Source organism: Zingiber officinale, chromosome 1A, assembly GCF_018446385.1.
Source record: "Zingiber officinale cultivar Zhangliang chromosome 1A, Zo_v1.1, whole genome shotgun sequence".
Classification (NCBI taxonomy): domain Eukaryota; kingdom Viridiplantae; phylum Streptophyta; class Magnoliopsida; order Zingiberales; family Zingiberaceae; genus Zingiber; species Zingiber officinale.
In genome coordinates, this window is record NC_055987.1 from 86,393,852 (window position 1) to 86,538,030 (window position 144,179).

Below are 144,179 nucleotides of genomic sequence, written 5' to 3' on the forward strand. Positions count from 1 at the left end.
CCAGTCCGGTCCTCCAGACCGACTGGACTTTCCGCCTAGGGTTACCACCCCCTAGGACCTAGGGTTACCGCCCCCTAGGGTTTTTCTCCACCTAGGGTTACCGCCCCCTAGGACCTAAGGTTGCCGCCCCTTAGGGTTTTCCTCCACCTAGGGTTACCGCCCCCTAGGACCTAAGGTTGCCGCCCCTTAGGGTTTTCCTCCACCTAGGGTTACCGCCCCCTAGGACCTAAGGTTACCCCCCCTTAGGATTTTCCTTCACCTAGGGTTACCACCCCCTAGGACCTAAGGTTACCCCCCCTTAGGATTTTCCCTTACCTAACCGCAGTTAGGAATTTCTTCCACCTAGGGTTACCACCCCCTAGGACCTAGGGTTACCACCCCCTAGGATTTTCACCTGCCTAACCGCAGTTAGGACTTTCCTGAAACACTCATTCAACATGTTAGATAACAGAGAATCTTAACTTTGAATCCCTTTGCCATTATCAAAACTTAGGTTCGATCGTCGGATGCTTCCTGCACTAACATAATATACATCCATGTGTTATCTTGCTGATTGAACATTTTGTAAATTTAGTTATAAGTAAAGTTGTGGTGTCCTTATAATTTTGTTTTTGTTTTGTCTATTAAACTTTACCTTCGGGAAATAAGCTCGTCGTATAGTGATTCGGCTGAGTTAGTAGATGGAGTCTGTAGCATGTTGACTGGAATTATGAGCATGTTTTGTATATAAAGACATTTTTCCAGGAACAAAGCATATATCAAATTCCTTGTCTATTTTTAACATTTGTCTAGACAAGTTCTTTCCATTTTATCAATCCTGCCTATAACTCAGCAAGTCCGGATCCTAAATCAATATTTGAATAGCTGATTTGTTATGAGCTCTAGGTTTAGATGCATTTTTTGCAGGTTTCGATGATTTCTTATTGCCGCCACGAGTATCTTTTAAGAATATTCTTGACTGATTATTTATAAACTCAATGGCAAGGTCAATGAAATTCATTGATTGAATATAAACTTATTCTGAGAATTTAAAGCTACGTGCATAAGTTTTCCAATGGAAGTTACCAAGACAACTCTAAGTTGGTTAAATTGCTTGTATTGCATAAGTTTGTATTGCATAAGTTTTATTTCTTAGACACTATAAGTTTGTATTGCATAAGTTTGTATTGAATAAGTTTTTTCTCTTCTGTTTTGCAGACATTGAGTGTTGTCCTAGAATTATGGAAATCCTTCTCTCATGTCCAAATATTAGAGCTATGCAAAATATTTATTTTCTGGTTACAGTTCATGCAGTACTTACTACAATTCTCTTTTTTCTTATATTTTATATTTTTCTTTGATAAGTTTTGTTTAATTTTTCTCTTACAGATACATAACTCGGGCAATTCATGAGGCTTGAGATTTTTGATGCAAGGAGTGAGCTTTGTTAGGTTCTAGTTGCCTTGCTAATGTGCAAAAGACATATGGAGAACAGTAATGGAAAACATGTGATTTATGGTTTGATACTACTAAGTTTGATGAGTACAACTCATTTTGTATATTTTAGCTGGCATATTTTAGATTGAATGTAGTAAATATTTAGTTTTGTATTGATGGTTTGTTTATATTAAAAAAAGATTGGTTGTTTGTTATTATCATGTTACAACATGAATATTAAAGACAATGATTATAAATGTTGTAAAAAGTACGTAATCACAATGGAATTTTTTTTTGTGAAAAGTGATAAAAGACAACGGTTTTATCCATTATAAAACATATTAAAATTACATACCACAACGATTTATAACTGTTGTGAAATTTAAAACCACAACGTTTTAAACTATCTACCACAACGATTTATATCTGTTGTAAAAAGAGTCTACCACAATGGTTAAATCTATATCGAAATTATCTACCACAGCGGTTTTAAAGCGTTGTCATATCAGGTAAAATTTTTTTGAGCATATAAACAACAACAGATAAAAACCATTGTCGAATGTCTACAAAGACAACGGATTCAAAACTGTTATCGTAGGACAATGCCTTTTACAACACAGTCAGTTACAATGATTTTTTGACTCTACGACAAAGGATAATATCCGTTGTCGTTTGTAATTTTTGTTGTAGTGTTTCCAAAGACAACTGATCCTAGATTTTTAAATTTGATACTTGTGAATTTGTACCTGTTGGTGCGGTTAGCACTAACGATTTAATCCAGGTTTTGATGAATGACAAATAGGTTAAGTTAGGTTTATTGTTGATCTAACACTCTGATCGATTGTGCAGGATAAGTTCAGACAGGTCGACGGGCTGACCGGATGTCTGGCATGAAGCCCAGCTAGGTCGACGGGCTGACCAGATAGCTGGCACGAAGTCCAAGCGGGTCGATGGGCTGACCGGACGCTTGGCAAGAAGTCCAGCTAGGTCAACGGGCTGACCGGATAGCTGGCGAGAAGTCCAGACAGGTCGAAGGGCTGACCGGACGTCTGGAAGGTAAGTAAGGTAAGTCACTGGAGGGGAGTGATTGCGAGGACGCGTTCCCGGGAAGGGAACATTAGGCGTCGATCCGGCTTAGATCCATTTCGGATATCTAAGTCGAGATCGTGACTAGATTCCGGTCTCGGAAAGACGGAATCTAAGTCATACTTTTTCTGTTAATTCATTGTGCTAACAATCTGTGTTGCAGGATATATTTTGCCTCGGACTAACCTTGTTTTGCAGGAGAAGGAATCTCTGGAAAAAGGTGGTCCGGGCGGCCCGAGGTCCGGGCGCTCGGAAGGGATCCGGGCGCCCGGAGGCAAGTTTTATCCTCTGCGTCGCCTCGCCACGTGGAGCATCCTGACTGGACTTGCCACGTCGCACCAGGGCGCCCGGAAGGGATCCAGGTGCCCGGAGCAACATATAAAAGAAGCCCCAGGGGTGGAGCTTCAAAAAAAACATCTCTCAGAATTCCCAGATTGCTTTGTTGCTCTATGCTCCAGCGACGCTAACAAAGCTCCGACAACGCGCCCTTGCTCCTTAAGTTTTCTTTTCTGTCGGTACAGCTTTGTGCTTTGTTTCATTAGCATTTCTTGTACTCTTTTTGTAATCACATTCGAATTGCTAGTGATTGCCCAACGAAAGTGGTCAAGGACCACGAGCCTTCGAGTAGGAGTCGTCACATGCTCCGAACGAAGTAAAATCAATTGTGTTCATTTACTTTTCCGCTGCGTACTTTTACACTCGAGTTTTCGAATCGATATTCACCCCCCCTCTATCGAACGATCACGGTCCTACAAGTGGTATCAGAGCAGGTACCGCTCTGATTTGGTGCAACCACCAATCAGACAGGGGGTGAAAAATTAATATTTTTTTTGGTTTTCAGTTTTACGAATTTTTTCCGGTATTATTACCTGCTTTGAATTTTTTTTCGTTGCAATTAAATCTAAATTGGTGCAACACCAATTTAGATACTTCTATTATTTTTCTTCTTCCGCACTACTAATCTAAGACCAAGTCTTGGGATTTTTGTTTTTCTTTTCTTTCTTCTGTGCGCAGGACTAAAATGTCTCAGACAGAAGGATTCAGCACAGTACGACCTCCACTCTTCAATGGGGACGATTTTCCGTACTGGAAGAAGCGCATGGAGGTTTACCTCAAAACAGACTTCGACCAGTGGATGAGCGTTACGAGACCCTATAAAATTCCAGCGGACAGCTCCGGGAATATACTGGATCCTGAAGACTGGACAGCAGATTTGAAGAAAAAGGCGTCAACAGAAAATAAAGCGATCAACACTCTACAGTGCGGATTAACCAGAGAAGAACTGAACAGAGTCGGTCCACACAAAAACGCTAAAGAGCTGTGGGACAAATTGATCGAGCTGCACTAGGGAACGAGCGACGCCAAGGTAACAAAACGGGACCTGCTTTTAAATAAAATTCTTAACATAAAAATGCAGGAAGGTGAAACGGCAAATCAGCTCCACGCGAGGATCAAGGACATACTCAACGGGCTTCATGCGATAGGCCACCAGATGGAAAATAGAGACTTAATAAGGTACGCATTAAATGCTTTTCCACGTAATAGTTTGTGGGCATCAATCGTAGATGCCTACAAAATTTCTAAAAATCTTTCTAAGTTAAAATTAGACGAGCTTTTCTGTGAATTAGAATTACATGAACAAACTAATGCTGGACCCGAGAAAGGTATAGCTTTATTTGCAGGTTCCTCCAAAGAAAAGAAGAGCAAGCCTGAATATGAAGAAGATTCCGACCAAGACTCCGAAGACGAAGAACACCTGGTGAACTTGGTAAGAAAAATGTTCACCAGGAGAAAAAGGAGCTTCAACAAAAAGGACCTTCAAAAGATCAGTTCTCCCTTAGAACAAAAGAACGTGACTTGCTTCGGCTGCAATAAAAAGGGACACTACAAGAACGAATGGCCAAAACTGAAGTTTGACAAACCGAAGCCAACCAAAAAGAAGGCCCTTAAAGCAACGTGGGACGACTCCTCGGACGAATCGGAGGAAGAAGAGCAGAAACATCAGAGCCACCTCGCACTGATGGCCCGCGAAGCTGAAACAGAAGACGGAACCCGAAACAAGCCACGAGTTCATACTCGTTTCCGAAGGCCCGAATGAGGTATATTTTAATTTAAACAAAAAATTTTTTAGAATCATTTCCTGTTTAAATAGTAAATTAATTAAAATAGAAAATGAAAACAAATCACTTCTTGAGGAAAATCAAAACCTCAAGGAACAAATCAAAAATTCAAATCCAACTCAAAATCTAACACTTGAGGAGGAGAATTTATCATTAAAAAATGATATTAACAATTTAAAAGAAATGCTAGAAAAATTTACAACAAGATCAAAAAATCTTGACTTAATCCTGAATAATAAAAAAACATGTTATAATAAAACCGGACTCGGATACAAGTCGAACTCAAATACAACTTTTAAGTCATTAATAACTCAATACAAATCAACTAATCAAGCTTGGGTTCCAAAAGCGTGTCTGACCATGCAAGTAGGACTTAATCAATATTATATACCTAAAGAAAAAGTATATTACATAAACTCGATTAAACCAAATAAAAAACGAAAATACAAACCTAAATCTAAAAATTCAAAATTTAAAACTCAACAAAATATAAACTATTACCAAGTTAATTATAACTATAAAAGAAACAGACACAAACCTAAAACGAAAATTTAAATTAAAGGTCAATAATTCAGGGGGAGGCTCCAGAATAGCTGGCACCTCCAAAATTAACTAACCCGGCAGGGTAATTAGGATTAGTTAAAAAGAGACCAAGTTTAACTTGAATCATGGTACTGGTGAAGTTTTTGGATGATAGTACGTTAGGGAAGCTTGGATATCGCATGTCTAGAAAGATATGGTTTCGATCTGGTGCATTTGGCCAAGTGGATCTGACCGAAGCTACCCTTAAATGAATCCTAACCAGTTAGACCAAGATTTAGTACTAAGCTCCGTGGATAGGACTATTCGGAAAACCTCGAAAGGTTGGTTACTACTAATGACGTCCATGTGACTCACCAAGCTTAGAAGTTTATCCGAAGATTGCCTATTTGTGGAGACCAAAGCTAAATCTGAATCTAACACAAGTTAAACCAAAACTCCATAATTAAAAATCCAATTTCATCTCACAAAATCATAGGATTCCCTGATTGATAATATAGATCGGGTGAGATGAATAAGGCTTAAATTTGTTTAATTAAAAATCAATTTCAAAATTTTAATTTTAAACTTAAAAATTAATTTCAAAATTTTAATTTTAAAACTTAAAAATTAATTTCAAAACTTTAATTTTAAACTTAAAATTAACTTAAATAATGCCTGCTCAAAAATAAAAAGACTAACTTTAAATCCTACTTACTGTAGGAAACCAAGTGGATTTTGGACAGTGGTTGCTCCAAACATATGACTGGAGATCACACCAAGTTCACTCAACTCACTTACAAAAGCTTAGGAACAGTTGCCTTTGGAAACAACGGCAAACTCAAGGTAATTGGTATAGGTAATATTGAATTAAAAATAGACTTTATAATTACAAATGTTTTACTTGTTGAAAATTTTAAATATAATCTTCTGAGTATAAGTCAATTATGTGATACTAGGTATAAGGTTAAATTTCTATCCACAGAGTGTTTAATCAAACATCTAGATAATCCTACCATAAGCCTAAAAGGTTTTAGAAAAGACAACATCTATGCCATCAACTTAACCACTTCTTCCATTAAGTGTTATTTAACACAAAAAGAAGAAACATGGTTATGGCATAGAAGAATGTCTCACACCAAATTTAGAAATATAAGCAAATTAAATGGACTAGTGAGAGGCTTACCAAAATTACCTAATATAGATTCAACCATATGTAATGCCTGTCAACAAGGTAAACAAACTAAATCCACTCACAAACCAATAAATCAGCCACAAACCAACTCAATATTAGAACTTCTACACTTAGATATTTTTGACTCCCATGGAGTCAAATCCATAAATGGAAACTTATACTGTTTAGTCATAATAGATGATTATTCTAGGTTTACTTGGGTAAAATTATTAAAACATAAAGACGAAACTTTTGAAATCTTTACAAACTTTTGCAAACAAATTGAAAATGAAAAAGATCTTAAAATTAAAAGAATTAGGAGTGACAATGGGGGAGAATTTAAAAATCATAATTTTAACAAATTCTGTCTTGAAAATGGCTACCATCACGAATTTTCATGTCCTAAAACCCCCCAACAAAATGGAATTGTAGAAAGAAAAAATAGGACCTTACTAGAAGCCTCTAGAACTATGTTAAATGAATATAACCTACCTAATATTTCTGGGCAGAAGCTGTTAGCACAGCCTGCTATGTGCAAAATAGAACAACATTAAATAAAAGACATAATAAAACCTTCTTTGAAATATTTTATAACAAACAACCTAACATAAAATATTTTAAAGTATTTGGGTGTCCAACCTTCATCCTAAATACTAGAGAACATTTAGGAAAATTCACCTCTAAAGTAGAAAATAGAATTTTTGTAGGATATTCTCTAAACAGTAGGGGTTACAGAATATATAATAAAATTACGCTAAAAATTGAGGAAATCACAAATGTAAAATTTGAAGAAACCCAAGGACAAACTCAACTTCAACCTACTGAAATTAATAATTCTGAAGAAACCAATCAATCCCTAGACTATGAAGAAGATGAACACACTCAAGAAAATGAACCCCCTAGAACTATAAGAGTAAATCCTAACCATCCAACTGATCAAATAATTGGTGACCCAGACCTAAGGGTTCAAACCAGATCATCTTTTAGGAACCTGAGTCAAATCTCCCTAATTTCAAAAATTGAACCCAAAGCTGTAGCTGAATCCCTACTTGATCCAGATTGGATCATCGCTATGCAAGAAGAACTAGCTCAATTTGAGCGTAATGAAGTTTGGGATCTTGTGCCACCACCTAAAGATAAGAAAGTAATAGAAACAAAATGGGTATTTAGAAACAAATTAAGTGAAACTGGGGAAATTACTAGGAATAAGGCTAGGCTAGTTGCCAAAGGGTTCAGTCAAGTTGAAGGACTTGACTACGATGAGACCTATGCCCCAGTAGCCAGACTAGAATCCATTAGAATGTTACTAAGTTATGCAGCCCATAAGGGATTCAGACTATATCAAATGGATGTTAAGTCAGCCTTTCTCAATGGACTAATAAAAGAAGAAGTGTATGTAAGTCAACCTCCTGGGTTTGAAAATATAGAACACCCTGATTATGTCTTTAAGTTGAAGAAAGCATTATATGGACTTAAACAAGCACCCAGGGCATGGTATGAAAGGCTAACATCTTACTTAACATCCAAAGGATTCAACCAAGGTCAAATTGATCCAACCTTGTTTGTTAAATTACTAAATAACGACATATTTATAGCACAAATATATGTAGATGATATAATATTTGGTTCAACTAACTCAGACTTTCTAGAAGAATTTATTAATCTAATGGAACAAGAATTTGAAATGAGCTTAGTAGGAAAATTGACCTATTTCCTAGGATTACAAATCAAACAAACAAATGAAGGAAATTACATTTATCAATACAAATACACTAAAGAATTACTTAAAAAATTCAGAATGGAAAATACAAAAGAAATAAAAACACCCATGGCAGTAAACACAATCTTAGACAATGACCCAAATAGAAAACCAGTAGATCTAAAGTACTATAGAAGTGCAATAGGAAGTCTACTCTACCTAACTGCAAGCTGACCTGATATCTTATTTGCAGTTAGTATGTGTGCAAGATACCAAACCTGTGCTAAAGAATCCCATTTGACTCAAGTCAAAAGGATTTTTAGATATCTTAAGGGAACAACAAACGTAGGAATCTGGTATCCTAGGACTAGTGAGTTTGAATTAATAGGATATTCTGACTCAGATTATGCTGGGTGCAAATTAGACCGCAAAAGCACAAGTGGTGGATGTCAACTACTAGGCCCATCACTTGTTAGCTGGTTTAGTAGAAAGCAACATTGCGTTGCACTATCTACAACTGAGTCAGAATACATAGCCATAGGAGAATGTGTAGCCCAATTATTATGGATGATGCACACCTTAAAAGATTTTAACTTAAAAATCACAAATGTAAAATTCTTAATTGACAATATTAGCTCAATAAATTTAACAAAGAATCCAGTGCATCATTCAAGAACCAAACACATTGAAATCATGCACCACTGTATCAGGGATCATGTTACTAAGGGTGACATTGAGCTCAAATACGTTGAGTCCAAGTCAAACTTAGCTGACATATTCACTAAACCACTCCCTGAAAATGAATTTATCCATTTACGTAGAAAACTAGGAATGTGCCTAATAGACTAGGAATTTTGAATTTCAAAATACTTTCAACTTATAGGTTCAAACATGTGTCAGTTTTTAAAACCTTCCTATTTTTAGATTTTTAAATAAACTTTTAGCCTTAGACTAGTTCAAACTCCTTAGAGAACATGCACCCATAGGACTAGTTTTGAGCATCTCACCAAAACCCTAGGCTTACCTTGCTTGTGTTTGCCGAACAATAGAATGGGGTGAGATGCATAGGCCACTTGCCTAAGACTTAAGATGCTTATTTCAGTGTATCGACATAAGTCTGGGTGTTAAAAACAAAATATATATTAATCAAGTTAAGATTGACCTTAACTTGACTAACCAAGTGAAAGCTGCTATCTTTTGATAAGTCAGTCAGTAACTAACTGGTTAGACATTTGATTTAATGTCAGGTCCAGGGGGAGGAATCAATTAAAATTTTTTCAGTTTTTTAAAAATATTTTTATTAAAAATTTCTTAAACCTATTTTTGAAAACTAAGTTATTGAATTTCAAAATTAGATTTAACGTAGTTTTGAAAATTGAATTTAAAAATCTAGTTCTGAGAATTTAACTTTACTTAATTCTACTTAATTCTACAAAAATTAATTTTTGTAAACTAAGCGTAAGTTTATAAACTAAGTCTTTTTAAAATTTTTAATCTTTTACAAACTTAGTGTTGAAAATTAAACCTCAATCAATCTTGAAATATATTTTAAAACTTAGTTTTGAAATTTTGCTTATGTTTGAAAAGAGTTGAAACCTATTTTAAAAAAATTGTTTTTCTTGAAATTTAGTACTTATTCTTAAACCTTAACCTTAGAAGCTATACTTGAAAAATTAGCTATTTTTCACAAAACTTAGCCTTTAAATCTAGATTTTTTTATATATATATACACCTATTTTTGAAAACTAGCTTTAAAAAATCAAGTCTTTTATGTACTTAAGTCTTGAAAGTTGAATCCTTTACCAACTCAGTTTTAGAAAATCAATTTTACCTAGTTTTGAAAAATAGATCTTTTAAACTTGTCTCAAAACTTAGCTCTTTTACAAAAGATAAATTACTAAGTTTAACTCCTCCAGAGTAACTTGACATGATTCCTTACTTTGTCTGAAGTCTATATTTTTAATTTCTTTAAACATGCTTATTTTTGATGAATGCCAAAGGGGGAGGGTTAGATGGGTTAAGTTAGCTAAACCAATTGAAAATACAAACTAACTTAAAAAACCTCCACATAATGATGTTATCTGTTTTTTTGCAAATGTCTTCACTAACTTAACCAGGTTGTCATTCCATCAAAAAGGGGGAGATTGTTGGTGCGGTTAGCACTAACGATTTAACCCAGGTTTTGATGAATGACAAATAGGTTAAGTTAGGTTTATTGTTGATCTAACACTCTGATCGAGTGTGCAGGATAAGTCCAGACAGGTCGACGGGCTGACCGGATGTCTGGCACGAAGCCCAGCTAGGTCAACGGGCTGACCAGATAGCTGGCACGAAGTCCAAGCGGGTCGATGGGCTGACCGGACGCTTGACAAGAAGTTCAGCTAGGTCAACGGGCTGACCGGATAGCTGGCGAGAAGTCCAGACGGGTCGAAGGGCTGACCGGACGTCTGGCAGGTAAGTAAGGTAAGTCACTGGAGGGGAGTGATTGCGAGGACGCGTTCCCATTAGGGGGCACGGCTTAGATCCATTTCGGATATCTAAGTCGAGATCGTGACTAGGTTGTCTCGGAAAGACGGAATCTAAGTCATACTTTTTCTATTAATTCATTGTGCTAACAATCTAGAGTATATTTTGCCTCGGACTAACCTTGTTTTGCAGGAGAAGGAATCCGGGCGTCCGGAGGCAAGTTTTATCCTCTGCGGTCGCCACGTGGAGCATCCTGACGGACTTGCCACGTTAGACTGTGGCGCCGGAAGGGATCCAGCGCCCGAGCAAGATATAAAGAAGCCCTGTGGGTGGAGCTTCAAAAAACATCTCTCGAATTCCCTTGCTTTGTCGCTGCTCCAATGACGCTAACAAAGCTCGACAACGCGCCCTTGCTCCTTAAGTTTTCTTTTCTGTCGGTACATCTTTGTGCTTTGTTTCATTAGCATTTCTTGTACTCTTTTTGTAATCACATTCGAATTGCTAGTGATTGCCCAACGAAAGTGGTCAAGGACCACGGGCCTTCGAGTAGGAGTCGTCACAGGCTCCGAACGAAGTAAAATCAATTGTGTTCATTTATTTTTCCGCTGCGTACTTTTACACTCGAGTTTTTGAATCGATATTCACCCCCCCTCTATCGAACGATCGCGGTCCTACAGTACCTAGTCTTATGTCTGGAGCAACCGCTATCCAAAATTTATTTGTCCAAAGCTTTGGATTCCTATACATAATGTAGGAGTTAGATCAAAGTTTAGTTAATGGAATGTTTAGTGTTTCGAGTTTAAAATTTATTTGAGTTTAAATTGAGTTTAGGTATTAAGTTTTAAGTTAAGATTCTTGTTTTAGTTAAGTATTAAGTTAAGTCTTAATTAATATTTTAATTAAGTTTAAGTGTTTGAATTTTAGTTAAGTTTTTGGTTTTAAATTAGATTATTAAGATTAATTAAGTTAATATTAATGGTAACATTATTAATATTGTTTATTAATTAATTTATATTTTAAAATTTTCAAGGTTAATTGTTAAAGATAATTAACTAATTAATTAAGGATTAATTAAGTTGATTTAATGATTATTAATATTAATTTAATTTTGTATAAGGTTAAGATACTTAATTTGTTGAAAGTAATTAAAGATTAATTATATACATTGAGTAGTTAATTAGTGATTTCAAGTTTTGATTAAGTTTAAATTGATTTTGAATTAAATTTTAAATGTAAACTTTTAGTTAAGTTTTCAATTAAATATTCGTTTAATTTTAGTTAATTTAAATTTAAGTTTTAATTAATTTTGTTTTAATTAATTTTAGTTTTAATTAATTTTAGATTTAAGTTTTAATTAATTTTAGTTTTAGTTAATTTAAGTTTTAATTAATTTTAGTTTTAAGTAATTTTAGATTTAATTGATTTTAGTTTTAAGTTTTAATTAATTTCAGTTTTAAAAGTTTTAAGTTAAGTTTTAATTAATTTTAAAATTAAGTTTAAATTAATTTTATTTGTATTTAATTAAAGTTTTAATTAATTTCGATTTAATTTGTTGAAAATTTATTTATTAATTTCGAATTAAATTTTAATGTAATATATTATTGATTCATGAATTAACTTTTAATTGGGTTTTGAATTAAGGTTTAAACTTAATTAATTCATTTTAGATTTAATTAAACAATGTGATTGTTTAATCAAGGTTTTGTTAATTAATTTGAGTTAAAAATTTATCAAAAAGGTTATTTAACTCATGTTAGATTCAAACTTAGCTTTGGGTTAATCAAGCAAGCTTTCTAAGGATAAGTTTTCAATTAGTGGCGAGACATATGATCTTCTTATATATCTATGGTGGATGACTTTCTGAATACTTCCTAAAATAGTCCTGTCCAAAGAACTTAATTGTAGGTTTTGGTCAAACTAGCTTATGTTTGACTGGAATAGCTTCAACCAGATCAACTAGGTCTAGTGCATTAGGTAGAATACACATGATTCAGCCTAGACATGCCTTCGATAAAGTTTCCTTGGCGTACTATCTTCCCAATTCATTTTGATGCTATTTTATTAGAGTTTGGTAAACCTTTTTAACTAACCGTTCTAAATTAAGCAGAAAAATAAAACCTAATCCAAAACATGAATGATTTGATTAATCAAGTAGATTGAATAATTTTCTATTTGCTGCCCCTGAGTCATAGCTTAGATATGGTCTATCTAAAAAGTGAATTTGACTCTTACGAATCAAATATTGGTTTGGTTAAGCATTTTTTAACAACCCATGCTTGGACTTCATTTCTAATATTTTGACTAATTAATGACAGATATGATTTGTTGGTTTTGTTTGGGTTATAGCTAAGTCTTGATTTGTTGTACACGGCTTGTTGCGATCCAAGTACCATATTTAGATACTTGGATCTCAATTCAAACTTTTTCAACATTTTCTTGAGTCGCTCCACTTGACTTTTCAAGTTAGAATTTTTTTCTTAAGTTTTGCAACTTGAGTTGAAGTTCCGATTTAAACTTGGTTAGTCGAGTCACTCAAGTTAACTTGCCCCTTAAGGTGGTCAATTTCCTTAAGTAGTAAGTTATTTTGTTTTTTATACTTTGTTAATTTTTTAAATAAACACTTAACTACTTTATGTAAATTTGACTTGGACTAAAAAGTTACCATATTGGGACCTTCAGAAATGGATACGAATCCATGGCTTCTTCGGACTCGGTGTCGGTCTCGAACTCGTATTCTTCCTCGAACTCAAAATCTTTGTTTCTTGCCATAAAGGAAAGATGGCTCGAGTGCTTCATTTCTTCTGTGTCAAACTCCTTAGAGGATGACTCATCCCACGTTGCTTGGGGGGCTTTCTTTCTTCTTGTCGACTTAGGCTTTTCCTCCTTCTAATTTGGGCATTTGTGTTTGAAATACCCCTTCTTGTTGCATCTGTAGCAAAGTCTGGTTGACAGGTATCTTCTTGGTGCTCTTAAACTTCTTCCTTATTAGTAGTCTTCAGACCATGTTGACCAGTTCTTCTTCATTTGTTGAGTCCGAGTTTGACTCACTTTCTGATTTGTTCTTTGTTCTTGATTTGGTCTCCTTTCTTGGTCCTACATACAAGACAATCCCTTTCTCGACTTAGCTCAAGTTAGATTACTCGTGTAATTCTAATTCACAAAATAATTCATCTAATTTGAAAATTGAAAGATCCTTAGAAACTTTGTAAGCATCTACTATTTATGCCCACAAAGTGTTCCAAGGAAAGACATTTAGAACATACCTTATTATGTCGCGGTTCTCCAAGTGGTGTCCAATCAGGTGGAGGTCATTTAGTATGTCTTTGAGTCGTACATGCAGTTGGGTGATCCTCTTTCTAAGAAGCATTTTAATATTGAATAAATTATTTAACAAAAGATCTCTTTTATTTACCTTTGATTCATCAATTCTCTCGTGTAATTTTACTAGATGATTCCAAAGTTCTTTTACATTGTTGTAGGGCCCGACTCGGTTTAGTTTCTCCATAGTGAGCCTGCACTAGATGGTGTTAACCGCCTTATAGTTTAGTTGTGCTTTCTTGATCATTTGGGGAGTACAGTCTTCTAGTTCTATTAGCTTTCCATCTACCATCAAAGGTGTGTATCCTTTAAGTATGGTGAACCAAAGATCAATGTCAGACTTGAGGTAGCACTCCATTATGCTCTTCTAGTAGTTAAAGTTCTCTCCTTTGAACAGTGGGGGACGGACAGTGTTGTAGCCCTTTTGGTAGGAGTTCGACATTCTTACAATCAAAGAGTAAAAAGAAAAAATAAATTCCAAGACTCTCGCCTTGGGATTAGTAGCATGGGATAAAAGAAATAAGTGTATAAGAAAAACTTCTTTAAGGAAAAGGAAAATTTTTAAAATTTGCTCGAAAAATAGTTAAGTAATTTCAGAGCTACCAAGATCTGATACCAATTGATGAATAAAAAAGAAGTGATAGAGGGGGTGAATATCACTCGTTAAAAACTTTTTCTTTTATCGACAGAAATAGATCAAAGTAAAGCAGTGGAAAAATAAAGAGAAATAAAGAGGACTCATGTGGTTACTTAGTTCGAAGCCTATGTCGACTCCTACTCCAAGACCCATGATCGTTGATTGCACCGTTGGATAATTCACTATAACTCTTCTTTCCAAAACCTTCGAAAAGAAGCAATTCATATAAATGAAAAGTATAAGATAGTAATAGCCTACTATCTTATTTAAAAATAAGTACAATGCAAGTTAAATAAAAGTATACCGAAAGGAATAGTAATGAAGATCGTTAGCACTTTGTCGGAGTATTAGCTTGCTTGAAGATGAGTAGCAAACTAGCACGAATGAGAGTTTTAGTACAGAGTGAATTAGAATTCTATATGACTTCCTAGGACCTCGAACTCTCCTTTTATAAGCCTTGTTTAGTCGACCGAAAGTCATTTAGTTGACCGATCCTTTCGGTTGACCAATCTCCCTATCAGTCGACTGAACATGTATCCTTCCTTCTTCACTGAGATATGATCGTCACGTAATTAAGAGCATTAATTGTTCGATTGATCGATCACCTTGTTCGGTTGATCTAACAGTGCACTTTCCTTGTTTGTCGAGACTTAAAATTAATTCGCCATTAATGCTTTTATTGTTCGATCGATCGATCAGCCTGGCTTCCGTTTTTTGCTTTGGCTCAATCTAATAACTGCTCTGTGTCAACCTAGTTCGGTCAACCGATCCATGGGTTTGGTCGACTAATCAGGCTGATTCCTGTAAAATAGTGTTTAACAAAATATTTTAGCAAAACAAAGTTAGGACAACAATATAAGATGCATGAGTAATAAATGATAGTAGAACTGTCGTGATCTCTACTTGGAAACCTTCCCAATTTCTTCAGTTGGATCAATGACCTAGAGTTTGTTCCTTTCCAAAACATGACCTTACTGTGGCTCCTCCCAGTTTCTTACCTCAACCTACCTACCAAATATTGGTCCTCCTGACCTATTTGGACTTTGCCACTTAGCATCGGATCAGCTCACCAGGACTTCCTTCTGATCTTCGGTCCTCCAGACCTATCTAGTTTTCTTGCCAAGTGTAGAGTCCTCTCGACCCACTTGGGCTTCCTACCTGGCTTCCACGATCTGCTAAGACTTTCTCGATTGAGTAAACATCCTGCACACCTAGTTAACTTGTTAGATTACAACAAGACTTAACTTAAACCTTTGACAATATCAAAATTCAAATTCGATTTTGGTGCACCCTGCACCAACATAAGGTTTTAATGAAAAATTAAAATTTGAGAACTTAAGGAGTGAAAATAAAGTCTTGAGGTCAAGACTTGAAAAATTAGGGATGACCCTAGAAAAATTGACAATTGGTGTCAAAGGGTCAAAGAAGTGAAACCTAGGTCAAAATAGGCAAGAACCATCAAATGGTAAGAGAGGTTTGGGTTACAAACCTTAAGACAAGAAGGATGCCCCTTCTTATCATATAGTTCTATATAGTTATGGAACTAATTCTAGCTCTTAGAGTCAAGTCAAGGTTTCAAGGAAGGTCATTCCTAGAAGCAATCTTGAAAAGACCAATGTGACAAAGATTTCTAAGAAGTCTAAGAAAGTCACTAAGAAGGTCATAAGGGAAGTTATCCCTAGAGTTGACCTAGAGGAATCAAGTATGACCAAGGCTTCTACGAAGCCTAAAAATGTCATTAGGAGGGTATTAAAGGAAGTTATCCCTAATAAATATCTAAACACTCAAGGAGCACCAATCAGTTTTGGATTCCTAGGAGTGTGTTCTCTACACCCTAGATGGGTTTAGAGAATGCCAACTCTAATTGGAATGGTAGTTAACCTAGCCTTGAAGAAGTTGACACTTGGAGGACATTTTCAAGATAGTTGTACACCTTAAAAATGAGAAGGTTTAATTGTTTATGTTGGATCGAAAGCGCTAGAGGGGGGGGGGGTGAATAGCGATCGTGACTATTTCGTTCGATTTAAGACAGAGTCGAAAATATGCAGTGGAATTAAGTAAAGAAAACATAGCAACACACAAAGCCACGAGGAGTTACTTGGTTCGGAGCCTGTGGTGACTCCTACTCCAAGGCCCGTGATCGTTGATCGCTTCCGGTGGGCAATAACTATAAGCTCGAAACAATAGTACAAAATATGAGTTACAATGAATGTAATAATGAAAATGATACCAAATGACAGAATCTAAAATAGTGGAGCTCCGGGTCGTCAGAAACTTAAAACAACACTTCGAGATCGTCTCTTTAGCAGCTTTTAGCATAAGGATTGCTCGGTAGTTGTTGTTTTGAGCTGCTGCTTCAACCCCCCCCTTTTATACTGTGCTGGAGGCGCCTCCAGGCCACCGAGTCACACGCGTGGATCAACTGTGATCTGGTCGCGCCTTATCCCATTGAAGGCGCCTCAAGGCTGATCCAAGGCGCCTCCAACACCTGGTCCAATGCGCCTTCAGCCTGGTCCGAGGCGCCTCAGCTCTGCTGCGCTGGCTTTTTCTGGCTCGCACCCGAGGCGCCTCCAAGCTCCATGGAGGTGCCTAGGACACTGTTCATCCGAGGTCAAATGTGCTTCTTTGTTCCTGCAAAATGTGTTAGTCCCAAACACAAACCCTGCAAAACAAAGTTAGCACAAAAATATGATAAATGATATAATCGAAAGTCATCGAACTATCCGGGTCTGACTTCGAATTTTCAACCGGAAACCCTAGGTCGACCCAACACCTACTGTTCCCTCTACGGGGAACGCGTCCTCACCTACTCCACTCAGGAGATTTACCTGTTGCCAGTGCGATCCTCCAAATCGACTGGACTTTTGCTCAGTGTTCGAAGCTTCCGGACTTTCTGCTAGACTTCCGCTTCCCGGCCCGTCCAGTCTTCCACCTGGTTCGCGACATTAGGACTTTCCACCTAGGGTTACCACCCCCTAGGACTTTTGCCTGAAGCTCTCGACCCGCCAAGACTTTCCGCATAGGATTACCACCCCCTATGACCTAGGGTTACCACCCCCTAGGGTTTTCCACCTGCCTAGCCGTAACTAGGACTTTTGCCTAAGTACCACTTAGGACTTTCCTGCAAGCTCCATGAACTTGTTAGATCACAAGACGACTTAACTTTGACCCCTTTGCCATTATCAAAACTTGGGTTCGATCGTCTGATGCTTCTCGCACCAACAGTTTACTCTTTTGAAAGAGTAAAATATGCCAAAATTTAAAGATTTGGACTCAATTAAAATTGACACAATTAGGAAAGAGTCAAAGAAATGTCAACTTAGGATTTTGGCATTTTTTGGGGGAGAAAAAGGGGCAACTTAGGATGAATTTTAGTTAAGTAATTAAGTAGGGATACTTAGATAGATAATCTAGGTATATTATTTATGATAAATTGTCATGCTTTATTTTCTCATCATATGCCATGACATCATATTTTGTATTTAATATTTTTTATGAAAAATAAAAATACCATGTCATGTCATACATACATCATATGACTATAGTATGTTTTCGTTTGAAACTTATTCTGTCACGCCCCAGAGGAGTCCTTGTCCGAAGAAATTTCGGCAGCATCTCCCCTGTACGGCGGACAATCTGAATCTTCTACATAACACATATACCTCAGCCACAGGCGGCTGGAATTATAACAATAAATAAAAACAATCACCACGCAGTTTATATAGATATTTAACCTTTGGCTGTCACAACCACGCAGTTAATACTAGTAATCACAAACAATAGTACTCTGACTCGAGATCCACCGTACTCAACTACACTCGTAAAGCTCAAATCCGACAAACTCACCTCTTCTGCCCTCCAGGCAAGCATGTTGTCACGCCCCCAGAAGAGTCTCTGTCCGAGAAAATTTTGGCAGCATCTCCCCTGTACGGCGGACAATCAAAATTTTCTACAAGCACTAAATACTCAGCCACAGGCGGCTGGAATAATAACAGTAAATAAAATCAATCACCACGCAGTTTATATATGTATTCAGCCTCTGGCTGTCACAACCACGCAGTTAATAAAATAAACAACATAGTAATACTCTGACTCGAAATCAACCCTACTCAACTACACTCGTAAAGCCCAAAAATCCGATTTTTCTTACCTCTTCTGCCGTCCAGGCAGGCATGTAGTAGAGTAAATCCAAATCATACTAAAAGTCCATCCAACAGAAAGATTCCATACAATATCCATATGTAAGTCCAAAACAAAACTAAAATAAAGTCTGATAGCGAAAAGCTAAAATGAAACAACTCAAAAACCAGCAGCGGAGTAGCACTACGTGCAGTGGGGACTAGCGATCGAACTCCCTCCCCGACAAAGATCAACCCGAAAATAACAACAATGGAGGCGGGTGAGTCCAACACTCACAGTACAGTTGATATGCAAAGTAAAGAAACAACACCTAGCACTAATCATGCGTTCTCGATAAGAAAGATAAGAATGCATCTGAAATAAACAGAGAATACTGTACTAACCAGTTCCTGAGTATAAGGTCAAACAGTCCGAGGGATAAATCCCATATGCATGTCAAACATAGGTATCCAAACAATATGCAGATATAAATGCTGCAAACACAAACACAAGCAATAAATGCATCATGCATATGATGCCAATGATGCGCCCTGGTCACCGACGCCATCGATCATCTCATACAAAAGTGAGGCCGAGTGGGTAGGGCTGTGACAACCGTGCACTCTGTCGTCACTACTCCTGAGTGACCGAGTGGACGGATGCTGTCGAGTACACCTATCCTCCTACCCCAAATCATAGATGGGGAGCGCAATGCTCTCAACTCCCAGACTCAAAGACGGGAGGAATCCTGCCGGATAACACGTTGTGTCACACTACCCATGAGCGGACCAACGGTGCTTAACAGAGTCCCTGCTACAACACACTCATCCCGAATCGACCACTAACCCATGAGTGGTGGTGTGTGCAGATCCATGTAACTGGCGATGTGCGGACTATCGCACAGCATGCAATCATGCAAATGATGCATGGCAATAACCATATAAACATCCTGACCTAATCCATATATATAGAAAAGTACACCCTAGGTCAACGAATCATATCGAATCAAAGGTACACAGAAGGTATAAAACCTAGGTCCTGAACATGGTGAAGCATGGTATATCACTACCCCCTATAAGCATATATAAACAGGTAAAAGATACCTGAGATGCAAAACCAATCAATCAATCAAGCATGTAAGATTTGGGTAGTGATTAACCGAAACAGATAAGAAACACAATTAATGCAACATGTTAATTTAATTACTAAGCATATCAAATGACATAAGTCAAAAGTACCCGCCTCCAAAAGAAATGGTCCAATCAATCCAGATCCGGACGTCGAGATACTCGTCTCGCGTCAAAGTCCTGTGAGATCAATGTGTATATTTTTATTTAGCTACAATTATCATAAATAGCTAAATGAAATCTCTAACCCTAAATTAGGACAAACCCTAATCAATATACACAACCTCAATCTACTCATAATCATCCATCCAAACAATCAAATCAAAACCATATTCTATAGCATGTATAAAATGCTCTACACCTGACCTCAAATCAACCGGATCAAGAAGGAGGAAGTGGTGATCGACCACAGCTACTTTCCACAGCAAATAACCTACTGTTGACGCTGGAACCAAGCAAATCCACAGATCTCAACAGAATGGAACAGAACCTCCTCTCTGCTGGATTCTCCCCTACCATTCGGATCAAGGTGAGATCAAGAATACCACAGAACATCATAGTAACCAAAACTCACCTCACTGATCTCAACCATACCTACCCAATTCTGTGCCAAATCCCTTCCTCTCTAAGGATCGGCAGAAGGCTCGGCAGTATACTGTGGGGTGGCGCCGTGGAGATGGGAGGGCACACGGCTGGAGGCTAAACTCGGAGTGGCCGGCGCTAGGCCTTGGTCGTCGGCTGTGGCGGCGTTGTCACTCGGCGGAAACGGCAGAGCAAAGCAATATAGCTAGGGCAGAGGAGGAGAAGGGTTCGGCTAGGGCAGAGAGCGAAGCCGCCGGAGACCTTGTGGCTGATGCTCGGCGTCGGCAAAGGAGAAGATGTAAGAGGAGAGGAGGAAACCGAGAAGAGGAAGAAGAGGAAGTAGGTGGCGGCGAGGAAGAAACCGCCGGACCGGCGGTTAGGGCAAGGGAGGAGGAAGGTGTCGGGCTTGCGGGAGTTCTCGGCGTCGGGTGCACGGGAAAAGAAGCGGAGGAAATAAAGAAAAAGAGAAAACAAAAATAAAAAGAAAAATAAATTTAAAAAATAAACATTTCCTCGCTTAAATGGGGTAGCCCAAACAGGCTTTTCCGAACCCCGTTTTTATCCCCGTTAACTCGTCCGTACGAGCTCCGAAAAATTCCCGAAAAATTTCCAAAAATTCCGGAAAATTCCTTATTCATATTCGCCTATTTTCGGTATTTTACACATGTAGTAGAATAAAATCCAAATCATACCAAAAGTCCATCAAACGGAAGGATTCATACAATATCCATATGTAAAATCCAAAATAAGACTAAAACAAAGTCAGATAGAGAAAAACTAAAATAAAATAATAACTCAAAAACCAGCAGATGGACTAGCACTACGTGCTGTGGGGACCAGCGACTGGAACTGCTCCTGACAGCCTCTACCTGAAAATATATCAACAATGGAAACGGGGTGAGTCCAACACTCAGCAGGTACAACTGATATGCATAATAAAACAAATAACAGACAACACTAATCATGTGTACAGTCTCCTGAATACGAGAAGGATAAATGCAACTGAAACGAAATCAGGAGATAACTGTACTAACCGGAATCAAAGTACAAAGGTAACAGGGTCGTCAGACCGGGGAAATCATAATCCTGTATGCATGTCAATCATATGCATCCATATAAATGCAGCAAGTAAATGCAGCAATCACAAACAATAAATGCAATAAATGCATATGGTGACCGTGCACTCGACATCACCGCTCCTGAGCGATCGAGTGGACGGGATGCTGTACTCCTCCGACCCCAAATCATAAATGGGGAGCTCAATGCTCTCATCTCCCAAGACACGATGATGGGAGGATATCTCTGCCAGCTACCAAGTCACCCGACCAACGGAGCCAAACAGCAGAACCGCTATATGCCAGCAGAGCCAAACAGAGCGGAGCTGACTGCCGGCTACCACGCTGAGTCCTTAGACCAACGGAGCCAAACAGCAGAACCGCCACACACTTGCCTGATATACCACTAATCCATGGGTGGTGGTGTGTGCAGTACATGTAACTGACGATGGGCTCAACCATAGTGGAGCCGACAATCGCACAGCATGCAATCATGATGCATGACACTAAGCATGGCAATCTCATGAATGACATAGTAATGACCATATAAATATTACAAAGTGTGTACCACTGGAAGATGTATCAGATAGAAGGTACACAAATCAGATAGGGTATCAAATAAACCCTAAATCCAGAAGATAACATAGCATGTGGTTGGGTCACTACTTAAAGCATATATGATCAGGTAAATAATATGCAGTGCAGAATAAATAAACAAACAACCATGTAACTATTATGTAGTGACCAACCGAAACAAAATGATTACACAATCACTGTTATATGTTAAACATATTATTATGCATATCAAAGACATAAGTCAAAGTACCCGCCTCCGATAATAAAGATCCAATCCGATATCGAGATACTCGTCTCGCGTCAAGGTCTTGTAATACATATACAGATTTAGCTAATTACCTATAAATTAATTAGCTAAATCGAATCTCAAACTAAATATAATCCATACCTATAAATTACTACTAAATGATCAACACACTCTTAGCAATGACTCCTACATTGAATTCAATATCCCCCTAAGCATTCTACCATCAAAATGAACACAAAAACTCACCAAGAAATAGTGATTCCTCAGTTGATCAATGTCGGAGGTATACGTTGTGATACCGATGTCCAATCATGGTTAAATGCCCAAAAATTAGCAATCCATCACCCAACACCCATTTCAGCAGCTAGGGTTAACGCTTACCTCAACCCACAGCCAAAGCTGATCGCTGCCGAAAGAAGTAAATGTTAGCGACCCTCCTCACTCACTGAACCCTACTGAACAGAACGGGAGAAGATCAGGAATACGACCATAGTACATAGTTAGATCCCAAACTTTAACTAAGTAATCCTTACCTTCTTGATCGTCGGAAATCAGAGGAAGAGAAGGTTGGCGGCAGTGCTAGGGCACCGCAAAGAGATTCTGTGCGTCTGCGCGATGAAGCCAGAAACAAAGAAGAGGCTCGGCAGAACCTCACAGCGGCGACTAGGGCACAGGAAAATCAGCCGGCGGCGAGAGCTCGGGTGACTAGCGACCGGCCGTGACGCTGTGGCGTCGGAAATGGGGCGTTGACACTAAGGAAGAGAGGATTCTCGGCAGCGTCGGCTGTGGGGGTGTCGCCGCTATTCCTTGTGGTGGTGGCGGCAGTGGAAACTAGGGCACGGCTCGGCGTCGGTGGGCAGAGATCATGCTCGGAGAAGAGGAGGCAGTGGCCGACGCTCAAGTGCCGATGAGGTCGGCGGGGCGGTGTAGCAAGGTGGTCCAGCGTCGCAGGAAGGTAAGGAGTAGGAATGAAGTGGCGTCGAAGGAAATAGGCATGAGGAAGAAACCGCTCGTGCGGTTTTGGGGGAGAAACGGCGTCGGCGCAAGGAGTTTAGGGCACGCAGGAAGGAATAAAAGAAAAGAAATAGAAAGGAATAAGGAATTTTTAAAAGAAACAATTCCTCGCTTAAATGGGTCGCTTAAACAGGCTTTTTCCCGGCCCCGTTCTTGTCCCCGTTAACTCGTCCATACGAGCTCCGAAAAAATTCCCAAAAAATTTCTAAAAATTCTTGAAAATTCCCTTATTAATATTCGTCTATTTTCGGTATTTTACATATTCATTTTGATGTCTGTCATAAATCATCATGTATTATTTTAAATTCCTTGTAATTAAGGACAATGACATTAATCAATAAGTGACATCTTAGGTGGATGATTAATTTTCAAAATACCTAGATAGATATGCATGATCTCATAGATTATGGCAAAACTAATATTTACATCTCACAAAGTCCATAGGTTGACTTGTGTATATTTTAGTACACATTAGATACAAGTGAGATGTTAGGAGGATGAACATAACTCAAGATATTGATTTAGTGTATCTTTTTGAGTTTTGATTTCATCAAAACACATAGATTATGTGTTATCTAATCAGTGGGAAAGCTAGTGTATAAGTCATGAGCATTTAGTCCAAAGAACATGGCTAAAAATTAGTTTTGAAAATCATTTCGAAATACTTTTAAAGAACCTTGGTGAAGGCTATCTTTTGATAGAAATCACCATTGTATAGTTAGACACAAACCAGAGCAAAACATTGAAATTTTCAATGGTTTCAAGTTGTGTCAATCTTTAAAAATAGGATGTATTTTCTTAGAAAATTATTTTTTCCCTGATAGTATATGACTTAAATAATGTCTACACAAAATTTTATGATTTTTAAAAAATTATAGAATTATTTAGTTATTTCTAAAATTTAGCCAAAAGATAATTTAAAAAAAATCAGAAACTCAATCAATCAACCAATTGATTGGGGGAGTTTAATCAATCAGGCTATCGATTGAACTAGGTTTTCGTGAGAAAAATCTTTCATAATCAATCAATCAATCGATTGACCCTATCTGGATCGATCAATTGATCGATTCAGGTGCTTTTTCTATGAACAGAAGCTCACAGAATCGATCAGTTGATCGATTGAGTGACTTTAATCGATTGAATCCCAACTTCAATCAATTAGAAAAGCTTATTTTTGCTAATTTGGTATGATTTCAATATATTAAGCTAATTTTAGTCGTATTAACCATCCCTAACCCTATAAAACTCATTTATGAACATTTATGAGTGTGTTTCATGAGAAAACAAGATTGGAATGATTAAGGAAGACTAAGTTAGACTTTAGGTAGAGTTTGCATTTAATATTGATTCTTGAACCTAAAAACTTTAAATTTTGAATTTCCTAAAAGTTTAAGAACTCCAAGTCATTATTGATGTAATGATAGAAGGTTAGAGCATGTTTTAAGAGGGAGCTACTCCTTAAAGACATGAATTTATTTTTAATGAAACAATGGAAGGTTGTAAACCTTCCATATTGTGAATGCTCAAGATTAAGCATTGTAAACCTTCCATATTTCGCAAGGGTGGTGGAGGAGCTCTCCAATCTTGATGAGTGGGGAAAGGAGCCGGAGTCGGCATTTCTTCTCTTAGCTGATTGGGCTTCCTCAACTTGAATATATTTAAGTGTCTTGATTTCTAACCCTTCAAAATTGGTAAGAGGCTTTTTACTAAAGATATGAAAAAATTCCCATCAATCAAACCTTAAAAGAAAACACAACCTGCACCTCTGGGATAATTGAGGGAGCATCATGGCTACTTGATTAAACTATTGCAAGTATTTTTTTTCTTTGAATTTCTTCCTAAAATCAAACAATCATGTGGCGTTTTCTTAAATCTTCAACTGGTTGCAAAGTGTTGCATGAAGATGGATTTATATTCCTCAAAGGTCTGAATAGAAGATGCTGAGAGTCGACTAAACCATCTCTACATCGATTCTCAAAGCGGAATTTAAAAAACTTGACACTTGATGTCATTTTTATATTGGTGTAGCTTTTTTAAATTTACTAATGTGGTCTTCTGGATCTATAGTACCATTATATTCCTTGATCTGTAATACTCGAAAGTGCCTTAGCAATTCATCCTGAGGATGTCTTTCAAGAATGGAGGACCTCGAGGGGCTTTTGATCTATCGAATTTAAGTGTTTTTCCCATTGGAAAACCTCGATGAGGGATTTCACTAGAAGATTCTAGAGAATGTTCTCTAGTGACGGATTTACCAATCGATCTGAGAGAAGCAGTTATGGTGTTCCTCGTAGGACAAGGTACATTTTGATGCATCGGTGTTGTTCAACTGATTGGGGTGATGGTTTAGTTGAAGAATTGATCATTGGAGGATGTGAGAGTTGCTCCTTTAACACTGCTTGTACCATTGATGCTACCAATTTGTCAAAATCCTCTGTTGCCATAGCAATGACATTAGGTATTATGGCATCATCTATCTTCACATTCCGGTTCAGGTCTTAACTCAGTGTTCCCACATATAGGCCAAGTTGATCCTGCTCGTAAACATCGATGAGTGAATCACCGATGAGTTGATTCTATTGCCAACTTAATTGGCAATCATTGAGTAACAACGAGGATGATAATATGGTTGGGAGCCTAGCTGAAGATAAACAAAAATAAGAGGCTTAGAATGACGGCGAGGAATTCCTCGTTGCAACACTCTGATGCTCAAGTTATAGGATGAAGAAGATGAGCATTAGAGTTTTGATGTATGTGGGTGTGTGTATGTACTTGGATACTAGAAATGATTACCTTTTATAAGGAGACCACAGACTCTTTCTTCCTATTCCTTTTTCCATGCTACTATATTTAATTCCTTAAATAATGTGAGACTTGTCCACACCGCTACTTTTTCCCTGAAATAATCCAAGATTTATGTGATGATTATCCTTTTCCTGAAATAATCTGAGATTTACGCGATGATTATCCTTTTATGAAATAATATGATATTTGAGCGATGATTTATTCTTTTCCTGAAATGGTCTTGCGCCCTGTGTCACCAAGAGGCCAAGAAGCCAAGGAGGCAGTGGGCCAAGAGTCGAGAGTTGGGAAGCTAGGGAGTCGGGAGGCACAAGAGTCGGGAGTTGGGAGACTAAAGAGCTGAGAGGCCCGAGAACTAGAAGGCTAAGGAGTCAGGAGGCTCAAAAGTCGAGAGTCGGGAGACTAAGAAGATGGGAGGCCCAAGAGACTAGGAGACTAAGGAGCCAGGAGACCTGAGAATTGGAAACCAGGAGGTTAAGGAGTCAGGAGGCCTAAGAGCAAGGAGGCTGAGGAGTCGGGAGGCCTGAGACATCATAAGGCTAAGGAGCTGGGAGGTCGAAGAGTCGAGAGTCGGAAAGTTAAGAAGCCGGAAGACCCGAGAGCCAGGAGGTTAAAGAGTCTAAAGGCTCGAGAGTCGAGAGTCGAGAGTCGGGAGTCGGGAGTCGGGAGGCTAAGGAGCCAGGAGACCCAAGACTTTCCTATGTTGGAACTACCTTAGCAGTTTTTACTAATCTTCTCTTATTCTCATGATGCCTACTAATTATTTCCTAGGTCAATACATATGGGGCCGGGGTGATACACATGGGAGAATTATCTAAAAAAATTACTTTTTACTAAATCTATTGCTTTAGTTATGTTGCTCCTCATATCATGTGATTGTTGAATACTTTTGAAGCTTTCATGGTAAAACTACGCAGAAATAAATTGTGATACATGGTTAGAGATAACAAACAAATGTGAAATCGATAAATCTGTGTGTGTATATCGAAAGGGACCTTTGTCGTATTCATGTATTATGTGGGCTTTAGGCCATTCCTTACTAGGTGGATTATAAATTGTTCACCTTTTCTATGTAAGGTGTATGCCTCATTCATTTTCTATAAGATGTATTCTGTATTATGTAGATATGACACATTCTTTATGAAGTGGATCGTTGGTGGTTCGCCCTTATATTGATTTTCAAATAAAATAAGAAATTCATAAAAATATAAGAGAGAAACATGAGAAATTGATGAAAGGATTTTTAAACAAATTAAAGAGAAATATTGAAGGATGGTTAATTATTGTTTTTAGGCAAGGAAGAGAGAATTTATATGATATTCTAAATAATTTCCTTTTGTCCCATGTACATGTTATTTACCTTATTTTGTAGTTGTACGTTCATGCCTCACTTTCCTTTCATCCTGAAATTGGAATATTTAAGATGATCTGTGATATTTGGCTTTCTGTTTTTAATTAGTTTAATTTATACTTAGAGATGTTGAATGACTATATTGGAGAGGAGTTTTAATGTCCTCTCATTTTACTGTTGCATTATTTTCTGTATGCAAATTTTTTTTAGCGTATTTTTCCTTTTGTCTTATTAATACAATTATGTGTCTCGACATGAGTAAGACATTTTGCGTCCTCGGGGTTACAATATCTTGATAGAATATCTAAATTATTATTTAGATATTCATGATTCAATCCCTAAATATGATGTATTTATAAAAAAAAAAAATTCTAAATGAGGATCGTAATTAAAGGATATTGGGCTCTTGGATTATCTGCTGCGAACTTCCCAATTTATCTTGGTAGTCGGTGAAAAATTTTCGTAAGACCAGATTGATCATCCAGAGATAATCAATGAGATTAATTGAGATTATTAATGAATAAGACATTTGGCATCATATTTTAATTTTTATAATAAAATTCATAGCATTTTTTTTTTACAATTTGTACATTCGTGGTGCTACTATTTCATGGGTATGACTATGGGTGAAAAAAAATACTAAAAATTGTAATATAACATATATACTATACTGATATATATTATTTATATCGAAATTTTTAGTATACCAAAAATTTTTGATATGGTATACTGTACCGCAATTTTCAGTATTGATATTAGTCAATATCGGTATGAAATTTATTATTTTCTGATATTTTGGTATATATCGAAATACTAAATAAATTATTTATTTTTTTCAATTAGAGTTTTGGGCTTTAATACAATGATACGAAAAAATTTAAAAATATAAGACACGATACGGCTAGGATACGACGATTATTAAAAAAATATAAAAAAAATTATATTTAGTGTCTTATGATTTAATTCGAGCTATAAGTTATGACATTCTAAAGTTCACTTAGCAAATACGTTATAACAGCTACTAACTAGTAGCTGTTACAACACAATTTTCTCTGTTGTAGTAGCTACTGGTTCGTAGATACTACAACATCATAAGAAAAACTATATTATAGTAGCTACTGGTTAGTAGCTGCTATAATAGAGAAAATTATGTTGTAGCAACTACTAGTTAGTAGTTGCTACAATATGTTTATCGAGTAAATTTTGAGAAATCATAACTTTTGATTCTGGATGAACTATAATGCACAATATATCAAATCAATGATCTTTAAATGAGCTTCAATTTGATATATTGTGCGTCTCATGATTTAATTTCAATCAAAAGTTATGACATCTCAAAATTTACTCAGCAAACATATTATAGCAGCTACTAACCAATAGTAATTTTCTCTGTTGTAGTAGCTATTGGTTTATAGTTGTTGGTGCAATATCCCTGGTTCAAGGTTGACCAAGTTGACTAAGCTTGAGTTGGCTCAAACTTAAGTCTTGATGTTTGGGTTTTGATGTTTGATAATATGTGGAGATTGCCCTCTAGGAAAGGGAGAGAATGAAGGAAACCCTTATTCATGCTTTGGCATGAAGAAGAAGTTGAGGCTATGAGATTAGCCTAACTTAAAGATATTGTTAAAAATCAAAAAGGGGGAGATTGTTGGTGCAATATCCCTGGGTCAAGGTTGACCAATTTGACTAAACTTGAGTTGGCTCAAGCTTGAGTCTTGATGTTTGGATTTTAGGTGCAATCATCCGATAGGAGAGATTGTTGGTGTAATTCTCCTCTGGTCAAGGTTTGACCAGTTTGATGTGAAGAAGAGTCAAGTAGGTCAAGGCTGATCGGTTACTTGACTGGGAAAGTCCTAACTGGAGGTTAGGTAAAGACAAGTCTAACAGGAAGGTTGACAGAAAGGAAAATCCAAGTGGGTCAGTGTTGACCGGACACTGTTGGGGTTGCAAGGTTACAAACATAATCCCACATTGAAAACACATGGGAAAGATCATGGATTTATAAGAGAAAGATATCTCCATTTGGAATGAGGCCTTTTAGGTAGAGCCCAAGAGCCAAACAATGAGGGCTTAGACCCAAAGTGGACAATATCATATCATTGTGGAGATATCTAAATTCTTTTCGATCCTAACAATTGGTATCAGAGAAAGATATCTTTTCTCTTATAAACCCATGATCTTTCCCACGTGTTTTCAATGTGGGACTATATTTGCAACCTTTCAACCCCAACAATCCCCCCCGTCAAACAAAGGACCACATGCTTCCCATATTCGATCCTAAACCCACCAGGTCTTCTTGCCCCTCGGCCCACCCGACCTACTAGGACTTTCTTGCCTAGCCGCAACTAGGACTTCCTGCCTGGTGTCTGGTCCTTTTGATCCAAACACAGGAGCTCCCACTTTCTTTATTCGAGGTTAATATTGTACCCACATGACTCAATCAGACCACAGCTCTTGTGCACAGTCGGCGGTTAAACCTTCTGGCAGTCCGGGCTTTGATACCAATTGTAACGACCACCCTTCTCTGCCTACTATACTACTCTCTAAGGGTGACCGTTACTTAACTACTGACTCTACTTAACCGGTATGATCGAAACCACGAGGAGTCCTTACTGAAAAATTTCGGTAGAGTCTCCCCTGTACCGGTGACCATAAACTGAGATACAAACATAGTATACATCAGCCACAGGTGGCTGGAACATATAACAAACTCTCACGCAGTTAAATAAGTGTCAAACTCCTCTCAGCATACAATCTAAAACAGAATAATCTCCAATGACAAGAGATGTAAGATATAATCTTAAATATTTATTAATCACTAAAATGCGGAAACTTAAAAATGCCCAGGTCTCTCCCATAGTCCTGGCATCACACACCATCCGCGCCACCTTGTTGCCTTCCTTTGCTAAAACTTTTCCTTTCCTGTATCTGCAGTAAGAGGAAATGCAAACTATAAGCGAATGCTTAGTAAGCGCTGTCTAACTCACAAAAATCTCGATATGCATGTACATGTATCTATAACATGAACTAACTGAATGCTTACTGAAGACTACTCATGTTCATCCAATAGTAAAGGAATTAAACAGGCTGAAATGCTAAACATGTAAAGCTACTCATGCTCTTCTAATAGCAAAGAACAGTAAGCTAATCTAAATAACATGCTAGCATAAAAGAAAACTAAACTTGCTGATTTAAAACAAAATGAAACTTATTTCATTTGTTCTAAACTTATTCTTTTATTCCACTTGTTTAAAACTTATACTTTAATACTTTTATACTTATGTGAAACTTATTTTACTTGTTCAAAAGCTTATACTTATAATATTTCAAAATAATAATCAACCTTCTTCTTAGGACCAGGCGTAGTACCATCTTATGCGCGTTCCCTAATAGGTTGGGGTAGCGAGCCACTAATCCTAAAAGAGCAGACCTCGGTCTACCAGGGCCAAGACCTCGGAATTGGACACCTGGATTTGTTTAACGACAACCTCGGAAGTCAGGTACTAGCCTCTTCAAAGTAAAATATCTTAATTACTTCTTCTTTAAATGTCTTGATATTTTAATAAGCACCTTGTGTGCCAAAATCTCTAAAGTCTTGACTTTGGGATCTACTTAAGGTCTTGACCTTTTTATTTTTTTATTTTTATCTTACTTATCCTTGTTAATACTTCTAATAAAAAGATGTCTCATACAAAACTGCACTAAAATTCTTATTAACATTGCACTGAAATGCTTAATAGAATTGCATGAAAATACTTAATAAAACTATACTGAAATGCTTAATAAAATCTACTCTAAGCTTGGAGTTCTGCATATTATACAGAATAAATCAAAGGGAAAGCAAACCTAACTTCTTTAAGCATGCTACAACAAATATAAATCAAAGGAAAACTGAATCTGACTTCTTTAAGTATGCTACAACAGAATTAAATAAAGGAAACCACATCTGAATTCCTTAAGCATGCTATGTCAGAATTAAAACAAAGGAAAGCAAATCTAAATTCTTTAAGCATGCTTCAAAATAAGAAACAAAGAATCTACACTGCTAAAGGAGATAAACTGCAATGTTACAAAATGTAAAAATCTGCACTACTACAAAAGGTAAAAATCTGCACTGCTTCAAAATGCAAAAATCTGCACTTAATGGGTCTACACTTCTAAGCTATTTCCAACAAGGCAAAGCATGAGGAAAAGATGTTGCTACTATCAGGGATTTCTACGTAAAGATAACAATATACTAGGACATACACTTAACAAACCTACACATTCTAAATTACTTCCAGCAAAGCAAAGCATAAGGAAGATGTAATTACTGCTGCTATCAAAAGTTAACCCATGATGTACTAAAGCATGCATTCAGTAGATCTACAGATTCTGAATCATTTCAAGCAAAGCAAGGTGTAAGGTAAGAATGCTATTACTATAAAAGAAATTGATACATAAAGATGATGGAATGCTTGAATCTGCTGGAATTTAAAACTTAGGTAAAGCTCGCACTTTTATAGAGTAGAAGATATCTTTAAGTATGTTACTACATGATCTAAACTGGATTACCACTATAAGCTCAAACCGAAAACTAGGGTTTGAAATCTAACTCTGAACCATGGCAGAACCACAGAAAACTACACCACATGCTTGAATTCTAACTCATCTCCTACCCAATGCTTGCCCACAAAACCGAAACCTAATCCAATCAAAACTCCTTCTATCTTCTTTATGTGATTCACGGCAGCAAACCCTAGGACACTCTCCTTGCGGCATATATAAAAGAAAACAACAAGAATAAGTAAGAATTCGAGAGCTACCCTTACTGCAGGTGAGGAAGCAACTTACCGAGGTGTTCTTGGACTTACAACCGAAGGGGAAGGCTCTAGGGTTTCGAGTGAGCTCCAAATCTCGATCTCTTCTTATGCTCACGGCTCCTCCTCGACGCAAGGGATTGTGATAGTGAAGAAAATCCCTGGGAGAACCTTGGTCGGCCGTCGGAAGAAGCCCCAGCTTCTCTTTGTCTTCCGCCCGAGCAGAGGCCGACGCCGCACGAGAGAGGTGAGGAGAAAGGTTTCGGGATAAAACCTAAGTTCTCCTTTTTATAACCCGGTATTCTATTAACTATTACCATATAAATATATTTTGCTCCTTCCTTAATTAGCATAGCCCGCTTGCACACTTGGTCAGCCGGGTTTTGACCAGTCAAAGGTCGCGGGTTCGATTCCTCAGCCGCCCCTTTTTATTTCAATTTATTTCCTGCTTATTTAACTATTACTCAAATAAATTTCATTCCTCTTTTAATCAGCAACGCTCGCTGGAACACTTGGTTAGCCAGATTCGCTTAAGGCATTGGTTTGGCCGGAGGTCACGGGTTCGAATCCCGGCTTGGACATTTTTTTGTCGAAACTTCTTTCGTTTAGTAAAAATACCAAACGACCTCCAAAAATTATATAAAATACTCTAAAAATTTCTAAAAATCTCTAGAATATTTCTAAATATTTTTAACCACTATTAGAACTCCAAATGAGGAAATTTGGGTCGTTACACCAATTATTGGATCGAGAAGCGCTCGAGGGGGGTGAATAGCGCTCATGGTTATTTCACGTTTCGGATTTGTAAAACTATCAAGTTAAAGCAGCGGAATAAAGTAAAAGACAACAAACACAGAAAGGCACCAGGGATTAACTTGGTTCGGAGCCTGTGATGACTCTTACTCCAAGGCCCACGATCGTTGATCGCTTCCGATGGGTAACAACTATAAGCTCAGAAAAGAGTACAAATTTGTATTACAATAAGTGCAATAAATAACTATTATATCGACGACAGAATCAAAATCTCGGAGCTCCGGATCGTCGAGGGCTTGTAACAGCACTTCAGGGCGTCTTTTGGAGCAGCACGTTGTAGTATAAGCACTTAGGAATTGTTGTCTTGACTGCTGCCTCGAGACCCCCTTTTATGCACTACTGGAGGCGCCTCCAACACCATCCAGGGCGCCTCCAACACGCCGAGTCAACCGTGTGGATCAGTGTTGAAAAGTTCACCTCTTATCTTGCTTGAGGCGCCTTCATGGCCTCTCCAATGCGCCTCCAAGCTCTGGTCCAAGGCGCCTCCATCTCCGTCTGAGGCGCCTCCAAGCCTGCTGCGCAGCTAGCTCACCCTCTACACCCGAGGTGCCTCCATGGAGGTGCCTCGGACACTGTTCATCCGAGGTGTGACTTACACCTTTGTTCCTGCAAAATGTGTTAGTCCCAAACACATACCCTGCAAAACAAAGTTAGCACATAATAGTCATAGTAAATGAGATATTGACAGTCTTTGGACTGTCAAGGTCTGACTTCGGATTTTCAATCGGAAACCCTAGGTCGATCCGACGCCTACTGTTCCCTCTGCGGGGAACGCGTCCTCATCTACTCCACTCAAGAGATTTACCTGATGCCAGCACGATCCTCCAGATCGACTGGACTTTTGCTTGGCACTCGATGCTTCCAGACTTTCTGTTGGATGCCCGCTCTCCGACCCATCCAGTCTTCCACCTGGTTCGCGACACCAGGACTTTCCACCTAGGGTTACCACCCCCTAGGACTTTTGCCTGAAGCTCTCGACCCGCCAAGACTTTCCGCATAGGGTTATCACCCCCTATGACCTAGGGTTACCACCCCCTAGGGTTTTCTACCTGCCTAACCGCAACTAAGAATTTTACCTAAGTACACTTAGGACTTTCCTGCAAGCTTATTCAAATTGTTAGATCACAAACCAACTGAACTTTGAACTCTTTGCCATTATTAAAACACGACTTCGATCGTCGGATGCTTCCATCACTAACAATCTCTTCCTTTTTGATTATGGCAACTCAAATTCAAAGTTAAGTAAAAATAAGCATAATTAAACAGATGTATAAGTAACAACACTTTTTTAAAGTTTTAGTGTATGCATAAGAACACAATTTTGGACGCAATCAAGGCTTAAGCTAACACTTTAAAGTGTAAGGCTCCCCCTTAATTAGAACTTAAATTTTGAATTTTAAATTTTATGCTACTCTCCCCCTTTGTCATATATCAAAATAAGGAGAGGAAAAATATAGAACTTAGGTATATCTGAAAAGTATTTTGAAAAAGTGTTTAGGTATACCTTGAAAAAATACTTAGCTTTTTAGAGGAAATGTTCTTGTAAGACTTTTAGCTAAGTCATAAATTATTTCAACTTTGAGAAATAACTCAGAATACTTTGAAAAAATAAAATGCTTAGTTAAATTTAAAAGTATTTAACTAAGAGAATGGTTTTTGTAAAATATTTAGCTAAGTAAATGTTTAAGGATTCAGAGAGGATCTTTTTTAAGATATTTTGAAAGGTTATATTGAAAAGTAAAATTCGAAAAAGTAATTAGGTAACTTTTGAAGGAAAAACCTTTTTGAGAAAAGTTAGTTAGATTTGGAAAACTTTATAGAATTTTTCTCAAAATTGGCTAAGTTTAAAGGCATTTGCAAGAATATTTGAAAATGGATTAAGTTTTAATAGGCCTTTTGAAAAATAGCTTTGAGAAGTTATTAGAAGATATAGTTAAAGTTGAAATATTTGGTTTGAAAGACTTAGTTAAGTTTAGCTCCATAGAGGGAGGAGCTTAACTTGTAAAAGTTTGAATTAAGGTTGTTCATCTAAATTCAGGTAGCCTTAAAGTCCAAGCATGAGTATTTATTTAATCTCCTGGGTCAAATGTCTAACCAGTAGCTACTAACTGTTAACTAGAAGGTAACAACTTTCACTTGGCTAGTCAAGTTAAGTTGACAATCCAGTTAGATTTGACTAAGTCAGGATCACTTAACTTGATTACTGTATTTTTGGTATTTAACGCCCAGACTTCCTGCGATGCACAAAAATAAGCATTCTGAAGTCTAGGCTGTACCCTATGCATCTCATGTCGTTCTAAGTTTTACAAACACAAACACGTTATGCCTAGTGTGCTTGTGAGATGCTCTGGCTAAAACCTAGGGAAACATGATATCTAAAGGTAAGTTCCTAGGCTAAGTCCAATTTTGAAAATCTAATAAAGTTGGAATTTTGAAATCAACATTTTTCCTATAAGTTTTATAAAAGAAACTAAGCAAGAGTTTAACTAGATGTGCAGAACTAAGTAACTTATAATAAAAAACTAGTAAGCAGAAAGTTAGGTTGTGTAACTAAACTCTAATCGACAAAAGTTTAACTAGATAATAGTAGCAGATGAAAGTGTCTCTGTCCAAAGTCCAAAGTACAATGCATGAAAAGATAGTATCAATAAGTAGGATCATCAACTGGAGGGTCGTCAGCTAGAGGTGGTGCAAGAGACTACTCGGGAGCAGGCTGTCCCTGACGAAGGAGGCAAAGCCGGAAGCTATGTCTGTGCGAAGCATGAGGAACTCATCCAGTATAAGTCATCATGTCAGAGTGGAGTAAGCCTCGAGATGTGTGAGTCGGTCCTCGACAGATAAGGAGGTGGATCGTTGAGTCGAGGTCGAGGGCCCTGCCGAACTGGAGGGTTGTCCATGAAAATCCTCGGTTGTGAACTCTAACACGTCCTCTCCCTTGACTGGAGCAAAGAAGGCAAAGAACTTGGCATCTGCCTCGAGCCCTCTCGTTGCAACTGGCTTATCCTCGGCTGGGTCGGCTGGTGGAGGCCTGCCCACCCATGCTAGGACCCCCCTGAGCAGTGACATCTATATGCGCTAGCCTAAGAGAACCCAACCCAAACTCATCATAATGGGTAAGGGGAAGGATCGTCCCTCGTGTCACATCTATGCCCTCAATCGTCGAAAATATGGATGTCAGTATATGGCAATAGGGTATATGAACTACTCTGGATGTGACAAGACTAGCTGCATGAACTATGTTTGAGAACATATGTAATGCAATGTCTATCTCTAATTGATGACATAATGCGTACAAAAAGAAGGAATGAGACGGTCGCATCTTCGGGACGTCCCGAGATGTGATGGGTAGTATGCATATAGTGAGGACTCTATACATGACATAGTCCTGCACTCTGACAGACATCGACCTGAAGTCAGAGACTCCAAGTGGTCTCTCCCCACAAAAAAAGTACTCATAGAGTGTATCTGGAGTAATGTGGGAGTAGGGGTCACCAAAGGGCAGAGATCCCTACTTGGGTAACACAGGAAAGAAGATGTTGACTGTCTAAGCTCTAAGCTAGTGTGTAATAAGGCAGGTGTAAACTGGATGTCCTTTCCACCAACCCTGGTGGAATAGACTAAATCATCAACCGTCTCAAGGTTGTTAAAAAACTGGGCACATAGATCTCGGTTTACTGCATGACTGCAGTAAACTAGTCTGTCCAACTGATAATGGGCAATCATCTCTATAACATATGGACAATAACTCGTGAAACAGAGTCTATTTAGGTATCTACACTTAATGACAGAGTATGAATGCTGAGAAAAACTAATCCTATGATGTTCAGTAGGGAATCTAACGTCAGTGGACGGGGTCGTACCCGTGGTGGATGCAACATTGCGTCATTTCCTAATTTCAACCATATACATAAAGATTTGCAAAGCAACCACTAAAACTATGTAAAAGATGATTTCATATAGTTTAGAGTATACCTAGGAGACATTGCAGGGTATTTGAAGGAGTTGAAGGGAGGAAATCCAGGTTTAAGGCGCCTTGGATCGAAGTTTTTCGCGAGATGAAAACGTGCAGCGAACTCTCTGTTCGCTGCATATTTTGTTATTGAAGGTACCTTCAATCACACAGAAGGCGCCTCCAACGCGGCGTTTAGGGCGCCTCGGACCCGGTCCGAGGCGCCTTAGTTGCTTTCGGCGGGGATTTTCCCATCGACCTTGGAGGGCGCCTATGCAATAGCAGAGGCACCTAAGTTCGCTGTTTTTAGATTATTTAAAATTTTTGTTTTTTTAAATAAATTTTTAAAACATTTTAAATAAGTTTTTGAATAAGTATTTAACACATTTTAAATAAGTTTTTACAACATTTTAAATAAGTTTTTAAAACATTTTAAAATTTTTTTAAAATAAGTTCTTTAAAACATTTTAAAAAGTTTTTTTAAATAAGTTTTTAAAACATTTTAAATAAGTTTTTTAAAATAAGTTTTTAAATAAGTTTTTAAAACATTTTCAAAAGTTTTTTAAATAAGTTTCTTAAATAAGTTTTTTAAATAAGTTTTTAAAACATTTAAAAAGTTTTTTAAATAAGTTTTTTAAAACATTTTAAATAAGTTTTTAAAACATTTTAAAAAGTTTTTTAAATAAGTTTTTAAAATAAGTTTTTAAATAAGTTTTTAAAATAAGTTTTTAAATAAGTTTTTAAAACATTTTAAAAAGTTTTTAAATAAGTTTTTAAAACATTTTAATTTATTTTATTAATTTTAGTTTATTTAATTTGATTTTAATTAATTTAATTTAATTTGATTTTAATTAATTTTAATTTGATTTTATTTATTTTAATTTAATTTAATTTTAATTTAATTTTAATTTAATTTGATTTTAATTAATTTTAATTTGATTTGATTTTAATTTATTTTTTTAATTTAATTTTAATTTAATTTGATTTTAATTAATTTTAATTTGATTTTATTTATTTTAATTTAATTTTATTTTATTTTAATTTGATTTTATTTATTTTAATTTGATTTTATTTTATTTTAATTTGATTTTATTTAATTTGATTTTAATTTAATTTTAATTTAATTTAATTTATTTTAATTTGATTTAATTTAATTTAATTTGATTTTATTTATTTTAATTTTATTTTATTTAATTTGATTTAATTTAATTTGATTTAATTTAATTTAATTTTAATTTGATTTTATTTAATTTTATTTAAATTTAATTTGATTTTAATTATTTTTAATTTGATTTGATTTTATTTATTTTATTTTTAATTTAATTCTTAGTCATCTCACCCAATTTACATTTTTCAATCAGGGGATCCTATAATTTTGTGAGATAAATTAGGTTCAATTATAGGGTTTGGTTTAACTTTATGTTAAATTCAGGTTTAACTTTGGGCTCAACAAATAGACATTCTTCAAATAAACTTCTGGGCTATGGGGAGTCTCTTGGACATCATTAAAGTTACCATGCCTTCGAGGTTTTCCAAATAGTCCTATCCACTGAACTTAATACAAAACCTTGGTCTAATTAGTTAGGATCTATAAAGGGTGGCTTCGGTTAGTTCCATTTAGCCAAATGCACCAGGTCAAAGTCATATTTTCCTAGACATGCATAGACTAAGCTTCGCTAACGTACTATCATCCAAAATTTCACCACTACCGTATGTCAAGTTAAACTTGTTCCCTTTCTAATTAGTTCTAATTACCCTACCGAGTAGCTTGGTTTGGGTTACCCTGTCGGTTAGGTTAGTTTTGGAGGTGCCAACTACTTGGAGCCTCCACCTATATTATTGATAATTTCATATAAATAATAATTTCCCTTTTTTTAAATTTATAGATTAGATTAAAAATACATTTAATTTAGTTATATTTTAATTTTATATATATATATATATATATATATATATATATATATATATAATGATTTATTTGTTTATTAATACAATTTTTCTTTTGGCTCCCCCTGGATCATAGTCTCGATATGATCCATCAAGGTAATGTACTTGATCTTTGGGAACCCAATATTGACCAAGTCCAACTTGATTGACCAAGTTGGACTTGGGTACCCATGCTTGGAATGTCTTACTATTTGGTCTATTGACTAATGTTAAATACAATCTATATTTCTTTTTAGGTTTGAATCCAATTTTGGATCTGTTGTATACACCCTTTTGTTTTCTAAGAATCAGGTCAAGATTCTTGGAACCCAAAGTGAACCGTTCCAACGCGGTCTTCAAATCCTTGACTTGAATTTTCAGGTTGGAATTTTCTTCCTCAAGCTTTTGGACTTGAGTCAAGGTTCCAATCTGAACGGATTCAGACAAGGATTTGGAGTTGGTCACTTCTTTAAGGGTTGATGCCTCTTTCAGAAGTGACTTGATCCGAATATTGGATTTTGCTAATTTACGTAATAAATAATTAACTAAATTATTTAAACGCAGAATACTTACAGTGGGGTCAGGCCCTTTAGAAACAGATACGGATCAGTGGCTTCTTTCTGATTCAGCTTCCGATTCGCTCTCGCTCTCGGGCATATTGATATGGTCCTGGACCATCAGTGCAAGGAGACTCATCCGATTGAGTTCGTCGTCGTCGTCTTCTGAGGAAGATTCTTCGAATGTTGCCTTCAAGACCTTTTTCCTTCTTTGTTTCTTTATCTCCTTTTGGTTGGGACAGTTAGCTTTGATGTGTCCCTTCTAGTTGCAGCTATAGCACGTCACTTAAAATTTTGCCTTCGAGTTTGATTGGGCTTCTTTGGACTGGACCGCCTTCTTGAGGGGTCTTTTGTTGAACCCCTTCTTCTTCTTGTAGAGATTCTTTACAAGGTTGACGAGTTCAGCCGTTAGTTCGTCGTCTTCATTGTCTGAGTCAGGTTCTTCATCTGATTTTGGTTCGGTTCTACGCCTTGGTCTTGGTTCGCGTGTTCTGCTTGTACATGTAACCAAAGCAATGCCCTTCTCGGTTGGTTGTGCATTAGTCTGCTCATGTAATTCAAACTTAGAGAATAATTCATCTAATTTTATAGAAGATAAGTCTTTGGAGACTTTGTAGGCATCTGCCATTGATGCCCACAATGTACTCCTCGGAAACACGTTGAGAGTGTATCTTATTATATCCCTGTTCTTGACCCTTTGCCCGATCACGTGGAGGGAGTTGAGAATGTCTTGAATATGTGTGTGGAGTTGACTTGCTATCTCTCCTTCCTGCATTTTGAGATTATATAATTTATTAAACAACAAATCTCTTTTGCTTACCTTGGTGTCGTAGGTGCCCTCGTGCAGTTCGATCAGCTTCTCCCACAGCTCTTTTGCGGTTGAAAAGGGACCAACTCTGTTGAGCTCTTCCTTGGTCAGTTCACACTGGAGGGTGCAGGTTACTCTGGCATTGGCTTCTACCTTCTTGATTAGAAATGGTTCCCAGTTCTCGCAGGGTGTAGGCTTGCCGTTTTCATCAGTTGGCAGTTGAAACCCAGTCTTGACGATCATCCACATCTCGAACTGGATTTTTAGAAAATTCTCCATTCGTCCTTTCCAGTACCCGAAATCTTCTCCGGTGAAGAGCGGGGGACGAACGGTGTTGTAACCTTCTTGCTGGGCCATTTAATTAATATGCAAGAACAAAATAGAACGAGATGTCCCAAGACTAGGTCTTGGATTAGTATTGCGGGAAAAATTTAAAATAATGAGCTCGAGTGGTGTTGTACCAATTTCGAGCAAAAATCGATTCATAAAAAGAATTAGAATGTAGTTATTAAGCTAATTCTAATTGACTCCGTAAAACTGAAAATAACCACAACAAAAAAATGCTTGATTGGTGGTTGCACCAAATCGAAGCGACCCCGCTCTGATACCAATTGTAGGATCAAAAAGAATTTAGATATCTCTACAATGGTATGATATTGTCCACTTTGGGCATAATTCCTCATGGTTTTGCTCTTGGGCTCTCCCCAAAAGGCCTCATGCCAATAGAGATATCTTTTCTCTTATAAACCCATGATCTTTCCCACATATTTTCAATATGGGACTATGTTTGCAACCTTGCAACCCCAACAGACACTTAGTGGTGAAAGTCCCGATGAGTGAAGCCGGGCAGGTGAAAATCCCGGTGAGTGAAGCTAGGTGGAAATCCTAGTGAGTGAAGCTAGGTGAAAGTCCTGGTGAGTGAAACCAGGCAGGTGAAAATCTCGGTGAGTGAAGCTGGGCAGTGGGAAAATCCTGGTGAGTAAAGCCAGGTGAAAATCCTAGTACGTGAAGTTAGGTGAAAGTCCTGGTGAATGAAGCTAGATAGATGGAAAGTCCTAGTGAGTGAAGCCAGGCAGATGGAAAGTCCTAGTGAGTGAAGCTAGGCATATGGAAAGACCTAGTGAGTGAAGCCAGGCACGTGGAAATCTAGGTGGGTCAAGGTTGATCGGACACCTAGTGTTGGGAAGTCTAAGTAGGTCAAAGGAGTGACCTGATACTTGGTACAAGGAAATGCAGATGGGTCAAGGGTAATCTGACATCTGGTGGAAGGAAGTCCAAGTAGGTTATAGAGGACCGGACTCTTGGCATGAGACGGTAAGTCCAAGTGGGTCAAGGTTGACCGGTCACTTGGCACAAAGAGAAAAGTCCAAGTGGGTCAAAGGATTGATCGGACACTTGGTGAAGAAGTCCTAGCAGGTCAAGGTTGACTGGATGCTAGGCATGAGGAGTTCCAACAAGTCACGTTTGATCGGATGTTGGGTTTGGGAACACTTGAGCTTAAGTTAAGCAAGTCAGAGGTCAATCAATTAGCCGATCGATTGAACCAAATCCCAATCGATCAGTTGATCGATTGGGAGAGTGTTGTGATAAACAGCAGCCCAATCGATCAGCTGATTGATTTGGAGCCTGAATCGCGAGCACAAAAGCATCCCCCATTGATCAGCCTATTGATTGGGCACTACCAATTGGTCGATCGATCGACGGGGGCTGGAATTCTCGCATGATGTGAGGAACACTGAATCAATCGAGCGATCAATTCAGGCTTTTTCCAGCGAGAGTACAGAGACGCTCTGAATCGATCAGCCGATCGATTCAAGCCTCCCCAATCAATTGGGATATGATCATTACGCAGGTAGAGAGCTTTGGACGACTGGGATGGTGCAGATTTCACATGATAGTCGATTGGGAGCAAGCCCAATCGATTGGAAGTCCTAGAGGCGCAGTGTATAAAGTCGTGGCGAGCTTTCTTCTCAGTACACTCCTTCTGCTCGATCCTTCTTCTCGCACACGACCTTCTCTCCGCTAGTTCTTGGAAGCTCTTAGGGACAAATGTTGTTGCACTTCCAAGGTTCAAGAGGCGTCTTCATCAACAAGAGATCAAGAAAAAGAGGTTTTTCATTTGTATTCTTGTATTTACTTCTTGTGTGCATTGTATCTTATTGTGTGAGTGTTGTATAAGGTTTCTCCACCACCAGTAGTTACCAAAAAGGAGTGTTTTTCATAGTGGAGAGCGTGTCATGTGTAGATCCTTGGATTAGTCATCTCTTCTTAAGGTGGATACCAAGTAAATCCTTGTGTTAGTGTTGTGAGTCTTGTTTCAAGTTTATTCCACTGCAAATCAATAACATCGAAGCAAGCAAACCAAGCGTGACGAGCTATTCACCTCCCTCTAACTACAAATCAACCCTAATAAGTGGTATCAGAGCGAGGTCGTTGTTCACTGGAATCCTCACTGGAAAGGGCAATGAGCTAGAGGGAGAAGAAGTTGAAGCAAGTTCAATAAAGTCAAAGACTTCATCCAAGGCTCAACTTCAAATGAAATTCCAAGATGGACTTGGATACGACACAAGGGTGCCTCCACCATTCATAATGGCAAGCTTCAATTCTTGGAAATCAAGAATCAAAAATTTCTTCATGATGGAGATAGAGCAATGATTTGCTCTAATGAAGGCTTTGAAGTTCCAAAATATTCAAAAGGTAAAATTCTCAAGAAAAGCAAATGGAGTAAGTAGCAAATTCAAAGGTGCGAGGCAAATTACAAGGTAACCAAATTATTGATTAGTCTATTGTCAAGCACAATTTTATACAATATTAGAGAATTTGAAGATGCTAGGAGCTATATTGGCTAAAATCCATGAGGTCCCCTCTACTACACCAAAGAATCCAAAGAGGGTGACTCATTGGATCAAAACAAAGGGGAAGAAGAATCCGAAGTTAAGAGGTGCTCACATCGGAAGAAGAAGAAGAAGGTCCATCCTCTAGAGAGCACAAAGACAAAGGTAAAGGAATATAATCCTTATTTCATGTGCAAGAGGATAAAGATGAAGAGGCCTCCACCTCTAGGATTGAGGGGGAGCGTCATTCATTGACACCAAAGAAAGAAGAATCTTCTACTTCCGGGTCAAATGGAGGATCATGTGCCACCCCTACAAGAAAAGGTATAATAATTTCAAATTTAAATAATAAAAATCACATTATATGATTTGATTGTAGGGAAAAACGGCACTATAAGAATAAATGTCCTAAATTGGCCAAGAAGAAAGATCAAGTGACACCTAAGAGCAAGGAGAAGTCCAAGGAGACCGCCCCCATGACAAAGAAGAGCAAGGAGCACATAGTGTTCTTCTCTTGCAATCAAAAAGGACATTACTGGAGTCAATATCCTAAGGGGAAGAAACCAGACAAAGCCAAAGGAGGAAGCTCAATTCAAGGGGGAGCTCTCAAGAGCAAACCCAAGGTATCATTTATTAAGCCTATTCCTTTAAGCCATGATAAAAAAAATATGCTAGGTCTAGTTTATATCATTTTCATGTTATTTATCATGAAAATAGAAAGCATGGTAGAATTATGAAAAATTATGTACCTTATCATACTAAAACCACTCATTCTAAGGCTAGAATGATAGATAACAAATTAGGCAATAACTCTAAGGACTTTAGATATAGGCCTAAAAACAAAAATGCTCATAAAAATAAAGAAAAGTCAAAATCTAAGGATTTAAGGTTAGAAAACCAAGCCTTGAGAGCAAGACTTGAAAAATTAGAAAAGACCCTAAAAAGAATGGAGAATATCTTTAAGGGGCAAAATGAGCATAACCAAGGCTTAGGAACACAAAAGACATCAAATGACCATAGAGGTCTGGGATACAAACCTAAGGCCGAGAAGAATGTGGTTTCATATCATAGGGTTCCATATAGTTATGGAATCAAGCCTAAGTCTAGGGGTCAAGTCAAAGATACAAAGGAAGTTATCCCTATAAGTATTTTTGCCAAGACTAACGTGACTAAGACTTCTAAGAAGTCAAAGAAAGTCCCCAAAAAGGTCACAAGGGAAGCTTTCCCTAGAGTTGACCCAGAGAAAGTGACCAAAGCTTCTAAGAAGCCTAGAAAGGCCATTAGGAAGGTATATAGGGAAGTCATCCCTAGCGAATACCTAGAGCATCCAAGGAACACCAATAGGCTTTAGGTTCCGAGAAGGATATTTTTTACATCCTAGATGGGTTTAGAGAGTGTCAACTCTAAATGGGTGAGGTGGTTAACCCAACCTTGATAAAGTTGACACTTGGAGGCATTTTCAAGATTTTTGTTAACCTTTGAAAATGAAAAGGATTAATTGTTTACTATTTGGAAGAATAAAATGTGCCAAAATTTGAGAAATTAGATTTAATTTAAAATTGACGCAAATGAGGAAAACTAAAATAAATCTCAAGTTGGGAGTTTGGCATTTTCTTATGAAAATAGGGACAACCTTGGATGATTTTATTAAGTTTAGCTAAGGTTTAAGAATACTTAGATAGATAATCTAAATACATTTATTTATGCTAACAGCCATGATTGTTTGCCCATCATATACCATGACATCATATTTTGCATTCATGCTTATTACGAAAAATACAACAAAATATCATGTCATGTCATACATATATCATGTAGCTATAGTATGCTTTCTTTTAGAAATTACTTATTTTTGATATATGTCATAAAACCATCATGCATTAGTTTTAAATTTGTTATAATAAGGATAATGACATTTACTAGAAAGTGACATCCTAGGTGGATGTTCATGAATTAAAATACATAGATAGATATGCATGATCCCTAGTTTAGGGAAAAACTAAAATCTACATCTCACAAAGACTATAAGTTGACTTGTATGTGTTTTAGTGCATATTAGATACAAGTGAGATGTTAGGATGATGAACAAAACTCAAGATGTTGATTTAGTGCATCTAGTTGAGTTTTGATTTCATCAAAACACATAGTTATATGTACTCTAATCATTAGGAAAGTTAATGTACATTGAGCCCAAAGAACATAGTTGGAAATTAGTTTTGAAAATCATTTTAAATATACTTTGGAAAATCTTGGTGAAGGCTATCTTTTGACGACAATCATCATTAAAAAGTTAGACACAAACTAGAAGAAAACATTGAAAATTTTAAATTTGTGTCAATCTTTGAAAATAAGATGTATTTTCTTAGAAAATTATTTTTTCATGATAGTATATGACCTAAATAATGTCTACAAGATTTTTCATGATTTTTAGAATTTTGTAGAATTTTTAGGGCATTTTTGAATTTCGGTTGAAATTTATTTTCAAGAAATCAGAGTTTTAATCGATTAGCAGCCGATCGATTAGAGCGTCTCAATCGATTAGTCGATCAATTGAGATGGGTTTTTCTACGAGCAGAAGCTCGCAGAATTGATTGGCCAATCGATTCAATGCTGCTGAATCGATCAGTCGATCGATTCATGTAGTTTCTCCATGAACAGAAGCTCGCGGAGTCGATCACTGAATCGATTAAAATGGCTTTAATCGATTGAGTCCCAACCCCAATCAATTGAAAAGGTTGGATTTGGCTGCAAAGGTCTGATTTCAATACTCGGAATATATTTATATACATTTAAGGGTGATATTTTTAGTCTCGTTAACCATTCCTAAACCCTTGGAATATATTTATATACATTTAAGAGTGATATTTTTGTTGAAACAAGAATGGTTTGGTTAAAAGTAGATTAAGTTGAAGTTTAAGTTGAGGTTTGTATTCAAATATTGATACTTAAACCTCAAAACTTCAAGCTTTGGGTAGTTTTAGGGATTCCAAGTCATTGTTGGTACAATGACAGAAGTTTAGAGTATGTCTTTAGAGGGAGTCACTCTTTAAGGAATGAAAATTATTTTGTTTAAACACCTTGGAAGGTGGTTAACTTTCGTTAGAGAAAATGCTCTAGTATGAGCATTGTGAAGTGGTTTTATGCTCAAGGGTGAGCATTGGATATAATGAAGGGTATGTGACCTTCATTGTAGTGTTGTGAACATCATGTGAGATTGTGAACAACGTATGAGTAACTCTTCAAGGGGAGACTTTTGATGTGTTTCAAAGGGGGAGAATGTAGGATTCTACTTAGGCCTTCATTATCCAAAGAGGGAGTTTGCCCTCTAGGAAAGGGAGAGAATGAAGAAAACTATTATTCATGCTTTGGCATGAAGAAGAAGTTGAGGCTATGGGATTAGCCTAACTTAAAGGTATTATCAAACATCACAAAGGGGAAGATTGTTAGTGTAATATCCCTGGGTCAAGGTTGACTAAGTTGACTAACCTTGAGTTGACTCAAACTTGAGTCTTAATATTTGGGTTTCGATGTTTGACAATATGTGAAGATTGTCATTTAGAAAAGGGAGAGAATGAAGGAAACCCTCATTCATACTTTGGCATGAAGAAGAAGTTGAGGCTATGGGATTAACTTAACTTAAAGGTATTGTCAAATATCAAAAAGGGAGAGATTGTTGGTGCAATATCCCTGGGTCAAGATTGACCAAGTTGACTAAGCTTGAATTGGCTCAAGCTTGAGTCTTGATGTTTGGATTTCGATATTTGACAATATGTGGAGATTGCATGTGCAATCATCTGATTGGGGAGATTGTTGATATAATTCCCCTCTAGTCAAAGTTTGACCAGTTTGATGTAAAAAAGAGTCAAGTAGGTCAAGGATGACCGGTTACTTGACTGGGAAAGTCCTAACTGGAGGTTAGGCAAAGGCAAGTTCAACAGGAAGGTTGGCAGAAAGGAAAATCCAAGTTGGCCAGTGTTGACTGGACACTTGGTGGTGAAAGTCCCGGTGAGTGAAGCCGGGCAAGTGAAAATCCCGATGAGTGAAGCCAAGTGAAAATCCTAGTAAGTAAAGCTAGGTGAAAGTTTTGGTGAATGAAACCAGGCAAGTGAAAGCCCCAGTGAATAAAGTCAGGCAGTGGGAAAATCTTGGTGAGTGAAGCCAAGTGAAAATCTTAGTGAGTGAAACTAGGCGAATGTCCTTGTGAGTGAAGCTAGGTAGATGGAAAGTCTTGGTAAGTGAAGTCAGGCAGATGAAAAGTCCTAATGAGTGAAGCTAAGTAAATGAAAAGACCTAGTGAGTGAAGCCAAGCACGTGGAAATCCAGGTGAGTCAAGGTTGATCGGACACCTGGTGTTGGGAAGTCCAAGTAGGTCAAAGGAGTGACCGAATACTTGGCATAAGGAAATCCAAATAGGTAAAGGGTGACCGGATATCTAGAGGAAGGAAGTTCAAGTGGGTTATGGAGAACCGAACATTTGGCATCAGACGATAAGTCCAAGTGGATCAAGGTTGACTGGTCACTTGGCACAAGGAGAAAAGTCCAAGTGGGTCAAAGGATTAACATGACACTTGGTGAAGAAGTCCCAGCAGGTCAAGGTTGACCGGATGCTAAGCATGAGGAGTTCCAACAGGTCACGGTTGACTTGATGTTGGATTTGGGAACGCTTGAGCTTAAGTTAAGTAAGTCAAGGGAGGTCAATCTATCAGTCGATCGATTGATCCGAAGCCCAATTAATAAAGTCGATCGATTGGGAGAGTGCTATGATAAACAACAGCCAATCGATCAGCCGATCGATTGGGAGCCTGAATCGCAAGCACAGAAGCATCCCCAATCGATTAGCCGATCGATTGGGTACCGCCAATCAATAGACCGATCGATTGGGGCTGGAATTCTCGCGCGACTCAAGGAAGGGTAAATCAATCGAGCGATCGATTTAGGCCTTTTCCAGCGAGAGCATAGAGGCACTTTGAATTGATCAGCCGATCAATTCAAGCCTCCCCAATCGATTGACTTATCGATTGGGATATGACCATTGTGCAGGTAGTGAGCTTTGGACGACTGGGATGGCGCGGATCTCACGTGTCAATTGATTGGAAGCCCTAGAGGCGCAGTGTATAAAGCCATGGCGAGCTTTCTTCTTAGTACACTCCTTCTGCTCGAGCCTTCTTCTAGCACACGACCTTCTTCGCTTACTCTCTACCAGTTCTTGGAAGCTCTACTTCCAAGGTTCAAAAGGCGTCTTCATCAACAAGAGATCAAGCAAAGAGGTTTTTCATTTGTATTCTTGTATTTACTTCTTGTGTGCATTGTATCTTGTTGTGTGAGTGTTGTACAAGGTTTCTCCACCTCCGGTAGTTACCGAGAATGAGTGTTTTTCATAGTGGAGAGAGTGCCGTGTGTGGATCCTTGGATTAGTGACCTCTTCTTGAGGTAGATACCAAGTAAATCCTTGTGTTAGCATTGTGAGTCTTGTTTCAAGTTTATTTCGCTATAAATCAATAACACTGAAGCAAACAAATCAAGCACAATGAGCCCCTCTAGCTACAAATCGACCCTAACAGTAGTTGCTACAATAGTATAGGAAAAAATTATGTTGTAGCAGCTACTGGTTGGTAGTTACTACAGCAGAGAAAATTGTGTTGTAGCAGCTATTGGTAAGTAGCTGCTAGAATATGTTTGTCAAGTAAACTTTGAGAGGTTATAATTTTTTTATTCTAGAAAAACTATATAATGCATAATATATCAAATCGAAGGTCTTTATATGAGTTTCGATTTGATATACTGTACATCTCACAATTTAATCTGAATCAAAAGTTATGACATTTTAAAGTTTACTAACTAGACAATTTTCTCTACAAGACATTTGGTAAAGTAGCTGCTCTTAATCAATATCAGCTACAAGACAATTTTCTCTATTGTAGCATATACTAACTAGTAGCTACTACATCATAGTTTTTTCTGTGAACTTTAGTATTAAAAATTAAAAAACCTAGAATAGAAAATCATATTACATCAATCAATTTAACCCTTGTAATTTTTAATTTTTTGTAATTGAGTCCAAACGTATCGGGAAATGTATCTCATTCATGTCTTGGCAACTAGGATACTATATTAAAAATTTGGTATATCAAAAATTCATACCAAAACTTCAATATATCAAATTTTTGGTAAGCTATATAGTATGAGAATTCAGTATTGGTATACCATACTGACCCAACCCTAGTTATGATGCAACACTAGATATTGCTATAAGTAAGGAGATTATCCTTATTTCAGTAAAAGTTCATTTTTAGTCATGATAGTTCGAACCATATAAAAACACTTAATAGGGGAATTTTAGCCTCTCTCTATCATTGGTGCAATCTATGTAAAATACCGAAAAAATAGAGAATAATGATAAGGGAATTTTTCAAAATTTTTAAGAATTTTTCAGAGATTGTATGGCTTCAGTTACGGGGATAAAATTTGGGTCCCGGGAAAGCCTATTTTGACTACCCATTTAAGCGAGGAAATGTTGATTTTCTTTAGTTCCTTTTCTTGTTTTTTTTCTTTTCTTTATTTTCCTTTTTCCTCAGCCGAACGCCGTTTTCTTCTCCCGCATGCCCGTGCCCTAAGCCTTGCGACGCATCTCCTCCCTTTCCTAACCGGCGCCGCACCGACGGTTTCCTTCTTCCTCGCAATTTAAGCCGTGGTCGAGCGATCTGTGCATCTCCTTCCTTCCCGAGCCGCACACCCAACGCCACTGCCGCCTTCCTCTTCCTCTCCTTCTCCTGACGCCTAGCAGCGCCGAAGCCCTTTTCTCCTCACCAACGTTGAGCCCTAGTTCTTCCTTTGGCCTAGTGCTGACCTAGTTCCGCGGCTACCAATCGATCGCCGGCGGGGGTGGACTTTCAAGGCTCTAGGGGTAAGCTAGCTTCGACCGAACCTCCTTCTCTTGATCTTCTTCGACTTTGTGCCTAATCCTAGTCACTGGTTCACCTTTTCTCTCTTGGGTTGACGATGATAGCAGTAATCTTGGAGAGGGGCTGCTTGATTTCAGCGACCACGACACTATGGGCTGGACGTTTACATCGCTAGATTCGTGATCAGCACCTGCAATTGAAGAGGAAGAGTGTGGTGATTCCGACAAGTGAGGTTGTGCCTTGCGGTTTTGGATTAGTGGGGTATCCGGTTGTTTGATCTCAAGCTGAGGTGTTTTCTTGGTTTCCAACAGCAGCTACACTATCCGACAACACCCTCCCTGGCTGTGGATCAGTATTAGGGGCTGTGAGATTGAGGTAAGATACTTAATTGAGTTTGTTTGGATAGGTTTGATTCATTATATAGTTGGTGTTTCATGTGTAGTTAGGTCGACTTGTGGTTAAGTTAGGAATGGAACCCTAAGCTTTGGATTAGGGATAGTTAACTGTGATTAACTATTTAATTAGGGTTCCTGGAGAAAAAAAATTTGGTTTAGCTATTTTGCTTATAATTAAACTTAGCTAAACTGTACAATTTATTACAGGACTTTGATTCGAGATGGTGTCTCGACGAGGGATCTATTACCGGATTGGACCTTTCTATTGGAGGCGGGTACCTTGACTTATCTTTGATAATGTCATGTTGATATGTTTAGTAGGTTATAACCTTTAGTAATGATTATGTTCGTCTTTGCTTTGGTTGGTCACTACCCGATACCTGTTACATGCTTGTTTTGTTTACCTATTATGCACTTCATGTTAGTACCTACCTGATTATACATGCTTATAGGGGTAGTGACACAACCATGCATTTATTATGTTCAGGATCTAGGTTTTTATACCTTATTTGGTCTGTGTACCTTTGATTTGGTTCATTGTCCTATGGTACACATTTTATATATATATGGATATTGCTATGCTGTTCAGGATTCTGTCATGCTTAGTGTCATGCATCATTCGAATGATTGCATGCTGCACGATAGTCTGCTACATTATTGTTGAGCACATCACCAGTTTCATCTTGATATGTTTGCCCCTTCCGGCGATGATTCCGGTGAAGAGCAACCTTGCTCTGATACCACTTGTTAGGACCAAAAGTAGCTAGAGGGGGGGGGGGTGAATAGCTCGTCGCGTTCGCTCGGTGCTCGGCGTTGCTTGTCGTTGCTCGTTTCTTGTTTCTTCAAGGATGTGCAGCGAAAAATACAGAAACAAATACAACAACGCTAACACGGTTGGTTTACTTGGTATCCACCTCACAAGAGGTGACTAGTCCAAGGATCCACACCACGCACGCACCCTCCACTATGAAAACACTCCTTTTCGGTAACTACCGAGGGCGGAGAAGCCCTACAAGACTCTCCGTACAAGAAGAAAGGAAAGGGAAACAAAATACAAGCGCAAAGCTTACAATGAGTACAGAAAACCCTAACCCTAGCTTCTCTTCTTGCCTTTGATCCGCCTCTTGACTTGGAAAGCTTCCAAGATCCTTCAAGAACTGGCGATATGATCTTTGAGAGCGCTGTGGAGGAGCTGGCGAGAGCTCTGGAGTGAACCGGAGAAGTTCTTACCGCAGCCATCGAACGCCTGCAGCTATAAACGATGTCAACGGTCGGATCCCGATCGATTCGAATGTTCCCAATCGATCGGGGAGGCTTTGGATCGATCCACGGATCGATCCAGAGCGCCTCTGTGCTCTGGAAACGCGCCTGGATCGATCCACGGATCGATCCAGCGCTTATCGCGCGAAGCAGCCGCGTCCCAATCGATCCACTGATCGATTGGGACCTCTGGATCGATCCACGGATCGATCCAGAAGCTCTCTGTTCGCTGGGACAGGTCTGGATCGATCCACTGATCGATCCAGAGCCTGGATCGATCCACTGATCGATCCAGCACTTGGTTTTTGTCCAAAACCAAGTCCTAAACCTCCAAACCAACATCCGGTCAACCTTGACCTGTTGGTATGTCATGCCTAGCATCTAGTCACTCCCTTGACCTGCTAGGACTCCCTTACCAAGTGTCCGGTCAATCCCTTTGACCCACTTGGACTTTTCTCTGTGCCAAGTATCCGGTCAATCCCTTTGACCTACTTGGACTTTTCTTTCATGCCAAGTATCCAGTCAATCCTTTGACCTACTTGGACTTCCCAACACCAGATGTCCGATCATCCTTGATCCATCTGGATTTTCCCTTGTCTGGCTTCACTCACCAGGACTTTCACCTAGCTTCACTCACTAGGACTTTCACCTGACTTCACTCACCAGGACTTTCACCTAGCTTCACTCACTAGGGTTTTCCATCTGCCTAGCTTCACTCACTAGGACTTTCACCTGGCTTCACTCACCACTCACTAGGACTTCCATCTGCCTGGCTTCACTCACCAGGACTTTTCTTCTGCCTGGCTTCACTCACCAGGACTTTTCTTCTGCCTGGCTTCACTCACCAGGACTTTCATTTTGCCTAACATCCCAGTTAGGACTTCCCAGTCAAGTATCCAGTCAACCTTGACCTACTTGACTCTTCTTCAATCAATATCTTATTGTCAAACATCTAAACCCAAACCAAGACTCAGCTTGGTTACCCAGGTCAACCTTGACCTGAGGGATATTGCACCAACAATCTCCCCCTTTTTGATGTTTGACAATACCACAATAACACTTACAATCCCATATGTAAGTTAGGCTAATCCCATAGCCTCCTTCTTCATGCCACTAGGTAATGAAAGCATAAATTAAGCTCTTCATTCTCCCCCTAAGAGGGCAAACTCCCTCTAGGTAATGAAAGCCTAACTTACTCCCTTTCATGAGTCCTTTCATTCTCCCCCTATGACCTTCCCATAGGTAATGAAGGACTAAGCTTAACCATACATTCTCCCCCTATTGGCACACATCAACCCATCGTTGGACACACATCAACCTATGCTCTAATTCTGGGCACACTTCAACAAATCCATTTGTTGAAGACTCTCCCCCTGAAGAGTTGCTCATCGTTGTTCACAACATCACTCGTTGTGATCAACACGATAATGAAGGTCCCATACCCTTCATTTATCCTTAACTTCTCCCTCAATGTAGACAACTACTCAACCTTGAGCATTATCTACCACTTGAATGTCCACTTGAAATAATGAGGATATCCACTCCCCATTTCTCCCCATTTCAAGTTTAAATGCTCAACCTTGAGCAAGTTCACAACAGAAGGTTAACCACCTTCCAAGGTTCATGAAAAATAATTTTCATGTCTTTAAAGAGTCCCTCCCCCTAAAGACATGGTGGTAACTTCTGTCATTGCACCAACAATGACTTGGAATCCCTAAACCTTTAGGAAACCCAAATTTAGAAGTTTTGAGGTTCAAATATTCAAAATTTGAAACAACCTCAACCTAAACTTCTACTTAGTCTTCGTTAACCAATCCATCCTTGTTTTCAACATGAAAACACCCTTTGTATGTATACAAATGTATTTAAGGGGTTTGGAATGGTTACCTAGACTCAAAGAGGTTCAAAGATGCTGAAATCAGGCCTTCCCAGCCAAAATCAGCAACTTGGATCGATTGGAGTTGGGTTCCAATCGATTGAACCTTTCTGAATCGATCCACGGATCGATTCAGACTCCCTGGATCGATCGGCTGATCGATCCAGCGAGCTTCTACTCGTGGGAATTGCCGTTTGAATCGATCCATGGATCGATTCAGGAACTCAATCGATCCATGGATCGATCGGAGCTCTGATAGTTGCTGAAATTCCATTTCAGTCAACTTCAGAAACCCCTAGAAAATTCTACAAAAATCCAAAAATTATGAAATTTCGTGTAGACATTATTTAGGGCATACTTAATCATGGAAAAATAGCTTTCTATGAAAATACATCATATTTTCAAAGATTGACACAAACTTGAAAACTTGCAAAAACTTTAGTGTTTTTCTTCAAGTTTGTGTCTAACTATTTAATGGTGATTACTATCAAAAGATAGCCTTCACCAAGGTTTTCCAAAAACATTTTAAAAACATTTTCAAAACCAATATCCCATCATGTTCCTTGGGCATAATGCACATGACTTGTACATTAGCTTTCCCAATGATGGGAAAACACATAACTATGTGTTTTGATGAATTTAAAACTCAAAGGAATGCACTAAATCAACATCTTGAGCTTTGTTCATCATCCTAACATCTCACTTGTATATAATATTCACTAAAACACATACAAGTCACCTTAGAGGTCTTTGTGAGATGTAAAATTTGGTTTTGCCCTATTCTAGGGATCATGCATATCTATCTAGGCATTTTAGAGATATTAGACATCCACCCAGGATGTCACTTGTCAATAAGTGTCGTTAGATGCCATTTGTCCTTAATTACAAGGAATTAAACTTAATGCATGATTATGTTATGGCATACATCAAAAGAAAATAATTTTCAAAAGAAAATATCCTATTGCTACATGATGTATGAATGTCATGACATGGTATTTTTTTTTGAATTTTTCATAATAAAACATGAATGTAAAAATAGACATGATGTCATGGCATATGATGGGCAAACAATCATGGCAAGATTTAGCATAAATAAAATATACCTAGATTAACTATCTAAGTATCCTTAAAGTCTTAGCTAAACTTACACCTTAAACCTAGATTGCCCTAAAGTGCTTCAAGAAAATGCCAAAGCCTAAGTTTGCATTTCTTATTCCCTTGATTAATTTATGCCAATTAAAATAAACATGTCCTCAAATGTTGGCATATTCCATTTTTCCTCAAGAGTAGCACTTTTAAATTTAAGGCCCGGATTGCCTTAAATTGCCTAAGAACATACCAAAAACCCAACTTGATAGTTCTTATTAATTTTCCAATATGTGCCATTTAAGATTAAAATCAATTCTTCCACCATTAGGCACATTTTACTCTTTCAAGGAGTAATCAATAATTCCATTTCATTTTCAAAGGTTAACAAAAACCTTGAAAATGCTCCTTGAGTGTCAATTTCCTCAAAGTTGGGTTAACTACCCTTCTAATCGGAGTTGACACTCTCTAACCCATCTATGGGGTAAAGAAGATGCTCCTAGGAACCCAACACCTATTGGTGCTCCTTGGATGCTCTAGGTACTCACTAGGGATAACTTCCCTAGATACCTTCCTAGTGACCTTGTTGGGCCTCTTAAAAGCCTTGGTCACATTTTCTAGGTCAACTCTAGGGATAACCTCCCTTGTGACCTTGTTTGTGACTTTCTTAGACTTCTTAGAAGTCTTAGTCACATTTATTGCAAAAATACTCTTAGGGATGACTTCCCTAGTATTTTTGGCTTGACCACTAGACCTAGGGTTTGTTCCATAACTATATGGAACTCTATGGTAAGAGGGCACATCCTTCTTAGCCTTTGGTTTGTATCCCAAACCTCTATGGCCATTGGATGGCGTTTGTACCCCTAAACCTAGGTTATGCTCATTTTGCCCTAATAGGATATTTTCCATCCTTTTTAGGGTCTTTTCAATTTTATCAAGTCTTGACTTCAAGACTTGATTTTCCATCACTAAGTCCTTAGTTTTTGGTTTTCCATTAAGTTCATGAGCATTTTTGTTTCTAGGCTTGTATCTTACATCCTTAGAGTTATCGCCTAGATTTTTACCTACATTCCTAGCCTTTGGGATAGTAGTTTTGGCATGTAGGGCCACATGCTTTTCCTTAAAGCCCTCATGCTTCCTATTCTTATGGTAAATCGCATTAAGATGATAAAAATTTGACCTAGCATGCTTTTTACCATTTTGCAAGGGAATAGGCTCAATGAATGTTACCTTCTTCTTTACCTTGGAGGCTCCCCCTTGACTAATGCCTCCTTGAGCCTTGACCATCTTCTTCCCCTTGAGGCATTGACTCCGGTAATGCCCCTTTTGATTGCAAGAGAAGCATATGATATGCTCCTTGCTCTTCTTTGTTCCGGGAATGGTCTCCTCGGGCTTCTCCTTGCCCTTTTGCGTCACTTGACCCTTCTTCTTGGCCAAGTTGGGACACTTGCTCTTGTAGTGCCCACTTTCCCTACACTCAAAACATATTATATGATTTTTATTTTTAATTGAAACATTTATACCTTCTTGTGTAGGGATGGCACTTGCTCCTCCATTTGCTATTTCTTGAATTTCGGAGGTGGCACCATCTTCTTCTTCTTCACTTGACCCGGATGTAGAAGCTTCTCCTTCTTCTTGATCCGGCGTCACCAAGAATTGCTCCCCCTCAATCCTAGAGGTGGAGGCTTCATCATTTTGAATGTGAAACAAGGAGTATGCTCCCTCCTTGTTCCCTTCGGTGTATTCCCTTGAGGATGAAGCTTCTTGGATTTCCTCTTCTTCGGAGGTTGAGTATCTCTCAACCTCGGAGTCCTCCTCTTGGTCTTGATCCAATGAGTCGCCCTCTTTGGATTCTTCTTGATTTGATACAGTGGAGGGGATCTCATGAATTCTTGCCAATTTGCTCCAAAGCTCCTTGGCATCTTCAAACTCTCCAATTTGTTCCAAGATGTTGCTTGACAATAAATTGACCAAAAGCTTGGTCACTTTGTCATTGGCTTCACATCTTTGGATTTGGTCTTTGCTCCATTTTTTCCTTTTGAGTACTTTGCCCTTGGAATTTGTGGGAGCTTCAAAACCTTCCATGAGAGCAAACCATTGCTCTATCTCCATCATAAGAAAATTTTCGATTCTTGATTTCCAAGAATCGAAGCTTGTAGATGAATATGGTGGAGCCACCCTTGTGTCAAATCCAAGTCCATCTTGGAATTGCATCTTGAAGTTGAGCTTGATAAAGTCTTGAACTTGAAGAATTTGCTTCAACTTCTTCACCCTCTAGCTTTTCTTGATATGTTTGCCCCTTCTGGCGATGATTCCGGTGAAGAGCAACCTTGCTCTGATACCACTTGTTAGGACCAAAAGTAGCTAGAGGGGGGGGGGGTGAATAGCTCGTCGCGTTCGCTCGGTGCTCGGCGTTGCTTGTCGTTGCTCGTTTCTTGTTTCTTCAAGGATGTGCAGCGAAAAATACAGAAACAAATACAACAACGCTAACACGGTTGGTTTACTTGGTATCCACCTCACAAGAGGTGACTAGTCCAAGGATCCACACCACGCACGCACCCTCCACTATGAAAACACTCCTTTTCGGTAACTACCGAGGGCGGAGAAGCCCTACAAGACTCTCCGTACAAGAAGAAAGGAAAGGGAAACAAAATACAAGCGCAAAGCTTACAATGAGTACAGAAAACCCTAACCCTAGCTTCTCTTCTTGCCTTTGATCCGCCTCTTGACTTGGAAAGCTTCCAAGATCCTTCAAGAACTGGCGACCTGATCTTTGAGAGCGCTGTGGAGGAGCTGGCGAGAGCTCTGGAGTGAATCGGTGAAGTTCTTGCCGCAGCCATCGAACGCCTGCAGCTATAAACGATGTCAACGGTCGGATCCCGATCGATTCGAATGTTCCCAATCGATCGGGGAGGCTTTGGATCGATCCACGGATCGATCCAGAGTGCCTCTGTGCTCTGGAAACGCGCCTGGATCGATCCACGGATCGATCCAGCGCTTATCGCGCGAAGCAACCGCGTCCCAATCGTTGGGACAGGTCTGGATCGATCCACTGATCGATCCAGAGCCTGGATCGATCCACTGATCGATCCAGCACTTGATTTTTGTCCAAAACCAAGTCCTAAACCTCCCAAACCAACATCCGGTCAACCTTGACCTGTTGGTATGTCATGCCTAGCATCTAGTCACTCCCTTGACCTGCTAGGACTCCCTTACCAAGTGTCCGGTCAATCCCTTTGACCCACTTGGACTTTTCTCTGTGCCAAGTATCCGGTCAATCCCTTTGACCTACTTGGACTTTTCTTTCATGCCAAGTATCCAGTCAATCCTTTGACCTACTTGGACTTCCCAGCACCAGATGTCCGATCATCCTTGATCCATCTGGATTTTCCCTTGCCTGGCTTCACTCACCAGGACTTTCACCTAGCTTCACTCACTAGGGTTTTCATCTGCCTAGCTTCACTCACTAGGACTTTCACCTGGCTTCACTCACCAGGGTTTTCCATCTGCCTAGCTTCACTCACTAGGACTTTCACCTGGCTTCACTCACCAGGATTTCCATCTGCCTAGCTTCACTCACTAGGACTTCCTTCTGCCTGGCTTCACTCACCAGGACTTCCTTCTGCCTGGCTTCACTCACCAGGACTTTTCTTCTGCCTGGCTTCACTCACCAGGACTTTCATTTTGCCTAACATCCCAGTTAGGACTTCCCAGTCAAGTATCCAGTCAACCTTGACCTACTTGACTCTTCTTCAATCAATATCTTATTGTCAAACATCTAAACCCAAACCAAGACTCAGCTTGGTTACCCAGGTCAACCTTGACCTGAGGGATATTGCACCAACATCATCTTTGTCGGTGCTTCGCTGGTTCGCTCATGGGTAGCGTGACGCAGCGTGGTAGCACGTCAGTTTTGCTCTGTCGGTGCTCCGTTGGTCCGCTCATGGGTAGTGTAATACAGCGTGGTAGCACGTTAGGGATCCCTCCCCGTCATCGTGTACCGGGAGATGAGAGCATTGAGCTCCCCCACTTATGATTTGGGGTAGAAGGATAGGTGTACTCCGACAGCATCCCGTCCAATCGGTAACTCATCAGGAGCAGTGACGATAAAGTGCACGGTTGTCACAGCCCTACCCACTCGGTCTCACCATCGTGTGCGAGATGGCTGACTGCGTCAGGGGTGACCATGACATTGACATCATATGCATTTATGCATTTACTGATTGTGTTTGCTACACTTATATGTTGCATTTGGATGGATGCATATGTTTGACATGCATACAGGATTTATGATACACTCGGTTTGACGACCTGACTATTCTGATAGGATACCCTGGTGAGTACAGTTCTCTTCAGCCCTTTTCTATTATGCACTTCCAGCTTTTGTCTAGGAGACTGTACTCCATAGTTATTACTATTTGTCATAGCTTACTATACATGCCAACTAGGTATCTGCTGAGTTGTTGAACTCACCCCCGTGGACACTATCCTTTTCAGGTACCAGGTTGTTTATGGAGTCGCTTGGAGTATCCTGCCTGCCGGTCCCCACATCACATCAGAAGACCTGTCTCCGCTTTTGTTTATTTCTATTTTAGTATATGAGATTTGTGTATTTAGCTTTGTGTTCCAGTTTTATTTTCTAGATTGTTGTTTTGTTGTGTGGTGTAAGCCTAGCCGGCTAGCAGTCTTCGTTTTTAGTTTGTATGTGTTGTCCATTGTATTTTTCGTTGTGTTTGGTTTTGGTACAGCCGAGTGGACTGTTAGATTTACATATAACTACGTGATTATGTTTTTTTTTATTGTATTAGCCAAGTAGACTGCATATAAACTGCGTGGTTGTGTGTATATTCCAGCCGCCTGTGGCTGAGGTATATTGTGTCTGTAGAAATGGTTCAGATTGTCAGCCGTACAGGGGAGATGCTGTCAAAATTTCTTCGGATAGGGACTCCCTGGGGCGTGACAATCTATCTCTAGTTAAAGTTGACCAAGTTCGGTTAAGTTTCAATATTTGATTAATATATTAGTTAATTAAGTGAAATGTCAAGTAGATCAAGGTTGACCTACATATACTTACTTGACAGTCGATTAATATATTTGTTAACTAGAATGAAAAGTCAAGTAGATCAAGATTGAATGAATATTTAATGGTGGTGAAATTCAAGTGGGTAAAGGTTTTAGTAGCAAATGTTGGTGCAATCGATCTCTAATCAATATTGACAAATTTGACCAAGCTTGAGTTGACTCGAGTTGGAGTTTCGATGTTTAATCAATAATTTAGTTGATCGAGATGTCAAGTAAGTCAAAGTTAATTAGATACTTGATAGTCGATCAATATGTCAAGTTGGTTGAGAGAAAAGTCAAGTACGTCAAAGTTAATAAGATATGAAAATTTCAAATGGATCACTGTCAATCGGATACTTGGTAGTCAAAAGTCCAACATAGAGTTAGCACGAGATGGAAAGTCCAAGTGAGTCATTGTGACCGGAAACTTGGTTATCAAAAGCCCAATAGGGAGTTGGAAAGTGAAAAATCGAAATGAGTCATGGGTAACTGAACACTTGGCAGTCGGAAGTCCAATATAGAGTTGGCACAAGAAGTCTAAGCGAATCACGGTTGACTAAATACTTGGCGGTAGGAAGTCCAATAAGGAGATGGGAATGAGGCATAAAGTCCCAGCTGATTAAGGTTGATTGAATGCTAGACAATAAGGAAGTCTTGACAGGTCAAAGTTGATCAAATATTATGCAACAAAAGGTTTTGATAGGTTACGATTAACTGGATGTCAAGCAAAGGAAGTCAACTATGTTGAGGCCAACTAGATATCAGACAAGATAAGATTCTATCTTTGATAAGACTGGAACAGGAGTATTAGTTGATTGATAGGGTGTATCAATCGACTAATGGACATAAAAGCCCCAAAACCTCAAAAACATACATTGCTACAATACTACTATAATACCCTTGAATAGTATTTTGCTACAATGACATTACAATAATAGTCGACTGATGGGCACTGTAATAACCTATAGAAGCTTCAAAATTCGAATAGAAACTTGTCTAATCGCAATAATCGACTAATGTCATTATTTGAGCGAATAGAGTGTTTAGAACTTGATTGTGAGACTCGACTGATTAGGTAATAGCCAACTAATGGTTATGATTAGTCAACTGATATTGAGATGGATAGATTCCTTGAGCTGACAAGTTAGAGCAACATTTGAAGCAATCGTGGATCAATCTACTAATGGGTAGTCAACTGATAGGCAAAAATCAGTTCCAACCTAAAGAATATAAAAGAAGAGTTTCAAGGAGATTTTTGGCGCCAATTCTTGAGGGTTTGAGAGCGAAGTGTTGTTGCATTTCTTGATCAATGAGAGACAATTCCAAGTAACAAAAACATTCAAAGCAAAGTTCTCTCAAATTGTAAAGTGTTTTACTATCATTTATATTTGTTTCTTTGTTTTGTTTTGTATTGCTTGTAAATAGTAGGTGTTGCAAGAGGCTTCTCCTCTTTTGGAATGTATCTACGAGTGAGAAGATTTAGTGATGGCAGATCGCTAGGACTAGACCTTAGAGTAGTTGCCTTGGGAGGTGGCAAACCAAGTAAATCAGTTTGTGTTGTGTTTGTGCTTTCTTTTGTTTTATGCTTTTATTTTCCACTAAGCATTAATGTTTTGTAGACGAGCACAAAATCGAGACAAAGTGATCGAAGTTATTAACCCTCCCCCTCTAGCTCGCAAGGTTCTAACATTAAAGTCATGGTAGCTCAACGATGACCGAATGTTAGGAAACAATAATGTCCCGGGAGATCAAGGTTGACCGGATGCTAGGTAAGGATAGTTTCAACAGGTTAAGGATGATCAGATGCTAGACAAAAGAAATTTGGACGTGTCAAGAGTGATCGGATGGTTAGTAATAGGAATACTCAATAGGTCATGGTTGACCAAATGTTGGGCAAAAAAAGTCTAAGTAGGTTAACATCAATATAATACTAGGTAAGGATGAGGTCCTAGTAAGTTGGGGTTAACTTATATTAATCATATAAGGAAGTTCTAGAGACATGAAAGACCTTTGGCATAAGGATATTCTATGTGAACATATTGTTTCAACATTGTGAATAATATTTAGCATTTAGGGTTTCTATTATAGTGTTTAGGGCTTCTACTATCATTTTCTCATCTCTAAACCCAATATTTGAGGTCTAAGAGAGTTTATTGTTGTAGTGAACAGTACAGTCAATCGATGAGTTTAATCAATTGACTAATAACACTTTAGCAACAAAAAAAAAGTTTGGAACTAAACTGTTATACTTAACTAATTTGGGATCAGTCAATTAATGGACAGTAAGAGTTGATTGATACTATAGCAGCAAATATAATTTTTAAACTCAACTACGAAGATTTGACTGATTGGCCTAAGTTAATTAATGAATAACAATAGTCGATTGATATCACTGTTGCAACAAACAAAAGACATTTGAATCAGCTACAATACTCGACTATTTGGGCATTAATCGACTAACAAACAATAATAGTCAACTATTCATGGTCAAATCTTAGTTGATAAGAGCTGTTTTGTAAATGCAATGATTGATTTCAGTGGAGTAATTTATTGATAGTGATAAACAGTCGACTGATAGGCGAAAATCAATTTTGGCCTGAAGGCTATGAAAGAAGGATTTTGAGAAGGTTTTTGATGCGAATTCTTGAGAGTTTTGAAGATAAGTGTTGTTGTATTTTCAGATCTCGGGAGGCAAACCAAGATCTACAAACAACAATCATAGCAAAGTTTCTTAGTGTAAATTATTTCATTTCAATTTCTTATGATCCTATTTGTATATTTATATTTTTTTTTTGTATTTACTTGTGAAAATAGATTGTAAGAGGTTTCTTGACCTCTAAAAATTTTTGGCAAGAAGAAAGTGGATTACTACTAGGATTAGTAGGAACCAAGGGTTTTAAACCATGAAAAATCTCGTGACCTATTCTTGTATTTTCATTTCTTGCATTTATTTTTACTGCATACTAATAAATTATAGACAAATACATGAGAACGATCGAGCGAAGTAAATCATTATTCACCCTTCCCCCTCTAGTGACAATAAAGATTCCACATCTAAATTCAATTAATTCTATACATTTACAATTCAACTAATCATTTAGTTTAGTAGCTTTGAATTATCTTTTACGTACATTGCTTATTGACGTTGTTGGTATACATATATATATACTAACAAAGTCACTAAGAAAACTAACTCTAAACTAATGTAATTCGAAAACATTTGAGTCAGTTACAATACTCGACTATTTGGGTATTAATCGACTAATGAACAATAATAGTCAACTATTCATGATCAAATCTTAGTTGATAAGAGCTGTTTTGTAAATGCAATGATTGATTTCAATGGAGTAATTTATTGATAGTGATAAACAGTCGACTGATAGGCGAAAATCAATTTCGGCCTGAAGGCTATGAAAGAAGGATTTTGTGAAGGTTTTCGATACGAATTCTTGAGAGTTTTGAAGATAAGTGTTGTTGTATTTTCAGATCTCGAGAGGCAAACCAAGATCTACAAACAACAATCATAGCAAAGTTTCTTAGTGTAAATTATTTCATTTCAATTTCTTATGATCCTATTTGTATATTTATATATATTTTTTTGTATTTACTTGTGAAAATAGATTGTAAGAAGTTTCTTGACCTCTAAAAATTTTTGTCAAGAAGAAAGTGGATTACTACTATAGGATTAGTAGGAACCAAGGGTTTTAAACCATGAAAATTCTCGTGACCTATTCTTGTATTTCCATTTCTTGCATTTATTTTTACTGCATACTAATAAATTATAGACAAACACATGAGAACGATCGAGCGAAGTAAATCGTTATTCACCCTTCCCCCTCTAGTGACAATAAAGATTCCAACATCTAAATTCAATTAATACAATACATTTACAATTCAACTAATCGTTTAGTTTAGTAGCTTTGAATTATCTTTTACGTGCATTGCTTATTGACGTTGTTGGTATACATATATATACTAACAAAGTTACTAAGAAAACTAACTCTAAACTAATGTAATTCAAAGATTATAAAATAAAATTTAATTTTCTATATATATATACAATAACATACATTCATTCTTGAATAAAATTTAATTATAAAAAGAGTATATATATACCAACAAGACAAAAACATAATTAATTAATTTAATGATTATAAACTAATTGCATATATATATATATATATATATATATATATATATATATATATATATATATATATATATACAACCACACACACTAAGAAGATTACTAAGCAACATAAACTAAACTTCGTTGGAAGATCATAACTTAAATATTTAGTTGACAACATAATTATTTATACTAATTCTTGAATCAAATTTAATTATACATATGATATACATATAAATATAGATGGTCACTAAGCAACATAAACTAAGGCATGTAGTTCCGACATCATAAATTAAAGGGTCGCTGACAATCTAATTAATATACTTTCTAAAATAAATTTTAATTATACAAAGAGGTCGAACCGGGACATTTCTGTGGGGCCCTAGAGCGCTTTGCCTGCACCATACATTCTATGCTCTAAACAGAGATCAGCTAGCTATATGGTCAATAATTATATATACTTCCACTTGGTTTCTTTGTCTCTCCTCCTGTGGCAATTAATATATACAACAATCATCTTTCAAAATGTCATTGAAAGTTCAGTTCACTGATCAGTTTAGTGTACCTTCAGGAACAGCTAGCCTTTTTTGGATTTTGAACTATGAAAAGCTTTTCCACCGAAGTGATAAACGACCTGCGCAAAACAAATCAAAAAAGATTAATATGTTTTCATCATATGAAATGAATCCATGCACTTATCGTTCTCCTTAATTCTTGTTCTTCTTCATGTTGGCAAGACACCTACTCCCAAGGGATATCGCCAACAAGCATCTGATCCCCTTCGATATCTTGGTAGAGGAGAATGAAGTCGTCGTTGAAAGCCTCCTCGCTTTGCTCATCTGACTTCTCTAAATAATTAACTGAAAATGATCATCAATGAGTTACCAAATGGTGCTCAACTCTAGCTAAATTCCAATTATCCACTTAAGTTCACATATATACCAGGGAGGAAGTTATGAAACAATTTTCTTAGGGCATGCGAGAGCGATCGGTAGCCATCGTGAGCTTTAAGGTCGACCTTTCGACCAATGCCATACCCTTCCATCTTCACTTTTACAAACATTGATCGAACTCGATCGTTCACTCGATCCATCTTGATCTTCGATCTTTTTACATTATTTCTGTCTTCTTTCGTCTCGTGAACAACCTTCAACGAGCTTAGAGTTCTGTCTAAGTTGTTCTTTCGATGGGCATGCACCGGTGGCCAACCGATAACCACCGGAATCAATGATGAAGCATCGACCCTAATATGTACATTAAAATGTAAAACAATATGTATTAATTATTTTGTATACAAATTAAGTATGCATGATCTACTCATAATTATAATATATATGTAGGAAGAGGTTGCCAATGATTTCATGCATATTCTTGTGGTGGCCCATTGAGTGCATTCATCATTTATACCACTAGCTAGTTCGCCACTTGATTGTCTTGATTACACAACCAAGCCGGCTAAAATAATTGTCAAATGTTAATTAACAAATCTTATAATTATATGTATACACACATCTGATTAACATCCTAAATTCAATTTCTCCAAAATTGTGGATCACTTGATCTTGCTAATTAAGCAATTTCATTAGCATGTATGCAATGGGAAGGTGGAGAAGTACCTGGGCAAGAACAAGGAAGAGGAAGAGGAAGAAGGTGGAGTAGAAGAGTACTGGTTGTGCTTATGGGGGGCTGATTGCTCCAAAACTGCCTTCTGTTGGCGAGCGGCGAGGCTCCATGGGTGGGTGAATCCATTATGGAGTCGTGTTTCAGGCAAAGGGTCGACCGTCCATGCTTTGCGGGTAGCTCTGCTGCTGGTTGTGGTTGTGCTTGAAGTGCTAGGGATGCCGAGACTGAGCTCAAGGCTGTAGTTTGTCGAGTGATCAGCCTGAGAAGCGAGAAGTACCTCAAATTTGAGGACTTCATCTTGTTGTTGTTGTGGTGTGGGTGGTGGTGGTGGTGGTGGTGGTGGTGGTGTGAGAGGATGATGCGATTCAAATTGGATATTGGACTTCATGGTGAATTTGATTTATGTTTTGAGTAGAGTGTGAAGGAATGTGTATTTATATAGAAGATGTAAGAACCTATGGGCGGTTGGTTTATGGAATAGATTAGTTGTTAGCCTAGCTATCAGTAGAAAATAGTAATTTTTTACCGTTTGGTTTGTGACTTGGAATAGACAAAAAAAAAAAAAGCTATTCTTATATATTTAATTGATTGAAAAATTATAAGAAATAGATAAATAATAGTTTTCACAATTACATAAATGATTTGTTTAACCCGATCGTCTTACTCACATATTAATTCTCGAATAAATTTATCCTATAAGCCATGTCAACCCTAATGAATTCATCAACCTAGCTAACTAGACTGATCTAAGCGATGCAATTAGATTAATGCTAGATTAATTGACCATGTAAAGAGCCTTGTCTGCCTAATTACTATGTGGCTTGATTGACCGCCTAGCTAGGCCACGCTTCTTGGCATGTCTAACATACTCAGGTTCCATCAGTCCGTTTGGCCCACTTGGTGGCGGTCGGCTTTTTTGGCTCGACCAAACATATTAACTTTAGTGGCTTGAATGACTCAATTAACATGTCATCTTGCGGTGCTTGTACGATCAAATAGACCCCCTATTCTTGTCCGACTAGATCAGTCAGTTCCTATTTAAAAATAAGCATTTTCTGGATGAAAAACATCATTAAAATTTATGACATAGATATAAGATACAAGGCCTTTTTGATTAAACCATTGATCAAGAATTTAATTTAAGCAGGTGTTTGGTATCATTTGAATAGGACTTTAATTAGAAGTTCAATGCCCCCAGGGCTAGCTCAGTTAGTAAGTTTATGGGATAATGACGATGGTAATCTACGGTCAAAACTCCAAACTCGACAGAGGAAGAAAAATACGTCTAGCCAAACAATAAAGAAGGGCATCACTCCGTAACTTTTGGTGTGACAAAGTAAACAATAACCCTTTACACCTCATTCACAACCAACCTTCCAAGGTAATTAATTAAGAAACCCTAAATTGGGGTTTACTTGAATACTGGAAAAAATAGAAGAAAAAAAAACAAGTTAATTAATTCCACATGAAGTGTATATATATGAAATACATGCATTCTTTCGTTTAGGTTCCACCACAGTCTTAGTGTTTCAGTAAATTCTGAAAATTAAAATAAAGAGACCTAGCTAGGGTTAAGAAGACAAGAGGAGGAGTTCATCCTTTGCGATAATCATTGCTGCTCTAGAGTACCAAAACTTTGCTCGGTCAAGGCATGGAAATGAAGCGTGGTGTACTACATGTCGGCACCACTTTGTTTGTGTACATCACTTGCCCATTTCCCACAAAAGCGTTTCCTTAAAGCCAAAAACACTTATCACTAAGCCTTGCACTTTACAGAAACGCTAGCTGGCTAATAATCTTTTTGATTAATATTTGACTCAGTAATTTCCATACCATTTTGCTCTCGATAAAATATATATGTAGTTATGTGTATGAATCTTAAGTGAAGATTGTTTCATGATGAGAAATGGATTAACCGGAGAATACTGATCACGAGCTTCGGCTTGTACAAACGTGGCTCATGATGGCAGTTCATGATTCATATATATCTTTCTCTTTTCTCTAGCCACTGTTGTTGCTGCATGTTGTGTATTATATGTATTGTTCAGATTTTTTTTTATTAGAATTAGATTATAATCATGAGTTATAATATATGATTCAGAGAATCAACCATGTATGTTCTGAAAGCGACAGAAATTGCGAAGTCCTTGCATCTATTTTATTAGCCCACGTGAAAGCTACTCACAAACTTTTGCATGCGACTTAAATTATGATGTCCTTCACTACTATGGAGATCGACGTTATTTGGAGGCTGTTTATTGGGGGGAAAACAATATGGAATCAATCTCGAGTTTGCATTAGCCAAATAAGGTAAGTAATTAAAATGATGATTTGGGGATAAATTAATTCTTCCATTTGGGCCTTTAATTAAGTTAGTAATTTTTTATTTCTATTAAACGATGACGATCGATGTTGCTCAACCACACCCTCCTTGTGGATTCGAATCGGTAGAGCTTTTGCTTCCCTACACCCGGGCGATCCTAGGCCTGCACATCAACATGAGTTAACGGGCACGAACATGGCTGACATGACTCCTTCGACAATCAAGTCATTGAGAAGAAAGAAAATGGAAGAGCGCATATGAAAAAACTTGTGTTCTCATCATGGAGAAAAAAACTTGCCTACAACTACCATTACTCCCCCTATTATACTGCCAAACCTTGATGGCCACGTGGACCACCATGTCCGGCTGTGGACTGTCAAAAGCATGGGCCAATGGAGCCACATCCGCTTGTGGACTGTCAAAAGCATGGAATCATATTGGGCAACATGGAGTGTTAGAGGGTGTTGACGTCGTACACCTAACGTCGCACAAAAGTTGCCACAAGTCACATTTATTGTTGTTCGTCTATGTTGAAAACAGAAATTATGGGGGAAGAAAAAAAATTATGGGAGAAGAAATGTGGAAAAGGAGAAATAACTCTATGTAGAAGAGGAGTAGAAGAAAATAGAAAACTCAACTTGTTCATTCATGAAAAAGAAGTACATATTTATAGGTTTATTGGATAAGCACTAATATGAGATAATCATGATAATTTTTTTTTTAAATTCTATCTCCACGAACTCTTATCAAAATTATCAATTCATCAAGTTCTATCTCTATCCTATCTCTAGTCAAAACTTGCCACCTCACAATTCTATCTCCATAAAATTTTATCAACAAAAAAAATCAAGTTTAATTTCCAACACCCCCTCTTAAACTTGATTTTGTGACTCCAAGCAAAAATATCAGTAACTTGATCTTGAGACTTTATGTATTCCACTTGCACCTCTTTTCTTGTAATACATTCTCTGATATAGTGGAAGCGCGTATCGATGTGCTTGCTTCTATCATGGAAGACTGGATTTTTTGCTAGTGCTATTGTAAACTTATTATCAACTCGTATCTTGGTTGCCTCTTCTTGTGGTAAACTTAACTCATTCAATAAATTTCTGAGCCAAACAGCATGACAAACACAAGAAGTCGCAGCCACATACTCTGCTTCACAAGTAGAAAGTGTAACAATAGGCTGTTTTTTCGACATCTAAGTGAAAGTTGTATCTCCCATAAAGAACACAAATCCTGTAGTACTCTTTCTATCATCTATATCTCCACCCCAATCACTGTTACTATATCCTTCAAGTTTGAAGTGGTTAGATGTTGAATAAAGTAATCCAAAATCTATCGTACCTTTGATATAGCGCAAAATTCTCTTAGCGATATTAAGGTGGGTTGTAGTTGGATCTTCCATGTAGCGACTAACAAGTCCAACAGCATAAAGAATATCAGGCCTTGTGCACGTCAAGTATCGTAAACTTCCAACCAAACTCTTAAAAAATGTTGGATCAACTTTTTCTTCTTCATCATGCTTTGATAGCTTGACTTCACATTCTACTGGGGTATTTATAGACTTACTGTTATCCATCCTGAACTTCTTTAATATCTCTCTTGCATAACCTGTTTGTGAGATGAAGCTTCCATCTTCCCTTTGGTTCACTTCAATGCCCAGATAGTATGACATGAGCCCAATATCAGTCATTTCAAATTCTTTAGTCATCACTTCTTTAAATTCTCCAAACATACTTGGATTGCTTCCTGTGAAGATCAAGTCATCGACATATAGGCATACAATCAAAACATCTTTATCCTTACTCTGAATGTATAATGCATGTTCATAAGGACATTTGATGAAGCCTTTCTCTTGCAGGTGCTTGCCTATTCGGCTATTCCATGCCCTTGGTGCTTGCTTTAGCCCGTAGAGAACCTTCTTCAATTTTAGAACTCTGTCTACTTGTCCTTTAACTTCATAACCTGATGGTTGCTGAATATAGACTTCTTCTTCAAGAACTCCATTTAAAAAAAATAGATTTTACATCCATTTGATGTATTTTCCACTTATTTTGAGCTGCTAAAGCAATGATTAGTCTGACAGTTTCTAATCGAGCAACGGGAGTGAATACCTCATCATAATCAATGCCAGATCTTTGACTGTAGCCTTTTGCCACCAATCTTGCTTTATATCTTTCAACTTCTCCTTTGACATTCTTCTTTATTTTGTACACCCACTTCACACCAATCGCCTTATGTCCTTTAGGAAGTGCCGTTAACTCCCATGTGTCATTCTTCTCTATCACCTTGATTTCTTCATCCATTGCATCTTTCCACCTTTTGCTTTTTATAGCTTCTTGGAAATTTATAGGCTTGCAATCCGTAAAGAGACAAAATAGAGTAACATTATCTTGATTTTCAGTTACCTCATAAATTTCTCGTAAGCTTCTAAAGCGTGGTACTCTTTCACTTAAAGTTGATGCAGATAAATTCTCTTGAGTACTTGATGTTGGTGTTACTAGTGGAGTAGTAGGCTCCTCTCCTGTTTGCTCCATATTTTCTTCTTCAAAGTATGGGAAGAAGTTGTAATCTTTATTTTGAGATTCCTAATTCCATTCTTCTTCTTCATTAAATATGACATCTCGACTGATGATTGTCTTCCTAGTATCTGGATTGTATAACTTATACCCTTTTGAGTTAGTATCATAGCCAATAAAAATAAATTTCTTACTTTTATCATCCAATTTGCTTCTTGCTTCATCAGGCACATGAACGTGTGCTATACTCCCAAAAACTCTTAGATGAGAAATTCCAGGTTTCCTTCCGCTCCACGCTTCTTATGGTGTCTTGCCCCACACACTCCTAGTTGGTGATCGGTTGGATAAGTATACTGCACATGCAACCGCTTCTACCCAAAGTTCCTTTGGTAGCCTCTTGCTTTTGAGAATGCTCCTTGTCATGTCAAGGATGGTTCGATTCTTTCTTTCTGCCACTCCATTTTGTTGAGGGGATCTTGGAACTGTCAAGGGTCGTCGTATTCCGTTGGATTCATAAAATTCTTGAAACTCCTTTGAGGTAAATTCTCCTCCTCGATCAGAACGCATAGTTTTGACCTCGAGACAGCTCTCCTTTTCTATGGTAGCTTTAAATTTCTTGAATATGCCGAAGGCCTCCGATTTTTGCTTCAAGAAGTATACCCAAGTTTTCCGAGAAAAATCATCTATGAAAAGAATGAAATAATTACTCTTACCAAGTGAACTTGGCTTTATCGGACCGCAAACATCTGTATGTATAAGTTCAAGAGGCTTTTGAGCTCTTGAACTTCACTCCTTTGGAAAACCTTTTCTAAATTGCTTCCCACGTAGACATGCTTCACATACTTGATCAGGATGTTTGATGTAAGGTTGTCCTCTCACCATCTCCTTCTTTGAAAGCAGTTCTAGTCCTCCAAAATTCAGATGTCCAAATCGAAGATGCCATAGCCAAATGATGTCTTTGTAACAAGCTTTGAGACAGTTGACGACATCATTTTGAATATTAAGTAAGAACATTCTATTTTTTGACATAGACACCTTAGCAATTAAGCAACCAATATGATCTTTCAAGATGAGCATACCATCTTTTAGATGAATATCATACCCTTTTGCCAAAAGTTGTCCTAAGCTTAGGATGTTGCTCTTCATATTTGGTACAAAGAAAACATTTGAGATAAATTCATGTTTTCCATTCTTCAAACGGATGAGAATGTTACCTTTTCCTTTTACCTCAATCTTTGATTCATCTCCGAAGGATACATTACCACCAACTGATTCATCAAGCTCTACGAACATGTTTCTTTTCCCACACATATGATTGCTTGCACCAGTGTCGAGATACCAAATTGTATCTTCTTCTCTTTCATTATCTTTATACGCTAGCAGTAGGGTGCCATCTTCTTCTTTCCTTTCTTCCATATAATTTACTCTTTCATATACTTTATTCTTGGGTGATCTACATTCTTTTGTATAATGTCCAAATTTGTCACAATTGTAGCACTTAACTTGAGATTTATCGTACCTCGAGTTTGTATACCCTCTTCCACGTCCTCTTGTTGAATGTTCTCCTCTTTCATTGTTGTTGTTGGAGACCCATCCTTGCTCATTAGGACGATCTCGTCCATATCCACGACCTCTTCCACGTTGACTTGTATTGTTACTGAAGCTTTCATCTTTCTTTGTCGGTTGAAGAGTCATCTTTAGGAGTTGTTGAATAATTTCTTCATTTATCTTCTTCTTTTCTTCATGGGCTTATAATGAACCCAGGAGTTGCTCAATCGTCATGACCTGTAGATCCTTGGTCTCTTCGATGATGGTTGTAATGCTATCAAATTTTGAATCCAATGATCGAAGAATTTTCTCAATAATAGTTACTTCTTCTAGTTTTTCACCATTTCTCTTTAGTTGATTGAAAATGGTAGAGACTCTAGAAAAGTAATCAGATACTAATTCACCTTCTTTCATACGAAGAGCATCAAATTGATTTCTTAATGTCTGAAGTCGTACCTTTTTTACTTTTTCTTCTCCTTGATATGAGACTTGGAGCTTTTCCCATGCTTGCTTGGCTGAAGTAGCACTTGAAATATTCTCAAAACCATCCTCATCTAAAGCTTGATAAATGAGGAAGAGAGCCTTCTTGTCTCTCTTTCTTAAATCTCTCAGACTATCTTTTTCAGTTGGAGATAACGTCGAGTCATCACGAGGCTCAATGTAGCCTTTTTCTATAACTTCCCAAACATCATGAGCTCCAAGAAGCGCCTTCATCTTAATACTCCAATTGTCATAATTACTCGCTTTGAGTACTGGAACTTAGAAGGGAACCATACCTCCATTAGCCATGGCTCTGATACCACTTTGTTGGAAACAGAAATTATGGGAGAAGAAAAAGAATTATAGAAGGAAAAATGTGGAAGAGGAGAAATAACTCTATGTGGAAGAGGAGTAGAAGAAAATAGAAAACTCAACTTGTTCATTCATGAAAAAGAAGTACATATTTATAGGCTTATTGGATAAGCACTAATATGAGATAATCATGATAATTTTTTTTAAAAATTCTATCTCCATAAACTCTTATCAAAATTATCAATTCATCAAGTTCTATCTTTATCCTATCTCTAGTCAAGACTTGTCATCTCACCATTCTATCTCCATAAAATTTTATCAACAAAAAATCAAGTTTAATTTCCAACAGTCTCATCAGTGGTATTACTGGTAGCCCTGTGTTGGAGTTACAACTGTCAGAAATGGTTAAACATGGGGATGTCATGTGGCTCAAGTGCACTATTTTGAGGATATTTTTGGTCGAGGATGCTCTTGTAGCATGATGTGTTAAGAGGATGTTCTTTCCTAAGATGTTTCCACTTGGGAATGTTGTCAAAGTCCTATGTGATCTTTCTAAGGATGTTTTCAAAGTGAGTACACAAGTAAAATCTTCTGTGATCTTTCCATCATACACTCTGCGTGGTTGTATCTCTTTTTGGCCGACTTAAAGTCTCCATTAGTAGCATCACTTGAGATCATATGAATGATCCCCCGAGTGGGCTGATTGCTACCCACTTGACCTCTCCGTTACCTCCTCCCGGTTAGGATATACCTCCTCACTCTTGATGCCCCTGCCCTTCAGGAGCTAGTTGGGCTAATGTCGGGGCATGATGCTAAGGTGGGGGTTGGTAGGTTGTAGTAGCTACCAATATTGTTCGCATATGAGGTTGTATGCCAATAACCCTCTCGATTTCCTAGTTAAGCTTTTGATAATCACAAGTATCATGCCCATACTCTTGGTGAAAAGATCAAAAGGTGGCTATTTGAGGGTGCTCATAACTAAGCGACCTTCTCAATAATTGATGTTCCTCATAGATATGCATTGCCCATTCCTTAGGTACTCACAAGGTGTAAGGTACATTTGGTACTTGAGCAGCATCAATCGAGGAGAGGGTTTGTATTCTAGGTGGCACTCCCCTGACTCTATCTTTTAGGTTCCCCACTACTCTTGACACGCCTTCTATGCTTCCTCCATATTGATATACTTATCTTCTTGAGAGAGAAGTTTGTCACAGTTTCTTCAAGGGTTTTTAGCTAAGGACGGGAAGAAGTCCTTGTCTTGGAAGCCTTGTGCAAAGGCTTCTGTGAGTATTTCCTATGTGGTTGAGAGAATCTCCATCACGATCTAAGTGAACCACTGAATGTACTCCTATATTGGTTCTTGAGGTTTTTATTTTAGATTGAAGAGACTAAAAGGAATAGATGGATACTTCTTTGAGCTAGGGAAATGGCACAGGAATAGCGGTGTAAAGTCATCAAATGATTGAATGAAGTCAGGTCTTAAGGTGTTGAACCATTGTTGAGTGGGCCCAATAATAAGAGTAGTGAGAAAGATGTGACACTTAACTCCCTGCGAGTATGGGTGGAGAAGAGACATGTTTTTAAAATGACGTCGGTGTTCTTTTGGATCAGTGATGGCATTGTATTTATCGACCTGAGATGGATGAAAGCTAGTCAACAACCCCTCCTTTAGTATGGCTATTGAGAAAGACATCTGCTGAGCCATAACATGCTTTGAGGACAGTCATGTTGGGCTTGCTAGACATCTCTTAGTATGAGAAGTGGAAGTCACTCCATTTGAACTCTACACCGAGGGCTCTACTACTGGTGCCTCCTCTGCCGACACTTTAGCTTCTAGCACCATGATAGGCCCCGTTCAACCATGCCTAAGCACCTTTTCTACCATAGTAGTGAAGAGGCATGTAAGTTGTTCTCACGGAATGGGGCCTTCAGTCATTTCTAGCACTGTTGGAAGAGGAGGTCACCTCTGCTCCTCTGACTCCTCACTATGTGAGTTTGCCACAATCTACCTTGTACTCACCATTTTTGTTGTCACTTTTATTTCCCATGGAAAATGCCAAAAATGACGTCAATTGATACTACTCAACCACACCCTCCTTGCAAATTCAAATTAATAGAGCTTATGCTTCCCTGCACCTAGACGACTCCTAAGTCTGTAGGTTAATATGCATAAATGGGTGTTGATATGATTGATGTGTCCCCTCCAATGGTCAAGTTAGCACTAGGCTGAGAAAAAGAAAGTGGAAGAGCATGAATAAAAAGTTTGTGTTCTTGTAGAGAAAAAACATACCTCCAACCACCATCACCCACAATTTTATACTATCAAACCTTGATGTCCATGTGGACCATATTGGTATAATCTACATCTAGTCAAGATTGATCAGGTTGACTAAGTTTGATTTGACTTCGCAAAGTTCTAGTGGATCATGGGTGACCAAACACTTAGTGATCATAAGCCCAATATGGAGTTGGCACGAACAGAAAGTCCAAGTGGTTCATGGAGAACTGAACACTTAGTGATGACGGATGCCCTAGCAGGTAAAAGTTGATTGGATGCTAGGCAATAATAAAATCCTGACAAGTCATGGTTGATTGGATGCTAAGCAACTGGAAGTCTAGTAGGTCAAAGTTGATCAGATGATGAGCAAAGAAAGTCCTGGTAGGTTAAGATTAATCGGATACTAGGCAAGATGAGAATTTAACTTAGTAAGGTTAAAACAGGAGTATTAGTCAATTGATAGAGAGTATCAATCGACCAATGAATTCTAAACCCCAAAATTGAGATTTTGAGATATTTTTATTTACAATATCTAGGGTTTCTGCTATAGTTGCTAGGTTTGTTGCAAACATTAACCAAGAATTATAGTTACTACAACAATTTTAGTCATTGCTATAGAAACTTTAGAGGTTGCTATAGTAGAATGGTTTAGGGTTTTTGCTACTGTAGCTAATTGATTTGTTTCATTATAGAAGCAAATAGAATGTCATGGAATTAATTGGCCAAACAACTAAAAGCAGTCAATTGATTGATAAGTCTCATCAATCGATTGGTAAGGTAAAAAATAATCATTTTGTAAGTTTAAACGGTTGGATCCAATGTGACAATTAATTGGTGAAGTCTAGTAATCAATTGATAGGCAGAAATCAGCCCTAATGCAACCCCATAAAAGAGGGTTGTATGAACATTTCAATGTGGCAATTCTTGGGAGTTTAAAGATGAATTGCTACTGCATTTTCAAACCAACAAGAGGTAATTAAAGCAACAACAAGCAAAGCAAAGCTCGCTTGTGTAAATGTGTTTGTCTTGATTTCATTTGTATCTTTGTATTTGATTATATTTGTTACAATAACATCTTGTAAAAGGCTTCTCCACCTCTGAAAGGTATATGAGAAGGAGAAGATTTAGTGATAGTAGATCGCTAAAAGTAAGCCTTGAATTAGTAACCTTAAGAGGCAGATACCAAGTAAAATCTTAGTATTGTTCATGTGGTTTTAAGATTGATTCAAGTTTTCCGCTACACATTCAAACGACAAGCATGCAATCAAGACTAAGCGACTGGAGCTATTCACCCCTAGCTCACATGGGTCCTAACATATCACTATGTTTGCTTGTGGACTATAAGAAGCATGGGTCGCATGAAGCCACATCCGCCTGCGAACTATTAGAAGTATGGGACCATATGGGGCCACATGAAGTCTTAGAGACATGGCATTGACGTCGTATACCTTACACCACGCGAAAGTTGCCATGAGTCTTATCCACTACTACTAGTATTGCTAGTGGTAGTTAATATGGTAGTAGCCCCATGTTAGAATTGCAACTATTAGGAATGGTTGGACATATAGATCAGAGGGGTACGACTCGATAAGGATATTCTCGATCGGGGATGTTCTCATGGCCTGAGTGTACCATCTTGAGGATGTTCCCAGTCGGGATGCTCCTATAGCATGACCTATTACAAGGATATTCTCAGTCAGAGATGTTCCTAAAGTGAGTGCACTACTATAGTCCTGTGTAGTCTTTTCAAAGATGCTCTCAGTCGGGATATTCCCAAAATGAGTGCACAATTGAGGTCTTATGTGATCTTCTTTCTTGGAATATTCTCAGTCATGGATGTTCTCAAATTGAGTACAAGTTGAAGTCCTATGTGATCTTTTCAGAGATGTTCCTAGTCGAAGATGTTCCCAAAGTGAGTGTACGACTGAAGTCCTATATAATCTTTTCGAGGATGTTCCCAATCAGGGATGAACTAAAGTGAGTACAGAGCTAAGGTCCTATGTAATATATTGTCGAGCCATCTCCACTCAGCATATGCCTGTGCAGGCGTTTAGGCATGCACTCATGTTTATAAATATGAGTGTAGTTTACAATTAAAAGGACCATTAATGATTAAATGAATAATTTTGAGTGTTTTATCATATTTTTAAAAATTTTATAGTTATTCTATTTGAATCGACAGGTTAAATCTTTATTACTATATGTTTTTGCTAGATTAGTATTTTTCCTGTCTATTATGTGTGAAACAACAACTTAATTCTTTGTTACTATACACTTCTGCTACATCAGTTGGTATGAAAGGATACACTTCCTAAAATATGTCGCCTAGAAAACGTCAATGGAGGCAGCATTGGAGGAAGTTTATGACCGTGATTGAATTGCGATATTTGAGACTGATTCTAATAAATGCGATAACAATTAGCCATGCTCATGGCATAACTTAGAAATCTAAATCTAAATCATGATCTGAATCCATAATGTGTGGAGGAGGGCCTTGAGATAAAGGAGGAGGACCTTTGTGCGGGGCTGCTCCAACAACCTGGACGAAAGCTAACAGTACCAATTGACCATAACGTGATAAACCAACAGTGGGAGATTGGGATTCACATTAATATAATAATATCCCTAAATTCCATGACAACATATAACCTGAGTAGTTTCTAGATTGGATTGCCAATGTGAATGATATATTAGACTTTGTGGTTCTAAAAGATTGTAGGGTGCAATTAGTGGCGACCAGTTCAGCGAGCGTGCTAGCGGATGGTGGTAACAAATCAAATTTCAACATTCAAGAATGGACAAAGTCAAAATTACTTCTTGGGCCAAGGTACAAGAACATATGCGAGCAACGTTCCTTCTTCACAATTCTGTTCACTTCATGTGCTAGAAATTACAAGACTTGTGTCAAGGTTCGAGGATTGTAGATGAATATACTTCTGAGTTAGATCACTTGCTTGTTAGAAACAACCTATCAGATTTTAAAGGTCATATGGTTATATGATATATTAGGGGTTTACAATAAAATATTTAAGATTCTCTTGAACTGTTCAACCCCATCTCCAATTATGAGGCATACTAACCAACATCGCTAATAGAGTAGAGATCCAATTAAAGTTCAAATTTTAGAGTATCTCGACCATGAGAGGGTATTGGATCAACCAACAATAATAGTTGTAGTGCAAGAAGCAATTCAACTTTGATTACCATTGGTTACCAACTAACAACTCAAAAGCAATATGAGGTGTTAGGTGTTATGCTATGATGAACCAATATACCAGGTATAAGACTGTAAAAGGGGTGGCAAGAGGCCCTCGTTGATGATGGACACAATAAAAAAACTATGGACACTGATACGGTGCATGTTTTGTGGGGTCGATAGGATGAGGTGGTTATAAGTCAAGGCCACAAGAGGATCAGAAGTCAAGCTGACCTGGAGGTCAGGAAAGTCAGAAGTCAAGCCTTCGTGGCTGGTCAATAGTCAAGCTGACGTGGAGGTCAGGAAGGTCAGAAGTCAAGCTTCCGTGGCCGATCAACAGTCAAGCTGACGTGGAGGTCAGGAAGGTCAGAATTCAAGCCTCCGTGGTCGGTCAACAGTCAAGCTGACATGGACAGCAGGGAGGTCAAAAGTCCAGCTTACGTGGTCAAAGTCAAAATCTCAGAGGACAGGGTGGTCAAAGGCGGGGATTATAAGACCAGCCCTGACAGTGGGTAATAAACGGGCCCGTGGACCAGGTATATCTGAGGAAGGAGAACTACAAACACAGAGATCTGACACAGACCCAGCGTGCAGGTCGGGACAGCCGAGCCAAGGATCACAGGTCCAGGTACAGACCTGACGTGCATGTCGGAACATCCAAGCCAAGGAGCAGAAGTCTGACACAGACTCAGCGTGCAGGTCGGGACATTTAAGCTAAGGATTACAGGTCTGGTTATAGACCCAGCGTGCAGGTCAGGACATTTAAGCTAAGGATCACAGGTCTGGTTAGAGACCCAGCGTGCAAGTCAGGACAGCCGAGCCAAGGATCACAGGTCTGGGTACAGACCCAGCGTGCAGGTCGGGACATCCAAGCCAAGGATCACATGTCTGGGTACACACCTGGCGTGCAGATCAGAACATCCAAGCCAAGGAGCAGAAGTCTGGATACAGACCCAGCGTGTAGATCGAGATGTGCAGACCGGAGATAGCAGAGGACAAAGGCATGTCTGGATATAAGCTTAACACAGATCGGGGCATACAAGTCAAAGGTAATAGTATATAAAATCAGGGGCGAGTCGAGATCTCGGAATGCAGGCTCGTCGTTCAGATAATACAAGACAAATCAGCCAAAGAATCGTAACTGCTTGTCAGAGAGAATAATCAAGGTGTCAGGGAATATGCCAACAGTCGGGGCTCAACACACCTTCGGTTTTGCCGCCAGCCTATTAAAAAGAACCACGTGTCACTCACCGCCAGACAAAGCCTGACAGCTGACATTCCCTGACGTCCATCAGACCTAAAAGCTTCTGTTGCAGTATAAAAAGGGATGCCTTGTCCCTTATGCAGGTACGGTCACTCGTCATTTCTCACTAGTCTTTACTTTTCGTCCTTTCTCTATGATCTCTGAGGGAAAAAGTACCTGACTTGAGCGTCGGAGGGCCTGACCCGGGAACTTTTTCCCTGGTTTCTAGTCTCTAACGATTGGTGGATTTGTCTGAGTGTGCGCAGAGCAACAGCGTCATCATCCTGGTCATCTCTCGCCGTCAGCTGCCCGTGTGAATTTTTCCAGAAGGGTACCCGGTAGATCCAATGCTTCAACGACTCTCCGTCAACTTTTTACACAACAAGGCCCGCCTTCATTCGACTCAGCTTTCGGACGAGATCAAATTTGGCGCCGTCTGTGGGAACACAATAACCTGTTCCGGAACGTGACGATGGAGGAGTTTGGCTGCATAAATATCACGATGACCGTCGGAGAGTACGAGTTCTTCAAGGAGGCTAAGAGGCGAGCAGCCTCTGAGAAGCAAGCGACTGTTTCCCGACCACGACAAGCTCCTGCCGAAGCTTCCAAGGAGCCCCTCTTTGTTTGAGATCGGGGCTCTAAAAGAAAGCAGCCTGAGGTATTTCCTCAAGTTCCTTATCGTGAGCCTGGCGTGGGATATTACCAGCCAGAGCCTCAAGGTCAAAGCCTCAAGAAGGAGCAGCCTCAAGCCTCTATGGCTGAGAGTTCCTTGCCGCGAGATTCGAAGAAGGGGAAGGCCTTTGTCGTACCTGAAGTATTCCCAGAAGATCCGGACGAGAAAGTACCTTTCTCGGCTAGGATTTTAAATGAAAGATTGCCTAAGGGTTATAGAGCCCCGTCGATCGGAGAGTATGACGGGAGCAAAGATCCGGAGGAGCACTTAAGAAAGTTTAAAAATGCAGCCCTGCTACACCAATACAGTGATGCTGTCAAATGTAGAGTTTTCTTGAACACTTTAGCTGGCTCAGCTTTAAAGTGGTTTGATGGGCTACCTCAAGGGTCCTCACCTGTTTTTTGGACTTCAAGACTGCTTTAGTGTGTCGATTCGCTAGCAGCAAGAAGTATCAGAAGACAGATCATTGTCTCTTCGCCCTGAAGCAAGGGTCGGCTGAGCCCTTAAGAAGTTATATCAACCGCTTTAATCAAGTGGCTCAGGATGTTCCCACTGTCACTTCGGAGATTCTGATGAGCGCCTTCTCTCATGGATTGGGGGAAGGAGAATTCTTCAGAGATCTCATCAAAAATCCTGCTCAGAATTTTGATAAAATGGTGGAAAAAGTTGCTTCCTACATCAAAGTGGAAGAAGTGCAAGCAGCTAGGAGGAAAGCTGAAAGACCACCTCCCTCCGCCAACAAGTAAGAAAGAAGGGTACCTCAATCACCTCCTCAACCTCTGCCTCGCGCCCGGGAGGCCAGACCTGCATTTCATCCCGGGCCGGAAGTCAGACCCGCACCTCGAGTAGCCGCTGTGCATGCTCCCCGACCAGGGCCATGGAATAATCGGTATTGTACCTATCATCGATCACGTACGCATGATACTAATCATTGTTTTCAGTTCGCTCGAGACTCCAAGCGGGTTGCCGAGATGGGTTTACTGTTGGGTCTTTCGGGCCGCGAAAACCACTTTTTCACGTCGCGGAAACCCCGAAACCCCCGCCAACGGATCCGTGAGAAGAAAAATAAAACAAAATACGAGTACGAGTTTCTAAAGTCTAGATCTACACTAGATAAGAGCGTTACCCTCGATGCGATGCCCTTCACTATCCCGCTAGTCCAACGGTTTGCCGGATCTCAAGATTGTCAAAGTAGACAACCCTCTAGAAGTATCCACACGAACACAAGAAGGAGATCACCAAACTAAAGTGTGCTAGCACCTTAGTAAGGTTCGGCAAGATGAGGAGAGGGAGAGCAAGAAGAGAGAGCTCTAGGAGGAAGAAGATGAGAGTTACTTACACAAATGAAAACTCATACTATCCATTAAAGTGGTCGGCCACACTTATGTGGTTTGTAACCTCCATGGGATACCAAGAGTCACAACTCTTGGTAACTTCCATGAGGTGGCATCCCACTTAAGCAACCATGATGATGTGGAGTATCATCATTGGCCCACTCAATGCCAACTCACCAATGAGGTGGCATAAAGTCAAGTCAAACTTGACTCTTCATCTTCCTCTCAAGTCAAGTCAAACTTGACTTAATCTCTCTCATGGTTGATCTAATCCAACCATTTAATTCAAGTCAATTTAATATAATGAATCTAATTCATTTAATTAAATTGATTCAATGAGTCATAATCTAAATTAGACTCATTGAACACATGAATCAACTTGAGTCCAACTTAATTAGCCCAATTAGGATTACTCTTAATCCAATTTGATTCATCACATGAATTTAATCCTCTTGGTTCATCATATGAACCTAATCTCCATCAAATTATCCTTAGTGTGTGACCCTATAGGTTCTTGTAACGTTGGCAATGCCCCTAAACCTATTTAGGAGCATAAGTAATGAGCGGTATCTAGCAACACATCATTACTACCCAAGTTACAAGAATGTTGAGATCCAACATCACCTTGTGACTACTAATTGTGATTCCTCACAAAATATGACAATGTCCTTCTATCCTAGACATCTAGATTGATCAATGTGAGGCATAGACCGTGTCATCCTCTGACCAATCTAAATCTTGATCTCCAAGTAGACTCACTAAATCAAATGAGCTCAATATCTCATATTGACTCATTTGGGCATGGCCATACACTTCGTGATCTCACTCTATCAAGAATATAGATGTCTCTCCCGTCATATAGGAGGGATAGATCCCATCTACATCACTCACATCCCTCTGCATAATTCGTTACATACCCAGTAATCGCCTTTATAGTCCACCCAGTTACGGGTGACGTTTGATGAAACCAAAGTACACAACTCCTTATGTAGGGATCCATGGTGACTTCAGGTCTAAGGACTAGTAGTCATACTAATAGCCACATGAGAAAGTATATGACACTCATATAACGATCCATGACACTTTCTCATGGCGGGTCATTCAGTATACATTCTCCAATGCATACCCATGTGTTAACTTGATATCTCTATATCCATGACTTGTGAGATCAAGTCATCGAGTTAACCTACATGCTAGTCTTATTGCATTAACATTGTTCCTGAATGTTAATACTCGACTAGGAATGATTAAGAGTAGTGTTTCCTATATCATCTCACTACCGGTTCAACTAACCGTTTGATATAGGTGAGAATCTTCTACTCAAGGACGCTATTATACTTAGTTTATTTGGCACCAATACAAGTAAGTATAATAACCAAAACAAATACCTTTATTTATATAAAAATATGATACAACAAGTCCATAATACAATCATCAAATGATTGGCTTTAGGGCTCTAACTAACATTTACCTCCGCCCGAACTAGCCCCTCAATTGATCAAGATGATGGAGGAACAAAGGGGCACGATTGGACAGGCCGGGCAATCTCGCCCCGACCTCGCAGGACTTAGCACTCATCAACCTGGCAAGGGAAAAGAGCCTGAAGGATCACGGGAGGCTGAGAATAGAGGCAATGCTGCCATTAGAGAGATTGACATGATCTCTGGTGGACCAACTGATGGAGATTCAGGGAGAGCACGCAAGTGTAACGCCCCACCTCCTACTGACTACTAAGCTGTGAGGTCGGGGGTTACTTACATTATGCTAAACTATTTTGTGCGAAAAGCTAAACTAATTAAAACTTCTACTATTTGTTATACAATCTGGAATTCAACGTTCAGAGTACACTTCTAAAGTTGAATATAGGCTAAGAAGGGAACCTACACTTCCTACTTGATTAAGAAAACTGAAATCAGACACTTCTAGTTGAAATCAGACATTCCAATCAATCGGCGGATCGATTGGAGTCATTTGATCAATCCATTGATCGATTCAATGTGCTACTTGTTGGTGTGGGAAGCATCCGACGATCGAACCTTGGTTTTGATAATGGCAAAGGATTCAAAGTTAAGTTAGTGTGTGATCTAACATGTTTGAATGAGTGTTTCAGGAAAGTCCTAGCTGCGGTTAGGCAGGTGGAAAACCCTAAGGGACGGTAACCTTAGGTCCTAGGGGGCGGTAACCCTAGGTGGAGGAAAAACCTAAGGGGCGGTAACCTTAGGTCCTAGGGGGCGGTAACCCTAGGTGGAGGAAAATCCTAAGGGGCGGTAACCTTAGGTCCTAGGGGGCGATAACCTTAGGTGGAGAAAAACCCTAGGGGGTGGTAACCCTAGGCGGTAAGTCCAGTTGGTCTGGAGGATCGAACTGGCATCAGATAATCTCTCCTGAGGGGAGTAGGTGAGGACGCATTCCCCGTAGAGGGAACATTAGGCGTCGGGTCGACCTAGGGTTTCCGGTTGGAAATCCGAAGTCAGACTCGGACAGTCCGAAGACTGTCAGTTATTCCTTACTTTGTTTTATCAGATTCTAACACTGTCTTGCAAGGTATTTTGCTCGGACTAACCTTTGTTTGCAGGTGAGGAACCTGCTGGAAAAAGGTGGTTCGGGAGCCCGGAATGGATCCGGGCGCCCGGAGGTCCGGGCGTCCGGAATAGGTCCGGGCGCCCGGGATCAAATTTTATCCCTGCCGCGACTTCGCCACGTGGAGCATCCTGGTTGGTTGGACACGTCACACTCCAGGCGCCCGGAAAGGATCCAGGCGCCCTGAATGTCATATAAAAAGAGGGTTGAGGTGTAGCTTCAAAACAACAATTGAACAAGCCTTCCTTCTGCTGTGTGCTGCTCAAGAAACGACTCTAAAGTGCTGTTACAGTCGCCGACGACCTAAAGCTTCAGTTATTATTTTGTTGTCGGTATTATTTCAATTCCAATTGTATTTATTTCCGTGTACTTATTCACGATATTATAGTTGTTGCCCACCGGAAGCGATCAAGGATCGCGTGCCTTCGAGAAGGAGTCGCCTTAGGCTCCGAATGAAGTAATTCCCTGTGTCTCTGTGTTTGACTATCTTTATTCCGCTGCTTATTACTCTATCAGTTTCACGTACGATTTACGATTTCGAAAAACGAAATAGCCATGAGCGCTATTCACCCCCCTCTAGCGCTTTCGATCCATCAATTGGTATCAAAGCGGGGTCATTTTGAATCGGTGCAACCACCATTCAAAATATTTTTGTTGTGGTATTTTTTCGGAGTCGATTAGAATTTAGCCTCATAGCTATATTCTAATTCTTTTTCCCTCGAATCAGTTTTCTCGGAATTGGTGCAACACCACCCGAGTTCGTGATTCATTTTTTTCTTCCGCACTACTAAGCTAGGACCAAGTCCTGGGACATTTTTTTTGTGGTTATTTTTCGCTTTAGGTAAAACTGAAATGGCCCTTCAAGAAGGCTACAGTACTGCCCGCCCGCCGCTATTCACCAGAGACGACTTCGGGTACTGGAAAAGTCGGATGGAGGCATATCTCCAGACTCACTTTGAAGTCTAGATGATTGTCAAAACCGGATTCGAGCGACCATCTGACAGCGCCGGCAAACCACTACTGTACGAGGACTGGGATGCATCTTCGATCAAGAAAGTGGAAGCTAATGCCAAGGCAACCTGCACCCTCCAGTGTGGCCTATCAAAAGAAGAACTCAACCGCGTCGGCCCCTTCAACAGTGCCAAAGAGTTGTGGGAGAAACTAATTGAACTTCACGAAGGGACATCCGACACCAAAGTAAGTAAAAGAGACCTAATTTTTAATAAATTATTTAACATCAAATTGCAGGAAGGTGAAACAGCTGCCCAACTCCGTGCCCGGATTCAAGATCTGCTCAATGGGCTTCATGTAATTGGACAGAAGGTCGACAACCGGGACATCATAAGGTATTCTCTAAACGCATTTCCAAGGAACACCTTGTGGGCATCCATGGTAGATGCCTACAAGGTCTCCAAGGACTTGTCTACCATTAAATTAGATGAACTGTTTGTAGAATTCGAACTTCACGAACAGACTAATGCACGCCCGACCGAGAAAGGGTTGGCTTTGGTTGCAGGAACAGGGAGATCGCGTGAGTCAAAGGTCAAGCGAAGAACCAAACCTGAGTCAGAAGAAGAACCAGACTCAGAAGACGACGATGAACTCACAATTGAAATAGTCAGCTTAGTAAAGAAGCTCTGCAAAAAGAAGGGCTTCAACAAAAAGGATCTCAGAAAGGCCATTCAGTCTAAAGAAGCCCAACCAAGCTCGAAGGTCAAATTCGAAGTGACATGCTACGGGTGCAATCAGAAGGATCACATCAAGGCTAATTTCCCGAACCAGAAGGATCCAAAGAAACCCAAAAGAAAGAAGGCATTGAAGGCAACATGGGACGAGTCTTCTTCCGAGGAATCCGACGACGAAGAACAAGAACAGACGAACTTTCTTGCCTTGACAGCCCGGGACTTCACCAACGGATCCGGAAGTGAGGACGAATCGGAAGCCGAGTCCGAGAGAAGCCACGGATCCGCATCCGTTTCCGAAGGGCCGAACCCCTCTGTAAGTAAAAGTCGGTTATATAGTTTAATTAATTATTTAATGCATAAAGTAGCTAAGTCTAAGATTCGAATTAAAGCGCTTCTAAAGGAGGTAACACTCCTTAAAGAAACGCCTAACAACGAATCCTTAACTGATCAAGTTCAGACTGGAACCTCAACTCAAGTTCAAAAACTTGAGGAAGAGAATTCCAATCTGAAAAGTCAAGTCAAGGATTTGAAAACAACTCTAGAGCGATTTTCCTTGGGATCCAAGAATCTTGACTTAATTCTTGGAACTCAAAGGGCAATCTACAATCGAACTGGACTAGGATATAAAAAGAAGTATAAATCTTACCTATCCTTAATAAAACCAAATAGAAAAATGGTCCAAGCATGGGTTGCTAAGTCCAACCTGATCAATCAAGTTGGACTTGGATATTATTGGGCTCCTAAGGATCAAATACATTACCTTAATAAACCTTATCGAGGCTATGATCCAGGGGGAGCTAAAACAATAAAAATCCAAAATTAATCAAAAAACTCAAAATTCAAAATCCAAAATTAATTCAAAAACTCAAAATTAAAAAATTCGAAATTAAAACTTAAAATTCAAATTCAAAAATTCGAAAACTCAAAAACTCAAAATTCGAAATTAATCTAAAAACTCAAAATTAAAAAATTCGAAATTAAAACTTAAAATTCAAATTAAAAAATTCGAAAACTCAAAATTCAAATTCGAAATTTATTACTCATTCAAATTCGAAATTAATTATTAAGATTTAAAATTCAAATTTGAAATTTAAAATTCAAATTCGAAATTAATTATTAAAATTTAAAATTCATATTCGAAATTAATTATTAAAATTCAAAATTCAAAATTCAAAATTCGAAATTAATTCAAAAATCCAAAAATCAAAATAGAAGGAGGGTCCAGAATAGCTGGCAACTCCGAAATCTATTTACCCGACTGGGTAACCGAACTTAATCTACCCGAAATGGGTAAACAAGAGTAGATTACCCGACAGGGTAAATAAGGATAGATTAAAAGGATTAGATTTAACTTGAAACACAGTACTGGTGAAGTTTTTGGATGATAGTACGTTGGGGAAACTTGGGCATCGCATGTCTAGGAAGATATGACTTCAACCTGGTGCATTTGGCCAAGTGGAACTAATCGAAGCTACCCTTAAATGGATCCTAACTAGTTAGACCAAGATTTAATATTAAGCTTAATGGGTAGGACTATTTGGGAAACCTCGAAGGCATGGTTACTTTAATGAGCTCCTTGTGACTCACCATAGCCCAGAAATTTATCCAAAAAATGCTTACTTGTTGAACCCAAAGCTAAACCCGAATCTAACATAAAGTTAAACAAAACCCTATAAATTGAACTAATTCATCTCACAGAATAATAGGAGCCCCTGATTGAAAACATAGATCGGGTGAGATGACTAAGCAAACTCAATTTTAAATCTTACTTAAGTTAAGTTAAACATTTTTCAAAATTAAATTAACTCAAAAATCTCCAAACTACTTAACTTAAAATCAAATTAGATCAAACGTTTTTGAAACATTTTTTTAATCAAATTAAATGTTATTAATAAATTAAATTAAATTAAAAAAAAATGAACGAAACAAGGTTAAAAACCGGGGGCGGGCGCCCCCGGTATTCTGACTCAAGGCGCCCGCAGAGGTCCCGGGCGCCCCGCCTCACACGACCCCCGGGCGCCCGGAACACATCCGGGCGCCCGGACTCCCTTATATATAGGGGGCAGCAGGCGCCCCCTACCCTTGCACCCAAGTCTTCCCTAAAGCTTTTTAGCTTCCCTGTGAAGACTTTCAAAGTTAAAATTTTCCGCGGTTGATACGGAGTCATGACTCAACCGAGGTCGTCAGTTCTAAAAATTTCTTACAATGGCTCCTCGGTAAAAATTCTATCCTCTCCTAAACTTTATTTCTTATAATACTTGTTTATTTCTTAGTGTAATATTAGTTTGAAATTTAGGAAGCGTTCTAAATCTGGTGCTGGGCCCTCTACACCTAGCATTGACCCTAGGTTTCCCACCGAAGAACTTAGGATTAAGTTTATGTCAACAAATTACATGGCCATTAGAACTAAATGTATAGATAGATCGTTCTTTCTACGCTCTTGTATTCCAGTCTCCGAGGCTATAAGCCACTATAGGTTGCGAAACCTTGTTGAGTGCACCAGCCCAGTAAACATAAGTTTATGTGCTGAATTTTACAACAACTTAGTGAAAGTAGACGACTACTCCTATACCACTAGGGCAGCTGGAACGGATATCACATTATCTCCCACCACTATTCGTGAGTTTCTAGGGTTACGAGAGTCATCCTGCACTTTTTTATGCTATCCTCCTAGAGAGCTACCTTTTGGAGATCCCTACTCACACATTACCCTCGATACGATTTATTCGTATTTCTTTGAGGACCAACGCGACCCCACTGAGACCCAGTTTAGGTCACTTAACCTTAGAATTCAGGACTACGCCCTTTATAGGGTTCTAGTGCTTTGTATTCTACCGCTGACCACTCACGACATTGCGGTGATGCGTCCATTTCACTCCTTTCTTCTTTATGCCATGTGTCATAGGTTAGACATAGACATCAGCCTACACATCTTTTCCACTATTATTTACGCAGCCGGATACGTGACCAGCAGACGAGTATATATGCCTTACTGTCACATTCTGACAGCTTACATGTCCTCATTGCACATTGATGTCACCGGAGGTGACATCCGCCACATGACCGAGTTTGACATCATAGGAGCTAGGAACTTTTCCCTAGCAAATATCCATATAGACGACGAGGGTACCATGTCCTGGCGTAGGGGGGCACAGCACCAGCAGGTGGGGGAGGCAGAGCAAGATGAGTTCATGTTAGCACTATTTCCTGAGGAGGCTGCTCCTGCCCCACCACCACCTCGAGCACCACACCCAGCTCCTCGCACTCTAGTTGATCGAGTTCCCCGGTCTAGAGAGGGCTATGTCGAGTCTCCAGCACGAGAGCTCCGAGTTTCATCAGTCCATGCGGTGAGAGGTCTCCAATCTTCGACGAGAGGTCCGACAGGAGGTCTCCGACTTACGACGAGACGTACGGCAGGAGCTCTCCGACCTGCACCGAGATCTACGAGAGGACGATCGGGCTCGTCACACTGAGCTCCTGACACTACTCCGATCGCTGGGTTCCGGACCACCTCACTCATCATCTCAGTAGCTCTGACTGTAGCTCTATTATGACTCTAATACAGCATGTAGCAGCTCTATTATGACTCTGTTATCTATTTAATCTAATAGACTGGTTTACTTCAGACTTGATTGACTATACCTTAATCTAATAGATCAGTCTTTTAATAACATTTTCAAAATTCTAGGCAAAACTTGATTTTTCAAAATCCCTACTTTACTAGACTTTCAAAAGTTGGGTTTAGCCGAGGATTTCCCCTAGAAATCATATTCCCCCAGGACTCAGCCAGAGCATCTCACAAACACCTAGGTATACCTTGATTGTGTTTGTAAAACATAGAACGGTGTGAGATGCATAGGGTACAGCCTGGACTCGAGAATGCTTATTTCTGTGCATCAATATGAGTCTGGGCGTTAAATACGTCACTAAAAGTAATCAAATCAAGTTTTCCAGCCTTAGTCAAATCTAACTGGATCAATTGACTTGATTTGACTAACCAAGTGAACACTGTTGCCCTCTAGGCAATCAGCAAGTAGCTAAACGGTTAGACAGTTGGTGGAGAAGATAATAAGTTTAAGCATCTCTGTACCTAAGGGATCTGATACCCGATCAAAACAAATCTTGACTCATGCTTGGACTTTAGGGCTCTGATACCTTACTAAAACAAATGACAAGCTATTAAAAAAAAAATGTAAATAAATAAGGTTATCGCTTCTCCTTTGCCTTAAGTACTCTTGAAATTCATTTCAAAAACATGCCTTAAGCAGCTTTCTCAAAAACCTTCTCCAAATTTAAAACTTTCAAGTGTCCTCTACTTTGAAAATTTTTGTTAAAAAGGCATTTAAGCTGAAACTTTTTCAAAAATTCGTTAAGTTAAAATTATTTAAAACTTTGAAATTTTTTTTAAGTTAAATTTTTTTTTCTGAAGTTGAGAATTTTGTTTGAAAATTTTTTGAAGTTGAAAATCTTGTTTGAAAATTTCTGAAGTTGAAAATTTTGTTTGAAAATTTTTTGAAGTTGAAAATCTTGTTTGAAAATTTCTGAAGTTGAAGATTTTGTTTGGAAATTTTTTTAAAGTTGAAAATTTTGTTTGAAAATCTCTGAAATTGAAAATTTTGTTTGAAAATCTCTGAAATTGAAAATCTTGTTTGAAAATTTCTAAAGTTGAAAAATTTTGTTTGACAATTTCTAAAGTTGAAAATTGTGCTTTGAAATTTTTTTTTCAAAAACTAGCTCATTTTGATATATGGCAAAGGGGGAGAGTAGAGAAATTCAAGTCAAAGAGAGAGTAGATAAATTCAAAGAAAATATTTTAAAAGGGAGCCTGTATTAAGGGGGAGCGATGTTTATCTTGCTATCACGCTTATCCTGTTTCTTGTGCTTATACATATCTTTTACTTAACATTGAATTTTGGTTGCCATTATCAAAAAGGGGGAGATTGTTGGTGCGGGAAGCATCCGACGATCGAACCTTGGTTTTGATAATGGCAAAGGATTCAAAGTTAAGTTAGTGTGTGATCTAACATGTTTGAATGAGTGTTTCAGGAAAGTCCTTGCTGCGGTTAGGCAGGTGGAAAACCCTAAGGGGCGGTAACCTTAGGTCCTAGGGGGCGGTAACCATAGGTGGAGGAAAAACCTAAGGGGCGGTAACCTTAGGTCCTAGGGGGAGGTAACCCTAGGTGGAGGAAAACCCTAAGGGGCGGTAACCTTAGGTCCTAGGGGGCGGTAACTCTAGGTGGAGAGAAACCCTAGGGGGTGGTAACCCTAGGTCCTAGGGGGTGGTAACCCTAGGCGGTAAGTCCAGTTGGTCTGGAGGATCGGACTGGCATCAGGTAATCTTTCCTGAGGGGAGTAGGTGAGGACGCGTTCCCCGTAGAGGGAACAGTAGGCGTCGGGTCGACCTAGGGTTTCCGGTTGGAAATCCGAAGTCAGACTCGGATAGTCCGAAGACTGTCAGTTATTCCTTACTTTGTTTTATCAGATTCTAACACTGTCTTGCAGGGTATTTTGCTCGGACTAACCTTTGTTTGCAGGTGAGGAACCTGCTGGAATAAGGTGGTCCGGGAGCCCGGAATGGATCCGGGCGCCCGGGATCAAATTTTATCCCTGTCGCGACTTCGCCACGTGGAGCATCCTGGTTGGTTGGACACGTCACACTCTAGGCGCCCGGAAAGGATCCAGGCGCCCTGAATGTCATATAAAAAGAGGGTTGAGGTGCAGCTTCAAAACAACAATTGAACAAGCCTTCCTTCTGCTGTGTGCTGCTCAAGAAACGACTCTAAAGTGCTGTTACAGTCGCCGACGACCTAAAGCTTCAGTTATTATTTTGTTGTCGGTATTATTTCAATTCCAGTTGTACTTATTTCCGTGTACTTATTCACGATATTATAGTTGTTGCCCACCGGAAGCGATCAAGGATCGCGGGCCTTCGAGTAGGAGTCGCCTTAGGCTCCGAATGAAGTAATTCCCTGTGTCTCTGTGTTTGACTATCTTTATTCCGCTGCTTATTACTCTATCAGTTTCACGTACGATTTACGATTTCGAAAAACGAAATAGCCATGAGCGCTATTCACCCCCCCCCCCTCTAGCGCTTTCGATTCGTCACTACTGTGTACGGAGATCTATTCTGGATCGATCGGCTGATCGATCCAGTTTGGCCAATCGATCCAATGGTCAATTCAGCAGCCTTCAGTTCGCGGGAACACACTTTCTGATCGATCGGCTGATCGATCCATGGCCAATCGATCACCTGATCGATTCATCAGCTCTCTGTACGCGGGGGAGTTCTTCCCAATCGATCGGCTGATCGATTGAGGGCTCCTCAATCGATCGGCTGATCGATTGGTTTCTGATTTTCCAGAAAATCCACCCGAAACTCATTCACAACTCACATGAATCAACTACAAGCATAAAAATACTACTAGGCATGACATTACGTACAGTTTACTATCTAATATTAAGACAACAAGAAGTCTAAGCATGACATAGTGTATACCTTCATCTTTCATGATTCTAAAACACCTTAAAAGTGCAGCAAAGTAACTAAAAGCTGCAATACTAAGTCTTTAGATGGACTACTTCCCAAGAGTCTTTATTCCAGGTTCCTTCTCACACACATCTTTATCGCATTGCCTCCAGTCTCCGCTAATCCATATCCATCTTCCCTTTACCTTTATCTACAGTATAAGGAAAATGAAACTATAAGCTTGGGAGCTTAGTAAGAAATAATCTACCTCACAAAAACATTCATTCGAAGAAATCATGCCTTCAAAAGATGCTATCCGAAATACATGCTAATGATCATGCTGAAAATGCTAAAATATGGCATATTGTCATACAAGTCATGACAATCAAAGACTGAACATAAAGCTATTCATTGTATCAACAAGCGAACTAAATCGATACATAAGCTAAGCTATCTATTATAACCATAAGAAAACTAAACTGAAGCTAAGCTGTATTCACATATCTGGTTTGTGAAATTTGAAAACTATTTTCATAAATAGATAAAAATACTAATCATGCTGCTGATGGGCCTGGCAACTGTACTTGTATGTGCGCATCCCTAACTAGGTCCGAGGTAGCAAGTCCCGAATCTAGTAAAGGTACTAGGTTATCTAAACCTAGGGACGACTATGAGAGCCCAACCCAAGGACAACTGAGAGTCCCATACAGTGTCACTGATAAAAGTAAAATACTATTTTTAATTGATTTATCTTATCTTGCTTTTACTAGGTTATCTGAACCTAGAGCTAGGTTATCTGAACCTAGAGGCGACTATGGGAGCCCACCCATTGGACCGTAGTCCCATATAACTAAAGCAAGGATATGTATGATATTTAAAATGCATCTAGGGCATTTAACTGAACTATTAAAACACCTACTGTAGCATATAACTGTACTAAGCATTTTATCGAGCACCTGGTGTGCTCTAACTCCGCATATGACTGCACTAAGGACATAAGAGCGAACTAAGGACATAAAATCATACGATTAGCTACTTATATTGCAGGTGAGGGGTTACTTACATCCTGCGCTAAGTTTTCTTACAATTCGATCGCTAGGTTTCCGGAGAAGAAGATCTCTTCGACGATCTTCTTACGTCTATACGTTCTTCTCGCGGAGAGGAACGTCCTCATGCCGAAGTTGTCGCCGGAAGGTGCTCCTACGATCCTAGGGATGGAACCTTAGGTCTCTTGGGCTTGTGCACCGAGAGGGTGCGGGAGAGAGAGAGGGGTCGGCGGTGAGGGTGAGGGAAAAGAGAATTGTCGATCAGAAAATAATAATAATCTCCTACTTAATCTCCTATTTATATTAAGTGATTAACACACCCCAACTAAACCTTAAATATAATTGCTCTCCTCTTCTTTCAGCACACCCCTGTTGGGGCCCCTTGGTTACTAAAATCACCCTATATGTCATAGAATCCATAGGTCGCGGGTTCGATCCCCGCTTAGGCTATTTCACGTTTTTTGTTTAATTTTTGCTACTTCGACTATTCTAAAAATTCCATAAAAATATCCTAAAATTCCGAAAAAATAATAGAATATTTCTAAAAATTAATTTGAGAATTTTCGGGCGTTACAATCCCCTATACCTTATAAAAAGTTCATCCTTAAACTTAGAATAACTCTGGGTACTTCTGTCTCATACTAGCTTCTGCCTCCCAAGTTGCCTCTTCTGTTGTGTGATTTTGCCAAATAACTTTTACTAATGGTACCTCCTTATTCCGCAATTTCTTAACTGCTCAGTCTATTATCTGAATAGGCCGACTGCCATAACTGAGGTCTTTGCGGACTTGTACCGACTGGGGCTCAATCACCTGGGTGGCATCTGTGATATGCTTCTTCAGTATAGAGACATGGAATACGTTATGGATAGCTGACATCTCCTAGGGTAGCTCTAGCTCATTTGCTACCTTGCCAACTCTTCTAATAATAAGGTATGGCCCCACATATCTGGGACTTAATTTTCCCTTCTTCCCAAAACGCATTACTCCCTTCATGGGAGCCACTCGGAGAAATACTGTATCCCCAACTGAAAACTCTAAAGGTCGACGCCGTGCATCATCATAGCTTTTCTAGTGGCTCTGAGTTGTCTTTATTCTCTGGCGAATCTACTGTATAGCTGCTGTGGTATCTGCTACTAGATCTGTCTGAAGTTCTAGTTCTTTATGTTCACCACTTTCATACCAACAGATTGGAGATCTACACCTCCGCCCATAGAGAACCTCGTAGGGTGCCATGCCGATAGTGGCCTGATAGCTATTGTTGTATGTGAATTCTGCTAAACACAGATATTTGCACCAACTTCCCTTGAAGTCTAGGGCACACGCTCAGAGCATATCTTCGAGTACCTGATTTACTCGCTCCATCTGACCATCTGTTTAAGGATGGAAGGCTGTGCTAAACTTTAACTTGGTGCCCAATGCTGACTGTACACACTCCCAAAAGTGTGACGTGAATCTACTGTCTCTGTCTGAGATGATGGTCCGTGGAACTCCATGTAGTCTAACAATCTCCTTGAGATACAACTGAGCTAGCTGCTCCATGGAGTAGGATATCCTGATAGCTAGGAAGTGGGTTGATTTAGTTAATCTGTCGACTATTACCCAGATGACATCAAAACCATTCGTGGTTCTGGGTAGTCCCACTATGAAATCCATGGAAATATCCTCCCACTTTCATTCTGGGATCTGAATAGGCTGCAGAACTCCTCCTGGCCTCTGGTTCTGCCTTGACTCTCTGGTAGGTTAGACAGGTACTGACATATCTAGCGATGTCTCTTTTCATCCCAGGCCACCAAAAGCGTCTTTTTAGGTCTTGGTACATTTTGGTGGAACCCGGATGCATCGCATAAGGAGTCTTATGAGCCTCGTCTAGGATCTTCCTCCGTAGTTCCTCCTGACCCGGAACACATAGTCTGTCACCAAAATATAATACCCCACTATCAGATACTCCGAACTCTCCACTTTCTGATTCTGCTAACCCTTTCTTGATTTTCTGAATTTCAGGGTCCTGATCCTGAGCTGTCTGGATGTCACCAAGCAGGGTAGATGCTAAGGTCATAGTAGAGAGCTGTCCCACTATGAGTTCGAGACCGAAATCTACAATCTCCTTTTGTAGGGGCGGTGACATGGCTGCTAGGTATAGTAAGGTGGCACTGGACTTCCGGCTAAGTGTATCTGCCACCTTATTAGCCTTTCCTGGGAGGTAGAGGATGTCTATGTCATAGTCTTTAACCAGCTCGAGCCATCTGCGTTGTCGCATATTCAGATCCTTCTGAGTGAAGAAGTACTTAAAACTCTGGTGATCTATATACACTCTGCACTGAGCTCCATATAAGTAATGTCTCCAAATTTTGAGGGCGAAAACAACTGCTGCCAGCTCAAGGTCATGAGTAGGTTAGTTCCTCTCATAGTCCTTGAGTTGTCTGGAGGCATAGGCGATCACCTTACCATTTTGCATCAGTACTGCTCCTAGTCCCAATTTAGAGGCATCACTGTAAATATCAAAGCTGTCTGTGTTTTCTGGCAGAGTCAGAATGGGAGCACTAGTCAATCTTCTTTTGAGCTCCATGAAACTGTTCTCACATTCCTCTGCCTACTGAAATTTTCTATTCTTCCTAGTGAGAGCTGTCAGTGGGGAGGCTATCATGGAGAAATCCTCTACAAATTTTCTGTAATAGCCTGCTAGTCCCAAAAAGCTTCTGATCTCACTTGCATTCTTAGGTCTTTTCCAATTACTCACAACCTCTATCTTACTGGGGTCTACCATAATACCATCCTTGGACATGATGTGACCCAGAAAGGACACCTGATCGAGCCAGAATTCACATTTCATGAACTTGGCGTACAGCTGGTTCTGTTGAAGGGTTTGTAGTACTATTTTCAGGTGCTCTGCGTGTTCTTCTTGAGTCCCAGAATAGATAAGAATGCCATTGATGAAAACGATAACAAACTTATCTAAGTATTCTCTGAATACTCTGTTCATGAGGTCCATGAAAGTAGCTGGAGCATTCGTCACCCCAAAGGGCATGACTACGAACTCGTAATGTCCGTATCTGGTCCTGAAAGCTGTCTTGGGTATATCACCTTCTTTAACTCTCACCTGATGATATCCCGATCTGAGGTCTATTTTAGAGAACATTGCTGCTCCCTTTAGCTGATCGAACAGGTCATCTATCTTGGGAAGAGGATACCTGTTCTTAATCGTGACTTGGTTTAATGCCCGGTAGTCTATACACAGGCGCATGCTCCCGTCCTTCTTCTTCATGAACAATACAGGCGCTCCCCATGGTGAGTGACTAGAGCGTATGAAGCCCTTGTCGAGCACCTCTTGTAGTTGCTCCTGAAGTTCCTTCAGTTTTGCTGGAGCCATGCGGTAGGGTGCTTTGGAGATGGGATTCGTACCGGGGATAAGTTCTATCTCAAATTCAATCTCCCTGTCAGGTGCTAGACCTGGTAACTCCTCAGGGAAGACTGCTGGGTAGTCACATACAACTCGAACCTCTTCTAGCTTCTGGTTCTCGTTCTGACTGGCACTGACTACATGTGCTAGGAATCCCGTACATCCCGTATCAAGTAGTTTCTGTGCTTTCAGAGCTGAGAGAAACTTCTTGGCCTTTCTCTTTGGTTCTCCGATGTACCCAAACTGCACTCCTGCTTCGGGTTGGAATACAACTCTTTGTTTACGACACTTTATGGAGGCACCATACTTGATCAGAAAGTCCATTCCCAAGATAACATCGTAGTCAGCCATATCTAGTACTATCAGATCACCAAAAAGCTCTTTGTCTGCTATAATAAATGGCACTACTCGGAGCCAGTGCGTGGATGCCATGATTTCTCCTAAAGGTAGTGTCGTCAGAAACTGACCACTGAGTACCTCCGGAGATATTGCTAGCTTTTCGGCGAATGCCCTGGATATATAAGAATGGGTTGCCCCAGTATCGAATAAGACAGTTGCATTTTTTTTGTAAAATACTGATCTGACCTGTAACAACCGTCGAGGCATTCACTACGTCCTCTCTGGTGAGTGAGTAGATCCTCGCGTTCGCCATGGCTGAGGGGGCTTCTAGTCTGCCCTGACTGATGTGTGGACCATCTATAGCAGCCTACATCTGATGTAACTGTGCTGGGTTACCTCCGTACTGAATCGGCTGTGGTGGAGGGAAACTGGTCTTGTTTGGGCATTGCTTAGCCATATGCCCTTCTTGGCCACATTCGAAGCATCCTCATGTGCCCTTGCGACAAACTCCTAGGTGGAATTTCCCACAAGTAGAACACTTGGGATAACTAGGTTGTTTACTAGCTGGTCCTACTTTCGGGTAACTCCCTGGTTTACGTTTGTTACTGGAGTTCCCTTTCCAGTTAGAGTTGTGGCCCTGGTGTTTCTGAGTACCCGAGCCTCCTTGGCCTTTGGACTTTGAGATGGCTTGCTTTTGCTGTTTGATGTTGTTCTGGTAATGCTCGGTGATCAGAGCACTAGTTACTAGTTCTTCAGTGGTTTGCGGCCTACGAACGCTGCTGACCATGTTCAATGCTATTTCCGGCCTTAGCATTTTGAGCATCAACTGGACTCATTCTCTTTCAGTGCTGACTAGTTCGGGGCATAGACGAGCCAGTATGTTGAATTTCTTTACGACCTTCTCAACTGAAAGGTTGCCCTGATGAAATTCAGTGAACTCATCGTAGTGGTGGTTTGTGACCCGCATGTGAAAGAACTCCTCAAAGAATTCTCTTTCGAAGTCTTCCCATGTCATCTGGTTCACTGGGCACTTCACTTTAATTTTCTCCCACCACATACGTGCGTCTCCTACCAGGCAGAAAGAGGCACATTTCACCTTCTCATGTTCTGGCCAGTCCAGAAGCTCCATCGTACTCTCCAGTGTTTTGAACCAGGCTTGGGCATCCCATGGTTCACTGGTGCCTGAGAAATTCTCGGGCTTGATTTTCTGCCACTGGATCAGATAGGCTTCCCTCCTTGCCCCTGCTGCTGGGGCTACTGGTGCTGCTGGTTAGACTGATGGAACCTCTATCACTATTGGGGTTGCTAAGTTAGGCTCTGGGGTAACAATGGGAGTGTTCTGCTGATTAGCCCTTAGGGTGGCTATCTCCTGTTGCTGTTCAGCTAGCTGCTTCTGTAACTGAGCCACTACCTCTGCAAGGTCCAGGGGAGGCACTAAGTTGCCTGCCTCATGTTGGGGCTCAGTAGCTGGTGTCTTTCTAGCTGGGCATCCTCGTACCATTTTCTAGAGGAATAAAGGACATACATAACCAATACAATCATAGGTACATAACTACTATTATCACGTTAGATGTTATCATATATAACCAAGATTTAGTTATCTATAAACATGGAAACAAGAAACATAAATAAAGAGAGAGATATTCTTACTTGGAAGCTGCAGGTTCAATGCTGATGTGTGTGTGTAGGAAGTATGGAACTTGCTCTGATACCACTCTGTAACGCCCCACCTCCTACTGACTACTAAGCTGTGAAGTCGGGGGTTACTTACATTATGCTAAACTATTTTGTGCGGAAAGCTGAACTAATTAAAACTTCTACTATTTGTTATACAATCTGGAATTCAACGTTTAGAGTACACTTCTAAAGTTGAATATAGGCTAAGAAGGGAACCTACACTTCCTACTTGATCAAGAAAACTGAAATCAGACACTTCTAGTTGAAATTAGGCATTCTAATCGATCAGCAGATCGATTGGAGTCATTTGATCGATCCACTGATCGATTCAACGTGCTACTGTGCACGGAGGTTAATTCTGGATCGATCGGCTGATCGATCCAGTCTGGCCAATTGATCCAATGGTCGATTCAGTAGCCTTCTGTTCGCGGGAACACACTTTTTGATCGATCGGCTGATCGATCCATGGCCAATTGATCAACTGATCGATTCATCAGCTCTCTGTACGCGGGCGAGTTCTTCCCAATTGATCGGCTGATCGATTGAGGGCTCCTCAATCGATCGGCTGATCGATTGGGTTTCTGATTTTCCAGAAAATCCACCCGAAACTCATTCACAACTCACATGAATCAACTACAAGCATAAAAATACTACTAGGCATGACATTACGTACAGTTTACTATCTAATATTAAGACAACAAGAAGTCTAAGCATGACATAGTGTATACCTTCACCTTTCATGATTCTAAAACACCTTAAAAGTGCAGCAAAGTAACTAAAAGCTGCAATTCTAAGTCTTTAGATGGGCTACTTCCCAAGAGTCTTTATTCTAAGTTCCTTCTCACACACATCTTTATCGCATTGCCTCTAGCCTCCGCTAATCCATATCCATCTTCCCTTTACTTTTATCTGCAGTATAAGGAAAATGAAACTATAAGCTTGGGAGCTTAGTAAGAAACCATCTACCTCACAAAAACATGCATTTGAAGAAATCATGCCTTCAAAAGATGCTATCCGAAATACATGCTAATGATCATGCTAAAAATGCTAAAATATGGCATATTGTCATACAAGTCATGGCAATCAAAGACTGAACATAAAGCTATTCATTGTATCAACAAGCGAACTAAACCGATACATAAGCTAAGCTATCTATTATAACCATAAGAAAACTAAATTGAAGCTAAGCTGTATTCACATATCTGGTTTGTGAAGTTTGAAAACTATTTTCATAAATAGATAAAAATACTAATCATGCTGCTGATGGGCCCGCCAACTGTACTTGCTATGCGCGCATCCCTAACTAGGCCCGAGGTAGCAAGTCCCGAATCTAGTAGAGGTACTAGGTTATCTAAACCTAGGGACGACTATGGGAGCCCAACCCAAGGATAACTAAGAGTCCCGTACAGTGCCACTGATAAAAGTAAAATACTGTTTATAATTGATTTATCTTATCTTGCTTTTACTAGGTTATCTGAATCTAGAGGCGACTATTGGAGCCCACCCATTGGACCGTAGTCCCATATAACTGAAGCAAGGCTATGTATGCTATTTAAAACGCAACTAGGGCATTTAACTGAACTATTAAAACACTTACTGTAGCATATAACGGTACTATGCATTTTATCGAGCACCTGGTGTGCTCTAACTCTGCATATGGCTGCACTAAGGACATAAAATCATACGATTAGCTACTTATATTGTAGGTGAGGGGTTACTTACATCCTGCACTAAGTTTTCTTACAATCCGATCGCTAGGTTTCCGGAGAAGAAGATCTCTTCGACGATCTTCTTACATCTATGCGTTCTTCTTGCGGAGAGGAACGTCCTCGTGCCGGAGTTGTCTCCGGAAGGTGCTCTTACGATCCTAGGGATGGAACCCTAGGTCTCTTGGGCTTGTGCACCGAGAGGGTGCGGGAGAGAGAGAGGGGCTGGCGGTGAGGGTGAGGGAAAAGAGAATTGTCGATCAAAAAATAATAATAATCTCCCACTTAATCTCCTATTTATATTAAGTGATTAACACACCCCAACTAAACCTTAAATATAATTGCTCTCCTCTTCTTTCAGCACACCCCTGTTGGGGCCCCTTGGTTACTAAAATCACCCTATATGTCATAGAGTCCATAGGTCGCGGGTTCGATCCTTGCTTAGGCTATTTTATGTTTTTTGTTTAATTTTTGCTACTTCGACTATTCTAAAAATTCCATAAAAATATCCTAAAATTCCAGAAAAATAATAGAATATTTCTAAAAATTAATTTGAGAATTTTCGGGCGTTACACAAGTCTCATGTTCGTCGCTTGGAAGTTCATGCCGTTGGATGTAGTCGATAGCAAGCTGCTGACCCTGTTATTAGTTTCGGGCCAGCAGATCTGGAGGACTTGGAATTGCCTCATGACGATGCCCTCATCATCAAAGGCATCATTGCCATTAGCCGAGTAGCTCGGGTTTTTGTTGACACTGGGAGCTCGGTCAACATTCTATTCAGGACCGCATTCGAAGAGATGCAGATTGATGCTGCTGAACTCCAGCCAGTGGCTACATCTTTGTATGGATTTACAGGCAATGAAGTGAAGCCTATGGGTCAGATTATGCTGGCCATATCTTTGGGCACCGAGCCGCTGGTGCGTACAAGGAGGAGCACTTTCATAGTAGTGGACTCCCCTTCTTCTTATAATGTCATTTTAGGAAGGCCCGCCCTGCATGAATTTAGGGCTGCTGTTTCGACCTTCCATCAAAAAATCAAATTTCCCATGGGCGAGCAGGTCGGGGAAGTTAAAGGAGAACAAAGGGTTTCTCGCCGGTGTTATATTGACATGGTTCGGGTGGAGGCTCGAAAAAAATCAAAGGATGCCAGATGGAGGTATCCATGCTGTTCAAGAGGAGCCTCTGCCTATAGCTGAAGAACCCATCCCTTGGGAAGAAGTACAACTACATGCCGAATGACCCGAAAGTTTGACCCGGGTGGCAAGCGACCTTCCCTCTCCCCTCAAAGAAGAGTTAATTCAGTGTCTGATCCTCAACCGGGATGTCTTTGCCTGGTCTACTGAGGAGCTGCCCGGGGTCAAGCCGGAAGTGGCTGAACACAAGCTGCATTTATTACCAGATTCCAGATCTATCAAGTAAAAGAAAAGGAATTTTTCAGCAAACCAGAATAAAATAATAAGAGCCGAGGTAGATCAGCTCAGGAAGGCAGGACATGTTAGGGAGGTGCAGTTCCCATCATGGCTCTCCAATGTAGTCTTGGTAAAGAAGCCCAACAATAAGTGGAGAGTATGCATAGACTTCCGGGACCTCAACCGGGCCAGTCCTAAAGACTGCTATCCTCTGCCCCGGATTAATCAAATGGTGGGCTCCATGGCTGGCTGCGAGAGGATATGTATGCTGGACGCCTACCAGGGATATCACCAGATACCTTTAGCAAGGGAGGATCAAGAAAAGGTTAGCTTTATTACGGTTGACAGTACTTTCTGTTATATTGTCATGCCCTTTGGTCTCAGGAACGCCGGAGCCACATACCAACGAATGATGGATAAAATCTTCCGGGAGCAGATCGGGCGAAATGTGAAGGTCTATGTAGATAATATACTCATCAAATCCCCGCTGCCCGTGAACTTGATCAAAGATGTGGAAGAAACATGCAGGACTCTCTGGCAATATGGGTTGAAGCTGAATCCGTTGAAATGCTTATTTGGAGCTAAAGGAGGAAAATTCCTGGGTTACCTGGTGACTGAGCGAAGAATAGAAGCCAATCCTAAAAAAGTTCAAGCACTAAAGGATATGCAGTCTCCTTAGAATTTAAAAGAAACCCAGAAGCTGGTCGGCAGAATAACAGCTCTGTCAAGATTTATTTCTCGATCTGCAGACCGAGCTGCTCCTTTCTTCAAGGTGCTAAGGAAGGCCTCCAAATTCCAATGGGATGAAGAATGCACCAGAGCTTTTGAAGAGCTGAAAAAGTATTTGGAGACTCTCCCATCCCTATTTAAGCAAGTTGTAGGAGAACCCTTATGGGTCTACTTTTCGGCCACCCCTGAGGCTGTAGGGGCCGTGCTTGTTAAAGAATATGATAATGTACAACGACTAGTGTACTTCTTCAGCCATTTATTGAAAGGAGCCGAGGCCCGATACACGACCCTCGAGAAGTTGGTTTATAGATTGGTCCTTATGGCTCGGCGGTTAAGACCCTATTTCTTATCGCATCCTATCACGGTTTTGACTAATAGCACCATGGGAAGAGCGCTAACCAATGTAGAAGTGGCAGGGCAGCTTATCAAATGGGCAACGGAGTTGGGAGAATATGACATACAGTATCAGCCACGCACCGCCATTAAAGCGCAGGCCTTAGCTGATTTCCTAACAGAAATTCATCAGACCAACTCTGAAGAAACCTGGAAGGTCTACGTGGATGGGTCTGCTAATCACCAAGGAAGTGGGGTTGGGGTCTTGGTAATAACTCCCTAGGGAGATATACTCCAATTGGCGGTCCGATTAAATTTATGAGCCACCAATAATGAAACAGAATACAAGGCCTTGTTGGCAGGATTGCAAGCAGCCCGGTATGTAGGGGCAGCCCGGGTAATCATTTATTCCGATTCACAGCTGGTAACTTAGCAGGTGAATGGAAACTTTATGATAAATTGTGACAAATTACAAGTATATTAGGAAGCCTATGAGAAGATGAAAGGAGAATTCACAGAGGTCACAATGACCAAGATTCCCAGGTCGGATAATGAAAGAGCAGATGAGCTAGCAAAGATGGCCAGTTCCTTGACTACTTGGGTGTTGGATCGGTCAACGACACAAACTTTTCTGATAGCCCAAATAGATCTGCAAAACAATAGAGAAGCAACTATTGATTGGCGGGCGCCCATGATCAATTATCTCAGACAAGAGATCTTGCCGACTGACCCAGAAGAATCACGATTGATAAGGAAACAGACTCATGCTTATGTCATGATCGGGGATCAGCTCTACAAGAGGTCCTTCTCTAGACCCTTACTCAAGTGCTTGTGCATGGAGGAGGCCGACCAGGTCTTGCGAGAAATACATCTAGGATGTTGTGGCAATCATGTTGGTGGTCGGACGTTATCTCACAAGGTACTCCTGACCGGGTATTTCTGACCTACTTTACAGAGGGATGCTCATAAGTTGGTGAATACCTGCTTGTCCTGCCAGAGACATCAAAATTTAACACATCGACCTACGACCATGCTAAGAGCATCTATAGTTTCATGTCCTTTTGATCAATGGGGCATGGATATTGTGGGACCATTTCCCATGGCACCAGGTCAAAGACGTTTTTTACTAGTAGCAGTGGATTATTTTTCCAAGTGGGTGGAAGTAGAGGCCCTAGCAAGGATCACAGAAGATGCTATCATACAATTTCTATGGAGAAACATTCTTTGCAGATTTGGTATTCCCCACAAACTGGTGTCAGACAACGATGGGCAATTTCAAGGGCAAAGAATCCAGGCCTGGTGCAAGGGGTTTGGCATCACTCAAGCCTTCACGTCTGTAGCATATCCACAAAGCAATGGTCAGACCGAGGTGGTTAACCGAGAAATAGTATGAGGTCTAAAGGTCAAGCTGGATCACGTGGGCGGCAATTGGGTGGAAGAGTTGCCAAGCATTCTGTGGGCCTATCGTACAACACCTCGGGAAAGTACAGGTCCGACACCATTCCACCTGGTTTATGGCAATGAAGCAGTTGTATCCATAGAAATTGGAGTGCCATCGGTCAGGAGGACACTATATGATGAAGGAAACACAGAGCGGCGATTAGCTGAGTTGGATCTTATTAGCGAAACTCGGGACAGAACGGCGACTCGATTAGAGGCCTATCGACAAAGAATGAGACAAAATTATAATAGAAGAGTGATTCCTTGATTATGTGGAGAAGGAGATCTGGTCTGGAAGCAAATCAAGCCAATGGAGGACGTGACTAAGCTAGCACCTCAATGGGACGGGCCTTACAAAGTCATTAAAAAGTTAGCGTCCGGAGCTTACTATTTACAAGATGAACGGGGCAAGAGGCTAGATCGACCCTGGAGCGCTAATTACCTGCGACCTTATTGAGTTTAAAGTAGCAGGCCGAGAAGTGTAAGTTGGGCGGTAAGCTGGACTGTCACTTATCCAACAAACCAGGATAGCAGACCAGGGAAAAGTAGATCGGAGAAGAGCAGAAGAAAATGTGAAAATAGAAATTGTATGTCCTAATACTTTTTATGGCAATGCTAAGCAATTTTAGTAAAAGCGAGCCTTAGAATGCAAATGAAGAAGTAGTGAAGTATTTTACAAGAAATTGTCAAGTCATTATATACAACTAGCCAAGAAATATCACTTGAAAGGAGCAAAAATTTCATCCGGGATCTCTTTAAGGATCCAGTCATGGTCTAAAAATTCAGGAGGCAGAATTAACTTTAAATAGTCTTGCTCATAAAGTTGGCATAGAGCCCTGCCCGCCCCGTAGATAACGGACGTGGAGAAACGTTGTCCAGCATGTACACAGAATTCCAGAGAACGCAGATATAGAGCACGGTTCTGTAGACTGCGATCGTTCTCTCCATCTTTGTAAATATCTAGAGCTGTCGATACGCCCTCTGTGGTAGCCCGAGCCTGAGCCAGTTCATTCCAGGCGATGGCCAGTTCTGCTGCTTGGGAGGTCAACTGGGCCTCCTGTAATTTCAACTTCTTGTCTTGATCTTGCGCTAGAGTCTCGGCAGCACACAGCTTCTGAGCCAATTGGTCCATAGCTCGTTGGTGCTCTAAATCTTGTTGATTTATACTCTGCTGGTGCATAATATCGACTAGGCTTTGCTTTTCCTGGAAATCTCTAAGTTCATGGTTGGCCTGCGCTAGGGATACTTCCAGACTGTTCTTCTTTTTGGTCAAATCTTTTATCTCGGCCCGCAAAGCATGGCTAGCTTGGGTAGGATCATTCAATTGCAGTCCCAGTTCAGTGACCTGGTCCCGCAGCACCTTATTCTGATAATGAATAGCATGGAAGGAATTGTTCACTGCCAGAGACACTGCACAAGCCTAGGGCATACAGGAAATATCTGATAAGAGCGGGAAAAACAACAGTTTGGAAATCTTCAAAGTTTACCTTGATATACAACTCTGCGAATTTGACCATCTGGGCCAGGGGAGACAAGGAGTCCATGTGCTGTATGCTTTCTTCCCATAAAGTGGCTAGACGACCTTTTATCTTGAGGGAGCTGGTGGGAACATCAGTTCGGGACCATAACCTCTCCTCAGAAGGGACAATAGTACAGTAACAGTGATGAGTAAGCGGGGGTGGTTCTAAAGGCCCCGCGGCTGAGCCAAGAGGAGCTGAGGGCTCAGTAGTTGAGCCAGAAGGAGTTGAAGAAGGCCCCTGAGGAGGTGCTGCGGGTGGGGTAACTGAAGGGCGTTCTGAGGGGCTAGCTTCGCCGCCCTGAGGTTGCTGCGATGCGGAAGGTTGAGCCAATGGAGGCTCGACTTGAATATCGGATGGAGTAGGGGGATCATTGTTAGCTAGAGCCCTAGAGCCAATCATTTGATGATTGTATTTTGGACTTGTTGTATCATATTCTATATAAATAAAGGCATTTGGTTTTTGGTTATTATACTTACTTGTATTGGTGTCAAATAAACTAAGTATAATAATATCCCTGAGTAGACGGTTCTCACCTATATCAATCGGTTAGTTGAACCGATAGTGAGATGATATAGGGAACACTACTCTTAATCATTCCTAGTCGAGTATTAACATTCGGGGACAATGTTAATGCAATAAGACTAGCATGTAGGTCAACTCGATGACTTGATCTCACAAGTCATGGATATAGAGATATCAAGTTGACACATGGGTATACATTAGAGAATGTATACTGAATGACCCGCCATGAGAAAGTATCATGGATCATTATATGAGTGTCATATACTTTCTCATGTGGCTATTAGTATGACTACTAGTCGTTAGACCTGAAGTCACCATGGTTCCCTACATAAGGAGTTATGTACTTTGGTTTCGTCAAACGTCACCCGTAACTGGATGGACTATAAAGGCGATTACTGGGTATATAACGAATTATGCAGAGGGATGTGAGTGATGTAGATGGGATATATCCCTCCCATATGACGGGAGCGACATCGGTATTCTTCATAGAGTGAGACCACGAAGTGCATGGCCATGCCCAAATGAGTCAATATAAGATATTGAGCTCATTTGATTTAGTGAGTCTACTTGGAGTTCAAGATTTAGATTGGTCAGAAGATGACACGGTCTATGCCTCACATTGATCAATCTAGATGTCTAGGATAGAAGGACACTTGTCATATTTTGTGAGGAGTCACAATTAGTAGTCACAAGGTGATGTCGGATCTCGACATTCTTGTAACTTGGGTAGTAATGATGTGTTGCTAGATACCGCTCATTACTTATGCTCCTAAATGGGTTTAGGGCATTGCCAATGTTACAAGAACCTATAGGGTCACACACTAAGGATAATTAGATGGAGATTAGGTTCATATGATGAACCAAGAGGATTAGATTCATTTGATGAATCAAATTGGATTAAGAGTAATCCTAATTGGGCTAACTTGAGTTGGACTCAAGTTGATTCATGTGTTCAATGAGTCTAATTTAGATTATGACTCATTGAATCAATTTAATTTAATGAATTAGATTCATTATATATTAAATTGGCTTGAATCAAATGGTTAGATTAGATCAACCATGGAAGAGGTTTGGTCAAGTTTGACTTGACTTGAGAGGAAGATTAAAAGTTAAGTTTGACTTGACTTTATGCCACCTCATTGGTGAGTTGGCATTGATGTGGACTAATGATGTTACTCCACATCATCATCATGGTTGCCACCTCATGGGAGTTACTAGTGAGTGCCACCTCATGGAGGTTACATTCTCTCCTTGATGACAATTTAATGCATTAATGAGGGGAGTTACACATGAGAAAAGTGGCCGACCACATTTTGAGTGGTGTGTGAATTGATTTTCATTATTCATTCAAGTGGTACTATTGCATCTTCTTCCTCAAGCTCTCCCTCTCCTCCTTCCTTGGCCGAACCACATAGGTGCTAGCACACCTTGGTTTTTGGTCACCTCCACCTAGTGTGTTCGTGTGGATACGTGTAGAGAGTTATCTACATTGACAACTTCGAGATCCGGCGTACCGAGGACGAGCGGGATACGCAAAAGGGCACGCAACAAGGGTAAAGATCTTCATCATGTAGATCTAAGTTGTAAACTCGTACTCGTATCATTTTTGAAAAGTTTTCTTCGCACGAGATCCAGTGGTATGGGAGATTCGGGTTTCCGCGACGCGAAAAAGATGTTTTCGCGACCCGAAAAATCCAACAGTGGTATCAGAGACACGTGCGAAGCGAGTACGAGTTTAGATTCATATTTTTATGAAAAATATGCATACTGTAACATTCTGTGAATTTCCTAATTTTTATGATTTTATGGGTATTTTTCTCGTAGAAGCGAAGCACAAGTGTTCCGGCACTTGTAGGCTTCGACTACCGAGAAGAATTTTCCAAAACGGTAATGTTTCGACCCAAAATCTTTTGGGACAGTGGGCTAAGGCACTCTTGGATCGCTTAGGAGCAACTCGCGATGGTTAGATCGCGGGTAGGGGTACTGCCCCTAACCCCGCAAGGGGATTTGCTCCGCGATTGCACCCGAAATCGCTAATCGGGACCGCCGGGAAAAATTTACTCATAAAATCTGTAGAATTATGAAAAATTACAGAAAAATTACAGAAATATATAATTTTGAATTATATATTAATTTTGTGATAGTCATGGCCCAAAGACCCAATTTGATTGGACAATATGTGTTGTAATTCATAATACGGCCTGCGTGCCGTTATGTGATGTGCGTGCTTGTATTTTTATTTTTTTTTATTTTATTTTCATGACCTACGCGTCGTGCCTTTCTCATATATTCTGATTGTAAATTAGATTTAGACTCGAATGTAACTCGAGTTTCAAAATTGTAATGTACAAAATTGGAGCTGTGGAAGGTCCACTCGAGACGGAGTTACGAGGAGGGCGCGAGCAACACGAGGTGGTCAAAGGAAGGAGCTTGAGAAGCTGTTGACCTTAGGTTGACCATCCAATCTTCTCATTGGCTTGAGAGGATCGTAGTAGGGCCATGACATAATCACAAAATTATTTGATTAATTATTTAATTAATTGTTTTGTGTGTATGTGATGCATGCTAGTTAATTAAGTAATTAATTAGTGCCTTACGATTAGATTAGATCTAAGTCGTGCACATGATGAACCCTTCGATTAGATTAGATCTAAGTCGTGCACATGATGAACCCTTCGATTAGATTAGATCTATCGAGTATATGATACGCATCATCGTTTAGATTAGATCTAAATCACGCTAACTCGTAATGCCTACCATGCCGTGATACCTACCACTACCTCGATCGCATGTAGTTGTTGAATCTGCCAAAGTAGAGCAACACATACTATCTTGGTAGGGTACGGAGGGACAATCTTGGTCCCGCCTATCAACGCATGGGTGAGTACAACTCAATTAGATTGAGTATTCCTAGTTAACTCGGTTGGATCGAGTATAACTATAGGCATTCTTCCAACGGTTGGAAAGATAGGTCAAAATCACATTTATATTAACTCTCGGGCGTATTAGCCAAAGCTAAATCGAGTTTTAATATCAATGCGGATCTTGATCCTATAAACAAGAGTTTCATAGAGATGTAATTGGTAATCGTTACCTACCAATCATGCTAAGTCTTGGGCGTATTAGCCAAAGCTAACTCAAGGGTTAGTATGATGTGGATCTTGTCCCACGTGAATTATAGAATTCAGTGGGAGCATCATTTAGTTAAAGGCCTAATTAAATGATTAAGAATATGATACTTATTTCTGCATTTATTTCTGTTGTAGAATTTTCATGACGTCAAATACGAACACCTTCTCTCTGCGATCTGTCCTTAAGAAGGACAAGCTCAACGGAGCAAATTTTCTGGACTGGTACAGGAACCTGAGAATAGTTCTCACCCAAGAACGTAAACTGTACGTTCTGGAGCAGCACATTCCGGAGGCTCCTCCTGCCACTGCCACGCGAGCAGACCGAGATGCTTACAAGAAGCATCAAGATGACGCATTAGATGTGTCCTGTCTTATGCTCGCGACCATGAACTCTGAGCTTCAAAAGCAACATGAGTTGATGAGTGCTTACGATATGGTAGAACATCTTTGTCACCTATATCAAGGACAAGCAAGGCACTGGAAGAGGAACTCCAAAGAATACCTGGAAGATCTTAAGAAGAAGAGAAATAAGATTTCTACTTCAGGTATACATGTTATAGAAGTCAACCACTCTATTTCTTCATCGTGGGTATTAGATATCGGATGTGCTTCGCACATTTGTACCAATGTACAAGCGCTGAGAAATAGCAGGGCATTGACGAAGGGTGAGGTAGACCTACGAGTAGGCAATGGAGCACGGGTTGCTGCTATTGCTGTAGGAACTTACTATCTATCTCTGCCCTCTGGGCTAGTACTAGAATTAGATGATTGTTGTTATGTGTCTGCCTTGACTAAGAACATAATTTCAGTTTCTTGTTTGGACAAGAAAGGATTTTCATTTACAATAAAGAACAAATGTTGCTCTATCTATTTAAACGATATGTTCTATTGTAGTGCACCTCTGATGAACAGACTCTATATTCTAGACCTTGAGAGCCCTATCTATAACATAAATACCAAGAGGTTCAAGTCAAATGACCTGAACCAAACCTATCTCTGGCACTGTCGCTTAGGTCATATAAATGACAAGCGCTTATCCCAGCTCCATAAGGATGGTTTGCTGGACTCATTTGATTTTGAATCATATGAGATATGCGAGTCATGCCTATGAGGCAAGATGACCATGACTCCCTTTAGTGGGCACAGCGGATGAGCGACTGATTTGTTAGGACACATACATAGTGATGTATGAGGCCCTTTCAATGTCGCTGCTAGAGGCAGTTATAGGTACTTCATCACATTTACTGATGACTTTAGTAGATATGGTTATGTGTACTTGATGACACATAAGTCTGAATCCTTTGAAAAGTTCAAAGAATTCAAGAATGAAGTACAGAACCAGCTTGGCAAGAGTATTAAGATACTTCGATCCGATCGAGGTGGAGAATACCTTAGCCATGAGTTCCGTGACTATCTAGCTGAGTGTGGGATTCTATCCCAACTCACTCCTCCTGGAACACCACAGTGGAATGGTGTATCCGAACGGAGGAATCGTACCTTATTAGATATGGTACGATCCATGATGAGTCACACAGATCTTCCGACATACCTTTGGGGTTATGCTCTAGACACGGCAGCTTTTATACTCAACCGAGTTCCATCCAAGGCCGTGATAAAGACGCCATATAGGATATGGACTGGGAGAGATGCCCCGGTGTCTTTCATGAGGATTTGGGGTTGTGAGGTTTACGTTCGACGTCAAGTCTCAGACAAATTAGGACCCAAATCCGACAAGTGCTACTTTATTGGATATCCCAAGGAAACTAAGGGATATTACTTCTACATTCCCAGTCACCACAAGGTAGTTGTGGCAAAGACTGGGGTCTTTCTAGAAAGGGACTTTGTTTCTAGAAAGACTAGTGGGAGCGCGTTCGATCTTGAAGAAGTTCAAGATGCAAACAATAGCAGTGATGCCTCGATGGAAATTGAACTGGAACCACAAAGTGTTGTGGATGATGTTGTTCCACAAAGAGTTGAGGAACAACAACCAGTTCAAGTAGACATACCTCTTCGCAGGTCTGATAGGGTACGTCGTCAACCTGAGAGATACTCATTTCTCTTGTCTGACCATGATGACGTTATGCTCATAGGGGATGAGCCTACCACCTATCAGGAAGCTGTGATGAGACCAGATTCCGAGAAATGGCTAGAAGCCATGAGATCCGAGATGGAATCCATGTACACCAACCAAGTATGGACTTTGGTTGATCCACCTGAATGGGTAAAACCCATTGGGTGTAAGTGGGTCTTTAAGAGAAAGACTGACATGGATGGACTTATTTATAAGGGTCGCTTGGTAGCTAAAGGTTTCAAGCAGATTCATGGTATTGACTATGACGAAACCTTTTCTCCAATAGTGATGTTTAAGTCCATTCGGATCATGCTTGCTATTGCAGCCTACCATGACTATGAGATATGGCAGATGGATGTCAAAACCGCGTCTCTGAATGGAAACCTACTCGAGGATGTGTACATGACACAACCTGAGGGTTTTGTAGATCCACAGCATACTAGCAGAGTATGCAAGCTGCATAGGTCTATTTATGGACTAAAGCAAGCTTCTCAGAGCTGGAATCTTCCTTTCGATGATGCAAACAAACAGTTTGGTTTCATCAAAAACAAAGATGAACCTTGTGTCTACAAGAAGGTTGTAGAGGATATAGTTGTCTTCCTCATATTGTATGTGGATGACATACTACTCATTGGGAAGGACATCCCTATGCTTCAGTCTGTCAAGACTTGGCTAGGGAGTTGCTTCTCAATGAAGGACTTAGGTGAGGCATCCCGCATTATAGGGATACAGATCTATAGAGATAGATCTAAGAGATTGCTTGGCCTAAGTCAGAGTACATACATTGACAAGGTACTCCTTCGGTTTGCCATGCAGAACTCCAAGAAGGGATTTCTGCCGATGTCACATGGCATGAGTCTTTCGAAGACTCAAGGTCCCTCTTTTAGAGAGGAGAGAGATCGCTTGGATCAGATCCCTTATGCCTCAACCATAGGATCGATCATGTACGCCATGCTATGTACTCGACCTGATGTCTCGTATGCTTTGAGCAGATACCAGTTAGATCCGGTGAAAGTCATGGATAGCGGTCAAGAATATTCTTAAGTACTTAAGAAGGACTAAAAATATTTCTTGATATATGGAGGCGATGATGAGCTAGCAGTAAAGGGTTATGGTGATGCTAGCTTCCAAACTGACCAGGATGACTATAGATTGCATCGGGGTTCATATTTTGCATTAATGGTGGTGCTGTGAGCTGGAAGAGTTCAAGCAGACCTACGACGATTCGATCTCAGTCGAGAGTATCATCTATAGAGGAGAAGGAGGCAGTTTGGAATCACAAGTTCATCACTGAACTTGGGGTGGTTCCTAGCATTGCTGACCCTATTGAGCTCTATTGTGACAACAATGGAGCTATAGCACAAGCGAAGGAACCTCGCTCACACCAGCGGACCAAACACATACTACGGTGCTTCCATCTCATTCGAGAGATCATTGAGAGAGGAGATGTGAAGATTTGCAGAGTACCTACAGAGGCTAACATTGCAGATCCCTTGACCAAGGCTTTGGCACAGAGGAAGAATGATGGTTACACTAGGTCATTTGGGCTTAGAGCCTACACTGATTGGCACTAGTGCTAGTGGGAGATTGTTAGCTAGAGCCCTAGAGCCAATCATTTGATGATTGTATTTTGGACTTGTTGTATCATATTCTATATAAATAAAGGCATTTGGTTTTTGGTTATTATACTTACTTGTATTGGTGTCAAATAAACTAAGTATAATAATGTCCCTGAGTAGACGGTTCTCACCTATATCAATCGGTTAGTTGAACCGATAGTGAGATGATATAGGGAACACTACTCTTAATCATTCCTAGTCGGGTATTAACATTCAGGGACAATGTTAATGCAATAAGACTAGCATGTAGGTCAACTCGATGACTTGATCTCACAAGTCATGGATATAGAGATATCAAGTTGACACATGGGTATACATTAGAGAATGTATACTGAATGACCCGCCATGAGAAAGTATCATGGATCGTTATATGAGTGTCATATACTTTCTCATGTGGCTATTAGTATGACTACTAGTCCTTAGACTTGAAGTCACCATGGTTCCCTACATAAGGAGTTATGTACTTTGGTTTCGTCAAACGTCACCCGTAACTGGGTGGACTATAAAGGCGATTACTGGGTATATAACGAATTATGCAGAGGGATGTGAGTGATGTAGATGGGATCTATCCCTCCCATATGACGGGAGCGACATCGGTATTCTTGATAGAGTGAGACCACGAAGTGCATGGCCATGCCCAAATGAGTCAATATAGGATATTGAGCTCATTTGATTTAGTGAGTCTACTTGGAGTTCAAGATTTAGATTGGTCAGAAGATGACACGGTCTATGCCTCACATTGATCAATCTAGATGTCTAGGATAGAAGGACACTTGTCATATTTTGTGAGGAGTCACAATTAGTAGTCACAAGGTGATGTCGGATCTCGACATTCTTGTAACTTGGGTAGTAATGATGTGTTGCTAGATACCGCTCATTACTTATGCTCCTAAATGGGTTTAGGGTATTACCAACGTTACAAGAACCTATAGGGTCACACACTAAGGACAATTAGATGGAGATTAGGTTCATATGATGAACCAAGAGGATTAGATTCATTTGATGAATCAAATTGGATTAAGAGTAATACTAATTGGGCTAACTATAGTTGGACTCAAGTTGATTCATGTGTTCAATGAGTCTAATTTAGATTATGACTCATTGAATCAATTTAATTTAATGAATTAGATTCATTATATATTAAATTGGCTTGAATCAAATGGTTAGATTAGATCAACCATGGAAGAGGTTTGGTCAAGTTTGACTTGACTTGAGAGGAAGATTAAAAGTCAAGTTTGACTTGACTTTATGCCACCTCATTGGTGAGTTGGCATTGATGTGGACTAATGATGTTACTCCACATCATCATCATGGTTGCCACCTCATGGGAGTTACTAGTGAGTGCCACCTCATGGAGGTTACATTCTCTCCTTGATGACAACTTAATGCATTAATGAGGGGAGTTACACATGAGAAAAGTGGCCGGCCACATTTTGAATGGTGTGTGAATTGATTTTCATTATTCATTCAAGTGGTATTATTGCATCTTCTTCCTCTCAAGCTCTCCCTCTCCTCCTTCTTTGGCCGAACCACATAGGTGCTAGCACACCTTGGTTTTTTGTCACCTCCACCTAGTGTGTTCGTGTGGATACGTGTAGAGAGTTGTCTACATTGACAACTTCGAGATCCGACGTACCGAGGATGAGCGGGATACGCAAAATGGCACACAACAAGGGTAAAGATCTTCATCATGTAGATCTAAGTTGTAAACTCGTACTCGTCTCGTTTTTGAAAAGTTTTCTTCACACGAGATCCAGTGACATGGGAGATTCGGGGTTTCCGTGACGCGAAAAAGGTGTTTTTGCAGCCCGAAAAACCCAACAATCATTTACCTGGCTCCGGATTATAGGCGGAATCACAATGGGAGGTGGAGGAGAGGCAGCTGTGGCTGGAGGAGAAGGGATAGACGATGGGCCTGAGTCGGACATAGGAGGAGGGGCTTGGCGTCGACGTCTCTGAGCCAGTGGCTGGCCATCCGAATCAGAGTCATCGGAAGGTGATCGAGCCCTGCGTCTAGAGGGAGAAGGGGCATCCTGGCTCAGACGGTCATTTGTGGAGCGAGCCTGGCGAGCTGCTTGAGAAGCTTCTCTGAAAACAGGGATGGTGAAGGAAACGTTGCCTGATTTCCACCAAGGCCCAGACGTCTTCCTCCAAGGCCCAGACCAGGGATATAAGTGGCTCTGGGAGGACTAACCGATTGGAGGGGTGTTGGGGTAGTAGGTTGTGCTATACGTGGGGCCCGGGGGAGAACAAGGTTAGCCGGCCGAGGTGGACGTGCAGCCCGAGGGCGAGCAGGGATAGTCGATCGGGGTGGGCGCACAGTACGCGGGCGAGTAGGGCGAGCCAAGGGAGCAGGTCGGACACCAGAAGACCCTCGTCGAGCAGGTCGGGATGGAGGATTGGCCAGGGAAGCCCTACCGATTGAAGTCGAAGATGAGTGGGGGAGTGCTCTCCTCTGTAGGATAACTCGGCCACACCTCATTATTTCCATATCGCTCAGAGGAAGGGGCTGAACCTCCGAAGCGTGGGTTAAGACTTCAGCTGCACAAGATAAAGTGAAACATTAGTTGCCGCAAAGAAAATAAAGTACCTATGAAGGGATAACAGAACGGAAAGAAAGGCTCACCCAGGGAACGAGGCATCTCGAGGGTCAGATAACTCAGGCAAAAATAAGATAACAATTCCTCCTCAAATAATAGATGCGTTAAGTTCAACTGGCAGCCAGCTAAGCGAGACGAGGCTTCTATGTAAGAAGAATCCAGATGAAATTCCCCTAGTTCGGGAGATGGAGGAAGTGATTATTTCCATCGCAAGGGCCACTCCACCTCGTGAGGAAAGCTAATGAAGAAAATTTTGTTCCTCCAGTTCGGGTCAGAAGGCAGTAGGAATGAGAAAAAAGTAGTTCAAAGACGGGGCTGAAAACGGTATGTGCCCTCTTCCTGGGCCCGGAGGGTGAAGAAGCAATGAAATAAGTGAGCGGACCAGGATAGTTCACACACATCACATGACACTACAAAGCCACAGAAGATCCTTATGGAGTTGGGTGTTAGTTGTCCCAGGGGAATCCGAAAATAGCGGCATATGTCGGAAAAGAAAGGGTGGAGAGGAATACGAAGGCTAGCCACAAATTGCTCTTTAAAGAAAGTGCAATATCCATGGGGAGGATCAAAAAATCGATGTATCCCGGTAGGAATGACTACATGCGCATTATCCTCGACTCCGTAATTATAGCGTAGGTCATCCCGATCGAATTCATCGAAAGTGGACGAGCCAGGATAGTACACCGCCGCCAAAGAAGGAAGAAAAGAGGGGGAGGCCATAAGAACAAGAAACAAAAGGAAGAAAGATCAAGCGGAAAGCTATCGACACAAAAATAGGAGGATCGAAAGTAAGGAGGGATTCAAGCAGACGGAAGAAGAAAAGGACATGAAACGCTTGAAGTCGAAAGCGAGGAGAATATTTATAGCCGTCAGGCAAAGGGGTAATTTCGTCAGACTATCATCCATCGGAGCAAAATAATGGGCGAGAACAAAGAGAGCCGAAGGATCTTCCTAGGAAATAACGCCCAAGGGCATATTTGGAAAAGTACAGGAGCGAAGTACGAAGAGGCGGATCTCGGGAAAAGATATGAACAGCTGTCTTAGAAAAGTACCCTCGCTTTCCCGGGTTGAGACTTAACTTTTACTTCCCGTCTTCGTCTATCTAAACCTGGAGCACGAGGGAACCCGGTCTGGACTTAATTCTTAATTTCCCGATCTTCGGTTACCCAGACCTGGAATGCGAGGCAAAGGACAGATCAAAGAGCAGGACCGAGGCAGGGGGATCAACAGAGAAAGGCAAGGAAAGCAGGTCGGGGTAATAGAAGGATCCCCGACCGGGGGTAAATGAGACCTAAAATAGATAGCCAAATTACACACAAGGCCTTAGGGCGTTTTAGGTGGGCAATATACAAGACTACCAACAATAGAGCAACATACTATCAGATGATTAATATGCTAAGACAAAATCGAGAGCCCACGGTCAAGGGGTATCATGAGAAGGATAAACACGCTAAAGGGAAGATAAATCAGCAAATAAGTTGAAAAAGAGTTGGTCAATTACCGTTTCACATCAAAGAGTGCAATACATATTGCCATCTTAAGGATTATCGTCAGTAATGTCGGGAGTATCATCAGTAGGGCCAGCAGGAGGCTCAGGGGGGCAGGAAGTGGAATCGGCCGGAGGCTCAAGAAGTAGGAAGAAGTCGTCATCATCCTTGAAGGTGGGAAGTGACCCGTCTGGAATCTCTCTCATCAGGCGATCGGTGTCTAAGAAGTCCTCTGAGGGGGCAGCGTGAAGTAGATTCTGCTCAAACATTTGTCGAGCCCCGCCACCAGCACCACAACAGAGCAAGAGATGCATCAAACCCCCTATCTTCCTCAAGAAGAAGGGGGAGGAGACGTATGCTCACCTGTACGCTCGTACACGACCCACTTCCCCCGCCTGGTATTCAGTTAATTATGTCTGGACCTTCTCCATATCAGCTCGGGCCTTCTCCTTGTCAGCGTGGGCCAAAGTCAAGGCTTGTTGACTTTGAGAAACGTTCTCTTGAGCTTTCAGAAGGTCGACCTGCATTTATTTAATGGTCGCTTGGCTGGCCTCCCATTGGGTTTGAAGGGTTTTCTCCCGGTCGGCATTAGAAGCCAATTGACCCTGGACTTTAGTTAAAGTCTTCTGAAGAGTCTCCAGGTTTTCTGCAGGCTCGCCAATTGGGCATCCTTTTTATCCAGCTCAGCTGCTAGCGTCTGACGCCTTTCCACTTCAGAAGCCAATTTGGACTCGCTTGTCTGCAAAGTCACTTCCAAAGCCTTTATCTTGTCAAAAGCTGCATGAGAAATATTGCGGGCAGACTCTGCAAACTCCCCAATCAAGCGAAGATAATGCGCTAGGTCTACAGGAGTCGGATTGAGGGGGTCGCGGGGAGTTAGTGGCAACTCTAACTCCTCAAGACGAGCCTTTAATACCTCATTCTCCCTCTGTAAGCTGCAGGCGTACTGAAAGACACATAGGTTGGCAGAGCAGGCCTGCCTTAGATATAGGAAGAAAAATTATAAAAGATCTCAGCAGAGGAACATAGAGATAAGAAGACTTACAGAAACAATCTGGCAAGCCGCTTGATCTAGCCCCTCCACCGGGGGATTCTTCCAAAACTTTCGATGGCCTGAGCGGCAGGAGGCCGCTAAGTCTCCCTCTAATTCAACCAGGGAAACAAGGGGAGGAGCCCCTTCAGCAGTTTCTGCGGCAGCGACGACATCTGATCTTGTGGAGGAAGGCAGGCGCCAAGAGTCAGTAAAGGAATACTTCTTGCAACTTTTCCTCCGAGATCTAGAAGTAGACGCAGGAGCAGCTAAAGGAAGGGAGGCAGAATGAGTCGCGGAGCTCCCGGGCTGGTCCGTTAAAGGAGGGGTAGTTGCCCGGGAGAAGAGGCTTTAGCAGGAACAGAGGTTTGATTGGATGTTATAGCCAGACCGGGGGTAGGGGCAGATATTTGGGGTGACACAACGAGAGTCTCCATCATCAACATAACGGGAGCCTCTGTCACCAAAGCAATCTCCCGGTCAGAAGTAGAGTCCCTGGCTTCCGACGAATGGGAAGCAGCAACAGAGCGGCGGCTAGGAGGAGGCGGGGGTGATGCCAGAGTTGCTGGAATGACTCTCTTCCTTTTACGCTGGAGCTTTAGACATTTGGCCGGCGGGGGAGAGGCAACCCGTTCCTCCTCAACCTGCTCGTTAGGGGCTGGGTCCTCTACTACCATGGCTAAGTCCACAGCAGGAGTCACAGGCAAAGGAAAGGCTGAAGAAGTTTCCTCCTGGTTCGGTTCCAGGGGGGTTGGCTGTGGAGCGAAGGGAGCAGACCGGGAGGCAGAAGTGCCAGATTGGGAAGAAGCTGCCAAACCTTGTTTGAGCTCTACGCTTAAGGCTTTTAAATAGGAAACAGATTGGAGTTTTACGTCTGAGGAGTACGCTCGGAGCATGACAACCTCTATAATAAGAAAGAAAGATACCTCAGTTAGCGAAGAGTAGTGGAGAGGAAAACGGGATCTTACCAAACGGAGCCCCGATGTCTGCCCGAACGGGGCTGAGCCCAAACAAATACAGAAAGCCTTCCAACGGTAATATAGAAAGGCTAACGCTCACGCCTTGTAGTTTTTTTGAAGCGACGTTATAGGAGGGCTGGTGTTGATGTACAGGGAGGTTGGAGGGGATATCAGAGCACCACTGGGCGGGCCCAACCAGGGGCTCAGGGGACCTAATAAAAAGGAAACGAGATTTCCATCCCTTATTGGAAGAAGACATGTCCGAAAAAAATTTTAACCTAGCCTCGCCTGTACCATAAACACTCCTGGTTCCGAGCGTTTAAAAGAGTAAAAATGGTGAAATAGTTGGTCTGTCAGCGGAAGCCGGTACACACGACACAAAATGACGGTGCCGCAAACTGCTCTAAAGAAGTTGGGAGCAAATTGAGATATACAGATGCCAAAATATTTGCTCTGGGCAGAAATAAAAGGATGGATAGGAAAACGGAGGCCCCCCAGCAGTTGATCCCGGAAAATGGTCATAAAGCCTTCCGGAGGGGATGAAGGATGCTCGATGGGTGTGGGGATGCGAAGAACGTATTCTTTGCCAAGCCTCAAGTCAGACCGAATCATGGATAGGTCGTGTTGGTCTATTTCAGAAATGAAACATGAATACCAGAATGTAGCCTTACCATCAGCCATTATCAAGATGAGGAAGGTTGAAAAAGAGGATAGTCGAGAAGAAGAAGGGCACCCATCGGGAAGAATGTAGAAGGGGAGGAGACAGTGCACCAGAGACAGCGAAGCAGCAAGAAGACGAAGACAGTCGAAACGCTCAAGGCAGCGACGGCGGACTGCCTTTAGGGCTTATAACGAGGGTTTTCCTAGGGAATATCGAAAGGCAATGTCAGGTATATTTTTGGGCAAAGCACTCAAAGCCGTCCGATCATGGAACGATATGTTTTTCTTGGAAGACGTGTACAAAAAGTAGTGCAGTTGGCAGCGTCATATGGCGTAAGCAATAAAGGCGTGGGACAGGTGTCGCTCCCCTAGGAAGCATATTAATGATGGACGTGATAAGGAAATCATGAGGTGAAGCGGACATAGGGAAAATGTTCACTAGGCGATCTCTTGGGAAATGACAAAGAAAATAGGCGGGAAAGGGGTTCAAACGTCACAAGTCTACAAGACGTCCTTCTCCAAGGGGCTGAGTAATATTTTAAATCTCTTTATCCTCACAATACCCTTTACCATATATTCTTTGCATGCAGACGAAATTGAAGCTGATGCTTCAAGGGAGATTCAAATAATACCTGGTTGGGAAATTACCTTCCAGGGCGGCAACATCTAGCTTGGTTGGGAAGTTACCTTCCAGGGCGGCAACAACTATCCTGGTCAGGAAATTACCTTCCAGGGCAACAACATCTATCTTGGTCAGGAAATTACCTTCCAGGGCGGCAACATCTATCCTAGTTGGGAAATTACCTTCCCTGTCGGCCGTCCCAGACTCTCGCCTTAGTGCGAGTTATAAGTGAGCATGACTCTCATGCCCAACGACCTTCCTGGTCGGTTGTCCCAGACTCTCGCCCCAGTGCGAGTTATAAGTGAGCATGGCTCTCACGCCCAACGACCTTCCCAGTCGGTTGTGCCAAACTCTCGCCTCAGTGCGAGTTATAAGTGAGCATGACTCTCACGCCCAACGACCTTCCCGGTCGGCTGTCCCAGACTCTCGCCTCAGTGCGAATTATAAGTGAGCATGGCTCTCACGCCCAATGACCTTCCCGATCGGCTGTCCCAGACTCTCGCCCCAGTGTGAGTTATAAGTGAGCATGACTCTCATGCCCAACGACCTTCCCGGTCGACTGTCCCAGACTCTCACCTCAGTGCGAGTTACAAATGAGCATGGCTCTCACGCCCAACGACCTTCCCGGTCGGTTGTCCCAGACTCTCGCCCCAGTGCGATTTATAAGTGAGCATGACTCTCACGCCCAACGACCTTCCCGATCGGCTATCCCAGACTCTCGCCTCAGTGCGAGTTATATGTGAGCATAGCTCTCACGCCCAACGACCTTCCCGGTCGGCTGTCCCAGACTCTCGCCCCAGAGCGAGTTATAAGTGAGCAAGACTCTCACGACCAACGACCTTCTAGGTCGGCTGTCCCAAACTCTCGCCTCAGTGCGAGTTATAAGTGAGCATAACTCTCACGCCTAACGACCTTCCCAGTCGGTTGTCCCAGACTCTCGCCCCAGTGCGAGTTATAAGTGAGCATGACTCTCACGCCTAACGACCTTCCCGGTCGGCTGTCCCAGACTCTCGCCTCAGTGCGAGTTATAAGTGAGCATGACTCTCACACCCAACGACCTTCCAGGTCGGCTATCCCATACTCTCGCCCCAGAGCGAGTTATAAGTGAGCAAGGCTCTCACGACCAACGACTTTCCAGGTTGGTTGTCCCAGACTCTCGCCTCAGTGCGAGTTATAAATGAGCATGGCTCTCACGCCCAACGACCTTCCCGGCCGGCTGTCCCAGACTCTCGCCTCAGTGCGAGTTATAAGTGAGGATGACTCTCACGCCCAACGACCTTCCCGGTCGGCTGTCCCAGACTCTCGCCTAAGTGCGAGTTATATGTGAGCATGGCTCTCACGCCCAACGACCTTCCAGGTCAGCTGTTCCAAACTCTCGCCTTAGTGCGAGTTATAAGTGAGCATGGCTCTCACACCCAACGACCTTCCCGGTTGGTTGTCCCACACTCTCGCCTCAGTGCGAGTTATAAGTGAGCATGGCTCTCACGCCCAACGACCTTCCTGGTTGGCTGTTTCAGACTCTCGCATTAGTGCGAGTTATAAGTGAGCATGGCTCTCACGCCCAACGACCTTCCTGGTCGGCTGTCCCAGACTCTCGCCTCAGTGCGAGTTATAAGTGAGCATGACTCTCATGCCCAACGACCTTCCCAGTCGGCTGTCCCAGACTCTCATCTCAGTGCGAGTTATAAGTGAGCATGGCTCTCACGCCCAACGACCTTCCCGGTCGGCTGTCCTAGACTCTCGCCCCAGAGCGAGTTATAAGTGAGCAAGGCTCTCACAACCAACGACCTTCCAGGTTGGCTGTCCCAGACTCTTGCCCCAATGTGAGTTATAAGTGAGCAAGGCTCTCACACCCAATGACCTTCCAGGTCGGCTATTCTAGACTTTTGCCTCAGTTCGAGTTATAAGTGAGCATGGCTCTCACGCCCAACGACCTTCCAGGTCGGCTGTCCCAGACTCTTGCCCCTGAGCGAGTTATAAGTGAGCAAGGTTCTCACGACTAACGACCTTCCAGGTCGGCTGTCCCAGAATCTCGCCCCAGTGCGAGTTATAAGTGAGCAAGACTCTCACGCCCAACGACCTTCCAAGTCGCCTGTTCTAGACTCTCGCCCCAGGGCGAGTTATAAGTGAGCAGGGCTCTCACATTCAACAAACTTCCCGGTCGGTGCAATGATTTTTTCGGGGGTCCTGACTAAACATGAAACTTCGGAAGCACATTTGCGAGTCATAGACATCTCTCAGAAGGTAAGCTAATTATTCTTATTACAGTTGCTATGTTTTGCTAGAAATTGTAGAAAGATGCAGGGGTTACACAAAAATGCAGTAAAGCAGGGACAGTATAATGCAAAACCACAATAAGAGGGGAAGGCAAAAAGTGTTGGATCGAGAAGCGCTAGAGGGGGGGGGGGGTGAATAGCGCTCGTGGCTATTTCGTTCGATTATCGGAAAACTATCGGAGTTAAAATGTGCAGCGGAATAAGCGGAAATAAAATAAAGAGACAACTCAAAGAGACAGGTCGATTTTACTTGGTTCGGAGCCTAAGTCGACTCCTACTCGAAGGCCCGCGATCCTTGATCGCTTCCGGTGGGCAACAACTATAAGCTCGTTAAAAGATTACAATTATGAGTACAAATAAAAGCTATCAAAAATTATACCGACAACAAGAAATGCTAATTCTGAAGCTTTGGGTCGTCGGGCACTTGTAGTAGCACTTCGGAGCGTCTTTTGGAGCAACGTGTAGATGAAAGATCACTTAGAATTCGTTGTTCCTTGAAGCTGCACCTCAACCCTCCTTTTATATGCGGTTCCGGGCGCCTGGATACCTTTCGAGCGCCTGGAGTGTGACGTGGCCAACCAACCAGGATGCTCCACGTGGCGAAGTCGCGCAGGGGATAGAATTTGGTCCCGGGCGCCCGGACAGCCTTTTTCCAGCAGGTTCCTCACCTGCAAACAAAGGTTAGTCAGAGCAAAATACCCTGCAAGACAATGTTAGAATCTGATAAACACAGTAAGTAATAATTGACAGTCTTTGGACTGTCTGAGTCTGACTTTGGATTTCCAGCCGCCCTAGGTCGACCCAACGCCTACTGTTCCGTCTTCGGGGAACGCGTCCTCACCTACTCCACTCAGGAGATTTACCTGTTGCCAGTCGATCCTCCAGATCGACTGGAGTTTTGCTCAGCACTCGATGCTTCCGGACTTTCTGCTGGACATCCGCTTCCCCGGCTAGTCCAGTCTTTCACCTGGTTCGCGACACCAGGACTTTTCACCTAGGGTTACCACCCCCTAGGACTTTTGCCTAAAGCCATCAACCTGCCAAGACTTTACGCATAGGGTTACCACCCCCTATGACCTAGGGTTACCGCCCCCTAGGGTTTTCCCTTTGCCTAACCGCAGCTAGGACTTTCCTGAAATCCTCAAGTAGACTTGTTAGACTAAAAAACATCTTAACTTTGAATTCTTTGCCGTTATCAAAACACAAGTTCGATCGTCGGATGCTTCCCGCACCAACAATCTCCCCCTTTTTGATTATGGCAACACAAATTCGAAGTTAAGTAAACAAGCGAATAGATAGTCATTTTAAACACAGGTAAAATTTGCTAAGTATAGCTGAACAATGTAACTAAAGTAAATTTTGCCCCATATACTCCCCCTTAACTTTGGCTCCCCCTTAACTTTTGCTCCCCCTTAATTTTTAACTTGAATTTTATGTTTACATTTTTGCTACTCTCCCCCTTTGCCATAACTCAAAAAATAGGCAATGTATAAAGAGTTGTACATGATTAAAGTTAGCAATATTCAACAGAGTTTGGAAGTTAAGGTCAATTGGAATTTAAGTTTTTAGGACCAGATTATTCATTTAAGTTCAGTTGGTCCTTAAGTCCAAGCACAAGTCATGTTTATATATTAGGTATCAGAGCCATAGAGAACAAAACATTCTTGAAAAAGAAATTGAGTATCTTTTGCCAATTGTCTAACCTTTAGTTACTTGCTGATTGTCTATAGGACAATAGCTTTTACTAGGTTAGTCAAGTTAAGTTATTTAGGTCCAGATAGACTTGACTAGAGCTGGAGAACTTTAACTTGATTAATGTTTATTGCATATTTAACGCCCAGACTCATATTGATGCACAGATATAAGCATTCTTGAGTCCAGGCTATACCCTATGCATCTCACGCCATTCTATATTTTTCATTCACAATCAAGGTAAACCTAGGTATTTTGTGAGATGCTCTGGCTTAATTATAGGGGAACATGATATCTAGGGGGGAAATCCTAGACTAAACCCAACTTTTGAAAGTCTAGTAAAATTGGAGTTTTGAAAAACTGTTTTTCCTAGAATTTGAAAACAAAATAATAATAGTAAGATATCTATTCTACCCAACACATTCCTATTTGCCTTCTAAGTCCACTGAACTCAAGTTCAGGTAAGGGTTTTGTAAAAATGTCAGCTAGGTTTGATTTGGACTCAACGTGGTTGAGTGCAATTTCACCTTTAGCTACATGATCCCTTACAAAGTGGTGTTTTACCTCTATGTGTTTGGTCCTAGAGTGGTGTATAGGATTTTTGGTCAGATTAATTGAGCTGATATTATCAATAAAGATTTTAATATTTTTATAGTCTAGTTGATAGTCTTTTAGTGTATGCATCATCCATAACAATTGAGATGTACATTCTCCTAGAGCTATGTATTCAGCTTCTGTAGTAGATAGAGCAACACAATGTTGCTTTCTGCTTGACCAACTTACTAGGCACTGACCTAGAATCTGGCAGCCACCACTTGTACTTTTTCTTTCTAGCTTGCACCCGGCATAGTCTGAATCAGAATAGCCATAAAGGTCAAAAGTGCAAGTTCTTGGATACCAAAGTCCTACATTTAGAGTTCCTTTAATATACCTCAGTATTCTTTTAACATATGTTAGGTGTGACTCTTTTGCACAGGATTGATATCTAGCACACATACCTACTGCAAATAGTATGTCAGGTCGACTTGCAGTTAGATAAAGTAAACTCCCTATGGCACTCCTATAGTATTTTGGGTCTACAGGTTTTCCGTCTGGGTCAGAGTCAATGTTTATGTTGGTTGCCATTGGAGTATTTATAATTTTTGAGTTTTCCATGCTGAATTTTTTGATTAACTCCTTAGCATACTTAGTTTGATAAATGTAGATTCCATCTTTGGTTTGTTTTATTTGTAAGCCTAAGAAAAAGTTGAGTTCCCCAACCATGCTCATTTCAAATTCACTTTCCATTAACTTAATAAATTCTTTTAGAAATTTTGAGTTAGTTGAGCCAAAAATTATGTCATCAACATAGATTTGGGCTATAAAGATGTCTTTTCCTATAGTTTTCACGAACAAAGTAGGATCAATTTGTCCTTGGTTAAATTCTTTCGATATTAAGTAATTAGATAATCTTTCATACCATGCTCTAGGGGCTTGTTTTAGTCCATCTAGTGCCTTTTTTAATTTAATAACGTGATTAGGGTAGTCTATGTCTTCAAACCCTGGAGGTTGGCTTACGTAGACTTCTTCCTTGATAAAACCATTTAAAAAAGCTGACTTAACGTCCATTTGGTACAATTTGAATCCTTTATTGGCTGCATAGGCTAATAACATCCTAATGGACTCGAGTCTAGCTATTGGAGCATAGGTTTCATCATAGTCTAGGCCTTCGACTTGACTAAACCCTTTGGCTACTAATCTTGCCTTGTTTCTTACTATATCACCGTGATCATCTAACTTATTCCTAAAAACCCATTTAGTATTTATTATTGATTTATCTATGGGTTTAGGTACAAGGTCCCAGACTTTGTTTCTCTCAAATTGGGCTAATTCTTCCTGCATTGCAATGATCCAGTCTGGATCAGGCAGGGCTTCTTCTATAGTTTTAGGTTCAATTTTAGAAATTAGAGCAATCTGACTAAGGTTTCTATAGGACGATCTAGTTCTAACTCCTAGGTTTGGGTCACCCAAAATTTGGTCAGGTGGGTGAGAGGTGCTTATTCTAGTTGGTCTTATTTGTGAGTCAGAAACTGGTTCTTCAGACTCATTAAGATTAGTTTGGATTTCATCATCATCTACATCTCTTGGATTAGTGTTAATATTTGCAGTTATATTAGGTAAGTTGTTTTCTTCATCAAATATTACATTAGTTGTTTCTTCAACTTTCAATGTATTTTGATTATATACTCTAAAGGCTCTACTGGTAGAGGAGTATCCTAAGAATATTCCTTGGTTAGATTTGGGTGTAAATTTTCCTAAGTAATCTTTAGTATTTAAAATGTGAACTTTACAACCAAATACTTTTAAATAATTTAGATTGGGAGTTTTATGATAGTAGAGTTCATACGGTGTTTTGTTGTGATATTTGTTTATTAAAATTCTGTTTTGAACATAATTTGTCGTATTTATTGCTTCAGCCCAAAATTGGTGACTTAACTCATATTCGTTTAACATTGTCCTAGCGGCTTCATGTAGTGTTCTATTTTTACGTTCTACTAGTCCATTTTGTTGGGGGGTTCTAGGACATGAAAATTCATGTTGGTATCCATTTACTTTACAAAATTGGGCGAACTTATGATTTTCAAATTCCCCTCCGTGATCACTTCTTATCCTTTTAATTTTAGTATCTTTTTCATTTTCTGTTAAGTTGCAAAAATTACTAAATATTTCATAGGTTTCATCTTTTGTTTTTAGAAATTTTACCCAAGTGTACCTGGAGTAGTCATCAATTATTACTAAGCAATATTGGTTCTTGTTTAGTGATTTGGCTCCATGTGAATCAAATAGATCGAGGTGAAGGAGCTCAAGTATGGTGTTGGATCTTTCTAGGTTAGTTGACTTATGGGTTGACTTGGTTTGTTTTCCTTTTTGACATGCATCACAGATTGAATTTTCAATAAATTTTAATTTGGGCAAACCTCTAACTAGACCATTTTGACTCATTCTTGAAATAAGTCTTGTGTGTGTGACCCAGCCTTCTGTGCCACAGTTGGGTTTCCTCTTGTTGTGTCAGGAGACACTTTATAGAGGATATTGATAAATTAATTGTGTAGATGTTATTTTTCCTAAGTCCCTTAAGTTTAATTTCTGGATTTTCAATATTTTTAACTAGACACCCAGTTTTATCGAAATTAACTAGATATCCGCTGTCACACAATTGACTTATACTTAGTAAATTAAAGTTAAAATTGTCAACCAATAAAACATTTCGAATAACGAAATCGGAACTAAGTTCAATATTACCTTTTCCGATTACTTTAAGTTTACCGTTGTTGCCGAATGCAACTAATCCTAGACTCTTGTACTTGAGTTTGGTAAACTTCAACTTGTCTCCAGTCATATGTCTGGAGCATCCACTATCCAACATCCATTGATCCAATTCCTACACATGAAGTAGTTGAATTGGTTTCTTTTTAATGGATTAAAGATAGCGTGATTGAAGCAGACACTATGTTTATTGTCTCCTTAAATTTTCTATTCTATTGTATTCAAGATAAAAATAATTTTGAAATTTAAGTTTAAAATAATTTTGAAATTTAAGTTTTGAAGTTTTAAAATAATTTTAAGTTTAAGTTTGAAATAATTTTGAAATTTAAGTTTGAAATAATTTTAAAATTTAAGTTTGAAATAATTTTGAAATTTAAGTTTTGAAATTTAAGTTTGAAATAATTTTGAAATTTAAGTTTGAAATAATTTTAAAATTTAAGTTTGAAATAATTTTGAAATAATTTTGAAATTTAAGTTTAAAATAATTTAAGTTTTTTTTTTTAATTACTTAGTCATCTCACTCGATCTAAATTCTCAATCAGGGAGTCCTATAACTTTTTGTGAGATGAATTGAGGTTCAATTAAAGGGTTTTGTTTAGTCTTGTGTTAGATTCAGGTTTAGCTTTGGATTCAACAAGTAAGCATTCTTTGGATAAACTTCTGGGCTATGGTGAGTCACAAGGAGCTCATTAAAGTAACCATGCCTTCGAGGTTTTCCAAATAGTCCTACCCATTGAACTTAATACTAAAACTTGGTCTAACTAGTTAGGATCCATTTAAGGGTAGCTTCGGTCAGTTTCACTTGGCCAAATGCACCAGGTCGAAGCCATATCTTCCTAGACATGTGATGCCCAAGTTTTCCTAACGTACTATCATCCAAAAACTTCACCAGTACTGTAATTCAAGTTAAACTTATCCCGTTTTAATCTAACCTTAACTACCCTGCCGGGTAATCTATTCTTGTTTTACCCATTCCGGGTAAATTAGGTTCAGTTACCCTGTCGGGTAGTTCAGTTGGAGGTGCCAGCTAGTTTGGACCCTCCATCTATTTATAATTTCGATTTGTTTAATTTTGAATTTGTAATTTTGAATTTTTAATTTAATTTCGAATTGATTTTTAATTTTAAAAATTTTTAATTTATTTTCAAATTTTAAATTTTGAATTTGATTTTTAAGTTTTAAATTTTTAATTTAATTTCGAATTTTAAATTACGATCGTTTTCATTTTAGCTTTCCCTGGATCACGACCTCGATATGGTCTGTCGAGGTAGTATATTTGATCCTTCGGAACCCAGTATTGGCCAAGTCCAATTTGATTTATCAATTTGGACTTGGGGACCCATGCTTGGACTGATTTACTACTTTGTTTGTTTATTAAGGATAAATAAGATTTATATTTCTTTTTTACTTTTATATCCTAGCCCAGTTCTATTGTAGACGGCTCTTTGTGTCCCAAGAATTAGATCCAAATTCTTGGAGCCCAGAGAGAACTTTTATAAAGTAATTTTTAAATCATTTAACTGATTTTTCAAATTTGAATTTTCTTTCTCAAGTTGTTGTACTTGAGTTGAATCTTCAGTTAAAGATTTTAAGTTAGTTACTCCTTTAAGAATGGTTACTTCTTTTAAAAGTGACTTAATTTTCAAATTTGACTTGGCTAATTTGCGAAGTAAATAATTGACTAAATTATTAAGCCTAGGAATACTTACAGCGGAGTCTGGCCCTTCGGAAACGAATGCGGATCCGTGGCTTTGCTCGGAGTCGGCTTCTGACTCGCTCTCGGATTCGCTGATCTGGTCCAGGGCCATCAATGCGAGTAAATTTGTTTGGTCGAGTTCGTCGTCTTCGTCCTCCGAAGAAGATTTGTCCCAGGTTGCCTTTAGTGTCTTCTTTCTTCTTTGCTTTTTGGCCTCCTTTTGGTTGGGACAGTTGGCCTTGATATGCCCTTTCTGGTTGCACCCGTAACATGTGACTTCGAACTTTACCTTTGAGTTTTGTTGGGCCTCCCTGGATTGGACTGCCTTCTTTAGATCTTTCTTGTTGAAGCCCTTCTTCTTCTTGTAGAGCTTCTTTACAAGATTCACAAGTTCGCTGGTTAGTTCATCTTCTGAGTCAGGTTCATCTTTTGATTCCGATTCAATTTTTCGCCGTCCTCTTGATTCCCGTGTTCGATTCGTTCCTGCAACCAAAGCAATCCCTTTCTCGGATGGCTGTGCATTAGTTTGTTCATGGAGTTCGAATTCACTAAATAATTCGTCTAATTTCAAGGAGGACAAATCCTTAGAGACTTTATAGGCATCTACTATTGATGCCCATAGTGTACTCCTAGGGAATGAGTTAAGGGCATACCTTATTATATCTCTGTTTTCTACCTTCTGCCCAATTCCATGTAGAGAATTCAGGATATCTTGAATTCGGGCGTGCAAAGAGCTTGCCGTCTCACCTTCCTGCATTTTCAAATTGTATAGTTTATTTAGTAACAAATCACGCTTACTTACCTTGGTTTCCGAGGTGCCCTCGTGTAGTTCGATCAGTTTCTCCCATAGTTCCTTTGCGGAGGAGAATGGACCGACTCTGTTGAGCTCTTCTTTAGTAAGACCGCACTGGATTATGCAGGTGGCTTTGGCGTCGGCTTCCACCTTTTTGATAAATGCTGGCTCCCAGTTCTCACAGGATGTAGGCTTACCGTCTGTACCTGTTGGTAGTTGTAGTCCTGTTTTGACGATCATCCAGGTGTCGAACTAGATCTTTAGATAAATTTCCATTCGCCCCTTCCAATATCCGAAGTCTTCTCCGGAAAATAATGGGGGGCGAACGGTGCTAAATCCTTCTTGTTGGGCCATTTAGATCTAAAAAACAGAAACAACAAGATCTATTCCAAGACTAAGTCTTGGATTAGTAGTGCGGGAGGAAGGAAAAAATTACAGGCTCAAGTGGTATTGACCGGCTTTGAGCAGAAAATCGATTCGTAAAAAAAATTAGAATATAGCTATGAGGCTAAATTCTAATCGACTCCTAAAAAAACCACGAAAAAAATTGTCTCGAATAGTGGTTGCACTGATTCAAGACGACCCCGCTCTGATACCAATTGTTGGATCGAGAAGCGTTAGAGGGGGGGGTGAATAGCGCTCGTGGCTATTTCGTTCGATTATCGGAAAACTATCGGAGTTAAAACGTGCAGTGGAATAAGCGGAAATAAAATAAAGAGACAACACAAAGAGACAGGTCGATTTTACTTCGTTCGGAGCCTAAGTCGACTCCTACTCGAAGGCCCGCGATCCTTGATCGCTTCCGGTGGGCAACAACTATAAGCTCGTTAAAAGATTACAATTATGAGTACAAATAAAAGCTATCAAAAATTATACCGACAACAAGAAATGCTAATTCTGAAGCTTTGGGTCGTCGGGCACTTGTAGTAGCACTTCGGAGCATCTTTTGGAGCAGCGTGTAGATGAAAGATCACTTAGAATTCGTTGTTCCTTGAAGCTGCACCTCAACCCTCCTTTTATATGCGGTTCCGGGCGCCTGGATCCCTTCCGGGCGCCTGGAGTGTGACGTGGCCAACCAACCAGGATGCTCCACGTGGCGAAGTCGCGCAGGGGATAGAATTTGGTCCCGGGCGCCCGGACAGCCTTTTTCCAGCAGGTTCCTCACCTGTAAACAAAGGTTAGTCCGAGCAAAATACCCTACAAGACAATGTTAGAATCTGATAAAACACAGTAAGTAATAATTGACAGTCTTTGGACTGTCTGAGTCTGACTTTGGATTTCCAGCCGCCCTAGGTCGACCCGACGCCTACTGTTCCCTCTTCGGGGAACGCGTCCTCACCTACTCCACTCAGGAGATTTACCTGTTGCCAGTCGATCCTCCAGATCGACTGGAGTTTTGCTCAGCACTCGATGCTTCCGGACTTTCTGCTGGACATCCGCTTCCCCGGCTAGTCCAGTCTTTCACCTGGTTCGCGACACCAGGACTTTTCACCTAGGGTTACCACCCCCTAGGACTTTTGCCTAAAGCCATCAACCTGCCAAGACTTTACGCATAGGGTTACCACCCCCTATGACCTAGGGTTACCGCCCCCTAGGGTTTTCCCTTTGCCTAACCGCAGCTAGGACTTTCCTGAAATCCTCAAGTAGACTTGTTAGACTAAAAAACATCTTAACTTTGAATTCTTTGCCGTTATCAAAACACGAGTTCGATCGTCGGATGCTTCCCGCACCAACAAAAAGCAACTTTTACTCCATCAAAATCAGAGATATATTCTTTAAGGGTTTACATGGCTTTCAGAGCCGGAGGCTTGATCCTTTTTAGTCAGATGAGCTCAGACCTTAATTAGATCTTCTGTAATAAGGTCGATGGTACGTTTCAACTGCCCAATGGGTTCATCTTTGATACGTCCTTCCTCTTTCAAAAGAACCACCTCATCTTCATGCTTCCTCTTCAAATAAACAATATACTGCCTCTGACTCTGAAAGTTCGATTGAGCTTTATGCTTAAGAGCGATTTCGGCTCGGGTCCTAGATTTGGCGGCTAGCCAGAGGCTCTCCATCTCATGAGTAAGGGAAGCCTGAAGATCTCTGCTCGCGGTCATCTCCTGAAGAATGCCTTCCTTTTGAGCCAACAACTCCGTCAGAGTGGCAATTTGCTGGAGCGAAGCTTCTTTTTTTTGAGCTGATAACTCCAACAGATGGGAAGTCTGTCGAAGCAAAGAAGCAAGTTCGCTAGTTTCTGGGGTAGGTTCCATGGAAACGAGGTACTGTATTAACACGAGGATATCTGGAAGCATTGGATGTTCGGATTTTTTATAAGGATGGAGAAGGTGAAGGGATTTCCTCGAAACTTGGGGAGATACGTGGAAAACAGTGTTACATTTATAGGAAGAAAGTGCGCCCAGAAGTTGAGGAGTCCTCATAAGTGCAGAAGGGGATCGTTCATCTCCCAAGGCGAAGAGAAATTTTGTAGAATACAGATAAAAGATAGGTCAGCAGAGCAAGCGGGAAACAAGTCAGCTAACACAAGGATGGGGGTCTAGTCAGTCGGACTAGAGCCTCCTTCGACTAGACTTGAGGGGGAGGCTTGTGATACGGTGCATGTTTTGTGGGGTCGATAGGATGAGGTGGTTACGAGTCAAGGCCACAAGAGGGTCAGAAGTCAAGCTGACCTGGAGGTCAGGAAGGTCAGAAGTCAAGCCTTCGTGGCCGGTCAACAGTCAAGCTGACGTGGAGGTCAGGAAGGTCAGAAGTCAAGCCTCCGTGGCCGGTCAACAGCCAAGCTAACGTGGAGGTCAGGAAGGTCATGTTGGATCAAGACGCGCTAGAGGGGGGTGAATAGTGCTCGTGGCTATTTCGTTTTTAGATTATCGGAATCGTGTCGAGTAAGTCGTTCGAGTATAAGCGCAGCGGAAAGAAATAAGTACAAACAAAGACACGAAAGATTTACTTCGTTCGGAGCCTATGGCGACTCCTACTCGAAGCCCGCGATCCTTGATCGCTTTCCGTGGGTAACAACTATAAGTACGAAAAAGAGTTACAACTTTGAAGTACAAGTAAACAAAAACTAATTGTACCAACAACAAGAACAGAATCTTGGAGCTTCGGGTCATCGGAGACTTGCAGCAGCACTTCCGGATGTCTTTTAGAGTAGCACGTTGGAGACAGAAGACTTGAAAAATTGATGTTTTGAGCTGCTGGTCGAGACCTCTTATAAAGGCTGTTCAAGGCACCTTCTACTGTTCACCAAGGCACCTTGAATGAGCCGAGTCAGCCGCGGAGATAAAGGGCGAACTGGTCGAACCTTATCACAGATTCAAGGCGCCTTTCACAGTTCACCAAGGCGCCTTCATCTGTTCAAGGCGCCTTCCACTGTTCATCAAGGCACCTTGAACAGCTTCTCGCAGCCAGCTCCAGCCTTGCACCCGAGGCGCCTCCAAGCTCCATAAAGGCGCCTCAGACACTGTTCATCCGAGGCTTTAGGTTGCTCCTTTACACCTGCAAGATACGTTAGTCCCAAACACTACCCTGCAACACAAAGTTAGCACATAACACAATAAATATGATAAATGAAGTATAGACAGTCTCTGGACTGTCCGAGTCTGACTTCGGGTTTCTGACCGGAAACCCTAGGTCGACCCGACGCCTATTGTTCCCTCTACGGGGAACGCGTCCTCACCTACTCCCCTCAGGAGAGATTACCTGATGCCAGTTCGATCCTCCAGATCGACTGGACTTTTGCTCGGCACTCGAAGCTCCCGGACTTTCTGCTGGACTTCCGCTTCCCGGCTGATCCAGTCTTTCACCTGGTTCGCGACACCAGGACTTTTCACCTAGGGTTACCACCCTCTAGGACTTTTTCCTGAAGCTATCGACCTGTCAAGACTTTCCGCATAGGGTTACCACCCCCTAGGGTTTTACCTTTGTCTAACCGCAGCTAGGACTTTCCTGAAATCCTCAAGAAGATTTGTTAGATTACAAAACACCTTAACTTTGAATTCTTTGCCATTATCAAAACCCGAGTTCGATCGTCGGATGCTTCCCGCACCAACAATCTCCCCCTTTTTGATTATGACAACTCAAATTCAAAGTTAAGTAAACAAACGAATAGATGAATACTTTTAACACAAGCAAATTTGCTAAGAATAGATGAACACATTTAACAAAGAAAATTTGCTAAAGTAAACCCTACGAATTTAAAGTTTTAGCGCCAACTATATGCTCCCCCTTAACTATTGCTCCCTCTTTTTTATTATTTTAAATTTGAATTTTATTGCTATTCTCCCCCTTTGCCATATATCAAAAAAAATAAGTAAAAATAGTCATTTGATTTAACAAGATTTTGAAAAATATTTAACAGTTTAAATGATGTTAGCGTTTTATTTTTTAGAAACTTAGAAAAAGTTTCTAGAAAGTGGATCTTTTTGATAGTTTAAAAGGCTAGTAAAACAATAATCTTTATTTAGAAATCTTTGAAGTAGCTTTGAAATCTTTGCTCTACTTAAGAAAACAAGAATTTATAAAGTTAGATTTCAAAGTAAGCTCAGTTTTAAAATTTTGAAAATAAAACTAAGTTCTTTGCAAGAATTAGATTTGAAGGCTATGGCTTAAAAAAACTTAGCTTAATTTTAAACAATACTTATTAAATTTTAGGGCTAGGAGGGAGCAGAGTAGCTAAAAATTTGGTTTAGGTTATTCATTCAAAGGCAGTTGGTCCTTAAGTCCAAGCATGAATCATGTTCAATAGATTAACTTACTATGTATCAGAGCCCTAAAGATCAAACATGCTTAACTAGAAAATTAAGTATCCTTTACCAACTGTCTAACCTTTAGCTACTTGTTGATTGCCTATAGGGCAACAACTTTCACATGGTTAGTCAAGTTAAGTCAATTTGGTCCAGTTAGATTTGACTAGAGCTGGAAGACTTGACTTGATTAATGTATATTGAGTGTTTAACGCCCAGACTCATATTGATGCACAGATATAAGCATTCTTGAGTCCAGGCTGTACCCTATGCATCTCACGCCATTCTAAGTCTTTCTGTAAAATACGGTACCCAAATAATAATTAAATAATAAGATTATTTGATAAATAATCTTATTGGATTTTTTAGGAATTTTTAGAAATTTTCTGGGATTTAATTGGAGCTTGTATGACATATTTAGGAGGGATGAACTTATGGGCTCGAGAAAAATCTGTTTAGAAAACCCAATTAAGTGGGAGTTATTGAGGAACTAGTTTAGAGTTTAATTAATTAACTCTAAGTATATAATTAGAGTTTACTGTGCAATCCCTAATTCCATTTCTTTTATTTCCGATTTCCTCACCTTCGCCGCTCGATTTCCCTTCTCTTCCGAGCCTTTCCTTTCTCCCTCGCACCTCCATCGCTGCCACCTCCTTTAGCCAACGGTGAGCCCTCACGCGATCTCCGCCTTCTCCTCACTTAACTCGGTCGCTAGCCCTTCTAGCGCCGATTGCTCTTCTCATCCCATGCGAGCGTGACGGTGGCCGGTCCACCACCGGATCGCCGATCCACGTTGTCACCCCCTTCTGTCTTTCTTTGTGTCGTCTTCGCCCAACACCTCGACGCCGTCCATTGCTGTGTTGCCGACGGACACCAGTTTAGCTGTGCCCTCACTTCCACTCGTCTCCTTGAGCTTGATGTAACCGCTGGACACTCCTCGCACTCGATCGCCTAGCCTCCCTCTCCGATTCCCCGTGCCCTAGCTTCACCACTGCTTTTCGCTGGAGTCGCTCCAATTGAAGCCGCATCGACGCCGCTGCTCTCTCAGTCGATCTTCTGTCGTCTGCGTCGTGCCCTAGCTTCCATCACAGCTGATCTTCACTGATTGCCACACTCTGCTTTGGGACGACACCATGGTAGTATTTGGATTTCTTCATAGAGGAGGTTACGGATCTTGTTTAGGGAAAAGGTAATGTTTAGAAATGGATTAGCATAGATTGTTTTTCCATTATATGTATTGGTGTGTGGAGATTTTGATATTTAGCTGCTTCTTGTGGTTTCAGCTAGCACTATTTGCCGACGATCCACAGTTCAGTCCATTATTTCTGGAAGCCACCTTTCTCAGTTGTGAGTCCACAAAGGAGTCTTCCTATTAGGGTGAGTTGTTGGAATTAGTTTATATTTAGCTTAAGATGAGTTGAGTATGGAATGGTTATGAATAGTTGAGATTATTATAGTTTTGGTTAATTGAGTTAGATGAATTAAGTAGAATTGAGTCATGATGCCTAGTTGATTTAAGACGTGGATTAAATGATGTATTAATTGAGGGTTAATTGATACATAATTGATTATATTAGTTGGATTGTTAGTTATACCTTGATGGATAGTCGAAGCATGTTAACAAGAAGGGTTAACTAATTGAATTGAATTAAATCATAAAGGGATTTGGTGTGAAAGAAGTGTTGGAGCAGTAAAGGGAATTAAAGTGTGGATTTCCTAATCGGATTTGGGATTAGTATTAGTTATTTGGATTATGATATAACTTAGCAGTATTATGTATTCTGTGTTGCAGGATACTAGCCAGAGACACATCTCGATGTGGCATTATTTATCACGATCGGCAGATAAAGGCGGGTACTTCTTGTCTTATCTCTTTAGTATATTGATCTTAGTGCATGAGTTATATTTTCGGATAGCTCCTGTATTTATCTTGACTCCACTTGTATTTTTCCCGCGCTTGATACTTCCACTCAATCTTTGAGCTACTCATTTCTGTATCTATACAGTCTCTCGTTGCTATCGATGATATTTAGCAGATACTATATTACTAGGTATCAGATACTAGATACTAGATACCAGACATTAGATATTAGGTATTGGATATATGGACACCTGATACCATGTTTACATGCTTTGGTTTGCTGTTTATTTACACACCTTACTGAGCATGCTGGCTTCATGTAGCATACCTGTTTCTGTTTATATATATATGATGACTATTGCATTGTTCACATCATGTCATTGCATGCATTGCCGACGATCCTGTCTCCCTTGTGGTTGAGGCGGTTGTTGGCCAAGGCCGCACGCTCAGCCACTCATGGGTAGTGGTAGCTGGAGCGTGCCGCATGTCCTGTCGTGCCCCCACTCACACACTCATGGGTAGTGATAGCTGGAGTCGCGGGCAGCAGGGACCCCTGTCGCAGACGTAGCTATTCAGCTACTATGCACCTGTCCATCCGGTCATTCGAAAGTAGTGGCGGCCTTTGGGTGGTACTGTTGTCATCGATCCGGCCTCTCGACCATATAGGGGTCATTGTGCAGAGAGGTGGGTGGGGTGACCATCCGTACATACCCTGTTGTTATTATATCTGCTGGTTGTTTACTTATGCTGTTGCTGCTTATCTATGCTGCTGTTACTAGCTTATGCTGTTGTTGTTTATTTATGCTGTTATGCTTACATAGGTTGAGATTTATTCCTGTGATATGTGTTTAGACACTGACTTGCCTACAGTTGACATGTATATACCTCACCCGATACCATGTAGTTATGAGTAGTATTGTAGCAGGACTTTGCTACACTTTACCTTTTACTACTAGCCTAGGATATAGTTTCAGGTATGGACACTTATTATGATATCACTGTAGTATCTGCTATTTCCACACGAGACTGTATACCTTTGCATCTCTAGTTCTTTACTATACTCATGCATTATCTGTCTATTACCTGCTGAGTCTTTATACTCACCACCCCGTATATTGGTAATTTCGTCAGGTAGCAGGTAAAGGATTTATGGAGTCACCTGGAGAGCTAGTCCCACGTCACATTCGAGGATGACCTTACGATTTTGGTATTTCTTACGCTATTTGTATTTTGGGTTTTGTACTTGTTTATGTATTTGTGTTCTCTTGTATTTAGTTTGATATTATTGTGTCAAGCTGAGCCGGCTCGCAGTTAGTTACTTTATGTTTTGTGATCGTTGTTTGTGATTTCCGCTGTGTTGATTTAGTACAGCCGTGTGGGCTGATTCATATATTTATATAACTGCGTGGTTGTGTAGATATTTTCTAGCCCTATGTGGCTGATGTATATTGTATGTATGTATACCTCAGATTGTCACCCATACAGGGGAGATGCTGCCGAAATTTTCGGTAAGGACTTCTCTTGGGGCGTGACACTTTCAAACACAATCAAGGTATACCTAGGTGTTTGTGAGATGCTCTGGCTTAATTCTAGGGGAACATGATTTCTAGGGGTAAAGCTTAGGCTAAGTCCAACTTTTTGAAAAGTCTAAATAAAGTGGAATTTTGAAAATTATTTTTCCTAGATTTAAAAAAAAACAACAAAATGAGACACCTACTCTACCCAACACATTCCTATTTGCCTTCTAAGTGCACTGAACTCAAGTTCAGGTAAGGGTTTTGTAAAGATGTCAGCTAGCTTTGGTTTGGACTCAACATGTTGAGTGAAATTTCACCTTTAGCTACGTGATCCCTTACAAAGTGGTGTTTTACCTCTATGTGTTTAGTCCTAGAATGATGAATAGGATTTTTGGTCAGATTAATTGAGCTGATATTATCAATAAAGAATTTTATATTTTTATATTCTAGTTGATAGTCTTTTAACGTATGCATCATCCACAACAGTTGAGACGCACATTCTCCTAGAGCTATGTATTCAGCTTCTGTAGTGGATAGAGCAACACAATGTTGCTTTCTGCTTGACCAACTTACTAGGCACTGACCTAGAATCTGGCAGCTACCACTTGTACTTTTTCTATCTAATTTGCACCCGGCATAGTCTGAATCAGAATAGCCATAAAGATCAAAGGTGCAAGTTCTTAGGTACCAAAGTCCTACATTTAGAGTTCCTTTAATATACCTAAGTATTCTTTTAACATATGTTAGGTGTGACTCTTTTGCGCAGGATTGGTATCTTGCGCACATACCTACTGCAAACAATATGTCGGGTCGGCTTGCAGTTAGGTAAAGTAAGCTACCTATGACACTCCTATAGTATTTTGGATCTACTGGTTTTTCTTCAGGATCAAAGTCAATGTTAATGTTGGTTGCCATTGGAGTATTTATAATTTTTGAATTTTCCATGCAGAATTTTTTGATTAACTCCTTAGCATATTTAGTTTGATAAATGTAGATTCCATCTTTGGTTTGTTTTATTTGTAAACCTAAGAAAAAGTTAAGTTCCCCAACCATACTCATTTTGAATTCATTTTCCATTAATTTAACAAATTCTTTTAAAAATTTTGAGTTAGTTGAGCCAAAAATTATGTCGTCAACATAGATTTGGGCTATAAAGATGTCTTTTTCTATAGTTTTTACAAACAAGGTCGGATCTATTTGTCCTTGGTTAATGTCTTTGGATATTAAGTAATTAGATAATCTTTCATACCACTCTAGGGGCTTGTTTTAGTCCATATAATGCCTTTTTTAGTTTAAATACATGGTTTGGGTAGTCTAAGTCTTCAAATCCTGGAGGTTGGCTTACGTAGACCTCTTCCTTGATAAACCCATTTAAGAAGGCTGACTTAACGTCCATTTGGTATAACTTAAACCCTTTATTTGTTGCATAGGCTAATAACATCCTAATGGACTCGAGTCTAGCTACCGGAGCATAGGTTTCATCATAGTCTAAGCCTTCGATTTGACTAAATCCTTTGGCTACTAGCCTAGCTTTGTTTCTTATTATATCACCGTGATCATCCAACTTGTTCCTAAAAACCCATTTGGTGTCTATTATTGATTTATCTATGGGTTTAGGTACAAGGTCCCAGACTTGGTTTCTCTCAAATTGTGCTAATTCTTCCTGCATTGCAATGATCCAGTCTGGGTCAGGTAGGGCTTCTTCTATAGTCTTAGGTTCGATTTTAGAAATAAGGGCAATCTGACTAAGGTTTCTATAGGATGATCTAGTTCTGACTCCTAGGTTTGGGTCACCCAAAATTTGGTCAGGTGGGTGAGAGGTACTTACTCTAGTTGGTCTTAGCTGTGGGTCAGAAACTGGTTCTTCTGACTCATTAAGGTTAGGTTGGATTTCATCATCTTCTAAAGCTCTTGGGGTGATGTTAATATTTTCATTTATATTGGATAGGTTATTTTCTTCATCAAATATTACATTAGTTGTTTCTTCAACTTTCAAGGTATTTTGATTATATACTCTAAAGGTTCTACTGGTGGAGGAGTATCCTAAGAATATTCCTTGGTTAGACTTGGGTGTAAATTTTCCTAGGTAATCTTTAGTATTTAAAATGTGAACTTTACACCCAAATACTTTAGATAGTTTAGATTGGGAATTTTATGGTAGTAAAGTTCATAAGGTGTTTTATTGTGAAGTTTGTTAATTAATATTCTGTTTTTAATATAATTTACAGTATTTATTGCTTTAGCCCAAAATTGATGATTCAAATTATATTCGTTTAACATAGTCTTAGCGGCTTCTTGTAGTGTTCTATTTTTACGTTCCACTAGGCCATTTTGTTGGGGGGTTCTGGGACATGAAAATTCATGTTGGTATCCATTTATTTTACAAAATTGAGTAAACTTATGATTTTCAAATTCTCCCCCGTGATCACTTCTTATTCTTTTAATTTTAGTATCTTTTTCATTTTCCGTTAATTTGCAAAAATTACTAAATGTTTCATAGGTTTCATCTTTTGTTTTTAGGAATTTTACCCATGTGTACCTAGAGTAGTCATCAATTATTACTAAGCAATATTGATTCTTGCTTAGTGATTTGGCTCCATGTGAATCAAATAGATCAAGGTGAAGGAGCTCAAGTAAGGAGTTAGTTCTTTCTAGGTTGGTTGACTTGTGGGTTGACTTGGTTTGTTTTCCTTTTTGACACACATCACAGATTGAATTTTCAATAAATTTTAATTTGGGCAAACCTCTAACTAGACCATTTTGACTCATTTTTGAAATGAGTCTAGTGTGCGTGTGACCCAGTCTTCTATGCCACAGTTGGGTTTCCTCTTGTTGTGTCAAGAGACACTTTATTGAGGATATTGATAAGTCAATTGTGTAGATGTTATTCTTCCTAAGTCCCTTAAGTCTAATTTCAGAGTTTTCGATGTTTTTAACTAGACATCCAGATTTATCAAAATTGACTAGATATCCGCTGTCACACAATTGACTTATACTTAGTAAATTAAAGTTAAAATTTTCAACCAATAAAACATTTCGAATAATGAAATCGGAACTAAATTCAATATTACCTTTTCCGATTACTTTAAGTTTATCGTCGTTGCCGAACGCAACTGATCCTAAATTCTTGTACTTGAGTTTGGTAAACTTCAACTTATCTCCAGTCATATGTCTGGAGCATCCACTATCCAACATCCATTGATCCAATTCCTACACATGAAGTAGTTTGAATTGGTTTTTAATGGATTTAAAGATAGCTTAATTGAAGGAGACTCCTTAGATTTTCTATCTTACTCAATTGTATTCGAAGTAATTTAGCAAACACTTAAACCTATGGTTTATTATTAATTAAACGTTTTATAGTTAATTAATTTTAAGATATAATTTTGGAGTTAATTAAATTTTGAAAAGAGTTTAATTAATTATGAAACTTGAGTTTTAAAATAATTTTGAAATAATTTTGAAATTTAGTTTTAAAATGATTTTGAAATAATTTTAAAATTTAGTTTTTAAAATGATTTTGAAATTTAGTTTTTTTTTAAAATAATTTTAAAATTTAGTTTTTAAAATGATTTTGAAATTTAGTTTTTTTTAAAATAATTTTGAAATTTAGTTTTAAAATAATTTTGAAAATTGAGTTTTTTTTTTAAATTAAGTTTTTAAAAATAAAGTTTGAAATTTAGAATAATTTTGAACTTGAGTCTTAAATAGTTTTGAATTAATAATTTAATTGTTAATTACCTTGAATTAAGTTCAAGTTAATTTAATTTCTTAGTCATCTCACCCGATCTAAATTGTCAATCAGGGAACACTATAATTGTTGTGAGATGAATTATTGTTGAAATTAAGGGTCTGGTTTAACTATGTGTTAGATTCAGGTTTAGCTTTGGGTTCAACAAGTAAGCATTCTTTGGATAAACTTCTGGGCTATGATGAGTCACAAGGAGCTCATTAAAGTAACCATGCCTTCGAGGTTTCCCAAATAGTCCTACCCATTGAACTTAATACTAATCCTTGGTCTAACTAGTTAGGATTCATTTAAGGGTAGCTTCGGTCAGTTCCACTTGGCCAAATGCACCAGGTCAAAGCTATATCTTCCTAGACATGCGATACCCAAGCTTCCCTAACGTATTATCATCCAAAAACTTCACCAGTACTGTGGGTTAAGTTAAACTTAGCCTGTTTTAATCTAACCTTAATTACCCTGCCGGGTAGTGTACTCTTGTTTTACCCATTTCGGATAGATTAGGTTCAGTTACCCTGTCGGGTAGTTCAGTTGAAGGTGCCAGCTAGTTTGGATCCTCCATCTAATTTTGAATTTTGAATTTATAAGTTAATTTCAAATTTTTAATTTGATTTTGAATTTTGAATTTATAATTTAATTTCAAATTTTTAATTTGATTTTGAATTTTGAATTTTGATTTTATAAGTTAATTTCAAATTTTTTAATTTGATTTTGAATTTTGAATTTTGAATTTTGAATTTTGAATTTATAATTTAATTTTGAATTTTTAATTTGATTTTGAATTTTGAATTTTGAATTTTGAATTTATAATTTAATTTCAAATTTTTAATTTGATTTTGAATTTTGAATTTATAATTTAATTTCAAATTTTTAATTTGATTTTGAATTTTGAATTTTGAATTTATAAGTTAATTTCGAATTTTTAAGATCATTTTTCTTTTAGCTCCCCCTAGATCATAACCTCGATATGGTCTATCGAGGTAGTGTATTTGATCCTTCGGAACCCAGTATTGGCCAAGTCCAATTTGATTGATCAATTTGGACTTGGGGACCCATGCTTGGACTGAATTACTACTTTATTTGTTTATTAAGGATAAATAAGATCTATATTTACTTTTATATCCTAGCACAGTTCTGTTGTAGACGGCTCTTTGTGTCCCAAGAATTAGGTCCAGATTCTTGGAGCCCAGAGAAAACCGTTCTAAGGTATTTGTTAAATCTTTTACCTGATTTTTCAAACTAGAATTTTCTTCCTCAAGTTTTTGAACTTAAGTTGAATTTCCAGTCTGAACTTGATCAGGTAAGGATTTAGTGTTAGTCACTTCTTTAAGGTCAGCTACTTCCTTTAGAAGTGATTTAATCCTAAGGTTTGACTTAGCTAATTTGCGAAGTAAATAATTGACTAAATTATTGAGCCTCGGAATACTTACAGCGGAGTCTGACCCTTCGGAAACGGATGCGGATCCGTGGCTTTGCTCGGAGTCGGCCTCTGACTCGCTCTCGCTCTCGACGATGTGGTCTCGGGCCATTAGTGCGAGTAAACTCGTTTGATCGAGTTCGTCGTCGTTGTCCTCCAAAGAAGATTCGTCCCAAGTTGCCTTCAGGGCCTTCTTTCTTCTTTTCTTTTTGGCTTCCTTTTGGTTGGGGCAGTTGGCTTTGATGTGCCCCTTCTGGTTGCACCCGTAGCAAGTAACTTCAAACTTTACCTTCGAGCTAGGTTGGGCCTCTTTGGATTGTACAGCCTTCTTCAGGTCATTCTTGTTGAAGCCCTTGTTCTTCTTGTAGAGCTTTTTCACGAGGTTCACTAGTTCGCTGGTCAGTTTGTCTTCTAAATCTTCTGAGTCAGGTTCGTTTTCTGATTCCGGTTCAATTTTTCATCGGGATCTAGATTCGCGTGTTCGACTAGTACCTGCTAGCAAAGCTATACCTTTCTCGGATGGCTGTGCATTAGTTTGTTCATGAAGTTCAAATTCACTAAATAATTCATCTAATTTTAAGGAAGACAAATCCTTGGAGACTTTGTAGGCATCTACCATCGATGCCCACAATGTACTCCTAGGAAACGAGTTAAGAGCATACCTTATAATGTCCCTATTTTCTACCTTCTGACCGATTCCATGAAGGGAGTTCAGAATATCTTGAATTCGAGCGTGTAACGAACTTGCCGTCTTGCTTTCTTGCATTTTTAAATTATATAGTTTATTAAGTAATAAATCACGCTTACTAACCTTGGTTTCCGAGGTGCCTTCATGAAGTTCGATCAGTTTCTCCCAGAGCTCCTTTG

The 144,179-nt window shown here is 40.0% G+C and overlaps 1 protein-coding gene across 2 annotated transcripts; it reads right to left on the reverse strand.

Annotated features, from left to right (window-relative positions):
- Nucleotides 1-63,838: 63,838 nt before the first annotated feature.
- On the reverse strand, nt 63,839-65,722 carry LOC122006186 (auxin-responsive protein IAA25-like). Of its 2 annotated transcripts, none has more exons than XM_042561593.1 (5): nt 65,371-65,722; nt 64,646-64,947; nt 64,449-64,563; nt 64,269-64,337; nt 63,839-64,191 (listed from the first exon to the last, which is right to left on the reverse strand). In XM_042561593.1, exons 1-4 carry the CDS (start codon nt 65,712-65,714, stop codon nt 64,271-64,273), a joined length of 828 nt encoding a protein of 275 aa, XP_042417527.1. In that variant the 5' UTR covers nt 65,715-65,722; the 3' UTR covers nt 63,839-64,191; nt 64,269-64,270. The 2 variants fall into 2 exon arrangements, with proteins under 2 accessions (XP_042417527.1, XP_042417517.1); XM_042561583.1 differs by having other exon boundaries at nt 65,320-65,722.
- Nucleotides 65,723-144,179: the final 78,457 nt, after the last annotated feature.

Coding starts and splice junctions, on each gene's coding strand:
- LOC122006186 (XM_042561583.1), bottom strand. CDS start 65,714: ATGAAGTCCAATATCCAATTTGAATCGCATCATCCTCTCACACCACCA. Junction 64,948..65,319: donor TCTTCCTTGTTCTTGCCCAG/GTACTTCTCCAC, acceptor TGTACATATTAG/GGTCGATGCTTCATCATTGA. Junction 64,338..64,448: donor GTTGGCGATATCCCTTGGGA/GTAGGTGTCTTG, acceptor TGTTTTGCGCAG/GTCGTTTATCACTTCGGTGG.